The 140,992-nt window shown below is 55.5% G+C and overlaps 3 protein-coding genes and 1 pseudogene across 15 annotated transcripts in view; all 4 read right to left on the bottom strand.

The window, feature by feature from the left end:
* The window catches only part of ELFN2 (extracellular leucine rich repeat and fibronectin type III domain containing 2), a 59,774-nt gene extending 18,270 nt beyond the window's left edge, over positions 1–41,504 (bottom strand). The window contains exons 1-5 of one of the 12 annotated variants that reach the window (XM_039463239.2): positions 41,129–41,504; positions 33,872–34,001; positions 31,810–31,955; positions 24,094–24,140; positions 1–2,844 (exon numbers count right to left, since the gene is read on the bottom strand). The exon at positions 1–2,844 is cut by the window's left edge and continues 2,053 nt beyond it. The gene's annotated coding sequence lies outside the window, so the exon portion shown is untranslated. The other 11 variants (XM_039463240.2, XM_039463237.2, XM_074391296.1 and 8 more) reach the window with 11 other exon arrangements.
* A 37,414-nt stretch (positions 41,505–78,918) lies between these two features.
* Positions 78,919–104,973, bottom strand: MFNG (MFNG O-fucosylpeptide 3-beta-N-acetylglucosaminyltransferase). The gene is made up of 8 exons (XM_003932886.4): positions 104,475–104,973; positions 91,225–91,273; positions 90,683–90,785; positions 89,804–89,957; positions 87,094–87,179; positions 85,559–85,724; positions 83,411–83,496; positions 78,919–82,815 (listed from the first exon to the last, which is right to left on the bottom strand). Exons 1-8 carry the CDS (start codon positions 104,727–104,729, stop codon positions 82,749–82,751), a joined length of 966 nt encoding a protein of 321 aa, XP_003932935.1. The 5' UTR covers positions 104,730–104,973; the 3' UTR covers positions 78,919–82,748.
* Positions 97,835–102,619, bottom strand: LOC141582651 (NADH-ubiquinone oxidoreductase chain 1-like; annotated as a pseudogene).
* Positions 104,974–108,570: 3,597 nt separating the features above from the next.
* On the bottom strand, positions 108,571–139,165 carry CARD10 (caspase recruitment domain family member 10). 2 transcript variants are annotated; one of them, XM_039463083.2, is made up of 21 exons: positions 139,053–139,165; positions 137,873–138,124; positions 136,905–137,042; positions 134,716–135,041; positions 128,031–128,234; positions 126,915–127,070; positions 126,223–126,348; positions 124,598–124,789; positions 122,844–122,978; positions 122,396–122,511; positions 121,398–121,426; positions 120,812–120,935; positions 115,172–115,331; positions 114,618–114,729; positions 113,968–114,211; positions 113,766–113,835; positions 112,568–112,670; positions 111,217–111,375; positions 111,012–111,127; positions 110,350–110,462; positions 108,571–110,032 (listed from the first exon to the last, which is right to left on the bottom strand). In XM_039463083.2, the coding sequence occupies exons 1-21, from the start codon at positions 139,090–139,092 to the stop codon at positions 109,792–109,794; spliced, it is 3,156 nt and encodes a 1,051-aa protein (XP_039319017.2). In that variant the 5' UTR covers positions 139,093–139,165; the 3' UTR covers positions 108,571–109,791. The 2 variants fall into 2 exon arrangements, with proteins under 2 accessions (XP_039319017.2, XP_039319016.2); XM_039463082.2 differs by lacking the exon at positions 139,053–139,165 and adding an exon at positions 138,292–138,449.
* Between the last annotated feature and the right edge of the window lie 1,827 nt (positions 139,166–140,992).

Raw genomic sequence — 140,992 nt, 5'->3', positions numbered from 1 at the left:
TACACCGGGAAGCTGCCTCCTGCAGGTGTCGCTGTGGAGGGCTGGTGCAAGGCACGTGGCACAGGCCCGCACCGCAGCAATGACAGTGAGGAGGGACAGGGCCTGACCTGGCAGTGTCTTCCTTTCAGTCCCGAGGGTAACGCACCTCTCTTCACCTCTGTCCCTGTCCCCTCTCTGAAGTCCAGGCGCCCCAGCGGCCTGCTCCCACCCCCACCTCCAGCCTGTTCCCCGGCCTCGGTTTCCTCTCCCACTGCCAAAGCACAATGGCTGTTATAATTAACGAATTATCTCAGTGTGACAGCTGTGGTCCTTTGAAAATTAGCTTGAATAACAAGATCCTGGTGTATGGTGATTTCTCTTCCTCTCTTTCTCCCCCTTTTTTCTCCCTCTCACTTCAGCCTTGTCATGCATGCAAATGTTTTTCCCCTTGTCCTGCTTCCCCGAAACCTTCCCCCTCTGCAGCCTCCTCCTCCCTAGGAGGGTAAGGGGCAGAAACTCAGCTTCTGCCTTCGGGTGAAAAGATTCGGGAGCTGACCCTCCCGGGCACCTCCTCAGCCGGTGCAGGGCACAGCGTCCGACACGCCGCCTGCTGAAATCTCTCCGCAGACCTAAGCCCCGCCGCCTCCTTCCCGGGCTGGGGACGTGCAGCTCTGCTTTCCCAAGACCTCCCAGGCTGTGTCCCCTCAGGCTCCTCTGCTTGTACGCCAAGCAGTGGCCTCCCCTGATGTCCTGGTCCCTGCTCACTGCCCTTCTCAAACCTGCTTCCCCCTTCCCCCCCTCAAGAGCCCATGAGCGCCCCCCTCCCACCAAGGCTTCTAATGTCAGCTCCAGGCTGACCATACCCAAACCACCATACCCAGCAGCTTCCGGGGCGGGGGGGGGCCTTCCCTGGCACCTGAAACTCACTCATCCATGTCCACCTCCACGACTGGGCTAACCTCCCATGGCCCCTTCCCCCTCGTCCCCTGCTTCTCTTTCAGTTCCCAGACCTGGTGAGAGGCAGCCACACCTGCCCGGCTGCCCCCACTGCCACCTTGGTGCTGCCCCCACTGCCACCTTGGTGCTGCCCTCTGCCCCACTGCTCCTGCTGCCTCTCTACCTCCAACCCTACCTCCCCACTCCGAACCCAGCAGAGGATGAGCTTTCTAGAACGTCAACCTGAGCACAGCACTCCCCTGCCAGAAAGCCTTCGCTGGCTGCGGCTGATCTGGGAAAATTCCAACAGCATCCAGAGCGCGGCCCACGTGGTCCTGCGGGAGCTCTCCGACCCACCTGGCTGGGGCCTGTCCTATGGGTCCCCACAGCTCCCTGCACTTCCTCCATCACAACCGGAATCAAAACTGCTGCTGCTACCTCTGGACTCAGTTCCCGAGGAAGGGCCCTGCTTCTCCCAGTAGGTGCTCAATAAATATTTGCTCATGGCTGAGTGAAGGAGGCCAGCTCGCTGCCCTCTTATAGATAAGGAAATCGAGGCCCCAAGTAATCCATGACTTGCTCAGATCACACAGTTCATGCAAAGACAAAACCAGGATTTGAACCAGGTCTTCGACTCCAGGGCCAGGCTTCTCTGCTACCTGGGGAGGTCGGGGGTACGGGGAGCGGGGCTCAGCTTTTGTACAGATCTCAAGGGACCTGAGCCTCCCTCCAGCCTCAGTTGGGCACTGAAGAGACCAGCTTCTAGCCTAGGCTGTCACTCCCTTGAGTTTGACCTTGGACTAGCCACATGACTCTCAGGGCCTCAGTCTACTCATCTGTAAAGTGGGAAGGAGTCCCGCCTCACGCTATCCCAGAGGGTGGCTGCTGGGGCAGAAACTCGGGTCTGGGAGAAAGCCAGTCCTGCCAACATCTGGGATTTTCCTACCTTCGCCCTCCAAACCCAACTGCATTGTCCTTGGTGGGCACTCCCCAGGGCTTTGTTGGGGGGGGATCCCCAGGATGGGAGACGTCGCAGAGAACGGGAACCCTCTCAGTGGGAGGTAACAGGAGAAGCATGGGGGGCTTGGGAGTCAGATCGTGACCGTGGGCAAGAAGCTTCCTGTCAGAACTCCGTGTCCTCCTCTGTGAATTGGAGCCCAGTGAGGACTAATGTACACAGTGCCTGGCACAGTGCAGGTGCTACCGAGGCCACACGGCTGCAAGGTTCTACAGGAAGTGATCCTGAAGTGTGCCCTAGAGAGGGAGGGAGAAGGAGGTGGGACAGAGCAGGGCCAGCTGTTCCTGGCTGTCCCTCAACAGCCCGCAATGGCTCCCACCCCGACCTGTGGCCCTAGAACCCCTCTGTCCCTCTCTAAGCTCACTCCCACCCCGATGTGTCCCCTTGAAACCCTATGGAACTGGGGGAACCCACATGCACCAGGCCTTCACTCACGCTGGTCCTAACCCTGGGAGCCATGCCCACCTGTCCCCATCCCCTGGGTCCAGACCTTATACCACCTCCTCTGAGAAGCCTTTGGAGACCTCCCTTCTGCAGGGTGACCCCTCTGCTCTGCCCCCACAAGCCCGAGGTATCACTCTTGGAATACTGCATGGGTCCTAGAGGTCGTCTCCCCCATTTTGCACGTGGGGAGACTGAGGTGCGGACGAGGAACGGCAGCTCTCCATGATGCACTCGAACCCAGGGCTCTGCTGCATCCAGCCCACCAAGCGGCTTCTCTCCTGGTGCTGAGCTGTCCAGCCTTTGCCTGTCCTCTCCACGCCCCCCAGCCTGGAGCTATCTGAGGACAGGACCCCATCTTCCTCTCTGCGCCCCTCCCCCAGTGCCCAGCCTAAGGCCTGGCGCATAGTAGGCACTCAGTAAATGTCTGTTGAATTGAATTGCGCTCAGGGCAGCCAGTCGTCTCTGCTCTGTAAGAAAAGCATAGAGTTAGTGGAGCTCTCCCCATGGCGACCAGGGGGCGGGAACCAAGCTGGCGGGGTGAGGAGTCTGCCCTGCCCCAAGGAGCCCACGGGCCCTGGGGCGGGGCCTGGGAAGCTGGACCATTCAGACTTAGATGAGTCCGAATTCTGCCCCTACAGGCAGCACGGCTCTGGTACATTCCGCTGTGGCAGGGCCTCACCGGCCTCATCTGTCAAATGGAGATGACACTCCGGTCCCTCCAGGCTCTGAGGACTGCTTGTGATGAGGACCAGAGAGACGTGAGGAGTGTACACAGTGACCCCCAGCTCACAAGCATGGACTGCCCAGCGCCTGGCACAGGAGGGTCGCATGGGAATGATGCCCATTCTGCAGATGAGGAGACTGAGGCTTGAAGCGGGGCCTGGCTTGCCCAAGGCCACGCAGCCCATGCATTCATCTCATGCTGTACACACGGCCTCCCTGCCAAGCCAGAGGGAAGCAAGGCGAGATAACGAACCCCAGACGAAGAAGCTGAACCCACCAAAGGGTGGCCCCAGCCTCGCCCGGGCTGGCAAAGATCCTGCAGGCAAATGGCCCAGCGTGAGCCCCAGGGCTGTGAAGGGAAGGGTGAGAAGCCACATTTGCCCCTCCCCATGGGGGTGAGCTCTGATTCTACAGCCCCCCAGAGGGTTCAAAGGCACCCTCAGATCCGGAGGCTGCAAAGGGCTGGGCAGGCCTGGGTGTTAATATAGATCAGTAGGGACTATAAATACACAACCAGGCTATACACTGCAGGGCTGCCCACCTGGCACAGCCAAGACAGAGGCTCTAACCCCGGCCCTGCCCCCACTCACCACCCCTCTCCCTTCTGGGTCTCGGTTTCCTTGCTTGTCAACAGCAGGCTGCACCATGACCATGACTCCTAAGGCTCTTCACCCAGCAACACACAGTTCTCTGACCCCAGCCAGGTTGGCCCAGGGCGCAAGGGAGGAGAGAAGGTTGTTCAACAGGATCACCCCGGATCCCGGAGACAGTCGAGTGAGGGGCCTGCACATGCCCCTGCTCACTGGCCTGGAACTGAGAAGAGGCAGAGGAAGGTGCCTAGAAACCAGCCATTCGTTCGTTCACTCCCTCTGCATTCAAACAGCCATTCTGTGAGCATCACCTCCTGCGAGCGGGAAAGCCTGGGCTTCCAGCTGGGGATCTGGTGGGGAGACAGGGAGATGAACGGGCGTCTCTTTCCCTCTCCACCCAAGGCTGGGAAGGGGCTGCCCTCTGGCTCCCCATCCCCATCCCAGCTCGCATGACAGGGACACTGGTTTTACATCTACCTTCTCCCCGGACCACAGCCTCATAGAGGATAGGGACCAGGTAGTGGACAGTCTCACTCATCCTGTGAGCCCAGGCCCAGCACCATTCGAGGCAGGCTCTCTGTGTACGCCCACAGCTGAAAACCATCACCCTGGGAGCATAAGAGAGCCACCTTGCACAGAGCCATCACACGGGGCTGGGGACAGGAGCACACCCATCCAGCACCCGCTGTGTGCCAGGCCCTGCACACTTCACACATGGCAGCCACACTGTCATGCCTATGTGAAGGATGAGGAAACTGAGGCTGAGAGACAACAAGAGACGTGCCGAGAGCCCACAGCTAAAGTGGCCCAGCGCCCACGATTCCCCCAGATCTAAGTCCAGCTGATGCAGCAGGCTGACCATCAAAGAGACGGTGTCTGGGACTCCCCGAAGGCCAAGCATAGATGAGGGGCCCCTGTCCCACTTCCTCATCAGAGCCTCAAAACAACCCTGAGTGGCAGACACACCCTCACATGACAGGGAGAGAAACTGAGGCTCTGAGCGATGACCCTGTCCCCTAGCCCCAGGCCTGGCAAATACTGGAAAGGCCCTTCTCCAACAGTGTGGGCAGACCTGGGCCCAGGACCAACTCTGGCCCTCACTTGGCCCAGTGACACGGACAGGGACCAGCCCTCTCGGAGCCTCAGTTTCCCCAAGACCCATCTCCTCTGCCCCATGCAGCTGCTGCAAGAGAAAAAGGATACCCGCTGAGCAACTCCCCTTTATACACTGTAAAGTGCCGTTTATCTGTGCTCTTCCTGCCTGCCGTCAGTGCAACAGAAGCACCGCCCATCTGCAGGGAATTTAACTGCTCTTCGGCCAGGCTGGAGTGCAATGGCACGATCTCGACTCACTGCAACCTCTACCTCCCGGGTTCAAGCAATTCTCCTGCCTCAGCCTCCCGAGTAGAGATTACAGGCATCCGCCACCACGCCCGGCTAACTTTTGTATTTTTAGTAGAGATGGGGTTTCACCATGTTGGCCAGGATGGTCTGGAACTCCTGACCTCATGATCCGCCCACCCCAGCCTCCCAAAGTGCTAGGATTACAGGCGTGAGCCACCGTGCCCGGCCGTTAACTGCTAGTTACGCTTTCCTCGGCCCCCCTCAACCCCTTCGCCACCCTATTCTCTAAAGAGGCTGTACCAGTGTCTGTCAGAGGCTCCCAACGAGCCCGCCCTTGTTAAGAGATTCTCTCCCATTTCATCCTCGGGATCCTAGGAACCAGGTAGTATTTTTACACCCGTTCTGCAGGTGAGGGAAGTAAGGCTCACAGAGGTTAAGCGATGTCCCCACGATCACACTGCAAGCAGTGAACATGCTCCCCACGCCCGTACGCATGTGTCCCCACATGTATGTATATTCCAGTCTCGGCTGCTAGAGCCCTCTGGGTGGTTGATGCCCATCTGGCTCCCCGGTTTATCCGACTTCCCAGACGTATGTAATATTCATATTTCCATCAGCAGCAGCTCACTTACCCCCTTCCAAGGCCTTTAGGAGCCCCATTAATCATTCAGACACACCTGCATATTCATTAACTTCTGAATTAATACAGGGTCCCTTCTTACTTCAGGCCTGCTGCATGCATTAAAGACGCTTCAACTTCATTCATTATTAAACTCCCCTGATAAACGATCACCGCCCTCTTTCACAGTGGGGACAGCACCCAGGCCCCGGAGCTGGCAGGCCTGCTCCCAGCAACAGCTGCTGTGTGACCCTGAGCCAGGCCCTCAACCTCTCTGAACCTCCTGCATGTTTACCCGGTAAAATCAGGCAAAGGATGGCCTCCGACCACCACACGGTCTCATCAAGGTGGCCCGTCTCATCCTTTGTCCTTTCTCTGCATGTGCTGCTTGGACTCACATAATCCGCCCCCCCCAGAACGGAAGCTGATCCTCTCCGGAGTTGTCCTTATGCTTCCCCATCAGTAGCCTCCACCCACACCTGGGCCTGGGCCTGGACTTTGCAGTCAGCGGACCTCAGGTCCCAGGACTGACTCATCATCTTGAGGGCAGCATCTCTGGGCTAACTGGGCTCTGGCTTGGCAAACCATGACACATCCCAAAACAGAGAGGCCAACCGACACCCCCACCAGTTACTGGGTTCCAGCTGCTACACAGCAATATCCATGATGACAACAGTAATAATAATAGCACCCAGGCTAGGCGCGGTGGCTCACACCTGTAATCCCAGCACTTTGGGAAGCCAAAGTGTGCAGTCACAAGGTCAGGAGATCAAGACCATCCCGGTCAACATGGTGAAACCTCGTCTCTCCTTTAAAAAAAAAAAAAAAGACTACAAAAAATTAGCTGGGTGTGGTGGCATGCGCCTGTAGTCCCAGCTACTAGGGAGGCTGAGGCAGTAGAATCACTTGAACCCAGGAAGCGGAGGTTGCAGTGAACTGAGACCATGCCATTGTACTCCAGCCTGGCGACAGAGCAAGACTCTGTCTCAAAAACTAAAATGAAATAATTAAAAATAAAAATAATAGCACCCAGCACTTCCTGAGCCCAGATCATGCCCCAGGACTTTGCTAAGTTCTGTATTGTCCTTAGCTCAACCTCCATTTCAGACAGAAATCTGAGGCCGATGAGGTCAAGTCATCTCCCTAGGCAAGGCTGGCTGGCTCTGCACCCAGGCCTCTCTCACTCGGGGTCCTCAGGGCCTCCCATCACATGTGCCGCCAGAAGGCCCCGGCACTCAGCCACCCTCTGGCCCTATCTCCTTCCAGCACCTTCTTCCCAAGCTCTTCCGTTACAGGCCCGATCTCTGCCTGATGGAGCTTCAGGCAACACAGAATGGGTCCCCCATTCGCTGGCAGATGCCCCAATCAATCTCCATTATGCCTGGCGCTAAGGAGCGCCGCAAATGAAGCGTGATGATGCCACCGCCGGCGTCACTCCTGCTGGCTCTGACCCGCCTGCCATCTCCACGCAACATGCACGCCAGGCCGCAGGGTCACGACTGATGTCCACAGGCCCAGCTGCCACCTCCTACAGATGCTGGGATGGAGGCTTTGCTCCTGACCCCACTGGCTGTGTGACTGTGGGCCCCTCATCGAACCTCTCTGTGCTTCGGTCTCATCATCTGAATGATGCCTGACTCCACCCTCTCCCTCGTCTCTCATTTCCAACCCATCCCGACACCTCTCCAGGCCACACACCTGTGTGTCTACTGCCACCGCTCCGTCCAAGCTTGTCTGGATGGTAGCACCCGCCTCCCACGTTCTCCAGGTGCCCCAAAGTCCTCCCCTTCCTCTGCTCGGCTCGGGTGCTTTTGTGGACCCACCGAGGCCCCTTAATGCCCTTTCAGCAGCTCCCACAGTTCCCAGGCTAAAGCCAGACACTCTCCTGAAGGTCGAGGCCACTCAAGGACCTGGCCCGGCCCCCTGTTTCAGGCTCCCTCCTGCCCTCCTCCTGGGCAGTTCATCTCTCCCAAGGTGACTCCTTGGTGACTGTCCGGCCCCCCGGACCGTGGGGGGCTGCAGCGGCCAGCACAGCGCGTCTTCCCGTGCGGCTCCCTCCCCCGCACACAGTAGGCAGAGCAATACCGCAGCCTAAAGGAATCTCTCCGTCAAGCGCAGACAGCGGGCTGCATCCCACGGGCCGTGGTGACTGTCAACAGTGCCTCGTACGCTGTAAATGAAGAACTCTGTGCTCCTTGCCTGGGACTGAGCACTGGATTGGCTGCCGAAAACACAACACTCACCCCCCACCTCACAGGACATCAAGATAAAGATCATCAAGCTAGGCGTGGTGGCTCAAGCCTGTAATCCCAGCACTTTGGGAGGCTGAGGCGTGAGGATCACAAGGTCAGGAGTTCGAGAGCAGCCTGGCCAACATAGTGAAGCCCCGTCTCTACTAAAAACACAAAAAATAGCCAGGCATGGTGGCACATGCCTGTAATCCCAGCTACTTGGGAGGCTGAGGCAGGAGAATCGCTTGAACCCAGGAAGGAGGTGGAGGGTGCAGTGAGCAGAGATCACACCACTGCACTCCAGCCTGAGTGACAGAGCGAGACTCCGTCTCAAAAAAATTAAAATATTAAAATATTTTCAAAAAGATCATTGGATTCGTTTCTCAGATGAGAAAACTGAGGCTCAGAAAGACCAAGTGGCCTCAGCATGCCACAGGTGGTGCATGGCGAGGCTGGGACTCAGACCCGGCTCTGCCTGTGCCTGATTCTGGCAACCAGAAGAAACGTCCTAGAAGTAGTCGAGGAGTATCAGTTGAGTGCCACCCACATGCCAGACCCAAGCAGGCATCTCCATCAGCTACTTCACGAACGCCCTCCACAGCCCTGTGAGACAGGCGTGTTATTCCACCCATCTGAGGCATGAGGGGCCAGGCCCGGCGCAGTGAGGCCCCTTCGCCAAGGCACACGGCTAAGAAGCCGCAGAGCCTGAGACACCCCACAGCACGGCCCCCGCTGGCTCGGCCCAGGCCTCCTTCCCAGCCTCCTCTGCTGTCAGGGGCCCTCTGGGGAGACAGCCGCCCCTTGGCGGGCTCTGTGGCAGCCGGGACTTGAGCAAAGCCCTTCTCTAGCTGGGCCTTAGCTTCCTCACCCACTGGTGGATAGGGGGTGACAAGACAACCCGGGGGTCCTGTTATCACTCCCACAATATCCACCACACATCAGGCCCTGGGCTTGGCACCTCGGGCTGCAAAGACCTGCCAAACTTGTCTCTGTCTTGCAAGGTATTGCCAAAGGAGGCCCAGGGTGGGAGGGGCAGGGAGCCACCTGTTCAGGGCTCAGGGGACAGGCAGGGTGCAGGTTTTCCGCCTGCTCTCAGCACAAGCACTGTGAGCCAACAGGAAGCCAGCAGAAGGGCCATGGACATGGCTGAACCCCCAGACACCCAAAGCTGGTGAAGTGGGAGGCTCGGCACCTCCGAGGACCCGCTGCCACCCGAGAGGGCTGGAGACCCCCAGAAGGGGCTGCAACCAGCTAACCAGACATTCCACATCTGACCAGCACCTGGCCGAGGATTTCAGGCACACCGTGGGAAAGAGAAGGACAAGCCCCGAAGTCACAGACGGGCAAATGGGAGCCCACCACAAACGCGCCAGAGACGTCGCTATTTCAGGAAAGCTTCCTGTGAAGTATTTTATAAAATAAATATCAGCCTCCAATTCCTCATCGAAAGCCTGAATTTTCAGATTGGGTCTGCCTAAAGTGAGCTAACGCTCCCGGCTTTCTAGGTGTTTCAATATTGCACACCCCACAGGGGGACCAGGGCTGTGTCCCCACCACGTCCTCAGCCCCCAACACGAGGCCAGCGCGCAGCGGATGCTCAGCAAATGCTACAGAAGCCAACCCTGTTAGCACATGCATTTCCACGCCCCAGGAGCAGAGCTGCTTGGGGGCCAGAATCCCCTGGCTGGCACACCTTGCGCCATCCACTTTCAGACCCTCTGGGGCACTCTGAAGGAGGTCAGAGCTGGTAAATCCCTTAGCAGCACCCAGGGCCCTTGTCCTGCAGCAGGTGAGGAAACTGAAGCCAAAGAGGACAAGAATTGACCCCCACGGACTCCCAGCCCTACCCCTGCCCCTCCTGCCCTGACCCTCTAATCGCCACCGCTCCTCCAGGCTCTGGCCTTGGCCTGTGCCGCCTCGTCTGCCCTCTCCTCCAGGGTGGCTTCACACATGCCCCTGGCTGCTCAGACCACGCTCGGTCACGGTCACCCCCCACCTGCACGGTTGCTCAGGCCACAGACCCCAGCTTTCCCATCAACTCCTGCCTCTTCCATTAGAAGATGAGGATCAGACCAGCCTCCAAGTCCACGCCAGGACGGGCCCCCATCATCACTTGCCTGTCACTCACAGAGATCTGCTTTTTTCCCAGCCAGAATGACCCTACCAGAGGGTCATTCTGCTCAAAATCTTTCTGGGGCTCCCTGCAGCCCCAGGGCCAGAGGCTAAGCTCCTTCTTGGTAGGTGACCACCAACACTATGAACTTCTACCAGCTTCAGCTCAGGCATCACCTCCTCCAGGAAGCCTTCTTTGAATCGCTGGTCTGCCTTTACCACTCCACTCCACAGCACCTCCATGCTCACCAGCTCCAAGTGGCATCCCACGGAAGGGTCACTGTGTCCCCTCCAGAGGGCCAGGACAGCACGGTGTGCCCCCCTGTGCTCCCAGTGCCAAGGAGAAGCCTGGCACAGAGAAGGCACCCAGGGAATGGAAATTGAAAGAGCAAAAGAACCACACAGGGCCCCAGGCATGTCATTCACAGCGGGCCTCCGTCTCCACTGGCTCCCCCACTCCGCCGCCCATGCTGAGTGTGCCCGTTAGTATGACGGATGACAGCCAGGCCTCCCAGCGCCTTCTGGCTGCTGTGACCATCAGGGAGCCGTCCAGCACTGTGGCTCCCACGCTGGCCCTGCCCTCAGGACAGTCTGGTCAGGCGGGTGCAGAGGGGCAGGGAAAGAGAAGGAACGTGGACAGAGCCCCTGCCGGGAGCCTCGTCTAGACCAGGAACTGACATCGCTGACCTCGTGGGAGCTCTGTGCAGCCTTCTTCTCTGGGCACATGGGGCTCTCACTTCCAGAGGAGGAAACTGAGGCTCCACGAGCAAGCAGCTGACCTGAAGCCAGAGACCAGCACTGGCCTCCCACCCACTTCTTACGCTGGGTCCAGGAGCTTCCTAAGCGCAAGGAAGGGAACGAGCTTGCCGGGCTGGGCATTTTACAGGCATTCTGAGAGGCTGCGGGTACCCGAGAAAGAACACCAAGTCTGGGGTCCTCAGAACCCGGACTCAGACCCTTGCTTGGCTCCCCACACAGCCTCTCTGAGCCGATGTCTTCATTGGTCCCTGGGGACCCAAGGCTGCCCTGCAGGGTTGCTGTGGTAAATGAGATGGGAAGGACACAGCCGAAAACTCTTCCAGGCCACCCTGTGCCTGTCACCGAATCCTCACAGCCACTCTGTCATGCACGGTCTGACAGGGGGTCCCCATTTGACAGACAAAAAAATGAAGGTGCTAGGGTCAAACGCCTTGCCCGAGGCCATGCAGCTGTAGGGGCAGAGCTAGCACACAGTCCTGGGGCGACCGTGCCCGGCACTCGGAGAGAGAGCCTCTCTACACCACATTCGGTATGGACTCCAACCTGCCCTTCAGCCCTCCAAGGCCCCTGAATATGCTGGCCTCCAACCCGGCCTCTCCCTCCTGCGAGCCTTTGCAGACTGTTCCAGCCACCTGCTGTGCCTCTCCTTCCACTTCTAGAAGGCAAACCTCCCAGCCTTTACATTCTGACCCAATGCTACTCTCCCACTGAGCCGCCCTGGGCTCCAGCACCCCGCTCCACTCCTCTCGGGTCCCTTCCGCTACTCCAGTAAAGCTCCCCAGTGCAGCTTAGCTGTCCCCTGACCGACTGCCACCTCCCGCCTGCCAGGCCTCAGCTCGGGGAAGCTTCCTGCACAGTCACGTCGCCGCCCTGCTCCGAAGCCTCCGGTGCCTCCCCGGCTCCTGTGCTCCACAGTCTGGCTTGGCCCTGTCCCTGCAATCTGTCCCCAAACACCATCAGGACAAACCGCTCCCCGCTTCACATACGCAGGCATGCACACACACAAACAGCCACACATGTGCACACAGGTACACTTCCATGCCCGGCGTCCCAGGCTCCTCCCTCCACCCTGCCCTCCCCACCTCCCCACCTCCAGCCTGACCCAGAACAGCACTTCTAAGAAACCCCACCCCCAATTCCTCAGCTCCCCTCACCAGCTCCCTCCCGGAACACGGCATCCACAGGGCCTGTTCCCAAACGCACATGTGCTCCCTACTGCTGGAAGACACAGCGTCCAGCCTTCTCCTGGCCCAGAGAGCACTCGGGGGCCTCTGGCCTCCTCCCCAGACTCCTGGATCCTCCCTCCCCACTCCCAGGCATCAGCATGTGACCCCTCTCTAAACCTGGAAAGGCTTTCACACCCCTCGGCCTTTCCCCTAGAGATTCCCAGGCCTGGGGTACCCTCCTGTCCCATCCCCACCCAGTGAGTGCTGCTTCTTGGGCCAGGACTCAAAGCTGCCTCCTACAGAAAGCCCTCCAGGCTTCAGCCACCCTGTAAGGACTGGCTTGCAAGTCTGCCTTTGTGGTGGGCTTTCTGAGGGCAGGGACTCTTTTCATGCTCAGGCGAGACTGGCCCCGTGAGAACCGTCTGCTGAGGAAACACACTCCCTCCTGTGCCGCCCATGAGCGCCTGGAGTCAGAGCAAGCAAGTCCATCAGCCCACGGGGACCAACGATCCACCTCTCCCACCTCCACCGAGCCCCCAGTGTCGCACAACTGGACCACTGGCCTCTGCCCTCGCGGGCTGCCGACGCGCATGGGATTGGAATAGGATTCAGAACCCTCCCAGCCTTCACTTCCCCGCCCACCTCACTCGCTCGCTCCAGCCACCACCTGCCCCTCTCGGCTGCCTTGCTCCTCCTGGTGAACGAAAAGAAGGAAGGGCTTGCAGAGCTTGACCAAATGCTTCCTCGGCACTCACCGAACCCTCAAACCAGCATCATCCCCAAGGCACAGAGGAGGAAACTGAGGCACAGAGAGGGGAAACAACGGCCCAAAGCCAGGCTGTTGCAGGGTGAGGCCTGTAACTACCCCTCCCTGCCTCTAAAGGCCAAGCCCTCCATGTCCCAGGCCACGAAGCTGGTCCCTGGGAAAGGTGGGGTGTTGTAAGGGAGTGCAAGGGGAAGAATGCAAGCGAAGGTGGGATCATTATCCCCCCAGGTCAGGGGCCTCAGCCACCCTCCCCTCCACTCAGAGATGCTGACCCACCCCCTCGTGTTGACCCAACCCCACCCCACCCGGGTCCCGTCAGATGGCACCTTCAGTCCACAGGCAGACTCCCACTGTGGATGGAGAGCCGCCCCCACTGACACGGGCCTGGGGGTAACAGCAGGGGCAGCTGCCTCCCTCCCCTGCCCCCTGGAGGCACACACACCTGTGGCTGAGGGGCGCCTCAGCCACCTGGAGAGCCAGGGCTACTTGGCAGGGCTGGGGCAAAGGCATCCTGGCCTCTTAGGGCCTCCTAGCAGATGCCTGGTGACAAACCCTGACTCCCAAGAATCACAGCCCGTCAGAATTGAAAGAGGCTTAAACGTCTTCGCTGTCACCCATTAGACAGATGGGAGCCTGAGGCCCGCAGGGATGCCAGGACTCCCCAGGCCCCCCGCCTCCCCACCCACCCTGGGTGTGCACGCCTGCTGAGAGCAGCCCCTGAGCCCCTTGAGGGGAAGGACACGGCCTCACTCCTCCCCAGGGTCCCAGCACCGGACCCAGACCCGGAGTTGAAGAGTTAGCTTGAACAAGCAAAAGCATGAGAGTCCGTGCTGAACACAAGCCCTGCCTTGCCTTCTTGCAGGTGGATCTAAAGCTGGAGCTCAAATGAGGGCATTAGCCTCAAAGCACTTTTTTTTTTTTTCTGAGACGGAGTCTCACTCTGTCACCCAGGCTGGAGTACAGCGTTGCAATCTCCACTCACTGCCACCTCCGCCTCCCGGGTTCAAGCAATTCTCCTGCCTCAGCCTCCCAAGTAGCAGGGATTACAGGCAGGCGCCACCAGCCAGGCTAATTTTTCGTATTTTTAGTAGACACAGGAGCTCACCGTGTTGGCCAGGCTGGTCTCGAACTCCTGACCTCATGATCCGCCCTCCTTGGCCTCCCAAAGTGCTTAGGATTACAGGCGTGAGCCACTGCACCCGGCCCAAGTGCTTTTAGACCCATAAATCACCACACACCTGGAAGGAACTCGTAATTCCTAAGTAGCAAAAACCAACAGAGGTTAAGTATTTCATTCACTCATTCATTTCATGTCTGCTCTGTGCCAAGTCCTGGGGCAGGCGCGGGGGACTCGCAATGACCTCAGCAGACGTGGCACTGCCCAGAGGAAGCTCGAAGGAAGACAGTCGGGCAGGAGACCAGGAATTGCAAGCAGAACGTGCAGGGGGCCGTGAAGGCCTAGGCCGGGGGACGCTGTCTGGCCTTCCAGAGGATGAGTCACCCGGCGCTCAGGCCTATTGGAGACAAAGGGTCTCCAAAAAGCCAAGTCAACCGGCAAAGGGGGCATGGCTTCCCCAGGAGCCACTGTCATCTCAGGAGGGCGGTGTCTAAGAGGGGGACACAAAGCGAGACAGTGTACATAGTACTATCACTGTCCCCATTTTAAAGATGAGGAAACTGAGGCCCAGAGAGCCAAAACAACATGCCTCAGGTCTCCCAGCTCTTGGGCAGCAAAGCTGGTGGTCATGGGGCCTCCCACACATTCTCAGGTCCCAGGGGAGGCTTGGAGCAGTTTCCAGAACATTCAGCCGGTGAACTAAAGGCTAAGCCACTGTGATGAGATTCGGGCCAGCTGCTCCACTCCCAGCACGAGAGAGGAGGCCGCAGCCGGGGAAGGTTAGTGCCAAGCACGCAGTGGGCCCTCAGGAAACGGCCCCAGCTGGACCTGCAGAAATCACTAGGAACAGCCCAAACAAGCCCTCCTTGCACAGGAGCTGCCTAATGCCACCCAGGGGACCACCGCCCCGAGAGGCACCAGGCACGTGAGGTTTCCCCGTAACCAGGCTGGCCCCAGCAGTCCTCCCCCTTAATGCATGCAAACGCGGGGCATAAGCTCCTGCTTACTTAACTTCACAAATGTTAACAAGCCCATAAAAAATAAGTTATTCGTCCTCAGCTCCACAACACCCTTCGTTTGTTTAATTCTGTTTCTCCTCTCCCCGCCCCCCTGCCTCCTTGGCAACGAGGGAAAAGCTGTCTCAGTCTTTCCCTGCCTACGGGGTCTGCCCTTGCCTCACCTGCCCCTGGGAGGCTGAAGGAAGAAGCCCCAGATAAGGGATCAGGAGGCCCAGGAGTGAGCCCTGCTCCCTCCTCTGCAGCTGTGTGACCTTGGGCTCCTGACTTAACCTCTCTGTGGTTTAATTGCCTCACCTACAAAGTAGGAACAGTAATTGCACCCCGCCTGCTTTGGGGCTCCTGGGAGGATCAGAGGAGATAATCCGAGCGAAGTGCTTAGTTGTCTCTGGCACAGAGCAAACCCTCAATAAATGCTGGCCCTTGTTATTATGTAAAGAAGAGTTAAATACGCCTCCCCCCCACCCGGTTAATCCATTTGTAGAGTCTGCCTTCCGGGGCAAGCTGGCAGCTCCAAAGGCAGCCTGTGGTTCAGTTTTGTTGGCAGGCTCGGCGCTGACACACATTTGAGTTTTGATGCCATCCAAACCGACTGCTGGAGTTTGCCACAGACCCCACCACACCCTACTGCCCTACGTAGACCAGACGCGCACCTTGCAGTGATCTGGCCCCAGCTGAGTTTGCCATCCCTAGTTTTTGCCTCTCAAAAGCCTTTCCAACGAGTGATCTCATTAGAGGTATCATGAAGCCCAGGTGACAGATGAGGAAACTGAGGCTCGCAAGGGGGCAGCAACTTGCCCACGGTTCCCAAGGAAGGGGCTGTGCAGCCAAGGCGAGAGTGCAGCCACCAGTCCCAGGCCATCTTCTCTCCTGAGCCCCTGTGCCACCACGACAGTATAAGGGAAGCCTCCCTGGCAGCTGGAGGAGCAAATAAAAGGCAATTATGCAGGTGGCAGGAGAGGTGGTGTTCAGCCTCCAGGGCCTTGGTGGGTCCCAGGACCAGGCGGGAGGCTGAGCAGAAGCCAGAGCGTGCCCTGGGCCTCGTCCCAGCCAACCCAGGACATGCCAAGCCAGGGTGGCACTGCTGTGTGCCAAGCCCAGCATTGGGGACTCTGAAAGATAGTAGATGGGGGTTAGAGGTGGCCTGTCCCCTTCAGGTCCACTCCATGTCCTCCACTTGAGTCCCTCCAAGAATGGCCCGGGCCAGAGACCATGTCTCACTTGCCCACAACTGCCCCCTTGTGCTGGCACCAAACGGGAAAAGCCACAGCCCCAGCCCATCCCAGTCTGTACCTGGGGAGGTTGTACAGCTACATCCTCCCCAGAGTCTCCGGCTCACAGAGGAGGAAGCTGAGGGTAGGGCAGGAGGAGTGGTTCCCTGAGGTCACACAGAGGGAGACTCAAGCCCTGGCCTTTGAAGACCTAGTTCGTACAGCCCGGCACCATCCAGCAGAATCAACAAAACAGCATCCAAATCCACATTAGGGAGCTCAGCGCTGCCTCCCCAGCTTCCCCCTCCCTGCCTTGATTTCCCCATCTCAACAGGCTCAGCTCTGACACAGGGAGCTCTCTCTCTTTTTTTTTTTTTTTTTAAGAGCAAATCTCGCTCCGTTGCCAGACGAGCGCAGTGGCAGGATCTCGACTCACTGCAACCTCTGCCTCCCCAGTTCAAGCGATTCTCCTGCCTCAGCTTCCCAAGTGGCTGAGACTACAGGCATGCATCACCACGCCCAGCTAATTTTTGGTATTTTTAGTAGAGACGGGGTTTCACCATGTTGGCCAAGATGGTCTTGATCTCTTGACCCCGTGATCCTCCCACCTCGGCCTCCCAAAGTTCTGCAAATACAGGCGTGAGCCACTGCGCCCGGCCCAGTGAGCTCGTCTTAAAGCAGACATAATAGGCATGTCTGGTGATGTGGCCATTGGTGCACGTGCTTCCAATTCCCCGAAAAGAGGGTAGGGCTTCTGCCCCTTCGGCCTTCCCCAGAGCCCCTCTCACAGGGATTTCTGGCCTGCATCCAGCACCGGCTCGAACATGAAGCAACTCAGCAGTCACCACTGGCCAACACTGGGGACTTCTCACGGCCCGAAACGAAGCTGCAGGGGGGTGCGGACACGCCCACTGTTCAGACGAAGCCGAAGAAGCAGAGAGAAGCGAAGCGTTTGCCTGGGGCCACAGAGGAAGAAACAGAGCTAAGTGGAGACCTGCACAGGGCCATGAATGCGGATGGAGAACACAGCCCTGGGCACCGGGGTCCAGGGTCTGGGAGTCTGAGGAGGCGGCCCCATCACTGCTGCCAACTAGGGAGGCTGCACAGCCTCTAGCAGGAACACCACTGCACACGTGCCTCGGGGCGAGCGCGCACCCTAGCGTAGTCTCCACAGTATCCCAGGCTGAGGACCTTCATTCTTCCCTCTCTCACCGGTCTCAAGTGCCCCATGACGAGTCACTCCATGACGAGTCACTCCATGACGCTCCACCCCCACCCCCTGGCAGGTCCACCTGTCCATCCATTCATTCTGCAGAACAAGACTGGGCTCCCAGCACTGAAGGGACTTGCCCAAGATCCCACCAGGCCAAGAGTGAAACCCAGCTCCTAGACATCCCTACCACCCCCTTCCCGATTTAGGAGGAGTCCCAAGGCCGTCCCCTGTGGCGCCTGCAGGGCAGAGGGCGGGGCCGGGCTGCTAAGGGGCGGGGCCATGAGGCTGGAGGGTGGAGGTGGGCCCAGAGAAGACTGGATCCTGGTCTGGGTCCCGGTTGCCTTGGCAACAGGACTAATTAATTCCGACTCCATCTGTGCCTTGGTTGGATGGGCGGTTTGGGCTCACGGGTGTTTGTTTTGAAGCAAAGGGAGAGAAGCGAGAAGGCCTGGGAGGCTGCGGCCCCGGGGTCTAGTGAGGGGCTGACACTTGTCCCCAAGTTCACGAAGCATACCTGCACCCCCACCACGGGAAAAGGCAGAAAAGGCAGGTCAGGCACCCTGAGACCATCCAGGACCTCCTCTCCCCAACAAGGGTCATCATCCCAGCCCAAACGAGGCCAGCTGTCTGCAGTGCCCACCGTGTGTGCACACGTGTACACACACCTGCACATGCCAAGGAGACCACACGCCCCAGAATGAGAGAGCCTTGGGTTTGGCTGCCAGCTTTAGCCTTCTGAGTCTCAACTTCCCGGTCTGCAAAATGGGCAACAAAACTCCCCTCAAAGGGCTCTTGGGGGAAGAGAAGAACACCCCCAGTGCAGGGACACCTGAGGGACCTTCTGTCCTGGGGTCCAGGAGGCTTTGCTGAGGGTGATCCCGGCAAGGGAACCACGTACACAGTACCCAGAAGGTGGCACTTTCGGGGAACTGGAACAAGGTCAGGAGAATTGGCTCGTGGAATGTGAGAAGGAGAGGGAGCCCCGAGGCTGGGCCAACTCCTTACAGGTCCCAAAGTCCTGGATCTCGGCCCAAGGGCAATGGGGACCCAGTGACACGCTGGGGAGATGACAGCAATGGGAGGGTTCGGAATGCATCAGAGGGGACGCAATGGCGGCAGCAGCCTCTGGGGATGCTGCAATGATACGGGCCTGCAGAGTGACTTGATGCAAGCAAGGACAGCAGGGCGGGCACACGAGAGCAGATCTGAGTCGGGCAGGTGAAGAGAGAGACCAAGGCGGGAGGTGGTGCCCAGGGTCGGGGTAGGGGCTGAGTGAGGGCAGTGCCCGCCCTGGAACAGGAAGCCTCAGAGAACGGGCAGATGGGCAGTGCAAGAGGATAGAGATAGAGCCCGGGTGGGACCGGCTGAGTTTTAGGGATCAGAGGAATACCCTAAAGGAGGGTCCAGTCAGCAGGTGGCCACATGCCATGTCCTACAGCCAGGAGCAGGTAACAGCGGAGGATGGAGACTCAGGCATCCCCTGCATGCAGCTGTTAAGATGCTGGCCTGAGGACCGGGCGCGGTGGTCCACGCCTGTAATCCCAGCACTTTGGGAGGCCAAGGCGGGCAGATCTTGAGGTCAGAAGTTCAAGACCAGCCTGGCCAACATGATGAAACTCTGTCTCTACTAAAGATACAAAAAATTAGTAGGCCATGGTGGCAGATGCCTGTAATCTCAGCTACTCTCGAGGCTGAGGCAAGAGAATCGTTTGAGCGCAGGAGGTGGAGGTTGCACTGAGCTGAGTGAGATCGCACCATTGCACCCCAGTCTAGACAACAGGGTGAGACTTCGTCTTAAAAAAAAAAGATGCTGGTCTGAGAGCACAGCAGCCGATGCCGGGGCTGGGAGGGTCAGCGCTCAGGGACAGGTGGAGTGGGGAGTGGATGCCGGTGCTCAGGAGCCTGCCACACCCACCTGCAAAGTCCAAACCCAACACTTCACCAGCTATGGGATCCTTAGCAAGTCACTTCAGCCCTCTGAGCCTCAACTTCCCCATCTGTAAAATGAACATAAAAGCAATACCTACCACGTAGGTTTTGTTGTGCGGAGGGCCATCCCCCCAGATCCTTAGCTGAGCGCCGGAGACACAGGAGTTCCAGCTACCTGCTTTTTCAGGGAGGGAGTCAGGACGCTAACCTGTGTTGAGAACCTACTGTGTGCCAGGCACCTCGCATGTGTAATAGGCCACACGGAGTGGTGATCAAGAAGGAAGGGCTGGGCGTCAGGCCCTGGGCTGAATCCTGGGTCCCCTCCTTACCGACTGTGGAACCAGGACAACGCCCCTCGCCTCCCTGAACCTCAGCTTCCTTTTTCTTGTGATAGAGTCTCCCTCTTGGCCAGACTGGAGTGCAATGGCATGATCTCAGCTCCCTGCAACCTCCACCTCCCAGGTTCAAGCAATTCTTATGCCTCAGCCTCCTGAGTAGCTGGGATTATAAGTGCATGCCACCCCGCCCAGCTGATTTTTGTATTTTTAGTAAAGAGGGGTTTTGCCATATTGGCCAGGCTGGTTTTGAACTCCTGACCTCAGGTGATCCACTCCCCTCCCAAAGTGCTGGGATTCCAGGCGTGAGCCACTACACCCGGCCACCTCAGGTATCACCTTGTTCAGTCCTTGGGACTGCAGTGCAGTGGTGCCCTGTCTCAAAGAATACAATAATAAAACAACTGAACGGTACAGAACAAGGGTCCCCCATGTGCAGCATTGTCTCAAGGACGGAACGAGGTGATACCTGAAAGGTGTCCAGTCCAGTGACAGCGCAGAGCAGCTGCTCAGTAAGTGACAGCAGTTCCAACTGGTGACTGGATATGAAGACCTGGACGTGGGAATGAATGACTGCATACAGGCACTCGTGATGGACTGCCAGGGCGTGATACCTGTCAGCTCAATCACACGCCACAGGGCTGTGCATCTCGGGGCTCACCTCCCAGGTGGTCCTCCCTGGCGCTCCACCATCAGGGAAAAAGCAGAGAGCAAAGGGACCCCCCCAGACGGTGCCTCCCATCCATGCCGCCCCGCCCCCACCACCCCTACAGCAAGCACACAGCCACGCATGTCCCCCTCTGGCCCCGTGACCAACTGGCAGCCCCTCCCCTCCCTCCACTTTGCATCTGCTCAATTAGGGAAACTGGGGGCCGAGGAAAACAAAGACTGAATTTCTGAGCTAATCAGCCTGACTCACACTAATTACCGTCCTCCCGGGCATTAGGGCAGACTTTCTGGGGGAGGCTGAGGGGAAAGCTGGTCCCCAGGAATGATACCCGCTTCCCCTAAAGCCTGAGAGCCCAGCAATTGGGGGGGGGGCGGTGCAGGGTGACCGGGAAGCTCGAGCAGGTGACATTTCAGGGCGGGATGGAAGTGACGTGGTCAGAAGCAGGAGACAGAGTCCACTGGGCAAAGCAGGGAGGTGCCCATGGTCACACGGACGGCCCCACCTTCCCAGGGTTGCCGCCCCATCCTCCGGGCAGCCACGGGCTGGGGGGAGGCCCAGAACAGGTGCCCCAGTGGGCATGCAGCCCATGGCCGTGGCCAAGAGGACAGATGGACAATTTGAGGCTGGATAATTGAGCAATGATCGGAGGGAAGCTTCTGGATCATGGCCTACTGTGTGTGCATCTGTGTGTGTGTGTGTGTGTGTGTGTGTGTGTGTGTGTACATGAGCGCACAGAACAAGATGGCTTGGGACTGGGAGCCAGGAAGCCTGGGTTCAATTCCCTACTCAGGCTCTGGGAAAGTCCTTGCCCCTCTGAAATTCAGGCTTTACCGTAAGCGAGTTGGAGGGCATAATTTTTAGAAATCATTTCAGACGTGACCAAGGGGCCACCTCTTCTTCAACATAATGCTTATGGAGCCCCTACCATCACGCAGCCGGCTCCGTGCTGGCACCACAGGCACGTTCGTGAACAAGACAGGCCAGGTCCCCATCGTCACGGCGCTTTCTCTGTGGTGGGGGAGCCCGGGAGTAAACGCTGAAATCGGGAAACAAGAGCCTTAGCGTTGGCAGATAGAGGAAACTGCTCTGTAGAGACCTGGCCCATAGGATGTGGGCAAGCGAAGGGGCCACCGCAGGTAGCGTTTTCATGAAAAGCCATAAAAATGCTACCTGCGGTGCTCACGGCGGCATTTTTCCGAAAAGGCTTGGCCCAGAGCAGTGGCTCACGCCTGTAATCCCAGCACTTTGGGAGGCCGAGGCGGGCAGATCACGAGGTTGAGATAGAGACCGTCCTGGCCAAAAGGGTGAAACCCCATCTCCACTAAAAATACAAAACTTAGCTGGGCGTGGTGGTGAGTGCCTGTAGTCCCAGCTACTCAGGAGGCTGAGGCAGGAGAATCGCTTGAACCCAAGAGGCAGAGGTTGCAGTGAGCCTGGATCACGCCACTGCCCTCCAGCCTGGCGACCGAGCAAAACTCCGTCTGAAAAAAACCAAAAAACGAAAAAAGAAAAGGCCCTACCCAGCAATTAAACTGCAGATCATCCAAACTCACGGAGGGACTCAGAGCAACTCGCCTCCCTTCTCTGGACCTCTGTTTCACACACACAACAAGACAGAACTGGATAAGGCTGATTCTCACGAGTTTCTGCATGGCTGGTGCGTGAATGAGAATGTACGCGTGATCCCCAGGGGCTGCGGTATGGCCCGCACACTTATGCATACACACACAGGACCGCCGCAGCCCCAGTCCTGGGCCCAGCTGTATAGCAGGTAGACAGGTGTGTGCCTGATGATGAGAGGGGCGGAGCAGCACCTGCCCCGGGGCCCATCAGCTCCCAATCACAGGCTCTTCGGTCCGCACTCCATGGGACACACTCGGCTCCGCTGACACAGGTGTCCCTTGAACTGCCACCCTCACACCTGGTCATGGCGCCTTCACAGCTGCCCACCACATACTGAGCACCTGAGCCTCACTGCACGGAATTCTCACAACAGCCCTGCCAAGGAAGGGCTGTTACCCTGTTTTACAGATGGGGAAACTGAGGCTCAGCTAGGTCAAGTCACTTGCTCAGTAAATGATCAGCTAGGCACTCAAATCGGGCCTGATCCAAACTGCCACCCCTACCATGTGCCAGGACCTTTTCCGGGACCACTCTCAAGGCTCAAACCAGGGGACCAGGCTGGCCCAGCCCTGCCCAGTAACTGCCTTCCAGGGATTGCCAAGGGCACTCAACACAGCAAGGCAGTCAGGTTCAGATGGCCAGGTTCAAATCCTGATTTCATCACCGAGTCGCCGTGTGACTGTGGGTAGGACCCTTAACTTCTCTGTTCCTCGGTTTCCCCATATGTCAAGTAGGGATGGTGACAGTATCTATTTTGTTGGGTAGTTGTGAGAATTTTGCTAAGTTCTCTAAAGTTCTTCGAACAGAGCCTGGCACATGGTGTGATTTAGTGTTGTTGATAAAAGAAAGATATGACTCCCTTTGATTCTGTGAACGGCCTGACAATTGGGTCCCACAGAAGGTAAGAAGCAGAGCTGTAGGCCGGGCACGGTGGCTCAAGCCTGTAATCCCAGCACTTTGGGAGGCTGAGGCGGGTGGATCACGAGGTCAAGAGATCGACACCATCCTGGTCAACAAGGTGAAACCCCGTCTCTACTAAAAATACAAAAAATTAGCTGGGCATGGTGGCGCGTGCCTGTAATCCCAGCTACTCAGGAGGCTGAGGCAGGAGAATTGCCTGAACCCGGGAGGCGGAGGTTGCGGTGAGCCGAGATCGCGCCATTGCACTCCAGCCTGGGTAACAAGAGCGAAACTCCGTCTCAAAAAAAAAAAAAAAAAAAGAAAAAAAAAAGAAAGAAGCAGAGCTGCGATTCAAAGGCCGAACTCAGGACTCCCTGTCCAGTGCTCTCTCCCTACAGCATCGAGGTACCTTCAGTTTGTCCAAGGACTGGCCCAGGCTTAGGCTCAAGGAGGAAAGACAGTCAGTGAGGAAGTCTAAAGGGAGACAGGATGGGAGCCGCAGGCCAGGGCCGGATACTGCTCCAGTCGCCTCATCTCCCCACTCCGTGCCTGGCACTAGCCTACCGGCCCCACCCCCAGCTCCAGAAGGCCCCTCCTGTGGGCCCTCAAGGGCCCTGAAGCACCTCCCCGTAGCCCCGAGGAGCCCAAGCCCAGTGATCCTGGGACACAGCAGGTGGACAACAGCAGGGAACAGGGTGGCCTCCCAGCACCTGCTCCCGCCTTCCAAGTCCCGGAGTGCTCTGTCCCCAGAGACAGCCGGGTTCCCGGCCCTAGACCTTCACACCTACATTTCCCCAGGTCCCAGGGAGCCCACAGGCGGGAATCCCGGCCAGCTGCGGGCAAAGCCCAGACATCCACACTTAGCCTTGGAAGCAGACCCCCGAAAACCAGCCCACCCATGCCCCAGGGCAGCCTGCCGGGTCAGAGCGAGGGGCGAGGTTCTGAAGTCAGGCACTTCAGATCTGAAGTTGGTGAAAGTGGAAAAAGTGCAAACAGCCCAGGCACCCACCACAGGGAAATGTCCTTTCAAGGAAAGCCCATTCCAAGGCGGATTCGGACCCAGGTCCCGCTGCACCCCTGAGGAGGGTGCTCAGGGTGCAGTCAGGGGCCGCAGAGGGGTGCAGGACCAGCTATGAGGAGAATCCCTCCTGGGTAAGAACAGATGGTGTACATGTGTTTGTAGGTGCCAGGAAACACGGGCCAGCGCCAGCCTCTGGGGAAGAGGCCTTGGGAACAGGCAGTGGCCCGTTCCTTTCTGCCGTGCATGCTGAGAGCATGTGTCGGTTCCCCAAGCAGAAGGGGGTTTGTCTATTTGCACATCGTTCTACATGTACATGCTTCAAAAGCCAGCAAACGCACAAAGATCATCAGGGCGCACACGCACACACGCACCTGCCCATGCGTGCCCAGCTTCGGTCCAGCCGGCTCCCTCCTGCGGCCTGAGAGAGAGAGAGAGAGAGACAGGCGGCTGTCGCAAACAGATGGGGCAGGGCCAGAGAGACGGGTGAGCAGACAGAGACAGAGAGACAGGTAGAGAGACAGAAACAAAACACAGGAGCTCAGCCCCGGGGTGACCCTGCTCAGGGCAGCCGCTTCGGGCTGGTCCGGGGGCTGCGGGAAGTGGAAGTCCCCAAGAGGAAAGCCAGCAAACCCCGGCTCTGCCCTCAGCCTGGTCACTCGCTGTGGTGTGGCCCCGAGCCAGCGCCTCACCTCTCTGGGCTGCAGCCTGCCCACGAGTGCGGGCAGTGGCAGGGAGACCTGCTGGCTCCGACCCTCCAGCACTCCAGCGTCCTGGCTCCCCATCAAGCCCCCGCTTTCCGTCTCCCCAAATGGTCCTGAGGACAGCGTCCAGGTCAGCGGCCATCTCAGCCCAGCCAGGAACCCACTCTCAAAGCCCCTCCCGCTCCTGCCATCAGCCGCGGCACCAAATCGGAGAGGGGCAAGCTGGGCACTGACCGGAAACCGTGGGCATGGATACCCCTGTCTTCCCACCTCATCTCACCTAATCCCCATCACAGCCCACACCCCATTCTACCATACGGAGGAACCGAGGTTCGGAGGATGCTCAGGCCAGAGCCCCGAGGCCAGCAGGGGATGAATATGAATGAGCTGGGCTGGAACCCACGCATCTACTCCAAAGCCCATCGGCTCCTTCCTCGACATCCTGTTCCAGCAGGCAGGAGCAGGAGGGGCCACAGAGGCAGACACCCTCATATTTCCTGACCCAGCACCCAGGCCCGGGACTCCACAAGCCCCAGCCTGTCTCCAGCAGCCTCAAAGGTGACGATACAATGGCCCCTAAAGCCCTGCCTCCCTGCTCCGACCACCAGGAAAGCCAGCAGCAAGCCCAGGGCTGGCATTCCTGAACACTCCCTGCAGGCCAGGCGTGGCACCACGCGCCTCATAACGTCACCCTTGGGGGGTGGGTACTACTTTTATTCCCCAGGTGGGGACACAGAGGCACATATAGGTGGGGCAACTCGTCATGGGTAGAATCGGGAACCAACAGAGGGGCCCGAGGGCTTGATCACTGTGTCACCCTGTCCTGCAGCCAGGGAGCTTTCCTCCTCTGACCTGCCACCCCCAAGCCAAGGAGTGTCTCGTGGGACAGCAAAGGCCTCACCCCAGAAGCTCTGCTTAGGTCAACGGCCCTTGACCCACCACCAGTGGGCACCCTAGTGCCCACCCCTCTCTGTAGCCCGTCTCCTCCCAGGATGAGGCTTCGGGTCCTGGAAGGCCCCCACCTCCATCCTTGAGTCCCAGCCCAGGGTGAGGAGGGGAAGGGAAGAAGGTCTGTGTCTCCCCACAAACCTCCGGGACAGGGGCTGTCCTCTGCCTGAGCTCCAGAGAGAGAGTGGGGCAGGCGAGGCTCACACAGCAAGCGGGAGGCAGGAAGGGGCCCACAGCCCCTCATCTCTGCCGCCCAGAGGGCACCCTACCGCCTATGCTGGGTGGGTTGGGCTGTGACCCAGTGTGGAGACGAGGGTGGGGCTATGGGTTCTCAGTAGCTTCTAGAACTCCTCAGGCCCTACCATGCAGCCCCCGGCAACCCTGTGGGCCTACTATGTGCAGATAGTCCTATCTCCAACCCTATTTCCCTCCATCCCCTCCAGGAGCCTGGCAGTATCCCCATTTCACAGATAAGCAAACTGAGACCAGGGCATGTGACCACTCAGGCATGAGATCTAACTCACAATGCCTGCTTCCCACCACCAAACAGGGCTTCCTGCAGCCCCTGCCCCAGTCCAACCACTCCCAGTCCTCAGCGATCGCCTCTTCCAAAAAGAGTCTTCCCAGAGCTCTAGGAACCTCCACTCAGTGGACCATCTCTCCTCCGACATTTGGAAAGCAGACTGAGGCCGGGCACAGTGGCTCATGCCTGTCATCCCAGCACTTTGGGAGGCCAAAGTGAGCGGATCACCTAAGGTCAGGAGTTCAAGACCAGCCTGGCCAACATGGTGAAACCCCGTCTCTACTAAACATACAAAAGAGTTAGCTGTGCATGGTGACGCTTATCTGTGATCCCAGCTACTTGGGAGGCTGAGGCAGGAGAATCACTTGAACCCAGAAGGTGGAGGTTACAGTGAGCCAAAATTGTGCCACTACACTCCAGCCCGGGCAAGAGAGCAAAACTCCATCTCAAAAGGAAAAAAAAAAAAAACAAGCAGACTGAGCCCAGCACACCCACAGTGCCTCTACCCTCAGACTGGGAGTTGAGGCTCTATCTCCCTCAGACAGGGAATTCCCCTTCCCAAAGACTAGGAAGTCAGGAGGGTATGACCCCTCCTCCAGCACCCCCATCCATACAGCCCCCCCACCCGATGGCAGGACTCTGCCCCAAAGGGCTAAGCAGGATCCCAGGCCACACCTCAGCCCCTGCTCTCCCTTCTTCCTGGCGAGCTTCCAGGCCTGGCCAGTACCAGGCAGGCTACCCCCCCCCCACCACCGGGCCCTGTCCATGAATCCTACCTCTGTTGGGCACCACAGACCCCCCTTTCTCCTCCCCAAACAAATAGGGTGTTGAGCAAGGCATCAGGATGGCCTCACACAAGGCCAGATCTATTCTCTGGATTGGCGCGGCTGCCAGCAGGGTGGGCAGCCCCTCCAGGTCCAGCTTCTGCCACTGGGGGCCCAGCACTCTAAGCTCATCCTGGCAGGGCTGGGAGTAGCAGCCCCGCTCCCCAGGTGACCCAGGAGTGGGTCTGGGCCAGGAGCCCCTAACTGTGCTCCCCACTTCCTCCTCTCTCCCTTCCCGTGCCACAGCATGGGCAGGGGACCTCCGGGTGCAGGTCCAAATCCCTGCTCTGCACCCTGGATGAAAATCTCTCCAGGCCTCCGTCCGGTCATTTGTAACCGGTTGTGACAAACGTGCAGAGGTTACTGCGGCCGCAGAAGAGGCAGGGTCCAGGCAGAAGAGCCCAGCACGGGAGAGGTGCTCAATCCCAACCTGGTTTTCTCTCACCTTTATTCCCTCTTCTGGCCTAGAGAGATAAGGCGTGGGGCTGGCAGAAGTGGGGGTGAGAGGGCACAGGCTGGCAGGGCAGAAAACCACCTGTCCCAGGCACGTAAAATGTTGCCTATCCAGAAGCCAAAGTCTCAAACCCCTCTACAGCCGGCAGTGAGGCCTCCTCAGACTAGGTTGGTGAAGGCTCCCAAGACCCCACAGCCAGCCTGGGCAACACAATGAGACCCCATCTCTAAAAAAAAAACAAAAAAAAACAAAAAAAAACTATTAGCTGGGCGTGGTGGCATGCGCCTGTAGTCCCAGCTACTCAGGAGGCCGAGATGAGCGGATCACTTGACCCCAGGAGGTCAAGGAGTCAGTGAGCCATGACTGCGCCACTGCACTCCAGTCCAAGTGACTGAGCAAGAGCCTGTCTCAAAAAAAAAAAAAAAAAAAAAAAAAGATCCCACAGCCCATTAATGGCAACATTGGGGAGGAGGCCTCAGAGCCAAGCCACAAATCAAAGCTCAAAGCCCACGGCCTCCTAGAAGCCAGCCTAGATAGCATCCCAATTTTACAGACGGTGAACTGAAGTGCACAGTACTTAAGTAATTTGCCTGATGACACACAGCTAGTGAGCGTCTCCATTGATTTCTTCTGACGATTCAGGCTGCCACCAAAAGCTGTTCATTACGGCACGAGCATCCCCTAAGAACCTTCTGTGATGTTGACTCTGCATCCGGAGTCAGGTCCCAGTTCTTCAGCCAGAAACGCAAGGCCTCCCAACAAGTTGGTATACAGCAGCAGAAGACAGGACTGGACCTCAGGTCAAATGCCAAGCCTGCCACCCACATCCTGCTGTGTACCATGGCAACTTACCAGGCCCCCCAGGCCTCACCGTCCTCTGCTATAAAATGGGAATAACAAGACTGACCTCCCAGGGTGGCTGGTGGGGTTACCTATCCCACCAGCCATATGTGTGTGAGCATTCACACATATTTACTGAACATCTACTGTGTGCCAGGGCCCATTCAAGGCACTTGGGATAAAGCAGAGAACGAGACCAAAAAAGCTGCCTTCAGGAAGCTGATACTCTACAGGGGTGGGAGGGCAGAGAGTAAGCAAGCAAATAAAACAGCATCAAATTGTGTTCAGAGCTCTAAGAAAACAGAGGCAGGAGGCCAAGAGCAAAGGACCGGGTGGTCAGGGAGGACTTCCCTGAGGAGGTGACAATTAACCAGAACAGGAGACAGCCATGCACTGAGCCAGGGCAGCAGCAGTGAGCATAGAAGGAACAGCAAGGTCAAAAGCCAGTGAATCCAACGAGATCTGGAACCTGTGGGGAAACGCCTGGCACATAGCAGATGCTCAATAAACCGCAGCTGTCGGCATTATGGCCGTACACCTCTCAAACCCCTTGCTCCTTGGGTTCCTCTTCTGGAAACCAGGTTGCTACACAGCTTGAAGTTCATCCTAGGTATCTTCCACATCCCTTCATTCACTTAGAGAAACGCTGCTTCCACTGGTAGTCCTCCCATTTTGCAGGTGAGAAAACTGAGGTTCCCAAGATCCCACAGCACATAAATGACAGCATCGGGACATGAACCTAAGTCTAGTGCTCTCAAACCCCATGTTCCTGGCAGCCTTGGGCAGTCTCACTTACAAAGTGCGCTCGCTACATTCTCCCTTCCCATCCCAAGACAGCTCAGGCTGTCAGAAAGTCTCCAGCATGAGCCGAGGTCTCAGCCTGCCCTTTGAGGCCACCCAGGACAGCCCTCTCTCCTCCTTCCCAGGCCACCTGACGTGTTAGCAGCTGCCACCCGGAGCACCTCCCAGTGCCAAGCTCTGCGCCTTACTTTGTCCCCTGGCCTTGCACCAGCAAGGTGAAGTAGGGATTCTTATCATCCCCATTGTACAGATAAAGAAATTGAGGCCTGGAAAGGTGGAGAAACATGCCCAGGGACACCTGCCAGGAAAGCGGCAGTGTTGGGATTTGAACTCAGGCCCTCATCACTTAAAAGACAGTCATCCATCACTTCCCAGGCCTCTCAAATGGTCCTCTTTGGGCATCCCCCTCAGTCCCCTGCCTGGCTGTCCCCCTGGTGATGCCAAAATGGTAGACAGGGCAGGCTTCCTTCCTCTGACTCGGTTATTCTCAGGGCACCACCAGCCACGTGCCTGGAACACCGCACCCTAGGCCAGGGCTGGCTGAGCAGCTTAGGGCACCCGAGTCCCACAAAAGAGACCCGTGGGCAGGGACTCAGGCAACAGCTGTGGGGACAGGGCTCGCCTGATTAAAGTGCACACACAGGCCCTGGGGCAGGCGGGACAGGAGCACCAGAGAGGAAGCCTCCCACACCCGGCTCCATCCTGGCTCAGCCACCGGGGCACTGCGTGCCCATCAGGAGGTATTCTGCCTTTCTGGCCCCATGCCTGTTACCATGAACTCAGGACCATACTCCCACCGCTCAGGGTCACGGGGAAGGGTACGATGTCACATCTCTAGTGAGATCTGGCTGCCCCACACGTGTCAGAAAATCATTTGGAAACGATTTTTTTTTTTTTTTTTTGAGACGAAGTCTCAGTCTGTCACCAGGCTGGAGGGTAGTGGTGCAGTCTTGGCTCACTGCAACCTCCACCTCCCGGGTTCAAGTGATTCTTCTACCTCCACCTTCCGAGTAGCTGGAACTACAGGCGCACACCACCATGCCTGGCTAATTTTTGTATTTTTAGTAGAGATGGGGTTCGACCATGTTGGCCAGGATGGTCTCGATCTCCTGACTTCGTGATCCACCCGCCTCGGCCTCCTAAAGTGCTGGGATTACAGGCGTGAGCCACCACGCCCAGCCTTTAAAATGATCTGTAAAGGTAATGATGATGGTGGTGGTGGTGGTTCCCAGTTACTGACAGTCTATGACCTACCAGGAGCCACACGAGGGACATCACATCCATGAGCCCAAATAACAGCCACCCTGGGAGGCGTGTGCCTCATCTCCATTTTGCAGAGGGGGAAACTGAGGCAAGAGGTTTTTTTTCCACTGTAAAACCCAGAGCCAGGTTGCAAACCAAGAACTTGGTGCTCTCCTACGCGGCTTCCTGTTGTTAGAATCGGAATGAAATGCTACTTCAGGAGAACCCCCGGGGACTGTGAGGAGAGAAGGGACTGACCGGTGTCAGAGAGACAGGCTCCCCCAGGGAAGGAGTTAGGCCTGCTGAGTCAGGCACTTGTGGAGGGAGATGCCTCCGGAGCATGCCTGCTGTGTGACCTTGGGCAAGTCACTCCTCCCGTCTGATACTTCAAAGGCAGGTACCAATGCTGGGCTCCCCAGGGAACGGCACTGGGTCAGGAGGTCCTCGGCGAACATGAAGGATGGGGACAGAGTCACTATGGGGACAGTCACTTGGGGGCAAGAAAGGAGCATGTGCCCAGACGAGAGACTCATGTGATCACAAGGCCCTGGGGAGTGGGAGGGCTCGAGGAGGCAGACGTGGGAAGATCGCGGCCATAGAAGTGGGAGGGGGGACTGGGTGGAGATGCCGGGAGGGTGCAGGCGCTGGTGCAGCAGGGTCTCCAGTCTGTCCACAGGGACAGGCAGGATAAGCACAGGCCTGCCCTCTGGGCCTCACTGCCCACCCCTCCACCACCAAGAAGCCCCACTTCAGCCCCGTGACAGCAACAGCAAGCCCCTGCAGCAGCCCTTCCCCCACCACACCTCCTCGTCCTCCAGGGAGCGCCCGCCACCCTGCATAAGCCCTTCCAGGGCGCCCATCACTATCCCTTTCCTGGGGACTTCCAACACCTCAACAGCCACAGCCCTTCCACGTGGGGACCACCGCATCTTGGAGACAGCATCTTCCTATCCTTAGCAACCACCAACACCGTGCGCAGCCAGCCAGCCTCCTTCCTCTGTCTCCTCCTCTCTCCACGGAGACCACGATGCCACAGCAACCACCGTCACTCAGCGCCGCCTGGACAACAGCTCCCTCCACGTGGCCGCCACCAACACAGCCTCGGTGACAGCCCCAGCCTCTCCTTTCCCCTCCAGGGCAGCCACCAGCCCAGCCAGGATGGAGCTGCTCCTTCTGCCTGCCTGTCTGCCTGCTTGCGGCCTCCCAGTGCCAGACGGCTCTCCCGGTGCCTCCAAAATTCAATGCACAGGATCAGGCCCCACTTCAATTCCACTGGTGTTTTCCTCTCCTCCCGGCTCACTCCCAGCCCCTCTCTCTGCAATGGGAAGACCCCCACCTGAGACCCCCACCACGCTCTCCCAGGCCTTCCCCTGGAAGCTGGCTCCCCACCCCCGGCAGGTGCACAGATGCCCCCTGCCCTGCTGGGGTGCAGACTAGGCCTGGCTCAGCCTGTCCGCCGGGTGATGGGCAGGAGCTGGGGTCCCTGAGCCAGCAGGGGCTTCCAGCCCACCCTCCCCAGTGAACCTGACTTAGCCCCCAGCAGGCCTGCCACTCTGCAGGCTGCCTCACAGGCCCCGTGGAAGGACAGCTAGGTGGGAGGGGTGCCCACGGCTGGGGGCGGGGGCTGGGCCCGCAGGAAGGAACACACAGGCTGGGACACATCACAGGTTTGCAAGGCCGGGTCATGTGAGCTGCGCCCACAGACAGCCACACACACACACACACACACGCAGGCCAAAGGACCCTGTCCTTACCAGATGTCTGCAGCAGAGGAGGCCCCTCCGGCACTGTCCCCAACCTGGGTCTCAGAAAGGTCCCCAGGCAGCAGCGGCAGCGGTAGCAATGAGATCTCAGGTCCTGGCCCAGCTCGGGTGGCAGCAGCTCCGCACCAAGTCCTCTCCTGCACGGAGGCGAGGGGGAGAGAGGGGAGGGAGGGAGAGAAGTGGAGGAGAGGGAGGGGGGACAGCAGGAGGGAGGGAGGAGGGAAAATGCTGAAGTCTTGAAGGGTACACTCACTTCTTTCTTGGGTTTCCCATGGCAACCGAATATACCACAAACGAGTATCAGGGTGAGACAGAGGGAGGAGGCAAAGGGAGAGGAGGAATGGAGGGAGATGGAGGAGAGATGGAAAGAGAAAGAGACAGAGAGATGGGGGAGACGATCGGGAAGAGATGGAGAGATGCAGAGGGAGATGGAGGCAGAGACGTGAAGGCACAGAGAGGGAGGGGTGGGGCAGGGGAGGAGGAGAGACGGAGGGGGAGGCAGGAGGATGATGAGGCAGGAGAGGGAGGCTGCGGCTTCCCATCGTAACCCATGGGCTCAGGGGCCAGGGGAGAGGCCAGGGTTCACAGGCCTTCTTTCAAGCCCTTGGCAGGAGGAGCAGGCACAGATGGGTGAGTTTTCTGGGAACAAAGGGGCCCCCACTCCCACCCCTCCACCTTGTCCCACATGCCCCACTGGGCTCCACAGCCTGGAGGTGCCTCCGGAGTCACATCCCAGCCTCATACCCCACTCACAGCCACGGTCACACATGTCACACCCACGTGTGTGTGCGCACACACCCCACACTCCTGTGACACCCAGTCCCCACACAGCCCTCGTCTCCTCCATGCCCAACCACCCCCTCTCCTGTCGGTCACTCGGATCACCAATGCCACCCACTGCCCTCATCGGCCGGGCCCAGGGAACAAAGACACCCTGGCCCTCGGCATATCCTCTCCTCTTCAGAACTCTGCCAGGACTGGCACACGCCTTCCCCTATGTGCCTAGCCTGAGCCCGGCCAGGTGCGATGCCTCTCCATCTTCCCGCCATATGGGCTCACACACAGCCTGAGAGCACAGTACCTGGCTGACCTCCACCTGCTCAGACTGGCGCTGCCAGACAGACGGGCCTCGGCGGAACCTCGCCTCCATCTGCGCGCACACATGCACACACACACACTCAGCCCTTCCCAAAGAGGCCCCTCTCCCTGTCCGGCCCGGCACTCCACCAGCCCAGATGGTACTCTTGGCCCTCCTCCGCAGGCAGGGGCTCACACCTCAGCCCCCTCGGCATTGCCATTCACAAACATATGTAGACCCACCAAGCGCTGGCAGCCAGCGGCGCCCTACAGAAAACAAACACACACTTGGGCCTCCCCTCCCCCACCTCCCTCGCTGCCTCAACTCCCTCACCCCCACCCAAAGGCAGAGAACTAGAAGGGCAGACTGCCTCCAGGAAGGGTTCCCAGGCCTAGCTGGGGGCACACAATTGACCCTGCACCCCTCGGCCAGCAGGGATGGGAAAGCATCCCAGAGGCGCACACTACACCCAAACACACACAGCCCAGTCGTCCCAGAGCACACCCAGACAGAAGCCACACAGGACATCCCACTGCTGCAGAGAAACGCGCATCACAGACCCAAAGACCTCCTGCGCCCAGAGACCAAGGTGCACTGCACACAGCTGAACCAGCACACAGGGGCGCCCCACACAGACACATTCCGCAACACTCAGGCCCACGCTGGTGCCAAAATGCACGGAGCCACTGCACAGACGCACGAACCAGGGGCACCCTGGACTGCCCCTCCCCAGGCTCCCAAACACCCCCAGAAAAACGTGCCCGGGGTACGGGGCCCCCAACATAGACACACGCCAAAACATACATGCTCCAAGCATGCCCACACGCAGGGAACCACTCCCGGACACACGTGCCAATGCACATGTCCCCACACCCCCCCAGCACAGCCACACCTGCACGCCACAGCGCTCCTGGGACAGTTCACGCGGCGCATCCCCATGCCGTCCACACCCACCTGGCACACACATCCCCTCACCAGCAACTCGCCAGGTCCGGGCTCCGGTCGCCCCCTATGCCCCTGCCGGCAGCTTTCGGATCCCTCGCACCGCGCAGAGCCCAGAGGCTGCGAAACTGGCTGCAGGCGTCAGCGGCTGCGGCTGCAAATTCTAAACACAGGCAAGTAAGGCGGAGAGCTGGGCCAGCCGGGCGCAAGTTCTGGAGGCTGGCGGGGCAGGCCACCGTGCAGGGGTGGAGAGCGCGGCGGGGTCGGCACGGGGAGGGGGGGGGCGGTGCGGCCCCGGCGGAGCTCTGAGCGCGCGCTCTTGCCCCCACCGCTCCCGGTCCGCGCCAGTCCCCGCCCGCCCCTTCCTCTGGCCCCGCCGCCACCGCGCACCCACCCGGTGCGCCCCCGGAACGGACACGCCCGCCGCCCGCCAGACCCAGGTCTGCCTCCACCAAGTGGATGCACTGTATCGAGCCACCGCTACGCGGCTCTGCGTCGCCTCCTCCAGGACGCCTCCTCTGCTCTTCGCCCTCCTCGCCGCTTCTCTGCCCTCACCTCCACCTCGGCCTCTGGCCTCTGCTCACAGGCACAGCCGCAAGCTCGGCTCCACCCGCGCCCTCGCTCCATACGAAGGGAGAGGGAGGGCGTTGAACCTGCGCGAGGTGCTCGAGCAGGCCCCCTCCAGCCCCACTTCATCCCAACCACACTCTAGGCTGCAAATGTGCCTAGCGTTAGCAGCTGTGCGGCCTCGAACCCGTGGCCGCACACTCTGCCTCCGATTCCACCTCTGTGCAACAGGAATGATGTAGAGGGGCGTTATAAGGATTTCATGATGGACTCCTTACACAGGCTTGGAGCAGCAGGCAACGAACACGGAAGATGATTAGTCAGTATTATTAGTATCGGCCCCTCTTGCTGCTGTGGCACCGAAGCTTAGGCACTTCTCCGAGCCCAAGCTTCTCCTCTGGAAAATGAGGATGGCTTTGCTGGCTCGGGAGGATTCTGGGAGGAGTCTCAGAGACCCCGGGGAACATGCAGCTGCCATCCAACCAGCAAATGTGGGTGAATTAATCTTCAAGAAAGCATTAAAATTGCAAGTTCCTGGGCCCCTCGTCGACTCTCCCAATCAAAATCTCAGTGGACTGGGCCCAAGCATCTGCATTTTAACCAACGCCCAGAGATTCTAATGGCCCCTGACAAAAAGGATATTGCTCAATTTCTTGGCACAGCATGGATAGTCTGGTGTGGTTGATCCTCAAACTACATGTCCAGACTCCTCAAAATCCACTCTGGGCTTCCCCACCTCCGGGCCCCTGCTCACACGGACACCCCATCTGGCACGCCCCCACCCAGGAGCAGCCAGGACCTCTTTCACAATCCTCCGGCCAAAATCAAACAAGATCAGAGAGAGTGCCTTGCCCAGTATCTGGCAGGTAGCAGGTGCACAATCAAGGGAGTTCTGCAGAGCCCAGAGCAGAATCGGGCGCAGCCTCTCCAGCCCTTCCCGGGAGGCTCGCTCCACACCTGGCTTCCAGCCTGCAGCAGCAACCCCTTGTCGGTCAGGACACAGAGGAACAAGAATCACCTGTCAGGCAAGCCCCACTGTGTGCAGACCCCATGCTGGCCACTTGCCAGAGATGCCTGTGCCCAACCTCTTCTCCAGGGCCCTGAGCTCCGCCAGGCAGGAGCTCCTCTCTGGGGGTTCCTGCCTGAGCTCCAGGACACGGCATTTCTCCCTGGGTGAAACATGCTAATAAGAGTGTGTGTGCCCCTGCCATCTGAAAGCAAAATGCAGTGATCTGTCCTCGGTAGCATGTAGACGAAAGGAATTTGTTTTAATAAGTATTTTTTGAGGGCCTACCAGTCTCTGCCTGCACAGAGCTGACACGCAGTGGGAAGTAGGCAGGAAGTAGGCAGATGCAGGAAATCCCCTGGGGAACAAGAAGGGCCAAGAAGGGAGGGAGGCAGGTAGGCTGACCCCACAGCCTGTCTCTCCAAGATTCAGGAATAATTGCAGGGGGAGAGGGATGACAGACAGGTCAACGGAGGAAACTGAGTCAGGCCCGGGTCTTGGGACTAGGCCCACAGCAGGCTGGTCAGGCAGCCCTTGGGATTCATTCCCTACTTCCTCCTGAGAGAGGTGGTGACCCGTATATACACACAGTTACACATATACAGACAAGCAAAGACACAGCCTACCCCCTCCTGGCCCCACTGCACGTTACAGCAGCCAGCGGAGGGTGCAGGCTGGCAGCTCCCAGGCCCTTCTCAGGCTTCCTTAGCCCCCCCCCCCCCGCAGTTCCCATGCACTTTAGGGGGTGACAAGGGTAGGAAGGGAACAGACACATTCGTGCACAGTGCAGACCCCCTCCAGGAGGCCAGGAATGAATGGCGGGGGCAGATGGGAAGGGGCAGGAAAAGAGTGGCATCCCGTGTGCCAGACAGGATGTCACAGAGGCGGCCGTCTCTTATCTAACCTTTAGTATGACCTTTGGGACAACCCAGAAGGGTTAGGAATTCGTTTTTTGTTTGGGGGTTTCTGTTTTGTGTTTTGGTTTGGTTTGGTTTGCTTTTTTGGCCGGGCTTGGTGGCTCACGCCTGTAATCCCAGCACTTTGGGAGGCTGAGGCAGGTGGATCACAAGGTCAGAAGTTCAAGACCAGCCTGGCCAATATGGTGAAACCCTATCTCTACTGAAGATACAAAAATTAGCTGGGCATGGTGGTGCCTGCCTGTAATCCCAGCTACTGGGGTGGATTTTTTTTTTTTTTTTTTTTTTTTTTTTGAGATGGAGTCTCGCTCTGTCACCCAGTGGCACAATCCTGGCTCACTGCAACCTTGGCCTCCTGGGTTCATGTGATTCTCCTGCCTCAACCTCCCAAGCTCTCCTGACCTCAGGTGATCCACCTGCCTCGGCCTCCCAAAGTGCTGGCATTACAGGCATGAGCCACCGTGCCTGGCCAAGAATTCAGCACTTTTGTCTCCACTTTGCACTGAGGACACAGGGCCTGGGGAGGGGAAGTGACTTGCCCAGGACACATACCCAAGAGGAAAAGAGGCAGGGTTTGGAGCCCTGGAGAGAAGCTGGACCCCTGCCCTTTCCACAAGCAAGATGGCTAGGAAGCGGGGAGTCCAGGGGACCACAGCTGAGGCCACGACAGACTCGGGACCTGAGGAAAATACTGCTCCCGGGGCAGCCTCCCGACTGTCACCGGGTGGGGGAGGGGGGCAGAGTCTCCAAGCGCTGCTGTGTGAGGCACTGTGGAGGGCCAGGGAGCAAGGGGCTGCCTTTGGGGACATCCCATCCCTGTTGGGAAGGGGCGCAGGAGGAACGGGATGAGGGGATTGGGACGCAGTACCGCTTTGAGGCCCCCCCTTTCCTGTCTGTCCTTGCAGCCACAGCAAAGGGCTTCCCCGGCCCCCAGCTTCTCTAGGGCAGGGTCACTGCACCCATTTACAGATGAGCAAAGCAAGGCCCAGAGCCGTCCTTCAGTGAGAGGGGTACGCCAAGAGGTCCCTACCTCCAGGCTCACCTAGCAGTAGAGTATAGCAGCCAGTGGTGCTGATGCAAGAGTCTCCCTTGGGGGGTTCCAGTCCTGGTTCCATTGCTGTGTGGCCCTGGACTGGTCTGTAACCTCTCTGTTTGTCTTCAGAATGAGAAATAATTATAGCTCCTACTGCAGCTGGCTTTTATAAACGAACGCCGCTTATAAAGAGCTTCAAACTGGGCCTGGCTCTCCGTAGGGGCTCAATAATATTAGCTGATATCATTATTATCACTATAATTATTACTATTTCCATCATCCGCATCCTGCAGCCAGCACCCGTCCTCTGACACTGCAGGCATAAGCTCGCCTGTCCAGGTGACTCTTCAGTCCTCAGGGCTTCTCTGGGGCTTTTCTGGGGACTGTCTGCAGAGCCAGGGGAAGGAGAGAGGGCTCGATTATTCCAGCCCCCAGACACTATGTCCGGTAATCATGTCAATGCCTCTGCCCCAGGTGGTAATTGAGCCAGGAGAAGGTTAATTTAATTGGAGACTGGGCTGGGACGCCAGGAGGCAGAGGCTTGGGTTAACATTAACTGGGCTCCTGAAAAGGTCTGATCGCTAAGAAGGTCAGGCTTTGAAGCAATCCTGCTTCTCGGCCATCCACTCCAAGCAGCACAAACGTCACAGCACCGGGGCGGGGGCGGGCAGGGGCACCAAGAGAGAGGAGCTGGGCCCCCAGGCACTATGGCAGGAGCAGATGAGGGGAGCGGCGATGCGTGCCTCCCAGCCCTGCACGCAGCTGTCACACTTTCACACCGCAAGGCAAGCTGCCACCGCCCTCTTACAGAGACGGGAGAGCTGACCCCTGTCACACACAGCCAGGATGCAGATGCGGCAGGGGTGTCACTGGAACCCGGTTCTGCTGCCCAAAACAGGCATCCTACAAGACCTCAGGGGCCACTGGGGAACTGGCGTGGAGCCCCCAGTGACCGCCCTGGACGTGCCCACTGGGGAAGGCTTGCAGCTGCTGTGCCCGTTTCTGTCACCCTGACTCTGTGGAGCTTGTGGGTGGAAGAGCAAGAGAGTACTGACCTGGGAGTCCAGAGCAGCCTCTCCTGGAGCCAGAGACCCCTTGGCCTGGGGTTCATCTCATCACCTGGCACCCCGCACCCAATTCCTCATGGCACCATATATTTTCATGAAATGACAGTGCCCTCGAGAAGGGACTGGGTCGTCAAACGTGCCTCCCTGCAGCCCCCAAGGGCAGACGGGGAAGTCCCATTAAATCAACAGACAGCTTATTCCACACCTCAGTGTCAAACCTCCACGTAACAGCTGCCAGCCCACCCGCCTCCAAAGACTGCCATGGAAATCCAAGGGAAGAAAAGGAAGTTCCTTACAAAGTTAGACTCAAACCACCACAGGAACGCAGCTACTCTGGGCTGGGGGGACAGGAAGTGAGGGGACAGAGCTCACATGGCCTGAGCCCCCATCATGTGCCAGGCACCGGCACCCCCGCAACTGACAAGGCCCACGGTCTCCTTAACCCCTGCACCTCTCTAACCCCCACCCCGTGTTACAGCGGAGAGACTGAGGCTCAGAGAGGCTACGGGAATGCTTAAATCACGAAACGCAGAAAGTAGCAAAATGGGATTCGAACCAATGGTCTTAGGCTCCTTGCCTGTGGCCATTTTCTATTGTCACATGCACTGACACACTCACATACACACTCATGAATGCACATGCACCCAGGGGTGGTGGACCTGGCCGGGCTGTGGAGGAAAACAGGGACTGGGGAGGTCAGATGGGGGGCTGCAGCGTGTCAGGGCAGGGGAGGTGCACTATTCAGGGGGCAGGACTTAAGGAAAGGGGTCCCACGCCCACTCAGGACGCTGGGAAATGGGGCCTCTTGGGAGGGCCCATCCACCCTAAGGCTTCCTCCCTTTCCCCTTCCCACCCCTCATACACAGGGGACATAACCACACCTGGCCACACACACACCCCTGACATCACACTCACAATCTCCGGCGGGGGGAAGCGACTCCCAGCAATACTGTCCCACTGACGTCACCTGCAGCCTGCAGCTTATGTCACACCTGAGGTTCTCACTGACGTCACATACATACTTTTTCCTGATGTCCCCACGATTACTCCTCTTTCCTTCTGCCTAGGGGTTGATGGCCCAGAGGTGCCCACCTCCCCACACACACAGCTGCAGGGCCCCAGGCTCACCAGGACAGCACCGGCATCTGCGCCCCTCTCACGGGACACACATTTGCACACATGTGAACAACCACATGCTTTCCTGGTGGCCCAGATGTGACACGTCCCACAGGTGGCCATGGGCCACGGGAACAGGGGTGTCAGCCAGGCACATACACACCCACACACGCACACACTCCAGTCCCGGCTCATGATGCAGCTCGCATATTAAAACACCCCTCAGTACCGCCGCCGCCGGCAGTCTGCGCCCCACAGCTTCCACCACATTCCTCCAGGTGCTGCCAGAACCCTCCTCCCCCCAGCTTCTCGCCTCCAACAGCCTGGCCTGCTGACAGCGACAGCCGCAGCCCAGACACACACACACACTCTCTAGCCCAACACCTGTGTCTCAGCAAGGGACCAAGGCAGTGGCCTCCAGCCGCAGCTGCTGGGTGGGAGGAGTCCATGGGGAAGGGCCAGTGCAGAGCCCTGAGCTGCAGAAAGCGCCGAGTACCACGTCCCTCCCCAGCTGAGTGCACGGCCAGCACCACTGTCCCCTTCTCATCTCCCTCCTTGGGCACGCCTGACACATCACGGCTTGGTGGCCTCTGTCTTGAACACAAGCTGCCCGAGTGTGTGGGTGCGTGAACACACACACACACACACACACACACACACCCCTCAGCTCTCTTCCCTCCAAACATTCGGAAAAAACCCTGCAGGGTCACTGACAGTGTGTGTGTGTGTGTGTGTGTGTGTGCGCGTTTGCGCACTTGTGTGTATACAGAGAGCAGGGTCCACACACACACACACGCACACACACACAGTGTGCACAATTCTCCCCGCATGCACACAGCACCCCACCGGCCAACACACCCACCCCTTCCCCCTCCCCTGACAGCTGCTGGAGCCCACACAGGCACACACACACACTGGCACGCAGGCACGCGCACGCGCGTGCACACACACACACACACACACACACACACAGAGCAGTGGCCCTGGCCCTGCCAGCTGCAGTCTCTGAGATTTATGCTGCCTCCCCGGGCTGCCTCCCTCCCTGTCCCTGCCAGCACCTCTACAAGGTTCCCACCCCCCAATTCTGGTCCTACCAACCCCACCGCCGACAAGCCCCACCCTGGTCCCCCTCTCCTGAGCAGACATCCACCCCGTCAACCCCTCTTACCAGCTGGAGGATGAATGGCTTGACCCAGCAGCACCCCACGAAAGAGGGGGGTCAGGGACCCCGACTCGAAAAGACGGGGGCAGAGAGGTGCAGTGTGGCACTGGCTGGCACAGCGTCCACCATCGAGCCTCTGCACCACCCCCAGAAATGCTCACCTCACCGACCGTCCTCCGTGTCCTCCCACCGCCTCCGCCCACCGCCGCCACCACCACCCTCGCGCAGGGTGGTCCCCTGGGGGTCTCACGGGAATCCCCAGACCCAGGAGACACTGGGGGTGGCTCTCCCCGTCTCATGCCCCCCTTCCGTGTCCCCCTCCAAGCCCCACCCCCACTGGCGGAGGGGGTGCCCTCCGGCTCCAGCCCCGACTCCCACCGTCTCGCCGGCCGCGGCGCCCGGATCCGGAGGAATTCACTTACCCCAACCCCAGCCCCAGCCGGGATCCGGGCCAAGCGCCGCCTCCGGGCAGCGGCGGCCGCGGGGCCTGCGCGTGAGTGTGAGTGTGTGTGAGCGCGGGTGTGGGTGCGGGGTGCGCGGCGCCCGGCCGTGGCCCCGTGCGTGGCGCGTGGCCGTGGGGTGGCCCGCGTGTGTCTGTGTGTGTGTCTGGGAGCGCGCGTTTGCGCGCAGACGCCGCCGCCCCCTCCTCCCCGCCGCCGCGCCTCTGCCTCGGCTGGGAGGGCGCCCGGGAGGGGCCAAGCGGCGCGCGTCCGGGCCGCGGCGCGTCGTGTCCCTCGGTCCGTCCGCCCGCCCGCCGGCCCGCGCCCGGCGCCCTCCGCAGGGCTTTCCGCAGCGAGCCCGCTCCCGCCCCCGAGCCGGCCGCACGCTCCACGGACACACGCGCGCTCGCAGACACACGCCCGCAGGGCGGGGGCCGCGCCTGGCGCCGCCGCTGCGGCTGCAGAGCCCGGGGAGGCAGCGGCGGCCCCGCGGAGCCCAGAACCCCGGCCGGGGGCGCCCCCGCTCCCCCGCTCCCCGCCCCCCTGCGCGGCTCACCGTGCGGGATCCGGGTCCGGGTCCGGGTCCGGCCCCCGACAGCGCATTCAACAGCTAGGGGCAAACTTGCGGCGGGGCCGCCGGAGGGGCGCCTGGACTCGCCCTCCCCCTGGACTCCGCCTCCGCGGATGGGCCCCCTCGCCACCTGGTACCTCCGTGCCCCGCCGCCTGCGCCCTGCTGGTTGGTACCGCGCTCAACCGCTGGCGGCTGGGGAAGTGCGGCTGCTGTGTTCCCATTTTACAGGCCAGACGACTGAGGCTTGGAAGGAGGGGTGACTCCCCCAAGGTTACACAGCGAGCCTGCAGACAGGATTAGACTTTACGTTCCCCTAGCTGGTGCCAGGGCGCTCACTGCCTTTCCCCACCCCTCCAGAAGTAGGTCCAGGGGATACTGGGCTCATCTGCAGCCTAGAGAAGCTTCATTAGCCTTTCCAAAGGCCCAGTTCCCTGCCCCTTACACCAAAGCCCCCTGGCCACCTGCTGTCACCTGCAAAGGGATAGAATCTGGGAGGAAGAGGAGGAGGAGGAGGAGGTGGGAAATGCAAGAAGCAGTCGGCATCCGGGGCCTATACCTTGGTTCTTGGGCACGCGAGTACCTCCTTCCGGGGCCCCGTGAGTGGCATGCCCGAAGCCTGCCGCCAGCAGGCCCTGTACTTCTCCAGCGCGTTTATAGGACCGGCGCCTGCGCTCAGGTGCTGCACCGCAGACGTGAAGTCCAGGCTGCAGGAACGCCTTGTGGAGCACACGCCTGTCTGGGATGAGGAGACTCCCCAGAAGAAGCCGCTGCCTGAGCTGAATCTTGATGGATGAGTAGGAGTTGGCCAGCTAAAGAAGGAGGAGGTGTCCCAGACTGCGGGAATAGCATGTGCAAAGGCACAGAGGCATGAAACAGCTCTATGTGTGTGCACAGGGCACTCCGTGGAGTTGGGTGTTACTGGAGCAGAAAGACCGTCTGTCCCGAAAGTCCTCCCTCCTGTCAACTGAGAACAGGGGAGCGGCCCAGGATGGGGCTGGGAGGGCAGACGAGCACTGGGACACAGGCCACTGGTTGTCCCGGGGTATGGAGAAGGACTATTGGGCGTTCCCCACCTCTGCTCTCCACACCTGCACCCCCCAGGCTGCCTGGCACACTCCTACCCATCCTTCAAGGTCCCTCGCTGCAAACCCAAACAAGCCATATGCTGTCTCTGCCATTTAAGCTGAGCCCTCCTGAAGGGCAGCGGTGGCATCCAACACATGGTGTGTGCCCCCCACAAACCTGGGCAAGAAGCAAGGTCCCAGCCCCAAGACCCTGCGGGAAGAGCCCCTCAGGCGGAACACAACGGCTTGTGCGCCCTCTGGCGGTTCCCTCGGGAAACTATAGCGTGCTCCCCAGTCCCACAGCCCAGCTGCGGCTCTCAGGCCCAGACGCTCTGAGACGGGCACTGGCAGATGCCCTCTGATCCGCTCCTGCCCAAGGAACTGAGCAGTGGTGACCCCAAGGAATACCAGGCAGCAAGTGGCAAAACAGCCTCTGGCGGCTCCGTTTGCAAGACGTTCCCAGTCATCTACCAGAATGCAAGTCACAACCCTCTCTGAGCCTATTAGCAAAAGCAGCCCCTCAGCACAATGCCGGACGCTCCCTTCTCCCTGGGGGACCCCCGGGTCTGGCTGGCTTCGCTGGAGGTGGTTTGAAGCTCTAAAACGTTCTGAGAGTCTCCCTTTGGAGACTTGCCCCTTACTGGACAGATGTAAAATGACAAGAGTTTCAGCTCTTAGCTCACTTTCTGCCACCAAAGATGGAGTTGACCTGGCCTGAGGGTCATAGTGGACCACACCATCTAGACAGTCGATTGGGCTTTCTCCAGACCATAGCGGAAATGATCCACGTCTGCACTGTGGAAGGCAGTAGCCGCTAACTGCATGTGGCCATTGAGTGATTGGAGTTGTGGCCAGTGTGGCTGAGGAACTCAATTTCTAATTTTTATTTGTATTACTTTAAATTTAAATAGCCATAATGTGGCTTGTGGCTGCCATGTGAGATAGTGCAGCTCCAGATATATAGCAAGCTCCTTGTTAAAATCAATCCCAGACAGACACACATACACACACACACACACACACACACACACACACACGGACACACACACACATACACACAGGGAACGCTGAGGACCTGGGGATGCGGGGAGCAGGGAGCTCAGGGGAATGCCTGGAGTCTCTAGCTGGATAGGTACAACCGAGACAAACGTGAGAGTCCATTCCCAGCGTCACTGTCCCAGGCCAGCCTTGCTGTCACCTGGGTACCTGCAACAAACTCCCTCATCACCCATCTGTTTAAACCCTCCAGTAGCACCCCGGAGCCCATGCAGGGAGGCAAATAGGTTCTCTTTCTCATGACAAGTGATTGGCAGCAGCTGCCCAGAGCTTCTCACCCTTTGCAGAAAATGGCATGATCGATTGGTGATGTCTGGCTCAGGTATAAATACAGCGATGAAGGGAAGCCCTCTCTGCTACAGGATAAAATCCTAAGTCGTTTATTTATTTACTAACTTTTAGACAGTGCCTCTCTCTGTCCCCCTGGAGTGCAGTGGCGCAATCTCCACTCACTGCAACCTCGTCCTCCTGGGTTCAAGCGATTCTCCTGCCTCAGCCTCCCAAGTAGCTGGGATTACAGGTGCACCACCAAGCCTGGCTAATTTTGGCATTTTTAGTAGAGATGGGGTTTCACCATGTTGGCCAGGCTGGGCTCAAACTCCTGAGCTCAGGTGATCCTCCCGCCTCGGCCTCCTAAGGTGCTGGGATTATAGACACGAGCCACTGCGCCCAGCCAAAAATCCAAACTCTTTAAAGTGCCCGAATAAGGCCCTTTGCAGTTGGTCCTTATTTACCCCACGTATGCTCTGGGTCCTAGGAATACCAGTGTCTGCCCTTTCCAGACCGTGCCCTGAACCACACCCATCGTCTTCACACCTTTATGCTTTTGATCCTGTCTCTTGACCTGGGAAGCCTTTCCTCCCCTCAGATCCCTTCCCTACCCGTCCACTTTCTGCCTATCCTCAGGTACTGCTTACAGGCCACCTCCTCAGTGAAGCCTCCCCTGACCGCTCCTAAACCAGGCTGGCTGAGCTACTTCTTCCTCCGCTGGCTCCCAGAACACCCTGTGGAGGCCTCCGTGACAGCACACATCACATCATGTCATTATTCATTCTCTGTGTGTCCACCTCCCCCCGCTTATTCTTTGCTTGGTCACCCCTATCAAGTAGCTACCCGGTGTCAGGGGCTCACTCAGGAACAGGCGCTGTGCAGGGCCATTTACACACACTATTATTAATAAGCCACAGATGTGGATATTAGGAGGTTCTCTTCCGGGCACACAGCATCCACCCCGCTTCCTGCCAGCACCCCAAATTCTCCTCTCCTCGCCGCCATGTATAGTCTGGGAGGATGTGAATCCAGGTACCTCTTCCTGCTGTCAGCTGGGCTAATTGCACCGTGGGTAGAGTGATCGTGGGCAGGAAGGATCGCCGGAGCACAGCCAGCCCAGAAACGTCAGTGCCAGATGACATGGGTGGGCTGGGCCCCTGCCCTGCCTACCAGAACCCCGTCTCCTCAGGCATCCCTCAGTGGTACACAGGAGCTGCCGTGACTGACAGCTCACCAGAAATTGCCCTTTATTTTCAAGGTGAGGGACCCCCTCCCCCCCCGGCCCTGGCCACATCACCGGGAGGACATTTTTTCCGGAAAGTCTCTCTTTTAGGGCTTAGAGAACAGAGAAGCAAGAGTGAGAGGAACACAGAAATACTAAAAGCCTCATGCATTGTTTAAGGTGAATAACAAGATTTACCCTTTGTACTTAGGTGAAATCTTTTTCACTTGGTCTCCGTGGCATTTTGAGTTGATGCTAAGAAAATTAGGTTAAGTGATTCTTTCAGAGACACACACACACACACACACACCCCAGAGCTTGTTCGGGGTGTCACATTCCTGCTTTGGATCCAGACCGAAAATCTCGTTTCTGCTGTGCCTCCAGTGCTGGAGCTGAGGACACCAGCTCGCTGAGGACAGGAGCCAGTGGTGGGACAGAGCCCGGAAGGAAGAGAGGGGCCTGGAAGGAAAAGCGTGCTCCCAGAACCATCCTAAGTGGAGTAGGAAGGCGTGGGGCTGAGACACCTTCTCGGGAAGGTGGGTCCTCTTCTCTAGGGGCGTTTTGTTTTTCTGGTCACTGTGACAGGTCAGGACATGCAAGGATGAAGGTAGTTGTCAGATGCTGGGGCGTGGGGGAGAATGAGTAGGAGAGAGAAGAGACTCACAGGTCAGGAAGAAACTGAGGGGAGGGAAGGCCCCCCCGCCCCCGCCCCCAGGAGGCCTGATTGCAAAGGGATTGTGAAGAACACATTCATTTCTTTTTTCTTTTCTTTATTTATTTATTTATTTTTGAAACGGAGTCTCTCTCTCTCTCATCCAGGCTGGAGTGCAGGGGCACAATCTCAGCTCACTGCAACCTCTTCCTCCCAGGTTCAAGTGATTCCTCTGCCTCAGCCTCCCGAGTAGCTGGGATTACAGGTGCCTGCCACCACACGTGGCTAATTTTTGGCATTTAGTAGAGATGGGGTTTCACCACGTTGGCCAGGATGCTCTCCATCTCCTGACCTCGTGATCCAGCCACCTCGGCCTCCCAAAGTGCTGGGATTACAGGCGTGAGCCGCCGCCACATGCATTCCTGGAAAGGATTTTGACATTCGTTTGCTGTGGTGTGTACAGTACAAGCCCCTCTCACACCTCAGTCTCCCTACCCCCTCCTTCCTTCCACCCCCTTCGGACAAATCTGTGTTTCTCATATGAGCCATTTATTGCTTTGTAATGAATTACCTCAACACTCAGTGGCTTAAATCTGCAAAAAGCCATGCTTCTTAGTTCACAGTTTCTGTAGTCAGGCATTTGGGGAGAGGGCGATTCAGTCTTGGAATGTCTCATAAGCTTGCAGTCAAGATATCTGGCTGGGGCTCCACCCATCTGAAGGCTGGACCGGGGCTGGCGGATCTGCTTCTGAAATGTTTCGCTCACGTGGCTGGCAGGTTGGTGCTGGCTGTTGGTGGGGTGCCTCTGTTTCCTGTCACATGGACCTCTCCAGAGGACTGGTTGAGCATCCTCACAACATGGCAGCTGCTTTCTCCAGAGTGAGAACAAGTAGGAAGCCTGTGTCTCTTATGACCTGTCCTCAGAAGTAACACATTCATTTTTGCTTTCTTGTTTGATCTGGCCCGTTTATTGTAGTGAGGGGACCACACAGGGGGTGGAGCGCAGGAGGGAGGGGCCATCAGGAGCCCTCTTGGGGGCCAGTGGGTTTGAGATCAATCAATTAGATTTGGGGAAGTTGAGGAAGTTCTGTGTTCTGCAACCAGACTAGCAAAGATGAAAACAGAACTAGAGGCATGGCTGCCAACACAGGATGGCCTGATTCCTTTGGAGATTCAGAGAGCCTGTGGTCATCATTGTTGATGGGCAAAGGGCAGTTCAAGGCTGTGGTGCATAAAGAATGTGCATAAAGACCCTAACGCTGGACAAGAATCAAGGGTGGCTGAGGATGTGGCCCCAATGAGGGGGTACCTATGAGGGCCAGAGGACAGGGCCACACTCTGGGGGATATTTTGAAGTGTCCAGGTAGATGCCCATTGGTCCAGAGGCCCAGCTATGGGAGGAACCCCGGCTAACCCCATTAGAGGGCTGATGGTACCCTGCTTGCCTGGCTTGAGGCTGACATGACTGGATGGGAGGGTTTGTGTGGCTGCGTCCAAGTGACTCAGGCCCAAATCCCAGATGCTGCCTGGATGCCACCTGGGGTCCTGTCTGCTCTGCCTGCTAAACTGAGCCCCTCCTCTCTCCCTCACTGCCACCAACGCAAGGGCAGGTGGGTCCCGTTCACCTCAGTGTGCTCAGGGTCTGCCAGTGAGTCGGCACTCCAAAGATATTTGCTAAAGGAAATGTTCAAGTCTATGCCTGCGTCTTGATAGAACAGCCCAGGAGTGTGTGTCAGACAGGGAGGGGACGGGAGGACACAGGGACACCCCTTTCGACACACCTGCTGGCTGAGCCATTCTCAGCCAGCTCACCCATCTGATCCAGCCCCTCGCCAGTCACAAGCAGATGCTGGGGGAGGGTCCCGGGGAGCTGCCCCACCCAACGGTGCAAGGGCCGGACTGAGAGTGTCCATCCCCCCACCTCCAAGGCCTGCTCTGACAGAAGTGGGGTCTGTGGGGTGTCTACCGCCCCATGGCAGAGCACCTCCCCCCAGCTCTCTGAATCAGGGGACTCCTCTGAGACACCCCCAGAAAGAGCTGGAGGAGGAGGGAGGAAGGCTCAAGTCTCTGCATCTTCCTTACTTACACAGTCCCCTAGCCGGAGGCCACTGCACCCCGCACTGTGAAGCGGCTGCCGTTGGATCTGAGCACCCTTGCGTGGAACTCTGGAATTCTGCCGTGGTAGGATTCTGCAGGAGCCACAGCAGGGGCGGGGCGGAGTGAGACTCAGCTGGCTCAGCTGCCAGGAGGTCAACCCGGGGCCTGCGTTATTAAACCATCTATCTGGCTCCACCCAGGGAGATGCTGGGGGTGGGAGCAGGCTGCTGCCTGGGTCCGGAACTGGGGCAGCCGGCAGCTCCTGGGAGCTGGAGGTCACCGGCCTCGTGGCTGGGCTTGTCACCGCTGACCTGCTGCTGGCTCTGAGGTTCCAGATGCTGCAGGGGCTAGAAAGGCGCTGACTGGCTGGTTTCTTCATGTTCTTTTTTCTGCTCAAAAACTTCTAGGCTCTGACTCCACAGGGTACAGCGCCAGGTCCTCACACCAGCATCTGGAGTTTTCTGCATCCTGGCCACACCCTACCTAAAATTGTAACAATAGCTCAAAAAAGAGGTGTTTACTCTCCTTCAGGCTCAGTGCCGTGTGCGCTATGTGAATTCAAGTCTCTGTGAATAATGACAACCATCTACGGGGCACTTCTGTTACTCTCATTTGACCGCGGAGGCTCAGAGATGCTAAGCAATTTGACCAGGATCACACAGCGAAGAAGAGGCGATGATCCCCCCCGCCCCCCCAGGCTTTCCTGCAGATGCAGCCAGGCTGTGGCCATGAGACGCTGGGGATATTTTAGGCTCAAAGCCCCATTCTTAGCCCCACGATTGCTTGTCACTTCCTAGCATCGTGCCTTTCCTGAGGTTCTCTCAGTGTGCAATCTAGGGGACTGACGGTCTCGGGCAGGGGTGGAGGTGTGTAGCATGTATTTGCAAGACTCCTTGGGGACGGGACGGTTTGTATGGCTGGGACCAAGTGACTCAGGCCCAAATCCCAGATGCTACCTGGATGCCACCTGGGGTCCTGTCCGCTCTACCTGCTAAACTGAGCCCCTCCTCTCTCCCTCGCTGCCACCAACGCAAGGGCAGGTGGGTCCCGTTTGACTCTGTGTGCCCAGGGTCTGCCAGTGAGTCGGCACTCCAAAAATACTTGCTAAGGAAAATGATCAAGTGTATGCCCGAGTGAACAAATGAAGGAAGAAAGGAAGAGGGAGTGGCCAGCATGAGCAGAGGAAATGGATGGGCGGGCGGGAAGGCAGGTGAATTCGCCTCTGCTCCGGGGGCCGGGGGAGGGCACTGGGCAAAGGAAATTGGCACACAAGAAGAGGTGCTCCAGCTGCCTGCCTGACAGGTGGGAGGGGCAAGCAGGCAGGACGCCTGGAAGGGGCAAGGCGTGGGGACAGCACCAGGAGGGGCAGTGAGAGCCGTCCAGAGAAGAGCCCTCGGTCTCACTAAGATGCTTCTGGGAATGCTGACTGGTTTCTCTGAATCTCCCCATTTTCCCTCATCTCCTGCTTTCCGTCCTTCCTCATGCTTGGAGGCCATGGAACTCCAGCTCACAGGGCCCATCACAACCCATTCTCAGAACAAGCCCTGGCACAGCCTTGGCATCTGACACCCAGCTGTGCCTAGGTTCTGCCGGGTCTGGCCGGGGCAGTCGTAGGGACTTCCCCTCTCTTCCACCATAGAGTCTGCTCTGGTCACAGCCAACACCCCAGCTCCCCACACGCAGAGGAGGAGGCTGGAGCAGGGCCTGGAGATGGGAAGGGATTTGTGGGCCAGGTGGGCTCCTTAGAAGCAGAACCTCTCCTTCCTACCAGGGCTGAGTGGGGCCAGGAGGGGAGCCCGTGTCAGGGCCACAGACATACGGGCTGGAGTTCGGGGCTGACCCCAGACTCCTTGGAGAGGATAGCAAGACCCCTCACCACGTAGGGGTGGCTCCCCTGTGCCAGGTTGTAGATATGCCACGTGTCCTCAGGACAACCGGAGGGGATGTCATCAGCTCCCAGGACTCATTGGTTGTAAGTGACAGAAATCCAACTTGAACCAGTTTGAACTGGATTACACCCAAGGTGGTATATTGACTCCCACAACAGGGCAGGGTGCCTTGAGGAAGACTGGGAAGGACGAGGAGGCCATCTTGAATGCCCTCAGCCTCCTCTCTTTGTGCTTTAGTTCTCTCCGGCCCACTGTCCCTGCCGCAGGGGAACCAGGAGCCTCCACAGACAGGGCCACGCTTACGGCTTGACAGATTCATGGCCAGCGTGGGAAGAGCTTTCCTTCCCATTCCAAGCCGAACAATTCTAGAGAAGGACTCTGATTGGCCCCAGCATGGGTCACATGCTTACCCCGTGGACCAATCACTGTGGCCAGGGTGACCCAGCCCGGGTCAGGTACGCCCACCCTTGTAACCAGGGAGAGGACCTGTCAGCCGAGGAACTGGGAGGGACCCTGGCGGCAGCAGCAGCAGCAGCAGCGCAGGGGCTTTTTAAAAACCCATGTTTTATTTTGGAATAATTCTGGATCTATAGAAACAACACAAAGATAGCACAGAGAGTTCCCAGATACCCTTCACCCAGCTTCCCCTGGTGCCAGCACCTTATATAACCACCGTACATTTGTCAAAATTAAGAAATTAGTGTTGGTGCGTTACCGTTAACTAAACGCCAGCCTTCATCCAGATTTACCTGTTTTTCCACGGATGTCCTTTTTCCGTTCCGAGATCCCATCTGGGACACGACATTGTGTGTAGTCATCCTGTCTCCTTAGTCCCCTAGCCTGGGACAGTTTACTGTTCTATCCTTGCTTTGCTTGACCTTGACAATCTTGAAGGGTACTAGTCAGATATGTTGTAGACTTTTCTCAGTTTGGGTTTGTCTGATGCTTGCTTGCTTTCTTTTTCTTGAGATGGAGTTTTGCTCTTGTCGCCCAGGCTGGCGTGCAATGACAAGATCTCAGCTCACTACAGCCTCAGCCTCCTGGGTTCAAACGATTCTCCTGCCTCAGCCTCCCGAGTAGCTGGGATTACAAGCGCCCACCACCATGCCGGCTAATTTTTATATTTTTAATAGAGGCAGGGTTTCACTAAGTTGGCCAGGCTGGTCTTGACCACCTGATTTCAGATGATCCACCTGCCTCGATCTCCCAAAGTGCTGTGATTACAGGCGTGAGCCACCGTGCCTGGCCTGTCTGATGCTTTCTTATTAACCTGGGTCACCGGTAGGGGAGAACAGACCAGAGGTAGAGTACATTGTCATTGCTGCATATCGGAGGTACAGGACACATCACTGGCGACACTAACCCTGGTCACTTGGTTAGGGTGGGACCTTCACTTAACAGATAGGAAAACTGAGGCCTGGAGAGGTGAAGCTGCTCGCACTGGAGCGGTGGTAGGGCAGGAGGTGAACCAGGCCCATCTGACTCCCATTATCCCACAATTCATTGGAGTTTTAGGCAGGGAAACTGAGGCAGAAGCCCAGCTCTAAGAGTGGGAAGGCGAGAAGGCTGTACCGTGGAGTCTGTGTTCCGTATGCAGCAAGAAAAGTGAGCCCAGGACTTCTTTTCTGGGGGGTGAGACCCCATCAGAATGGGCTTGGGGGCCTGGAAGCCATGGTAGATGCCAGCCAAGAGGAGTGGGGAAGGGAAACAGGGGTGGACATCAGGACCATGGGAAGGAAGAATGAAGGAAGGAGGGAGGGGTGAGCACGACTGAGCTGGAGCAATCCAGGAAGGCTCCTTGGAAGAGAAAGTCACAATTTTAAGAATAATCAGGAGAACAGCTCTGATGTAAGGTCTGTCCCAGGAGACAGGAGAGTCAGATGTTTAAGATCACAGGCCAGGCCAGGCACGCTGGCTCACACCTGTAATCCCAGCACTTTGGGAGGCTGAGGCAGGTGGATCACTTGAGGTCAGGAGTTCAAGACCAGCCTGGCCAACATGGTGAAACCCCATTTCTACTAAAAATACAAAAAAAAATAGCCTGGCATGGTGGTGGGAGCCTGTAATTCCAGCTACTTGGGAGGCTGAGGCTGGAAAATCGTTTGAACCCAGAAGGCAGAGGTTGCAGTAAGCAGAGATTGCACCACTGCACTCCAGCCTGGGTGACAAGAGCAAAACTCCGTCTCAAAAAACAAGACTATGGGCCCCGGAGTCCGAGAGGCCTGGGTTTAAATCCTTGCACTAACGTTTCCTGGCTGGTGATCTTGGCCAAGTCACTGCTTCCCAAACTGATGGGGTTTTCTAGCCCCCAGGTCTTGCCTGTCCTGCTCACCTGCCTGAAATGCTCATTCCTGAACCAACCCCCGACCTCCCCAGCCTGAACCAGCTTTTTGTGAAGCTCTGGGAAAAACAAAAATGCTGGACTCTGGACTCCTTGTTCAAAAATTATTATGAATTTCAAGACAGCAATAGCAGAGCATTCAACCAAGCATGGGATCCTTCCAGGTGGGGAGCCCTGGGCGACCGCACAGGTTACATACCCTTGAGGCTGACCCCGTTCCCGGCCACAGTGACCACCTGAGCCCTGTGATCCGATGTGCATATTTTCTCTGCAGTTCCTTGACTGTTAATGACAAGCTGTCTGCCGCAGCTGCTCAGGACATTCTATCGAATGGCCGCTTCCCTCACACGTGTTTTTCTCTCGTCTTGCCCTGGGTGGAAGGTTAGATGTGATGGACTCCGAGGTGCATCCAACAGTTAAATTTGATATCCTTTAATTTTATGGCTTTAATATTTTTCACCAGGAAGCTTCTGAGCTTCCGTGATCTGAAATGCTAAGAATCAAGGGGTCAGAGCTTCCCCTGTGCATCAAAACCCTGATGATCCCCAAGCAGTTTGGAGGTTTCAGATGAAAGAAGAAAAGTTGTTAGAAGTTCATTTACTGACACTTTGCAAATTTGAAATGTGAAATTAATTGTGATTTTTGCAGGAATTGCTCAGCTCTTAAAGGTGCTGTGTGTACTATACATCCATCCATCCAAAATGGGTCCAGAGGAAACTGGAGGCCATGCTTCATGCTTGTAATCCCAGCACTTTGGGAGGCCAAGATGGGAGGATCATCCAGCTCAGGAATTGAGACCAGCCTGGGCAACACAGTAAAAACCCATCTCTACCAAAAAGATAAAATTAGTCGGGCACACGGCGGTATGCATCTGTAGTACCAGCTACTCGGGAGGCTGAGCTGGGTAGATCACTATGGCCCAGGAGGTCGAGGCTACAGTGAGCTCTGATTGCACCACTGCACTCCAGCCTGGGGAACGCAGCAAGAACCTGCCTCCAGAAACAGAAACAATGGGTTCCTCCACAGCCCAGAGCCTGGCTGGCACATTTTTACATGTTGTGCATAACTACTTGTTAACTTTGCATTTTTCCCCCTTATTATTGTCAAGAGGCAGAATATTAGAATCAACTGTACTGATCTCTTATCTCTGCATAAGTACATGTACAACTTGCGTAATCTCTCTGGGTCTCAATTTCGTTATCTGAGAAATGGAGATTAAATGAGTTCTATGTCTTCTGGTGATCATTGCTAATTAGAAATTCTAGTGGTGCGCAAAAAAAAAAAAAAAAAAAAACACACACACACACAGTTGTTTTATTTTGCTCCAAATTTGGGGGCCCAAGAACTCTGAAAGGGCTTAGCCAGGTTGTTTTTGCTTAGGGTTTCCATGCGGTTGCCCTCAGATGTCTGCTCAGCTGCCATCCTCTGATGGCTCAGCTGGGCTGGGCGTAATCAAGACGATTCACCCACGCAGCTGGCACCTGATGCCGGCCAGCGGTTGGCAGTTCTGCTGGAGCTGCGGGCTGGAGTGGCTATCTGCAGCCTAGCAGAACCAGAGAAGCCGGGCTTTTTACATGGCAGCCAGCCTCCCCCAGAACAAGCATCACAGGAGAACCGAGAGGAAACCGCTCGGCCTTGGAAATCACAAAACTTCACTTCTGCTGTTTCCTATTGATTATAATCGAGTCACTAAGTCTAGCCCAGATTTGAGAGGAAGGGACATAGGCCCCACCCCTCAACAGGAAGAGCGTCCAAAATTGGGGGCATGTTTTCAAACCACTACAGTATTTACCAAAAGCACTTCGAGCCGGGTGCGGCGGCTCATGCCTGTAATTCCAACACTTTGGGTGGCTGAAGTGGGCAGGTCACCTGAAGTCGGGAGTTCAGGACCAGCCTGACCAACATGGTGAAACCCTATCTCCACTAAAAATATGAAAAAATTAGCTGTACCTGTAATCTTAGCTACTTGGGAGGCTGAGGCAGGAGAATTGCTTGAACCCGGGAGGCAGAGGTTGCAGTGAGCTGAGATCTCGCCACTGCACTACAGCCTGGGCAGCAAGAGCAAAACTTCATCCCAAAAAGCTAAAAATAAAAAGGACTTAGAACGGTGCCCAGCACATAGTTGGCCCTATGTATTTCCTGTCGTGTTAAGCCCCAAATGACAGCAATGAATGGATAATACAAAATAGTTGCTGAAACATCAAAGTGCTGATGAAAATATTAACAAAAGGTATATAGTTCAGAATACAACACAATCATAGGTGGTAAGTAGGATTTTTATATGCCTGTGGAATGTGCTGGTTCAGAAATGTATGATTTTGCACAAACAAAGAAGAAAAGTAAAAATAGAAAGCACAACCCTAAATACCCGAAAGAGGAGACGCATTATACCTCTGAGCAGTGTGGGCTCTCTTAGCTCAGGTGGCTGGAAGCCTTTGAAATGTTTTCATCTTTCCCCTACAAAACAAGGTATCACTCCAGGGAATCGTTGGAATTTTTTTAGAACAAGCACAAAATAAAACTTTCCAGTACAAAATAGATGACTTCCATCACTAAAGGCGGAGGAGCGGCCAAAAGCACAGAGATATTATTCAAAGTGGCGTGCCGTGTAGAAAAGCCAGGTACAAGCCATTCTATTGCCAAGACATTTAGCGAGCTCGTCACACAGTGAGTGACAAGTCAGAGAGAACAGGTTAGGCTATTGGCAAGTAACACTACCGGTGGAGAGGGGCTTGAAATTCCTGGCAAACAATATGGAAGGTCTGTCATTGTCACATGTGCATTCCAGTAGATATTTCACTAACAGATGAACAAAGCCGCTGGTGAGCAGGATGTATCAGACTTGGGTGGCAGACATGTCCCCCATCTTTCTCTTAACGGAGCCGTCCAGGAGGCAGTGCACCCTGTTCTAAGCTAGTCTTGAGATCCTGTTTCCTGAATTCCCAGCTTCCCTTGCAGCTATGCGTACCCATGTGACCCAGTCTGACCAATGAGATCTAAGCAGAAAGCAGCTGGTGTGTTTCTAGACATTTTCTCCTTTCCTTTGAAAAGACATGAGACACAACCAGTGGGGCCCCACCTTTCTTCCACCTTCTTCCTGCCTGGAATGCTGGTGGTGAGGCCGGAGGCCACTGTGGAAGCCATCTTGTCCCACCTTGAGGCTTCTTGTCATGTGAGGAAGCCCCAACCCCTCCAGCAGACACACACCTCCTCTGCCCCCACATTTCCTACCACTCTTCCCCATCGTCACTCAAGCCATCCATGACCTTGCTTCCCATCTCACTGAGGGAGCAGAAATTATCCAAAGAGGCTCCGCTAACACCTGCATTCCTCTTTCTGAGGATGATCCGTCAATGCTGGCCCTCCCCACGGCCCACCTCCACTGTGCCCTACACCCAGCTCTCCTACTTTCCTAAGGAGGGCACTCCTGCAGTGTGTACCCCTCTTTCTCCTGCATTTTTATCTTTCCTGTTTTTGAGACAGGGTCTCTGATGCCCAGGCTGGAGTGCAGTGGTGCCATCATGGTTCATTGCAGCCTCGAACTCCTGGTCCTGGGCTCAAGTGATCCTCCCACCTCGACCTCCTAGGTAGCTGGGACTACAGTTGCAAACCACCACACCTGGCTAATTTTGTGTGTGTGTATTTTTTGTAGAGATAGGGTTTTGCCATGTTGCCCAGGCTGGTCTCGAACTCCTGAGTTTAAGTGATCCGTCTCAGCCTCCCAGGTAGCTGGGACTACATGCATGAGCCCCATGCCCAGCCCTCCTGCATTTTCATTTTTCCCTCTACAGGATCTTTCCCATCATAATCACAGGCATGTACTGCTATTTCTCCATCTTAAAAAAAAAAAAAAAAAAAAAAAAACCTGTCTCTCATGCGCCTGTAGTCCCAGCTACTTGAGAGGCTGAGGCAGCAGAATCACTTGAACCCGGGAAGCAGAGGTTGCAGTGAGCCGAGATCACGCCTAAAAAATAAAAAAAAAAAAAAGCCGGGCGCGGTGGCTCAAGCCTGTAATCCCAGCACTTTGGGAGGCCGAGGCGGGTGGATCACGAGGTCAAGAGATCGAGACCATCCTGGTCAACATGATGAAACCCCGTCTCTACTAAAAATACAAAAAAAAAAAATTAGCTGGGCATGGTGGCGCGTGCCTGTCATCCCAGCTACTCAGGAGGCTGTGGCAGGAGAATTGCCTGAACCCAGGAGGCGGAGGTTGCGGGGAGCCGAGATCGCGCCATGGCACTCCAGCCTGGGTCACAAGAGCGAAACTCCGTCTCAAAAAAAAAAAAAAAAAAAAAAAAAAAAAAACCTGTCTCAACAGCACATTCCCAGTTCTCTCCTTTCCTTAATAGAAAGAAGCTATATCCAAAGAGCTGTCCCTTTTTTCACCCCAACTCCTATGCATTAGGAACTAGACTCTCCAGTCTTTGCCCTTCCATGTCACTGATAGGACTTTGTCCAGGTCTCCGGGGACTCCAGCAGCCAGGCGTTCACCCTGCGTCTGTCAGCTACAACAGACTCAGCTGATCACGCCCTCCTCCTTGAAATGCTCTCCTCCTGGCTTCCAGGACACCAGGCTCTCCTCTCACTTGAATGTAAGCTCTGGAAGAAACGGGATTATCTGTCATCCTGCCCACTGCTGTATCCTCACCACCTGAAACCGTGTTTAGCAACCGTGGAGACTCAACTCTCTTCATTGAATTCGTGAAAAGACTGCTGGTTGTCCCTCCATATCCACTCTCCCTTCTTCTACAGTAATACTAATCGTTTTAGCTGAGTCTATGGCTGCCTAGATAAAGACTACATTTTCCAGCATACCATGCACCTGGGCATGGCCACATGACTGGATTCCAGCCAATGAAATGAGGGCAGATATGAGTTGTGCAATTTCCTGTTCATGCCTTTCAAAGAAAAGGTGCATTCCTCCCTTTGTTTTTCTGCTCCTTCCATGGACTGGAATGCAGATGTGATGGCAGGAGCTGCAGCAGCCATCATAAACCAGATGGTGAAGCCACCCGTAGGTTGAGGAAGACAGGTAACAAAATAAAAGGGGCATCCTCTCACAATTGATCACATTATGTTCGGATTGTCGCTGACAGAGAAGTAAATGTCTATCTTATTTAGCTCATGGTCATTTTGGCCCTTGTTATAGGAGACAGACCTGTACTCTGAGGAATGCACTGTTACTTTTTAAAGCAATTGTAGTTTGGGTTTCCATAATTTGCAATCTGATCCATCCATCCAGGAGGGAAATGCACACCACTATTAATTCGGGTCTTCTTCATCACGTAACAGTGATGTTGGAAGGCAGGACGTTTCTGGGGTAAGTTAATGAATACTTTGTGAGCTGGAAAGGGATGCTGGGAACCGGACCGGCAGAGTGCCCACCATGTGGGCTGCCAGGAAGGGCACCGCTATGTGGATGGAGGCACCTGCTCCAGAATCCCAGCACTCGGCACTTATTCACAGCGAGCAGCTGGTGGGCAACAATGTACCTCCCAATCTTCATGCAGCACAGAGAGAAACTGAGAACATTACAATTAATCCCAGGCCACTGAGCGGACATCATTTTAGCCAGCTGTCAGAAGAGACGGGCAGAACAAAACTGCTTTTCCAACCTGACAACTCTCACTGTGGGATGAATGTGCCCGTCAAGTGTTTTTTAAATCAGGGATGAGATGTTTTCAATCTTTTTAATCTTGCTTTTTAAAATTTCGTTTAATTTTATTTTGTTTTTTGAGACTGAGTCTTGCTCTGTTGCCCAGGCTGGAGTGCAGTGGTTCAATCTCAGCTCACTGCAACTTCCGCCTCCTAGGTTCAAGCAATTCTCCTGCCTCAGCCTCCTGAGTAACTGGGATTATAGGCACAAGCCACCACGCCCAGCTAATTTGTTGTTGTTGGTGGTGGTGGTGGTGGTGGTGATGGTGGTGGTTGTTTGTTTGTTTAGCAGAGATGGGATTTCGCCATGTGGGTCAGGCTGGTTTTGAACTCCTGACCTCAAGTGATCTGCCCACCTTGTCCTCCCAAAGTGCTGGGGGTACAGGTGTGAGCCACCGCACCTGACCTAAATTTTTTTTTAATTTTTTAAATCTTGCTCTGCTAGGAACCATGACTCACGCCTGTATTCCTAGCACTTTTGGAGGCCAAGGCAGGAGGATCTCTTGATCCCAGAGATCTCTTGAACTCCTTGATCCCAGGAGTTCAAGACTTCAGTGAGCTATTACCACATCACTACACTCCACTCTGGGCAATGAAATGACACCTGTCTCCAAAAAAAAAAAAAAAAAAAGTCTCTGTATGACACAATAATGCCATTGAAAATCACTCCTTTGATTTTAAGAAACACGACTCAGTGACACGGTAAGCACCTTGAATGATCTGACTCTGTCTCATCTTGGAGCTAAAATACAATTTTCACATTTGAGAAACGGTGGCGCAAACTTCTTGATCCCCAACAGCCTGACTCAGTCCCGGTCCTGGATGTTTTTGTCCACTGCTCGGGGGAAGAAATCAATGACACAGCAATGAGCACATTAAAAACACAACCAAGCGCTGCTGTCACACAAGAAGACATCCTCTCGAGTGTGAAGTATTAAATACAACCAAAGCAGGGTCCAGGACATTTGTCTGGACACCTTGTCAGCTCTTGAGTGTGCTGTGTGGGGCGTCTCCTCTTCTGACGGGTACTAGAAGGAGGCTTCCGTGAGAAATCACCTTTTTGTCACTTCTGAGGCTGTGTCCAATCCCCAAAGCCCAGAAAAGGCACTTGCAGGCACCATCTCTGGCTCAAAATCTCAGGACTTTGGGAGGTGGAGGTGGGGGGATCTGCTGAGGTCAGGAGTTCCAGACCCACCTGGCCAATATGGTGAAACCCTGTCTCTACTAAAAATTAGCTGGGTGTGATGGCAGGGGCCTATAGTCCCAGCTACTCGAGAGGCTGAGGCAGGAGAATTGCTTGAACCTGAGAGGCAGAGGTTGCAGTGAGCTGAGATTGTGCCATTGCACTCCAGCCTGGGAATCAGAGGGAGACTCTATCTCAAAAAATAATAATAATAAGTAAAAATAAAGGAGCACGGTGGCACGTGCCTGTAGTCCCAGCTACTCGGGAGGCTGAGGCAGGAGAATCGCTTGAAGCCAGGAGGTGGAGGTTGCGGTGAGCCAGGATGTGCACCACTCCACTCCAGCCTCATGGAGAACAGAGCGAGACTCTGTCTCAAAAAGAAAAAAAAAGAAAAGGGATAGACACACAGTCCACAAGATCAGACATTTCCAAGTCGTCCTGGAGGTGGCACCGCCATCAGTATCCCCCTGGCCAGCCCCCCACGAGCTGTCTCCGGGTCTCTCTTCCTTCTGCCCAGATCTCTGCAGCACCCACCCCACCCTCTGCAGCAACAAATTTCTCTGCCTTCTGTAAAGCGGTGGCTGACAAGCCCAACCCACCATGGGGCCTCCACGGAAAGCCGGGCCCTCTCCCGCCTCACAAGCAGTAAGGGCTGCTAACAACCAACATTTCTCCCCTTTGTCACATAGAGTAATAGACTCCTCAAAAATCACATTCTGGGAGGCTCAGGGCTGGATCTTACAATCTGAGACTCTCCCTCAAAGAACCTCAGAGCCACCGACTAATGGAATCTTGAAGTCAGTGACTGGAGAGTCCCACGACGCTGCTCTCTCTCCATCACCGACTGCACACCAGCTGATGTCACCAAGCAAGGCAGGCAGGGAAGCTGAGGGGTCCAGGAGGCAAGAAAGCCCTGGGGTACGGAGGATGGGGTGTGGTGCTGGAGGGAACCCCAGCCTGTTGTCATGCTGGAGGAAGCAGTTGGTGGGTGAGGCCTGGCTCTGTTACTCCATTACTGATGGTTTTCAATTATGTAAATCAGCCCAGGGCCTGCGCCTGGCACAGGCTTGGCATTCATCTGCTAGCAGCAGAATTAATCAATAAATAACCAGCTGGATAGGCCTGGGCATGAACACCCAGCCACACCCCCACCAGCTCTCCAGAGGGGTCCTTCCAGGTGGGCAGGGGAGGAGGAGTTTCACGGAAGCTGCAGCTCTCGGCTGTCAGTGCAGTTACACACATGTACACACATGCACGCACGCACACACACGCGCACACACACATGCGCGTGCATCGGCAGCTTGGACTCATGTGCATACGCCCAGGTGGACACACCCGCACATCCAGAGAGACGTGGCATACAAAGCTGGCGCTCCACCCTCCTCCCCCACAGCCCAGCACACATTAGGGAATACAGCCGTAAGAGGTGAGGGCCTCGCTGCATTTCACAGCTAAGAAACCCTCGCGTTTCACAGCTCACGGCCATGCCATTCCCCTCCACAACCCGCCCTGGGAGGCTGGCTGGGCTGGGCTGGGCTGAAGCCCTTGTTTTACAGATGAGGAAACTGAGACCCAGAGAAGGGACTTGTCCAGCGGTCCTTCCTCCCCACCCACCTCCACTCCAGGGTACAAAGGGGCTGTAGATCCAAGAGAATCAAGGAAGGAGAGTTGGGGGCATGGGTGCTCGGGGCCCTAGAGCTTCTGAGGCAAGGTCCCCTCCCTGAGAGCAAGGGCCCTTGGTGACCTGGCAGAGAACAGGGCAGGGCAGGTGACCCAGTGGGGGCACAGGCCAGGGCCAGGCAGGAGCAGGCAGTGGCGCTGGGTGCCAAAGCCTTCTCTGCTCTCCAGGGAACCGTGATGGATGGCCCCTCCCGGCCGGCGTGCTCACCCCCACTCCCGGGGCTGCCCCATAAATCAGCTCCCTCATCTCGGCCATGACTGTTCCTTGATCACTTTTCAGCATCCAGGGAACAGGGGGAAGTTCACCATCCCTAGCAGCAGGAGGGGCTAGCAGAGAGGATCATAAAATGAATAGATTTTCTCTTCCCCTTTTTGCCTTCTCTCCGCCTCCAGCTTTCTGCCAAGCCCTCTCTGGCTGGGGCTCACTAAATACTGACTAAGGAAATAGGACCTGGACGTGGATGACTCTCTGAGACATCTGTCGCAACTTCAGCCATGGGGTTTCCTAGCAGCCCCCAAAGGCCGGGAGAGGAAGCAGGAAGGCGCCCTGCCTGGTCCAAGCAGATCTCAAGTGGCCCTGGAGGGATGCCAGGAGAGGGCCTGGAGCACCACCAGGGACCCCTTTTGGAGCCCCCCGCCCCTTGGAGCAGCTGATGAAGGGTGTGGGTGTCTGTGAGGGCCCTGGGAACTCCACGCCATACAGTGCAGCAGTCAGCAGCTCGGCCTCTAGGACCAGCCTCCCCAGTCCAAGTTCAGGCTCTGCCCGTTAGTACCAGCTTGACCATGGGCCGCTGCTCCCCTCTCTGTGCCTTCATCCTCATCAATAGATACATATTCTTTAGAAGAGTCACTGGGGACTATAGACTCAAATGCTCTAAATATTATCAAGTGTCACCTTTCTTTCTTTCTTTCTTTTTTTTTTTTTTTTGAGATGGCGTTTCGCTCATTACCCAGGCTGGAGTGCAATGGCACGATCTTGGCTCACCGCAACCTCCGCCTCCTGGGTTCAAGCAATTCTCCTGCCTCAGCCTCCCGAGTAGCTGGGACCACAGACACGTGCCACCATGCCCAGCTAATTTTGTTTTTGTATTTTTAGTAGAGACGGGGTTTCACCATGTTGACCAGGATGGTCTCGATCTCCTGACCTCGTGATCCACCCGCCTCGACCTCCCAAAGTGCTGGGATTACAGGCTTGAGCCACCGCGCCCAGCAAGTGTCACCTTTCTTAAAGACAATGGTTCTCAGACCCATGTGCTTTCACAGAGGCTTTTCAAACCCTGATTGCTGCTCCCTGAGTTCCTGTCTCAGCAGACCTGGGGAGGGCCCGAGGTTGCATTTCTAACAGGTTACCAGCTCATGCTCAGACACCGGTCCTGGGGCCACACTCTGAGAACCCACTAGAGCTCATGTTGGTGTCACTGATCCAGCTCAGCCCCCTCACCACTCTATATCTTAAGAACTGAGGCCAAGCAAGGTGGCTTATGCCTGTAGTCCCAGCACTTTGGGAGGTAAGCAGATCACCTGAGGTTGGGAGTTCAAGAGCAGCCTGACCAACATGGAGAACCCCATCTGTACTAAACATACAGAAATAGCCGGGCATGGTGGTGCACACCTGTAATTCCAGCTACTCGGGAGGCTGAGGCAGGAGAATCGCATGAACCCAGGAGGCGGAGGTTGCGGTGAGCCAAGATGGCGCCATTGCACTCCAGCCTGGGCAACAAGAGCAAAACTCTGTCTCAAAAAAAAAAAAAAAAAAAGAAGAACTGAGGCCCAGAAAGGTGAGCTTGTGCCCAGACCCACACGAAATGAGGGTGGCCCAGGCCTCAGTCTACCAGTGGGAGGGGTTCTCAGCAGGAAGTCAGAGGAGGGGACCTGGAGGTGGAGGCGCCTCCATCACGACCACCACCTGCCCTCCTTTCCTACTCCCCCTGCCAGCTCCAAGAGCAAAGAGGCAGAATTTGCCTTCCTGGCCAGAGGTAATCTTTTAATCTCTTTGGCTTTAATCTTGCAGCCCAACATAAACCCAAATCCGTACAGGGGAAGGAAGGAGGGTGGGAGACACGGATCTCCTGTCCTGGGGAGGGAGAATCTAGGCTTTGCCTTTCACTTTGCCACAGATCTCCCATACCATCTCTGCCTTCCCCGCTCCTGCTTCTGGGAGCACTGGGCTGGGAGGCAGATCAAATAGGGCATGAGGAGGCAGACAGAGCCGCCAGACTGGGGGAGGCAAGGGAGATTCACTTGTTAAAAGGACCCCACTTCGATAGGCAAAGCTTTCTTAAACAAGACATAAAAAGAAAGCATTAGACATAAAAGGAAAAAAAAATTGCAAACTGGACTTCCTTACAATTAAAAACTTATGTTCAGCAAAACACACCAACAAGAGAAAGAAAAATCAATCCACACATGCAGAAAATAAATTTCAGTACATATAGCTGACAAAAGACTAGTAGCCAGCATATGTAAAGAACTCCTACAAATCATCAAGAAAAAAATGTTTAAGTGGGCAAAAGCTATGATGAGCAGGCACTTCACAAAAGTTAATATCACAATACCCAGTTTACACTAGAAAACGACCATGAGCAAGCAGCAGAGATACGCAGCTTGAAATTACCTCAAGCTGTCATTCACACTCGCCAGACTGGCAACATTTAAAAGAATGAAAACATCAAATGTTGGAAGGATGAGGATCGACTCTGTTACGCAGCAACTGGGAGTGTAAATGGTTCAATCGCTTTGAAAAACTGGCAGTTTCTTCCTGCCATGGTTTGAAGATTTGCGTTCCCTCCAAAATTCATGTTGAAACTTAGTTGCCAATGGGGTAGGACTGAGAGCTGAGACCTTTAGGAGGTGATGAAGGCATGAGGGTGGGAATCAAGGTTTTATAGAGGAGGTTCAAGGGAGCCATTCATCCCAGTTTGTCCCTTCCACCATGTGAGGATGTAGAAAGCAAGCCTAGGCCCTCACCAGACACTGAACTTGCAGGCATCTTGATCTTGGACTTCCCAGCCCCCGGAACTACGGGAAATACATTTCTCTTCTATGAATTACCCAGTCTCAGGTATTTTGCTGAAGAAGAAGGGACTAAGATACTTAAAAAGCTAAATCAACACCTGTTCTATAACCTAACCATTTCACTCCTAGGTATTTACACAAGATAAATGAAAGCAGGCCAGACACTGTGGCTCACGCCTGTAATCCCAGCACTTTGGGAGGCCAAGGAAGGAGGATCACTTGAGGCAAGGGGTTTGAAACCAGCCTAGTCACATAGTAAGACCCCATCTCCACAAAAGAAACACAAAGAAAATTAGCTGGGCGTGGTGGCATGCATCTGTGGTTCCAGCTACTCAGGAGGCAAATCGTTTGGGCCCAGGAGGTTGAGGTTGCAATGAGCCAAGATTGTGCCACTGCACTCCAGCCTAGGTGACAGATTGAGACCCTGCCTCAAAAAAAAAAAAAAAGAAAGAAAGAAAGAAATGAAAGCATATGTTTATACAATGAACACAAATGCTCACTAAGTTTAGTTCAAAACGGAAAACAACTCAAATGTCCATCAACAGGTGAATAAATAAACAAATTCTGGTCTAACCCCACAGTGGAGTTCCACTCAGCCATAAAAAAAGCATCAATTCCTGACATACAAATCACAACCCGGAAGAATCGCACAGGTTTATGTTAGGTCCAAGAAGCAAGAGAACACACTTTACGAATCTATTTGAGGCGTAAGAACAGGAAAAACCAATTTCTAGTGATAGGGGTTAGAAAAGTGGTTACCTTTGTGGGATGAGGTCAGTGACTAGGAAGGGACACAAAAGGGACATTTGGGGGGTTTTGTTTTTGTTTTCGTTTTTTTGAGACGGAGTATCCCTCTTGTCACCCAGGCTGGAGCGCAACCTCCACCTCCTGGGTTCAGGCGATTCTCCTGCCTCAGGCTCCTGAGGAGCTGGGATTACAGGTGCCCAACTAATTTTTTGTATTGTTAGTAGAGACAGAGTTTCACCATGTTGGCCAGACTGGTCTTGAACTCCTGACCTCAGATGATCCGCCTGCCTCAGCCTCCTAATGTGCTGGGATTACAGGTGTGAGCCACCGTGCCCGGCCAAAGGGAACCTCTGGAATGCTGGAAATGTTTGGTAAATGTATGTATATCACCGAACTAAACACTTAAAACCCATGCACTTTCTTTTCTTTTCTGTGTGTAAACTACACCTCCATCTTTTTAAGTTAAAGTAAAAAAGAAAAGGCACCACATTTGGAGATGCACTCAGGCCATCTCCCACGCCCCTGGGAATCAAGGACGCAGGGACCCAGCCCAGCTCTGCCACCACGTGACTTCCACCTCATTCTTTAGCCTCCCTCGACCTCTGCACCTGTACACCCTCCTCATCTGTAAAACGGGGATGAACATCTCTGCCCACACTATCCAATGTGGACAGGACCAATGGAGACATGGAGGCGAATGTCCCTTCCTGATTCAATGTTCCCTCTCATTGTCACAACCCTCGTGATGCTCTCCCAGGGCCCAGCAGAAAGACTGATGAGCCAGGAGCGTGGGCTTGGTCACTGGCCTTGCCACAGAATCCACAGAATCTCAGGAGGCCCTTCGTTCCAGGCAGCCTGTCATCTGTGAGCCACCATAGCCACAAGACGCCAGGGTGCCTCTCTCCTGCCCTCCCAGGTGGACCACCAAGACCCCCCAACTCAGAGCGATGCCTGCGGTGCCAGACCACTGTACTGGCACTGCCATGGCCACAGTTCCTCTCAGAACATACCTGCAAGGCACAGAGCCCCTCGCCTGGCAGCCTTCTTCTCTCCCCAGACCCCCCGACACCCGCTGTCCAGCAGCATCTCTCTCCCCAGGGCTGTAACTGCCACAGCATACTAAGGGAGAAATAAAACCCGGAACTCAGGCCGGGCACGGTGGCTCACGCCTGTAATCCCAGCATTTTGGGAGGCCAAGGCAGGTGGACCACGAGGTCAGGAGTTCAAGACCAGCCTGGCCAGCATGGTGAAACTACTTCTCTACTAAAAACACCAAAAATTAGCCAGGCATGGTGGCGCGCACCTGTAATCCCAGCTAGTGGAGAGGCTGAGGCAGGAGAATTGCTTGAAACCAGGAGGCAGAGGTTGCAGTGAGCTGAGATCGTGCCACTGCACTCCAGCCTGGGCAACAGAGCAAGACTCCATCTCAAAAAAAGAAAAAAAAAAACAAACTAAGCTAAAGGCGCGGGTTTCCAGCGCCCGCCTATGGGACTGCTTCCCCCTCACCTATCTGGCTGTCTGAGCTGAAACAGTTACAAAACTTGGACAAATGGACAGGTCGCACCTCGGGGTGCACAGGAGTCTGCTGCACACTGCGGGCGCCCTTACCAAATCCTGTGTCCCGCGTGCCTCAGCAACCAACAGACCCTTGGTGACAACGTGCCTGGCCAAAAGGCTCCCTTTCTCAGCCTCCCTGGCAGCTAGGAGTGGCCGATGAGGCCCAAGTGTAAGTTGTCAGGTGGGACAGAAGGGAACGTGGGGCCAGTGTGTGCTCACTTCCCGCTGGAAGTTAGACGTGATGATGGAGGCCCAGCAGCCGTCTTGGATCATGAGGTGGGGACCTTGAGGATAGGAACTGGATGCTAAGGTTGCTGGGGCTGAAAGAGGGAAGGAGCCTGGGTCCCTGAAAACACCACTGGGGCCCCCACCAACCCAGGATGCCTACCCCCTGACATGTTTTAGGTGAGAGAGAGAGAAGTCTGGATATGGTTTCAACCACTATTATTAATATTTCCAGCCACTGTTCTCAGCAATGGGAAATAAGCCCTGACTGACACACAAACCCTTTGAGGTCGATACCACTATGCGATCCCTGCCTCTTGCACGCTGCTTTATAGATGCACCCCCAGCCTCCCTGCCTCCCTCTGTGACGTCCACCACGCCCAAGAGACCAGCGTTCCATTCTCAGCCCCGCGACACAGTAAGTCAACCTCTGCAGGACCTGGAGCGGGCCCCACGGCTGCAATGTCAACGGTGCTCCACGCAGACAGCTGCGGCTGGAGCTGGCGACACCGGCGCTGTTGAGAAAGCGAAGTGTCGTCGTGGACACCGTGCCCTGCTGTAGAGATCAAGGGGAAGCCGGAGAATATTTACAAACCCGAGAACACACACACGAAACGAATACTAGTCAGGTATAGCAAAAAGCCTCTTTGAAACCTGTCCTCATTCTTTGCCATGTGAAATTAACTGGTTGGCAAGATGCTCTCCGGTGACACTAAGGTTTTCGGTTCTGCCACAGGAAACACTGTGCATTCCACGCCGTGGCCACCTGCGGAGCTGCCCTGCAATGCCAGGCACAGAGGCTGGGGACTTGGCAAGAACGCTAGACAGCCTGGGCTCTCATCCCTGCTCCGTGAACTGGTTAATCTTGGGACAAATTACTTCACTTCTTTGTGGCTTAGTTTCTGCCTCTGTGAAATGGGCAAGAGAGGGCAGCTGTTCTGGGAAGAGCTTAGACCGGAGGGACTATCAAGAAGAGCTATAGAGGAGGGACTATCAAGGATCAGCACCACTCTCGGATTCACGGTGGGAACTTAATTTCCTACTAAGGAAATTGTCTGTTTGTTACAGGAAACTGAATTTACTCACCAGCATGGGAACGTTCCATCCGCTGAGTCATACTCGCTTCTCTTATCATCGTTAACCCTGTGTAGGAGCTCGTGGCGCCTAGAGGAGCAACCCTTTCTCTTGGTGAGGTTGGTGTGAGTCAAAATAAGTAGTTATCATAAGTGATTCATTTGTCAAACGCAAGGCCAAGGGTCCCAATTTGTACATGTCACTAAGGCAGCATCAAGAAGCTCCCCACATCCCAAACCGTCTCCCCTCTGACAAGATGGAAATTTCACCATCAGAGCCAGGAAACTCTGAGGAGGAGAAGCGATTTCGGAGCATGGTATCTTAGCCTAAATGCACGTATCAAGGTCAGCTGGGGGGGTGGGGTGTGGGGGAATCACGGCAAGGAAAGGGAGGGAAGGTCACGGGCAAGTGTCTGGACCCTCTCAGGGTGGCTCAGGATTCTGCAGCCACTAAAGGCGCATGCACACACATGCATACAACGCACACACACGCACACACACACACACGGGCACACACGCACACAAGCATGCTGGTAATCGCTTTACCCCAGTAGTAGGGGCTTAAGCCTCTATCTAGGCTAGCCTCACCCCCGCCCGCAGCTGCACCAGCCACCTCTGTCCCAAGGCAGGATCCCCAGGGGTTCAGCAAGGAAACCCTGCAGGGCTGGAAGCTGAATGCAACAGAATTAGCAGCTGCCAATGGTCACAGACAACACACACACACACACTCACTCATGCACTCATACACACGGACAACACGCTAGACTCAGGCACCCACCCAGCTGTCCTCTCAAAGTCATGACAAATGTAAAGAGATGTCCACAAAATTGTCCTGTCCCAGAGAAGCCACAGAAACACAGGGAGATGTGCACTGAGATGGTCACACTGCCTCCGGATCTCTCTGCCCAGGTGCCCCGTTCCTGCCCCTGGATAGACATTCTGTCCCCAGGGAGACAACCCCAGCCAGGGTTTCCTCTCCCCGCCTCTCCTTTCCCAGGTACGCAGGCCCCCAGGACGTTTTCACCTCCCGTACTTCCTCCACGTCTGCCCCTTGTCCCCTGGGGCCAGTGAGGACCCAAGAACAAGGACAGCCTGTCATTTTCCTGCAGCCTCCCCAAGCCCCGTGGCAGGAGCCACAAACCTCCTCCTACCCTTCGCCTAGGGTTCACGCCTCATCCCAGTTCCTCGGAGAAGCTGGCGGCTCTCCTCATTTTCCAGCGAGTGCGTGGAAATACAGATAAGTCCGATTAAGGAAAAGTCATCAGAGGGCAAGGCGGGAGCCCCACCGCACCTGATCGTCAGCTCCAGCAACGCACAATGAGGCAGACTCACAGATAACAAACCCACAGATTCCGACGCAGGAAGTGGGTGGCGGGACGGGGGTGGGCGGGCTGCATTTTAGATCCCCTTGTTTTTGTTTAGACGGCTCTCCCCTGGTGGCAACCCACTTCCACATCCATGCTCCCAGGAGAAGCAGGGAGGGTGGGAGCGACTTCGGTCCCATCTTACAGAACGGGAAAATGAGACCCAAGGGACTAGTAAAGGACAGTTGCAGAAGGCCCGGGCCACCCGGACGGGGCTTCCTGACAGGGCTGGAGGTGAGGATGGCGGGGCCAGTCCCCAGGAGAGCCCCCATTGGCCGGAAGTCCTGCTCTCCATTCGTGCCCCTCCTCGCCCGGGGACTGTGTCCCACTCCTCTCTTCAAAGACCCAGCAGCGTTGAGTGGAGGGCGGGCTCAGGGGCAGACCACGAGTGCACTGTTTATCCAGTGAGCTTGGCATGTGCTCCAGGGGCAACCTTGCCCTTCACCAAATGCCGGGATTATTTAACTGATGGCTGCTGTTCTCCAGATGGTCATGTTGGTTAAATCTAGTAAGGAGACGTGCGGCGTGCTATCTTCCCCCAGCTGGGGATGATTTTCTCTGAATCTGAGTGCAAGAGGCCCACTTTCAAGCCTTGTGATCCCATAAGGCCCCTCCCAAGCCTGGCGTGGTCCCCCCAGCGGCGCCCCAGTCATCTTAACCTTCCAGCCAGGGCTGCCTTGCCCTCGACCAGATGGGAAGCCAGTGGTGAGGCATGAGTGGCCCCTGCTGGTGATACTATGCACTGTCCACTGGGACTCCAACCCCGGGTCCAGCCAGGTCGCAGCATCCCCCCACACAACTTCAGGACTGCCTGGCTGGGTGAAGGAAGGGGTGAGCATCTGTGGGAGGAGCACAGAGCCCTAAGAATGTGCAATTCTTAAAGGCCTGAAGAAGCTGGGGACAGCCCCATTCCTGTTCCTGCAGCAGGGGGTGTGACTGTGGGTAACAGGTACACAGTGAGCATTTTCCAGCAGGGGGGCAGGCTAGGGTGCCTGTCATTGAGTATGGACTGTCAGAGAGGCTCGAAATATACAGGATGGATGAAGAAAGGAATGAGTGAATGAAAGAATGAATGAACTCATTTCCTAAAAGGTCATGTGAATAACACTAGTAAGCTATCAGGGTCATTTTTAGATAATAGTGATGAACTTCTTTAAGAGTTATGTATCTATTTTTATTGTATCCAACCCGTCACATTCATTAATATTTAAAACAAATGTCTTTAGGTACAAAAGGATCCATGTAAAGGAACACATTAGGTAAATAACGTGTATGTACTCTCAGCTGCTGGCATAGGTATTCAATAAATGCTAGGAATGAATGAATGAGTGAGTGAGTGAATGAATGAATGAGTGAATGAATGAATGAACAGGTGCATGTCTTGCTTATGAGGCGGATCATGGAAGCTCATTATAGGGCAGTATGTTCCACACTTAGCTGTACCTTGACATCACATGGGAGCTTTACAAATTATCTCTGGGCATCTCTGTGTCTCTGAATCTCAGTGGGCTCGGGAGCTGGGGCACCCCGGACAAACCCTCAGAAGAGGAGAAAATCAGAGCCACCCACTTTGAGCAGCAAATCAGAAGCAGCATGCATTCACTGCCTTTTGAAATAGTGAAACTGCTGTCATTGAACAAAGGCAAGCCGTGCTTAGGCAACCTGAGATGCCTCTGCTGGGAGAGAGGCTGAACTCGGTGAACTTGAAGGTTTCATGCAAGGAAAGAGAAGTGAGCTGATATCTATGTAACCCAGCTTCTAGATTGACACTGAGTATAAAGCTAGTGTATTTACTATAGCTTTCATCTTTATTGATTAAGAATGTCAGCCGGGCACGGTGGCTCATGCCTATAATCCCAGCACTTTGGGAGGCCGAGACAGGTGGATCACCTGAGGTCAGGAGTTTGAGACCAGCCTGACCAACATGTAGAAACCCTGTGTCTACTAAAAATACAAAAATTAGCCAGGCGTGTTGGTACACACCTGTAATCCCAGCTACTCAGGAGGCTGAGGCAGGAGAATCGCTTGAACCCGGGAGGTGGAGCTTGTGGTGAGCCAAGATCGCACCATTGCACTCCAGCCTGGGCAGCAAGAGCAAAACTCCATCTCAAAAAAAAAAAAAAAATTAAAAAGAATGTCTCATTTATTCACCTGCACGTCATGTTTTACTTGGCATAAGTCTAAATATTACATTAGTTGCTTACAGAGCATGTGGAACTTGCGATCCTGAGTTTATTTACAAGTTAGTGCTTCATTTATGAGACTTTTGGCCCCTTAAGAACCTCTCCCCCCTTGAAAACTGTGACTGGTTCATTATGAGCATATATTCATATAATGGTGTTAATGTGGTCATCATCTGTTTATCTCTTTTAATTAGGTCCTGATGCGCCCATAACAATTTCATTCACTTTCTTGATTACAGTTGGAGGAATGTGTGGTTTGGTGTGGGCTTGGTAAAGTGCTGCTGTCTGCTTCTCCAAATCCACATATAGTATAATCTGTGCAGGTTGAGTTAACATTTGATATGTCCGTTGTTCCCTTATCTTGTTAGATACTCTTGATAAAAGAATTCCCAGTCATGAATTTTCATGGGAAAGAATTGAGAAACAAACAATGTTGTACTGTTTGGGAAGATTGACAGACACTTTGCAACTGAGTCTGAGTGTTGATATCAGCTTAATGGTATTCAAACAGCAGCTCTTTATTTTTTTTTTTTTTTTTTTTTTTAGCTTTGAGCGGATTTTTAAAACATAAAGCATAAATAGATTTGTCATAGTGCAGGGTCAAAATTAGTTCTGTTGATGGCAAGTTATGCAATATTAATTCTGTTTCATGAACAAATGCAATTAAGTTGCAAATCCCTTGACAGAGTGCAACGTTAGGCCAATGTTGACATCAGTGTAAGGAAATGTAAGATTAGCTTCCCCAAGGAAGACAAAAATCTTGGCACAATGCCGAAAACATACATGTTTGTTTTATAGCTGTGCCTTGCTCTCTTACATGACCAATGGGAATAAAAGCGGACACACTCACTCTCAAGGACAATTGGACAGCATCTACCTAAATGATAAATACACCTTCTCTTTAATCCACCAATCCTCCAATATACGTACACCTGCGCATAATAGCACATGGATGAGAAAATTCACTGTAGTACGGTTTGAACAGCGCGTGATTGGAAAAACCATCCAGATGCCCATCCGTAGAGGACTGGTCAATAGAATACTGTACAACTATTATTTGGCATATTATATGGCTGCCAAAAAAAAAGAATGAGGACTCAACAACAACAAAACCACCTGAATCAAAACTGGGCAAAAGAGTTGAATAGACATTGTTCCAAAGACGCTATACAATGGGTGGCCTGTAACAGCTGGAAAAACATCCAACATCCCTAATCATTAGGGGAATGCCAATCAAAATCACAATGAGAGGCCGGGCGCGGTGGCTCACACTTGTAATTCCAGTACTTTAGGAGGCTGAGGCGGGCAGATCAAGAGGTCAGTAGTTCCAGACCAGCCTGGCCAACGTGGAGAAACACTGTCCCTACTACAAATACAAAAAGCAGCTGGGCATGTTGGCAGGCGCCTGTAACACCAACTACTCTTGGAGGCTGGGGCAGGAGAACTGTTTGAACCCGGGAGGTGGAGGTTGCAGTGAGCCGAGATTATGCCACTGCACTCCAGCCTGGGTGACAGGGTGAGACTCCGTCTCAAAAAAAAAAATTGTTTTTAAACAGAAAATAAATGTTGGCAAGGATGTGAAGAAATTACAATCCTTGTGCATTGCTGGTAAGAATATAAAATGATGCGGCTGGGTGCAGTGGCTCATGCCTGTAATCCTAGCACTTTGGGAGGCTGAGGCTAGCAGATCATGAGGTCAGGAGATTGAGACCACCCTGGCCAACATGGTGAAACTCTGTCTCTACCAAAAATACAAAAATTAGCTGGGAGTGGTGGTGCATGCCTGTAATCCCAGCTACTCGGGAGGCTGAGGCAGGAGAATAGCTTGAACCAGGGAATTGGAGGTTGCAGTGAGGCGAGATTGCACCACTGCACTCCAGCCTGGTGACAGAGCAAGACTCCATCTCAAAAAAAAAAAAAAAAAAAAAAGTTCTACTATGGAAAACAGTATACCAGTTCCACAAAAAAATTAAACATAGAATTCTCATATGATCTAGCAATTCTGGATATATGCCCTGAAAAACTTGAAAGTGGGGACTTACACAGATATCTGTACATCCACATTCATACCAGCATTTTTCCCAATAGTCAAAGACAGAAGTAAGCCAAGTGTCCATTGACAGATGAATGGATAAGCAAACTGAAGCCTATTCATTCAGTGGAATAGTATGCTTCCATAAAAAGGAATGAGATTCTGATATATGCCACAACACAGAGGACCCTTGAAAACATTATGCTTAAACATGACAAAAAAGTTGTGATGATGGTCACACAACCTTGTGAACAAAATCAGTCCCACTGTATCATATACTTAAAAGTGGTGAAAGACCAAGAACAAGAGGATTGCTTTGGGAGAGGCAGGAGGATCGTTTGCCCAGCCTGCACAAAACGGCAAGATCCTATCTCTACCAAAAAAAAAAAAAAAAAAAAAAAAAAAAAAAAAAAGATTTAAATTAGCGGGGGTGTGGTGGCATGTGCCTACAGTCCCAGCTACTCAGGAGGCTGAGGTGGGAGGATGGATTGAACCCAGGAATTCAAGGCTGCAGTGAGCTATGATTGTGCCAGCACTCCAGCCTGGGCAACAGAGTGAGACCTTGTCTCAAACAAACAAACAAACAAAAAACCAATGGTTAAAATGGCAAATTTTGTTATGATCTTTTAATGCAATTCTTAAAAATTAATAATGTCATTCTTAAAAGCGTGGCAGTCTAGGGCGGGGCACAGTGGCTCACACCTGTAATCCCAGTACTTTCAGAGGCCGAGGCGAGTGGATCACTTGAGATCAGGAGTTCAAGACCAGCCTGGCCAACATGGTGAAACCCCGTCTCTACTAAAAATACAAAAATTAGCTGGCATGGTGGCGTGTGCCTGTTATTTCAGCTACTCAGGAGGCCGAGGCATGAGAATCGCTTGAACCTGGTTGTGGGGGTAGGGGTGGAGGTTACAGTGAGCCAAGATACTGCCACTGCACTCCAACCTTGGTGACAGAGTGAGACGCTGTCTCAAAAATAAATAAATAAATAAATAAAATAGTGGAAGTCTAAAACCCCTCCCTTCTAATATGGGCTGACCGTGGTTACTGGATTCTATTGCCATGGTGCTGTCTGCCTTCCTAGGCCAAGTAATAAGAGGTCCTTTGATTTCTACCTGGCTGTCTTAGCTGAGAGTCCTGAGCCAACACGTAGGATGCCAGGTACCCTGCAACAAGGTACTGGAGAGTCCTCACAGCCTTAGTGAATGAAGCCCGCCTGATGCCAGCTATCAGGGTCTGCCCCACCTGGGCCTCAGACAGGTGACAAAGCCTCCAGATTATCCCAGCCCCCATGTGGGGCCACCTCAGCCAACACAGTACAGAGGTGGATGGAGCAGAGACGAACTCTCCCATGGAGCCTGCCAAATTGCAGATTCATCAACAAAGGTGAGTGTTGGTGCTGTTTTATGCCATGAAGTTTTGGGGTGGTTTGTAAAACAGCTGTAGATAAATGGAACAGTAAACACATTACTTATGTAGTCGAATTTATTTCAATTTAATTTAAAATCATCCGACTTAAATAAAACGGATTTAAACTGCATAAAGATGTCTCTTGCAAACCAGTTGGTAAGTTGGATGGTTTTCATTCTTATGGTCTGCATCTTGCCTCTATAAAGGTATTAAAGGTACAGAAACGCTTTCACCTGAATACTGAACGAAGCTTAGAGTTTTGGGGTGATCAGTGAAGTGAAGCGATGGGGAATATAGTTCCGTGGGAAAGCTCTGCCTTCAGAAGGCAAGGGCGGGGAGGAGAAAGGTGGCTGGGGCTAGGTACCATGAAGGGGCAGGTTTCCAACCCAGAAATTAAAGACAAACCTCGACAGTGGATCCTTGGAATAAAACCCAGAATGTGGAAGAGTTAAGCGAGTGACTGGTACCCATGAGATGGGATTTCAGGAGGCTTGAAAAGGGAAGGACGTTATATGGCCTAAGAACAGGACCACTGAGGAGCTAAAGGTTTATTCATTAAGTTTGGAAGAACTAAAAGAACCCAGTGCAGTGGCTCACGTCTGTAATCCCAGAACTTTGGGAGGCTGAAGCGGGCAGATCATGAGGTCAGGTGTTCGAGACTAGCCTGACCAACATGATGAAACCCTGTGTCTACTAAAAATACAAAAATTAGGTGGGTGTGGTGGTGAGCACCTGTAATCCCAGTTCCTCAGGAGGTTGAGGCAGAAGAATCACTTGAACTTAGGAGGTGGAGGCTGCAGTGAGCCAAGATCATGCCACTGCACTCCAGCCTGGTGACAGAGCAAGAGACTCAGTCTAAAAAAAAAAAAAAAGAACTTAAAAGAAATCCATAACGTATCCCCCCCAGGGATTCTCCACCATCCCTTCCTGTTTATTTGTTTCATCTCTCCATCATCTCTGACACTCCTGATCGTTTGTACCTGCTTGACGTCTGTCTCTCTGTATTAGTCAGGACAGGCTAACTGCTGCAAAAAACACCCCAAAATGTAGGGCCTCAACTCAGCACTGGTGTGTTTCTGTTGCCCGTAACAGTTCAGTGCCACTCTTTGGTGAACAGACTTCCCCCTGCTGTATCTGGGACCTGAGCCCCTCCTGTCTCCAGGCTCTGTCCTTTTCTCACCCAGAGGCTTCTCTAACCAGCCCGGGATGAAGACGAAAAGAGATCATCTCGTGGGGGAGGGCTTTATGGGCCAGGCCTGCAAGTGGGGCACATCCATCAGGCAGAACTCAGTCACATGGCCACCCTCACTGCAAGCGAAGCTGGAAATGTCGCCCAGCTGGGGGCCCAGGAGCAAGAGAGGAGGAGCCGTGGCTGCCTTGCTCTGCCCGTAACAGACCCCAGCGTATCAGCTCTCGTCCACCCTATTGTCTGTGTCTGGCACTGCACCTGGTGTGTAATGGGTCACCAGCAAATGTGGAGTCTGTGAATAAATGCATGGTGCTCAGGCTGGGTCCTGGGAGCCAGGCCAGGCGGGCACTTTCCCAGTACATGCTGCGGGGGAGGGGAGGGGATAGAGGGAGGGATGCAGCCACTCCCATTTTTCAGATCAGGAAACTAAGGCTCTGAGAGCAACGCCACATGCACAAGGCCACACAGTGTCTCAGTGCCAGTTCTCCAATTCAGCCTCTGCCACCAAATGTCTGTTCTCTCCACTTCCCTGGCTGCCTCTCTAACACGCACACTGACCGACTCAGAGTCTGGTTATCTTCAAGGCTGCTCTGCTTTCTAACAACCAATGAACCATGTTTGACAAGCTGCAGGTTGCTTGAGGCGGCGGCTGTATCTCTCTCATCCCTACATGCCCTGTGGCTACTGGCACGGCCCTTGAACACAGTAGGTGCTCAAACCATGTTTAGGGGATTAATTTGTTCACACGGACTCAGGCTTCATGCTTTGCTGCTTGCACAGTATGGGGGTCACTTACAACTTATAAAAGAAATCGAGGGGACATTTATTATACGGCCCCTCCCTGGGCAGAGTCAGAGCTGTCTCTGAAAAAAGACCATTGTCCTCCTTGAAACTTGCTCCCGAAGCAGGGACTGGGGCTGCGTCATGTGGGGGTCAAGACCACAGATGTCACCTGGCCCCCATCAGGGTTGGACTATGGATCCCTGCCACACATACAGAGACTGACCTTCCTTGCCCCCAGCTAGTCAGTCCCAGGAAAGAGAGTTGATGGAGGCAGCTGTGTGTCTCTGTCCGCGGTGCTGAACTCCCCTCTAACTCCCTCACCTCCTTCTCTAACCCAGCAGCGACTTGTGACCTCCTGAAGGGCCAGGTAAAAGTACAGATTCCCTGGCCTTTTCTTTAAAGGCTTGGGTTCTGAGGGTCTCATATGGAGCCCTGGGATCTGTTTAAACCAAACATCATAAGCATCTGTGATTCTACGCAGCCATTTTGAGACTGGCCTGAGTTTGAACACTGACCTCAATAATCAGTTGGTCTTCAGGGAGTGCCTACCATGTACCCAGCACCTGTGCAAGATACTGTGAGGCACAGAGCTGAATCAGGCAGGGTAATGTGGGGAGGGAAGGAGAGAGGAGACCCCTTCTGATTTGTGGGGACACAGCACCAGGCACATACCTGGCCTTTATCCTGAAAGAGGAGATAATTAGCATGTGAGAACAGTAGTTATCATAACCATAACTAGCACCTGTATCTCTCCTTGGGGTCTCCATGGCCCTCTCTGCAAGGCAGAGTATGACACACTCTGCTCCTTCAGACCTCCTTGTGGCCTAGGACCCAGACAAAACACCACTCCACACATCAACGTGACTGATTCCTGCTGCTGCCCTGAACTCCCCCAGAACGAAGTCTTCCCTCTCCGCACCCCATGGTTGCATTTTATCACTGTTTACATGACGTGCTATGTTTTCAGTCATGTCCCAACTGGGATTTGGACTCCCTATTGAGAGCTAGGGCTTGCACCTGATTGTCCCATGTGGCATCTGACACAGGGACCCATCCCATCCCCACTTCCGCCTCCCCCACTCCTGCCAGAGGAGGTGAGAAATTACTGGAAGATGACTGGTGAGAGACATGTGCCCAGGGGAAGGGTTCCTGGTTGCAAAGCAGCTGAGACAAAGGCTCAGAACCCAGAGAAATCAGGGTGAGCCTCTGAGAAACCAGGCAGCAGGCCAAATACAAATCAGGCAGGGGCCGGTTGAGTCAAGGCCTGCCTTTCCTTCTCTGGGTGTTTGGAGCTAACGGGAAGTGGGGCCAGGACAGCTGTGCCTGGTGAAACAGATGTTCTCTGGGCCTGAATGTGGGGCATGGAGGAGGGGGGAACTAGAAGGGGAGGGTCACAGCCAGAGAAATGAAATATCCACAGACCCACTTCTGTTTATTCCATTTTACTTATAGCATGGAAAGTCCCAGAACCCCTACAGAAGTAGAGGGACTGGTTTGAGGAACTCCCACGCAGCCATCACCCAGCTCGAAGTGCCATCCCCACCTTGCAGTTCTCATCCCATTTCTCCCTCAAGCCCCTTGTTCACAGAAATGTCAGACGCCAGATCATTTCACCCATGAATATTTCAGAATGTATTTCTCACACATTAGCACATTTCTAAAATCAAGCACATCATCACCACACCTAATTCAACGAACCATTCCTTAAGATCCTCTAATAAGCAATTCATCTTCACATGTTCTCATTCTCCTGAAAAAATGTCCTTTTCTGGTTCATCTGTTTGAATAAAAATCTAAACAAGCTCCATACATTCCCAGGCTGGAGTGCGGTAGCATGATCTTGATCTCAGCTCACGGCAACCTCCACCTCCCGGGTTCAAGCAATTCTCCTGCCTCAGCCTCCCGAGTAGCTGGGACTACAGGCACAGCACCACCACGCCCAGCTAATTTTTGTATTTTTAATAGAGATGGGGTTTCACCATGTTGGTCAGGATGCTCTCAAACTCCTGACGTCAAGTGATCCTCTTGTCTCGGTCTCCCAAAGTGCTGGGGTTACAGACATGAGCCACAGCGCCTGGCCTATACATTGCATTTTGGTGCTTTATCTCTTAAATCTCTTTTCATCTCTAACAGTCCTTTCTCCCTTCCTTTTTATGCCCTTTTACTTGTTGAGGAAACTCGGCCCTTCGTCATGTGAGACTGTCCTCCTTGCTGATGTGGTGGACGAACCCTCATGGTGTCATTTAACATGGGGCACTGTCCTGCTCCCTGAAGACAGGCATCCAGAGGGTTGATGTGGTGTAGGGTCAATTATTCTGGCAAGCAGACTTCCTGGGAAGCGCTTCGTCCTATGGGATCACACCTGGAGCATACTGGGTGATGCTAAGAATGCTTGGTGCCAGCCTGATCCCTCCATTAGAAAGCCCCTGTCATCTTGCCTTGGTCATTTCAGTACCTTTCATAGAATTTTAAAGCTCTGACAGAGCTGGAAGAAATCTGAGAAGCCCATTCACTTATGTTTCTATTCATTCCTCAAATATTTGTTGAGCATCTACTATGCCAGGTCATGAGCTGCAGGGAACAGAACCAAAGGGATCCCTGATCATGGAGCTAACAGTCAGGTGGCAGTAGATACCTGGAAAACAGGTCTGCAGGGGCGATGGGTTATAAATGACTGTAGGGGTAGGTGACTTACCGCTGCCAGGTGGCTGCTGTGTGATGGGGGTAGGGAGCCTCTCTAAGAGGCGGGACATGGGAGCTTGACCAGAGCAAGCCAACTGTGCAGGGATGGGGGCTGCAATACAAGGAGAGGCAAGAACTGGTGCTGGCAGAGAACCGGGCACCCGCCAGGGCAAGCAAGAAGCCAGTGAGCAATGGAGAGGGGACTATGGGAGCAGCAAGGTGGCTGCTGTGATAACAACCCGCGGAGGCAGTGGAGGTGATGGCCACTACCCCCACCTCTTACTGCAGAGAACATGAGCTCAGAGAGGATGGAGAGGTGCTACTTACTGAGCAACCACCCCGCATCCGGAGCTGTCTACACCGCATCTCAAAGCCTCACAGCCTGCTGTGTAGGAGTCATTGCCCATTTTACAGATGAGGCCAGTGAACAGTGAGGCCGCCTGCCTAAGGGCATAGAGCCACAGGTGGGCAGCAGGGTGGAGCCCAGAGTGATGAGGTTCCCCAACACTTCAAAGTCGCCCCATAGCGAGATAACCACTGCAGAGCCAGGCTGCCTCCAACCTTGGCTCTGACACCGAGAAGACCTGTGACCGGCCCAAGGACCTTCTCCCCTTCGGTGCCTCAGCTTCCCAATCTGTAAAATGGGAATAATGATTGTACCTCTTTCAAATAGGTGGGAATGAAATGAACTAATTTATGTTAAGTACTTAGAACGGGGCCTGACCCCCAACAAGCACTTGATGGTAGGTATCTATGTTTATAGTTCCACTGGCATCGATACTTACACAAAGGCAAAGCTGAGACAGCAGGTCGCCAGCCTCCCGGGCTGGAGTCCACCTCACTCACAGCAGGTTCGGGTGCATCCACTGAAAGGTTACCAGGGCCAGGCGCAGCGGCTCACACCTATAATCTCAGCACTTTGGGAGGCCAAGGCGGACAGATCACTTAAGGTCAGGAGTTTGAGACCAGCCTGACCAACTTGGCAAAACCCCACCTCTACCAAAAATACAAAAATTAGCAGGGTGAGGGGGTGCACGCCTGTGATCCCAACTACTCAGGAGGCTGAGGCAGGAGAATCACCGGAACCCGGGAGGCGGAGGTTGCATTGAGCCAAGGTCACGCCACTGCACTCCAGCCTGGGTGGCAGAGTGAGACTCTGTCTCAAGAAAAAGGTTGCTGGGAGGAGAGGAGGCTTACCTTGGGGCCCTGCACACTCCTTGCTGGAGATGGGGCTGGCTGGGGGAGCTACAGACCCCTTTAGGAGATCTCCAGGTTCCTTCTAACACCTGCCCCAGGACAGGCTCCCGTTCTGGAGTCACTCTCTGTCCCCGTTATCACGGCCCACCCTCAGCTACCCAACCCGAGGAAAGGACCAGTGACCACCCATGGCCCCCAAACATCCCATCCACCTGCACCCTGATATGGGCAGACAGCTTCAGGCTGAACGTGAGGAGGCTGAGCAGCAGCTACGTGCCCAAGGGGCATGGCAGGGCCAAGACTAGGTGATCTAACCTTGCCACCCCACCCTATACTTAGTCCCTGCCTCTGGGGCCCCGATGGATCACTTCAGCACAGGGCAAAGGGAGTTTCCGAACTTCCCAGGCAGATACCCAAAGGGTTAAACTCAGGCTCCCTCCTTCCTCCAACTCAATTCGATCCTTGCTGACTCTGCTCCCCCTCCCTAGCCCCAGCTATTCTGGGACAATGGAGGCAGCAGATGGCCCGAGTCCTGTTCCCTCCGCCCGACCCTCAGGATCTTGGAACAACCCGAAAATCTGCTGCCGCGTCTAAATGCAGGCCGACCAGCAGCCTTCCCTGGGTGGGTGGGGAGGACAGCGGCTGTGGATGGCACCATTCCAGCCCCACCAGGCTGCAGGGCCGGGGCTGCCCTCACTCAAGGCATCCCATAAACCCAGCCCTGGGCCAGCCTAGAAAGAAACGAGGCTTTGGAGAACCACAAGCAGCCGGCTACACCCAACTCGCTGTGTAACCACAGCACGTGGCAGTCCCTCTCTGGACCTCTCCTCCCTGGAAAACAAGGCGCTAGCTTCAGGTGCTCAGTGGTTCCAGACGTCCGCAACACAGATGTGGCCAGAACAAGGTTTCTGATTCTTCAAGGGTGGAGCCCCTGGCCCTGGATGCCTGGGTCAGGACCCTCTGGCCCTTGGGATCTCTCCTCCTCCTTCCCCATCCCGGAGCCCCACTGTGACCCCAACTCTCAGCATCACTGGGCATATGACCTTCCCTCCATGACCCTTCCCTCCCCACCTACGTGCCACCATGCCTGAAATTTCAATATGATCACTTTCATTCATCCATCCCCTCCTTGGGATCCGAAATTCCAAGGGCACTTGCATTTACTCAGTGCCTGCCCCTGGCTGTCAAACAGCCCTTTGGCGCCATTATCTGATACCTGAGGCTAAGTCCCTCTGCCCTGAGCCTCCATTCCAGCTTCCCTGATTCTCTGACCTCCCCCAACCCAGGGCCTGGGGACAGAGGAAAAGAGGAACCACTCCACACCTCACAGCGCACACGCTCACATTTATACATCATGCACACCTGTGCCACACAGCCACAAAAACACACACACACCACACACACGCCTTCATGCAGCATCCACTGAGCCCTTCCTTTCTCTGTGCCAGGCTCTGTAAAACGGTCTTGGCATACATCCTATCATGCCACCAAAAATGACCGCCATCTCCACTGTAATAGACGGAAAAAGACCCTACCCCTGTCAGGAACACTGTGGCTGCTTGTAACAGAAAACTGAACCAAGAGAGACTTAAACAAATAAGCAATTTAATTGTCGTACAGAACCAGATGCAGGAGGGAACGGCTGTGGGTGACTGTCTGGGCCTTTCCTTCATGGTAGCAAGGTGGCTACCCCAGGTCCAGCCATCACACCCACGTTCACAGCGGGAAGATGGGGAGTGGGCTGCAAAACCTTCCCCGGAAATGTCTCCACTGGCTCTGCTTAGTTCCCTCTGGCCAGAGCTAGTCCCACAGTGGCCCCTAACAGCAAGGGAGGCTGGGAAATGAGCAAAAGGGTCATCACGATTGGCTGGGACCTGTCATGCCGCTTCATCTGGGCCCGGGTATGCCGAGGCTCCAAACAAAATCTGAACAGGGGGTGGAGAGCAAGGAGCTTAGTGAGACTGGTCGGCAACAATGGCAGCCACTGAGGACTCTGGATTCTGCCATCCTTCCACCCGCGTCCCTTCAGTGACTTGGGACCCAGTCGAGGGAGGCGGGAGTAGGCAGCTCAGTGCTGGACCGGAAGAATGCCTGAGAGACGGGAGCCAGAGGCAAGAGCCAGGCCCCACCCAGATGCCATGTCACTGCCTAAGGGGCTAGGACCCCTGAGCCCCAGCCCGGTTCTAGTGCCCCCTGCCTTTTTTGCAATTTGGCCTCCTGAAAGAGTCTACCCCCTGGAGCCTCTCTGGCCATCACCTGGTCTACCTGGTCCCTTAACTCCCCTCCCAGGGGCCTGGGATGCCTTCAGTGCCCAATACCACCCAGATCCTGAGCTTGCCAACCACCGGAAGGCCCTGCCAGGAACTGCCTATCACAAGACACTTGCCAGGGGCCCTCAGTGCCACCCTGGGAGCCAAGGAACAGCCAGAAGCCTCTGCCCCAACTTTGCCCAGCAGTTCAGGATTCATCGGGCAACCAGCTGTGGACACCAGGGTGTATCTGGGTAGAGGAGACAATGGAGGGAGCGGAACCTGCAGAGATACCAGAAAAAGACAGGACAGTCACCCCCACTTCTGCTTTCAGCCCGCTCTCCTGGGGGGACGCATGCCACAGACGGTTTGCAGCAGGGTTTCTCCACCAACGCTCAGGGCTCCAGAATTCTTTGTTGTGGCGCTGTCTGTGCCTTACAAAATATTTAACGGCATTCCTGGGCTCTACCCGCAAGATTCCAGTAGCATCTCCCCGAATCATAATAATCAACAATGTCTCCAGACCTTGCCAGATGTCCCCCAGAAGACAATTCGCCCCCACTCGAGAACCGCTAGTTTGGAGAAACTTCAAAGGCCGGAGAAGCCATCAAGAGACCTCAGCTGAGGCCAAGCATCTGACCACATGCCTCTGAATCTCTCTCTCCAGATCCATTTGGCAGTAATCTATGGCTTCTAGAACCTTCAGGCTTACAGGAAATTTAACATTAATTCCTTTTTTTTTTTTTTTTTTTTTTTTTTGAGACGGAGTCTTGCTCTGTCACCCGGGTTGGAGTGCAGTGGCGCAATCTTGACTATGTTTGGATGCCTAGAGTTGGCCCTCGTTCCTCCCATCCCAGGTTCCAGCCCCCAGACCCACCTGGAAGGGTCCTCCTCTGGGGAGAAGGGGCCCTGTAGCTTAATGACGTTGAGTTTCCCCTCAAAGACACCGTAGCTGAGGGTGACCTGGGCAGGGAGATAAAGGAGTTAGTATTGGGGCGTCAGGCTGGGGATCCCCACAAGGGGGCAGCATCCTGGCACAAGCGTTTTAAGCTGCAGGGAACGCGGTGGGGGGGCACGTGAAATTAATTCCCCACTGGCGGTGGGAGCTCCTTACCCCAAGGCACTTTGCAGCCGGACGAGCACTACCACGCCCTTAATCCCATTTGCTCCCTTGACAGCTGGGCTCCCTGAGAGGCTGGAACAATTCCCCCATCTACAGATTTGGAAACTGAGGTTCAACAGGAAAAGGCACCTTTCCAGTCAGCTGCATGCCTGGACTAGAACGGAAGTTTTCTGAGACTCACTGGAGGGTCTCAGCACATCCCTCTTCACCCGGAGCCTCTACTCCACAAGGCAGTGAGGACGTGGATCACGATTTCAACTCACAGGCTGTAGAAGTTTAAGACTGTGGGCTTAGGGACCACCCAGCTAGGGTTCCAGGGCCCCTCTGCCCCATACTAGCTGTGTGCCACGGTCAGTTTAGCTCACCGGGCCTCACTTTCCCCATCTGCAGAATGGGGATAATGTGAGTACTCACCTCATGTGAATATTGTTAGCAACCAGCGAGTTAAAGAAGGGTGGCCTGGCGCAATGGCTCACACCTGTCATCCCAGCACGTTGGGAGGCTGAAGCGGGCAGATTGCATAGGTCAGGAGTTTGGGACCAACCTGGCCAACATGGTGAAACCTTGTCTCTACTAAAAATACAAAAATTTGCCGGGCATGGTGGTGTTGTGCCTGTAATCCCAGCTACTGGGGAGGCTGAGGCAGGAGAATCACTTGAACCCGGGGGGTAGAGGTTGCAGTGAGCCAAGATCACGCCACTACACTCCAGCCTGAGCAACAAGAGTAAGATTCCGTCTCAAAAAGAAAAGAAGAAGGGAAGGCCCCCAGTGCGGTGCTTGGCATTGTGGGTGCTCAGGATACCCTAACTATTAGGATGCCCTGGTTTGGGCTGCCCCAAATCTGCCTCCCGTTCCTGGCTTCAGGCCCTGCCATCCTAACGAGACCAACCTCACGCCCCAGTTCCAGGTCTGGCCAATCAACGCTAACTCCACGCGCGGGTAGGAGACGGGTCAAGTGACCCAAGCCCACTCAGTCAGACCAATGAACACCAGCCCTGGGATCTGAAGGGGGGAGGAGCTCTCCTCCCTCCGACCGCAGGGAAAGCTGGGCTGCCATCTTGCCTGCATGAAGCCTGAGCCTGCCTGAGGACGGGGCCAACTTGGGGGACAGTGGATGAGACAGGAGAGAGTCTGGGAGGCCGTCTGCCCGCCTAGACCCCGCCAGCCCTCAGCTTCTCAGGTATGTGAGCCAAGCATCTCTTCGGGTTAACCAGCCCATGTTGAGTTCGGTCGGACTGTTGGGCAGGAGATCTCAGGGACACTCTCAGCCAGGACCGTCTGCAGAGTCAGAGGCCAACCTCTGCCAGGCAGAGCCAGTTGGACCTGTGTTACCTGCCAGGTGGCGGGATAAGGGTCCCACTCCTCCCCCAGCCTAACATCCGTTCCCCCTGAAGCCACTTCCATCCCAGTAACCTCCGGGTGGGAAGGAACAGCGCTGCGCCATGGCTAGGGACGTTTTGATGAAGGAGGGGCTCCCAACGAATAAAAGCAGAAAGGGCCCCCTGGCTCCCCGGGAGGCATGTGGGGAGGCTGGAAGAGTGAGGAGTAGAGCCGGGGGTGGGGGCAGCGTGCTGGAAACCCGAAGACAACCTCGTCTCACGTGTGCAGGTCTCTCTGGCCGGCATTCGAGGACCAGATCAAAGAATGTCAGTTTCACAGATGCTAACCCTCGAGGGTTAGAGGTGACGGGGTTGAGTCACTGTGTGCCCTTAGGGGGTCCTTTGCCGCCCTAGACCTCAGTTTCCCCGTCAATAGGGAACAGTCAAGCCCCATAATCTAGAGTTCCAGGTTTCTTTCAAACACCGGAAGGGAGGGTTGCGGAGACTTCGTGCCTCACGTCCCTTTGGGGGAACCCCTCCTCTCTCCTGCTTTCCATTGCTACCTGCCCCAAGGCCAGCCCACCTGTTCAGGGAGCTCCGCAGTCCTCAGCAGCTGCAGGGTCTCCAGGTGGGAGTGGAAGCGGGGGCTGGGCTGCAGGCGGCCGCCCAGCTTGCACTCGATGATGTAACCCACGGTGCAGTCATCAGGCAGCCGGATGAGAGCGGATGTGTCCATGAAACGGGAGCCGCTGAGGGACAGAGCCAGACTGTAGACACTGGCCCGGGTCCTCCACATCCAGAACCCCCACCCTGAGAAGGCCCTCCTCCGCTGGCACAAGCTGGCAGAGCAGACCACCTGCCTCCCGGACACTGCATGACCTTGAGCAAGTCAGGAACCTCGGGGAGCCTCAGCCTCAGTCTCCTCTTCTGTGAAATGGGGACGCTAACGGCCCTGTCTTCACAGGGCTGTCGTGAGGATTAAATGGAGGAATAGGAAGGTGAGGCCCTTTATAAATGTAGCTTTCCTTCTCTCCCTGTCTGGTCATTCATTCACTCATTTATTCATTGTTGGGCTTGAGGATCTACCTGGTACCAGAGACCATGCTAGGGCTGAAGATACAGAGATGAGAAACGCTTCCTGCCCTTAACAGCAGCCCCCATTCTGGAGGGAGACAGAGCAGGGAGGAAGTCTTTCAGAATAAGAAAGTGGTGCTCAGTCCACGCTGCCTGGGGGTATAGGGAGAATCAGGCAGGCTTTCTGGAGGAGGTGGCAGCTTTTTTTAGTTTTGTTTGTTTGTTTTGGTTTGGTTTTTTCGAGACAGATTCTCCCTCTGTCGCCCAGGCTGGAGTGCAGTGGTGCAATCTCAGCTCACTGCAACCTCTGCCTCCCAGGTTCAAGTGATTCTCCCGCCTTAGCCTCCCCAGTAGCTGGGACTACAGGCATACGCCACCATGGCCAGATAATTTTTGTATTTTTAGTAGAGGCGGGGTTTCACCATGTTGACCAGGCTGGTCTTGAACTCCTGACCTCAAGTGATTCACCCGCCTTGGCCTCCCAAAGTGCTGGGATTACAGACATGAGCCACTGCACCTGGCCTTCCCCTCCCACCCGAGACAGTCTTGCTCTACCGCCCAGGCTGCAGTGCAAGCGATGCTGACGCACCACCTCTTCCTGGAAGCCTTCCCTTCTGCCCTCAACCAGATGGCCCTTCCCCCTCCTCTGAAGGCCCTTACATTTGGCCTTCACCTCCCGTGTGGCACTGACCAGTCAGAAGAGGGCCGCAAATAGCAACTACCAGAGCCAGTCTGGACATTTTCTCATTGACCCGTTACCACGCCATTGGCCATCGTATGATCAGGTCCACATGCAGATGCGGGGGACGGAGGCACTTGGAGATGACATGACTTGCCTGTGTGTGGCAGCGTGCACTCAGCCGTGCAGCCCCTGAGGGCAGGTGGCAGGTGGCTTGCTCACCACTAACTGCCGCTCTGACACACGTGGATGAGGAGCAGTTTCTCCTGAGCTCACTCAAAGCCCTTCCTGCTGCAAAGGCCCCTCCTGTACCCCAGCGGCTAGCCCCTCCCTGCCTTCCTGCCCACACCTGGGTCTCTGCTTACCTGGCCCACGGAGCCATCTTCAAAGCCAGTTTGCGATTGATGCAGAAGCCAGCGCCCCCGGTGGCGAACCAGAACTGTACCAGCCTCTGAGGGGGAGGAGGGCAAAGGGGCAGGGTGAGCCTGGCGGGAGTTGGCGGGGAAGGGACACCCCCAACCAGCATGGCTCAAAACCTCTATTTTGACTCTCACTAGAGTCTTGCTACATCGTGGCATTATCGTGCCATTTTATAGATAAGAAAACAGAGGCCCGAAGTCACACAGCTAATTATGAGTGGTGAGGTCGCTGATCAGACCCAGGTCTAGCTGGATTCCGGTTAAAGGGCACATGTGCTGTACTCACCCGGCCGCTGTACCCTTTCCTCTGAGAAAGGTCTCTACCTCACTCCATGTGGCTTCGGACGGGCTGCCAAACACAGCACCAACCCTCCTGGGCCACCGTAGCGGGCCTAGGTTGAAGGGGCCTGGGTGCGCACAGAAGAGCCGAGGCGGGGAAAGGCAGGCTGGGCCGTGCCAATACCGATCACTGGCACTTTCCTTTTTCTTTTTTTTTTTTTTTTTTTTTTTTGAGAGGCAGAGTCTCACTCTGTCACCCAGGCTGGAGTACAGTGGCACCATCTCAGCTCACTGCAGCAACCTCCACCTCCTGGGTTCAAGCGATTCTCCTGCCTCAGCTTCCCAAGTAGCTTCAGGCGTGTACCACCACATCCAGCTAATTTTTTGTATTTTTAGTAGAGATGGGGTTTTTCTATATGTTGGCCAGGCTGGTCTCGAAATCCTGACCTCAGGTGATCCACCTGCCTTGGCCTCCCAGAGTGCTGGGATTACAGGCCTGAGCCACCGCGCCTGGCCTCGGATCACTAACACTTTCTAGGGTTGACTTCATGCCAGGTCCCATTCCAAGGACTTGGATAGATGACCTCATTGAATTCTTTCTTCTATATTCACAACCACTCTGAGTAGGGGCTGTTATTACCCATTTCACAGATTAGGAAACTGAGGCACAGAGAGGTGAGGTGACCTCAAGCAAGGTCACACAGCCAGGAGGTGGCAGGGCTGCCAGGTACAGCCAGAGAGTCAGAGGCAAACTCCTTAGGCAGAAGTGAGTGACCAGCGATGCGGTGCTCTGGGAGCCTGAGGGACTCCCTGGCTCCCCTGGAATCGCTCACACACAGAGCCCCGAGGCCCAGAAGGATTTAATTAAGGCTCAGAGGCTGATTAGCTACTGATAATTAAGGCTTTGTATTTTCTGCTCTTGGTTTTCCTAATGAAGCAGATGGTGACCTGGGGAGGGAGGGTGAGCCCCGCTGTGTGCCCAGCTCCTGCACCAGGCACGGTCTCTAGAGAGGGACCTCCCAACCGTTTCCTGAGGCCAAGGGAGGCCTAGGGCCTGAACCGCTCTAACACCTGATACCCAGTGGGCCCTGGGGACAGGGAGAGAACCATGCAACATTTGGGACAGACTTATACTAAAAAATTCCTCATTATTTATCTGAAAGTCAAGTTTCACTGGATGTAGTGGTTTTTCTTTTTCTTTTTTTTTTTTTTTTTTTTTTTGAGATGGAGTCTCACTCTGTCCCCAGGCTGGAATGCAGTGGGGCAATCTCAGCTCACTGCAACCTCTGCCTCCTGGGTTCAAGGGATTCTCCTGCCTCAGCCCCCTGAGTAACTGGGACTACAGGTGCATGCCACCATGCCCAGCTAATTTTTGTATTTTTAGTAGAGACGGGGTTTCACCATGTTGGCCAGAATGGTCTCGGTCTCTTGAACTTGTGATCTGCCCGCCTCAGCCTCCCAAAGTGCTGGGATTACAGGCGTGAGCCACCGCGCCCGGCCCTATTTATTTGTTTTCTAAATCTCGCAACCCGAATCAGTGTCCATCCAGATCTGGAACTAAGGCTGGTGTGGGGTCCCCTGTTGTGCCAGGTGTCAACCCTTCAGTCACAGGCTAGTGGAGGTGTCTGGAAAAGAGGGTGCCCAAGGCGGGGAAGGGTTCTGGGGCCCAGGCAGCAGCATCCATCACCCAGCCCACAGTATTCCAGCAATTTTTTTTTTTTTTTTTTTTGAGATGCAGTCTCACTCTGCTGCCCAGGTTAGAGTGCAGTGGTGTGATCTCGGCTCACTGCAACCTCCACCTCCCGGGCTCAAGCGATTCTCCTGCCTCAGCCTCCCGAGTTGCTGGGATTACAGGCGCACACCACCACGCCTGGCTAATTTTTGTATTTTTAGTAGAGACAGGTTTCACCATATTGGTCAGACTGGTCTCAGACTCCTGACCTCAGAGGATCCACCCACCTCGGCCTCCCAGAGTGCTCGGATTACAGGCTTGAGCCACTGCACTCGGCCATTCCAGGATTTTAACAGTCTGCACACCTACATGGTGACGCCAGGTGGCTGGAAGCCCTGCTGCAGGGTCACGCAGCCTCAGCTCACCTGGGTGCTCCCTGAGTGACCAAGACAAGCCGTGGCTCCTGGGGGACGGAGGCCTCACTATGTGCCGTCTCTGTACCACAGCTGCATGAGCTCAGTCTCATTTCACAGAGGAAGAGACTGAGGGTCAAAGAGAGGAAGCCACCAGCCCAAACCCACAGACATGGAGCCAAACCTGAAACTCAGAACCCCTCTTACCATCTCGAGCACATCCTCACCTCTGGGACCGGCCCCACCCTGGGACCAGCGGGCCAAGGGGCAAAGGAGGAAGAGAGGGACCCACCGTGCGGTTGTGGGGCTGCGGCTCCGAGGCGTGGATGGGCCGGTTCAGGCTGGGCCTTCCCACGTAGACATCTCGGGCCAGCGGGAAAGCCCTCAGCAGCTGCAGCAGCGCCCGTGCGTTCACATAGTTATCATCATCCACGTGGCAGAACCACCTGTAGGGATGAAACGGGGACAGTGAACTTGTTGGTTGCGGGGGTTCCAAGCCAGGGTCCCCAAGCACCCCTACAGTCGGCCAACAGTGACAGAGTTCAGGGTAGGGGTGGGGGAGGCTGGCATTTAAGGCATCTGTTTGGCGCCAAGTTGCATATTGTTTAAGATTTTGAGGATGGTGTCCATTCCACAGATGAGGGCCAACACCGAGAGGCTAAGACACTCGCCCTGGCCAGGCACAGTGGCTCACACCTGTAATCCCAGCACCTTGGGCGGCCAAAGCCGCTGAATCACCTGAGGTCAGGAGTTCAAGACCAGCCTGGCCAACATGGTGAATCTTCATCTCTCCCAAAATTGCAAAACTTAGCCAGGCATGGTGGAGTACCCTGTAATCCCAGCTACTCGGAAGGCTGAGGCAGGAGAATCACTTGAATTCAGGAGGCAGAGGTTGCAGTGAGCCGAGATCCTGCCATTGCACTCCAGCAGCCTGGGTGAAGAGCAAAACTCTGTCTCCAAAAAAAAAAAAAAAGGACAGTTGCCCAGGGTCACATAGCCAATCCTGAATGGCAGGACTGGAACCCAGCTGGACTTCCCAGCCATCTGCCCACTGCCTGCTAGGGGAGTGGGGGCTGAAGTCAGACCCCAGGAGGTCTCTGGGGATAGGTGTCGTCTGGGCCCAGTGAAAATCACCCCTGGGACCTATCCCCAGAGACCCAGGAACACTCACCTATGCCCACTGGCCAAGAAGGTGTCGAACTCAGCAGCCATCTTGCAGGACAGAGCTGGGTGACTGTGTTCTGCAGAGCAGTTGGTGACCACAAGGTGGGACCCTGGAGAAGTGAGGAGGAGTCAGGGGACCCTGCGCAGCTCCCACCTCACAGCCCGGAACACAAAATACAGAGCAAGGCTGGGCTGCAGGGAGTCTGGATCGGCCCACCCACTCCCATTTTACACATGGTAACACTGAGGCCGGGGAGGGCAGACCTGCCCGGGACCACAGAGCTACTGGACAGCAGGTTGGGCTGGGACTCAGGTGTCCAGGGCCTTGTCCAGCACAGCACCTCCCCACACCTCCCCACACCCACACCCGCACCCACACCGGTTTCCAGGGAAGACGCCCACTGCCCTCCTGGGCAAAGGGGAATCCCCACGTGCCAAGGGTGGGCAGCCCACTTCCTGGGAACCCTCAGGCCAGGACACAGCCCCCTCCCCCAGCTGTCCTGGGCACCAGCTGAAGTCCCCCACCCCACCCAGGCCAGGCAGAGTTACCCAGTCTCTCCCGGAGGCTTTTGTCTGGGCTGTCGGTGAAGATGAACGTCTAGGAAGGAGGAGAAGGGGTCAGGATTCCCATCAGCCAAGGGAAGCGCCAAACCCACCCACAGCCCACCACCACCGGGCCCCAGATGGACTGTACTCCCTCAGTGACAGACACACCCCTCTCCTGGTCGCATGCTCCTTTAGGACAACATATAACACACACAATCCAGCTTTTGTAGACACACAACTTCAGGGTGCACACAGGCCACCATATACACATACACACTCGCCTCCTTTCCAGAGCGGCACCACAGGGACCTAACCGTAGCCACACACCTGGGCAGCACCTCACGTTCTCCTATCATGCACACGGGCGCATACATGCACACACACACACACACGCATATATACACACGTACACACGCTTACACACATTTACACACACACTTACACATATACATACATACACACACATATACACACAGTCACAGCCACACTTAGCCCCTCCACAATTATATAACACAACCCTAAACTCATTATCAGGACACAAACTCTATGTGAACAGACCCACACCCAGGGACACTGTGCCACTAGGGAGACATCACACTTTCACAGCCATGCAAGCCTCCTGTGCCAGCCGCCTCAGAGGCTCCCACAGCCCAGTCCAGCTCCCCCAGATTGGACAGCGCCCCACCAAGATCTTCCAAATGCTCTGTCTTTAGCGACCCTCAAACCTCACAAGGCAGGTGTCACCTGTTCCCTTCCCAGACGACAAAAAGGAGGCTGAGTGACAGACCAGGGTTGGCAAGTGCCGGCTGAGATTCAAACCCACAGGCTTCGGACCTCTCCCTGCCGCCTCCCAGGCAGCTAAAGCTGCTCAGCGCCCTACATAAACCAAAGCCAGACTCTGAGTGAGAGGCAGAGGCAGCACCAGGACACCGCAAGACCAGCCAGGCTGGGGACTGCTGTCCTTCCCGTTCCAGGCCCGGCCCAGCATGGGGAGAGCTGCTCGGCTGCCCAAGTGGGTCCTCTCACACCCAGTGAGCACCCAAGGGTTTTTGAGAGTGGCCCTGGCCCTGGGACTGCCCTGGCCAGGACCCCGTCCAAGTGCCCCACCTAATGTTTAAAGCCTCCAGACTCTCTCAGCCCCCACTGGGGCCACACGTGTGGCCTAGCCCTGACCTCCCTCCAAGCTGTCTATCCACCTCCAAGAGGTAGGTAGTTACAGAGTGAATGTGGCCCCTCCGCGCAGGGGCATTGGGAGGTGACCTGCTGTGATGTTAGCTGTTGGTCGTAAGGCTAGTGCTACTGGTTGAATAAAAAGGCAGATTGTTTCGACGATGATTAGCATAGGAATAAGTGGGGTAGGTGTTCCTTGGGGTAAGAAATGGGCTAGAGAGGCTTTTGTTTTAAATCGAAATCCTGTGAGTACAGTGGCTGCTCATAGGGGAATTGCTATGCCTAAATTTCTTGATAGTTGAGTACTTGGTGTAAGTCCAAGGAGGTTATTTAAGGCGATAAGGGTAATTAGTGCTAAGAGCATCAGGAATCGAGTTCTTCCTTTAATATTATGAACTAGGCCGGGCGCAGTGGCTCACACCTGTAATCCCAGCACTTTGGGAGGCCGAGGCGGGTGGATCACAAGGTCAGGAGATCGAGACCATCCTGGTCAACATGGTGAAACCCTGTCTCTGCTAAAAATGCAAAACATTAGCTGGGCATGGTGGCACGTGCCTGTAATCCCAGCTACCTGGGAGGCTGAGGCAGGAGAATTGCCTGAACCCAGGAGGCGGGAGTTGCAGTGAGCCGAGATCGCGCCATTGCACTCTAGCCTGGGTAACAAGAGCGAAACTCCGTCTCAAAAAAAAAAAAAAAATTATTATGAACTGTTGTTACTTGCTTTAGTGGAAATTGAATTAATCATTGTTGGAGCGAGGAAAGTCATTTGTTGATTAGGTTATTAGAAGGCATAATCAATGTAGTAGGAAATAAAATAATATTGCTAGGGGGATTCCTAAGATTGTATTTTGAAAGAGGTGGATAGATTTTCGTTCATTTTAGTTCTCAAGTTGTTTTGTTTTTGTGTTTTAATTTGATGATGGGGTGGTGTGGAAAGTAAAATTCAGCATTTTTAATTGAATAATATAGAATAAGGATACAGCTATTGATAAGATCACCACTGGTCATGTTGAAATATCTAGTTGGGGCATTCACTGTAGAAAAGTTCTCTCAATCTTTAACTTAAAAGGTTAATGCTAAGTAGCTTTACAGTGATACAATGTATAGATATGAGGCTCAGACTTCAAAGTCTTTGAAATACAGGAATTCTAGAACGATGGGTATAAAGCTATGATTTGATCCGCGCATTTCTGAGCATTGCCCATAAAATAGGCCTGGTCGTATAGAGGCTAGTATAGCTTGATTTAAACGTCCGGAGATTGCACCTGTTTTAACGCCTAGTGATGGGACAGCTCATGAGTGTAAGACGTCTTCTGATGAAATTAGCACACGGATATCTGCTTCTATTGATTGGCAAGGTTGTTCGGTTATCTACTTCAAGAGGTCAAAATTCGCCGGGTTCAAGAAAATATGTTGGTATAATATAAGAATCAAAAGCCAAGTCTTCATAGTCTGAGTATTCGTAGCTTCAGTATCATTGGTGACCAGTTGTTTTAAAGGTTAAGTAGGGTTTATTAATCTCGCCTGTTACGTACAGGATACGTAGGGATGGGAGGGCAATTATAGTAAGAATAACGGCAAGTAGGCTAGTTCAGATTATTTCCATTTCTTGAGCGTTTATGGTGCTGGTATGGGTTAGCTTTGTAGTAAGCATTAGGGAAATAATGGCACCATAGGCAACATATGGGACTAGAGAGCTAATTAGGAAAATAATTATGAGGGTCTGATCATGAAAAGCAATTAGTTCTATAATGGGGGATGTAGCGTTTTGTACACATAGTGGGGCTGGGTGAGCCATTAAGATGTATAGAGTTTGGTCTATAATTTAACTTTGACAAAGTTATGTAATTATTTTACTAATATCTTATTGATAAAGTCATAGGGTCTATGGGATAGGCTTGAAACCAGTTTTAGGGGGTTCAGATCTTTCCTTTTTCACTTAAAGATTTTTACGTAGGTAGACTCTTCAAATGTGTGATGAGGAGGCGGGCAGGCATAGAGTCATTCTAGACGGGGAGATAGCTGCCCTATAGTTGAAACTTTTCGTTTTGAGAAGCCTTCTCAAATTATGAAAATTATTAGAATAACTGCTGTTAATGAAATGAATGAGCCTACAGATGAGATGATATTTCATGTAGTTTATGCATCAGGGTAATCAGAGTATCATTGGGGTATTCCAGATAAGCCAAGAAAATATTGTGGAAAGAAAGTTAAATTTACGCCTACAAATATAGTAGTAAAGTGAATTTTAGCATAGGTCTGGTCAAGTGTATAACCCGAGAATAAGGAGAAGCAGTGAATAAAGCCCCCTATGATAGCAAATACTGTTCCTATGGATAGGACGTAACGGAAATGAGCTACTACATAGTATGTGTCGTGTAAGACAATGTCTGATGATGAGTTGGCTAGTACGATTCCTGTTACCCCACCTACGGTGAAAAGGAAAATAAGCCCAGGGCTCAGAATATTTCAGGAGATCATTTAATATTACCACCATGCAGCGTAGCTAATCAGCTAAAGACTTTTACTCCGGTGGGGATAGCAATAATTATAGTAGCTGATGTAAAATATGCACGTGTATCTACCTCTATCCCTACTGTGAATATGTGATGGGCCCATACGATAAATCCTGGGAAGCCAATAGATATTATAGCTCATACTATTCCCATGTATCCGAATGGTTCTTTTTTGTTGGAGTAATGTGTGACAATATGTGAAATTATTCCGAAGCCTGGTAGGATGAGGAGATATAATTGAAGGTGCCCAAAAAATCAAAATAAGTGTTGATACAGAATGGGATTGCCATCACCAGCAGGGTCAAAGAAAGTGGTATTAAGGTTGTGATCAGTTATAATACAGTGATTCCGGCCGCTAGAACTGGGAGGGAGAGCAGAAGAACTGCCGTAATATCAAATGGAAACGGGTGTTTGATACTGAGGTATGGCTGGAGTTTATGTTGATAATTATTGTGATAAAATTAATGGCTCCTAAGATAGAGGAAATGCCTGCTAAGTGAAGGGAAAAAATAGTTAGGTCCACAGAGGCTCCTGGATGCCACGTATTTCCTGCTAGGGGCAGAGAAGCTGTTCAGCCAGTTCCAGCGCCGGCTTCCAGTGTTGCAGATGCAAGTGGAGAAGAAGTGATGGGGAAGAAGTCAGAAGCTTATATTATTTGTTCGGGGAAATGCTGTATCGGGAGCACCAATTATTCGAGGAATAAGTCAGTTTCCAAAGCCCCCGATGATGATTGGTACAACTATAAAGATTATAATGAATGCGTGGGAGGTAACAATAACATTAGAAACATGATCATTGTCTATTAGACTTTCTGGTTGACCCAGTTCTGCTCGAATTAGGAGGCTTAGGGCTGTTCCTACCGCTCCTGCTCATGCAGCGAATAATAGGTATAAGTGTTCCGATTATCTTTACGGTTAGTCGAAAGTAGCGATTTGTGAACATAGGTAGAGAAGGGTCAAATGGCTGAGTAAGCATTAGACTGTAAATCTAAAGACAGGGGAATATCCTCTTTTTACCAGTTCCGAGGTGATATATCATATTGAATTGCAAATTCAAAGCAGCAGCTTCAACCCTGCCGGGGCTTCTCCTGCCTTTTTTCCCTTATGGCGGGAGAAGTAGATTGAAGCCAGCTGATTAGGTTGTTTAGCTGTTAACTAAATTTTTGTGGGTTAAAGCCCCATCAAACTAGAAAGGGCTTGGCTTAATTAAAGTAACTGATTTGCGTTCAGTCGATGCAAAATAAAGTTTTGCAGTCCTTACAGTAGCACAGAAATGAAGTACAATTTACTTACTAAGGGCTTTGAAGGCTCTTGGTCTTGTTAACCTAAATTTCTAGTTTATTAATATTAATGGGGTTGTGGGCAGGAAAAAGGCGGAAGAAATGATAAGGGGGGGAGAAATGGTATTGGCTTTATGTATTCGAGTTGTCAATTAATTTTTGTATTACATGTGGGAAATATTGTTATTGAAATGGAGCATGTTAGGTGCATATAAAAATAAAAGTTTATTGTTAGTATGGCCATAGAAAGGGGGATAATAAGATTATTATTTTTTGTAAGTTCTTGTATGATAGCTCATTGGGGGAAAGCCTCCTAAAGATAGTATTATTAGTGGAATAATGGGTATTATTCATGTAAGTTTGTTTTAGGTATGTGGTAGTGATAGGCTTGTTACATTTGAGTTTAAGTAAAATATTATGAATACAGAGATGAAGAAGAGATAAATGAGTAGGCTTAGAATGGTAACACCTGGGTGGTCATATAGTACTGCTATTATTCATCCTGTAAGTGAGGAGTGAGCTAAGATTTTGCATAGTTGGGTTTGGTTAAGTCCTCCTCAACTGCCTACTATAATTGATAAAATTGAGACTGGTAAGAGGGTGTTTATATTGATCGATGGGAAGATTTGGAATATAAATGATACAGGGGCTAGTTTTTGTCATGTGAGGATGAGTATGGCGGGCATTAGGAGAATGCCTTGGGTTACTTCTGGGAGTCAGAAGTGAAGGGGTCTACTCCTAGTTTTATTGCTAGGGCTACTAGTATTGTTGTAGATAAAATTTGGTTTAGAGATGGGTTAACGGTTCATTGTCCCGAGAATAGATTGTTGAGGAGGATCGTTATGAGGATTATGGATACGGTTGCCTGTATTAAAAAGTATTTAGCGGCTGCTTCCGTGGAGCGGGGGCTTGTGTTTTTGACTAGTATTAGTACAATAGCTAGTATATTTCGTTCTAAGCCCATTCAGATGAGGAATCAGTGTGAGCTTAGTATTGTGATTACAGTTCCGGTTAAAACTCTAAGGGAAATAATGCTGTAGGCTAAAGGATTAATTAGTACAGGAGGGATTGAACAACATTTTCGGGGTATGGGCCCAATAGCTTATTTAGCTGACCTTACTTAGAACACGGTGTAATAGGTAGCATGGAGAGTTTTGAGTTCTCAGGTACGGGTTCAATTCCTGTAGTTCTAGAAATAAGAGGATTTAAGCCTCTATGATTTACCCTATCAAAGGAATTCTTTTGTCAGACGTATTTCTTATGTTTGGGGTGGGATGCCGGATGTTAGGATGGGTATTGAAATGTATCATATACATAGTGCTAGTGTAAGTGGTAAAAAATTTTTCACAGGAGGTGTATTGGTCATAGCAGAATCGAGGGTATGCTGTTCGAATTCATAAAAATGGGGTGGTTAAAAGGAGGGTTTTAGCGATAAAATTTATTGTATAGAGTTCTGGTATAGCTGCAGTATAAGGTGTTGCTAGAAAGATTGTAATAGTTAGGGCATTTATGATGATGATATTTATATATTCTGCTATAAAGAACAGAGCGAATGAGCCCGCAGCATATTCAATGTTAAACCCTGAAACTAGTTCTGATTTGCCTTCCGTTAGATCAAAGGGAGCTCGGTTGGTTTCTGCTAACGTGGACATAAATCGTATTATGGCTAGGAGTCATGATGGCAGTAGAAGTCAGGAGTGCTGTTGTGTTGTAAGAAGTGAATGTAGGGCTGGGTGCGGTGGCTCAAGCCTGTAATCCCAGCACTTTGGGAGGCCGAGGTGGGTGGATCACGAGGTCAAGAGATCGAGACCATCCTGGTCAACATGGTGAAACCCCGTCTCTACTAAAAATACAAAAAATTAGCTGGGCATGGTGGCGCGTGCCTGTAATCCCAGCTACTCAGGAGGCTGAGGCAGGAGAATTGCCTGAACCCAGGAGGCGGAGGTTGCAGTGAGCCGAGATTGCGCCATTGCACTCCAGCCTGGGTAACAAGAGCAAAACTCTGTCTCAAAAAAAAAAAAGTGAATGTAAATTAAATGAGCCACTTAGCAGTAGGGATGATAGTAGAATAATAGCTAGGGTGACTTCACATGAGACTGAGCTACAGCTCGAAATGCGCCGATTCGTGGGTAGTTTGAGTTGGATGCTCATCCGGATCATAAGATTGCGTAAACAGCTAGACTTGATGTGGCTAGTATAAATCAAGGGCCTAGGTTAAAGTTAGAGGATAAGGTAAGGGGAGGGGCGTTCACGGGAGAAGAAGGATGGAGAGGGCTAAGGTCGGGGCGGTTACGTACAGGATTGTAGTGGATGTGGTGGGCAGTAGGGGTTCTTTTGTGAAAAGTTTTATTGCACTGGCAATTGGTTGAAGTGTTCTGTAGGGGCCTACAGTGTTAGGGCCTTTACGAAATTGTGTATAGCCTAAGATTTTTCGTTCTATGAGTGTCAAGAATGCTATAGCAACTAAGGCAGGAATAACAGGTAGGAGTAAATTAATTATAAACACGTTGTTAAGTGGAACTGAAGCTCTGGTTGTAAAGTTGTATGTAATTGCTGGGCTCTGCCATCTTAATGAGCCCTGTTCTTGGGGGGAAAAGTAATAATTTAAAAGATTAAGATAATAATCATCTGATTTGTGAGGGCGCTTTGTGAAGTAGGCTCTATTTCTCTTGTCATTTCGTACTGAAACATTTAATGGATAGAAACCGACCTGGATTTCTCCGGTCTGAACTCAGATCACGTAAGACTTTAATCGTTGGACAAATGAACCTTTAAAAGCGGCTGCACCATTAGGATGTCCCGATTCAACAGGGAGGTCGTAAACCCTATTGTCGATATGGACTCTAGAATAGGATTGCGCTGTTAACGCTAGCGTAACTTAGTCCGTTGATCAAGTTATTGGGTCAATAAATGTAGATTTACTTAGACTAGCAAGTTCTTGGTATATGTTTTTCGGGGGCTGCGTTATACTCCGAGGTCATCTCAACCGAAATTTATAATACATAGACGGTGGGTTAGTGCCTGTGGGTTTTTTGTTTTGTTGTTTTTTTTTTTGTTTTTGTTTTTGTTTTTGAGACGGAGTTTCGCTCTTGTTACCCAGGCTGGAGTGCAATGGCGCGATCTTGGCTCACCGCAATCTCCGCCTCCTGGGTTCAGACAATTCTCCTGTCTCAGCCTCCTGAGTAGCTGGGATTACAGGCACGCACCACCATGCCCAGCTAATTTTTTGTATTTTTAGTAGAGACGGGGTTTCACCATGTTGACCAGGATGGTCTCGATCTCTTGACCTCGTGATCCACCCGCCTCAGCCTCCCAAAGTGCTGGGATTACAGGCTTGAGCCACGGCGCCCGGCGCCTGTGGGTTTTTAAGATACTAGTTTGTATTATTAAATTGAAGCTCCATAGGGTCTTCTCGTCTTATTTAGGTATATCCGCCTCTTCACGGATAGGTCAATTTCACTGATTAAGAGACAGTTAAACCCTCGTGTGGCCATTCCTACATGTCCCTATTTGGAGAATAGGTGATCATACTATCTTTGCACGGTCAGAGTACCGCAGCCGTTAAACGTGTCACTGTGCAGGCAGTGCCTCTGATACTGGGGATGCTAGAGGTGATGTGTTTGGCAAACAGGCGGGGGTAAAGTTTGCGGAATTCCTTCCACTTTTTTTAATCTTTCCTGGAGGCATGCCTGTGTTGGGTTAACAGTTTGGGTAATAGATTCGTTGAACTGCAGGGTATAACGATTGGGCTGTTGACTAACAGTACTCGTTTCGGTCTGACATAAGCTTACGCTGGGAGAATAATTTCATATTACTTATATTAACATTGTTGCTTCTATAAAGTAACAGATTCGTCCAGTGTGCTTTAGGAGTTCAGTAGAATGAATAGGATGAAGGGTAATGGAGTATTGAGCTTAAACGCTTTCTTAATTGGTGGCTGCTTTTAGGTCAACTATGGTAGTGAAATGTTTTACTCTTTATAAAAGGTGATTTCCTAGGGTCGAAAGAGCTGTCCCTCTTTAGACTAACGATTAGAGTCACGGGAGGATTAAGTAGTTCTGTAAGTAAATTTAAGGTTGAACTAAGATTCTGTCTTGGACAACCAGCTGTCACCAGGCTCGGTAGTTTGTCGCCACTATCCGTAGATTTTCCCGCTATTTTGCCACATAGACGGGTGCGCTCTTAGCTGTCCTTGTGTAGCTCGCTTGCTTTCGGGGGGCGTTGCTGAAGGTCTCTACACAAAGCTATTTCTAGTTAATTCATTATGCAGAAGGTAGAAGGGTTTGTCTTTGCTTCTCTATGCTTTATTGGGTTTTTGTCTTTCCCTTGCGGTACTATATCTATTGGGCCTAAATATAATTTCCATCGCCTATACTTTCTTAACAGGTAAATGATTTACTTATTGTAGTTAAATAATATATTTATATGAGGTTGGGGCTGGAGTTAGCTCCAAGTGATCAGTTATTGGTGAGATCTTCTGGGTGTGGGCCGGATGCTTTAGTTTAAGCTACACGTATAGTGCGTCCAAGCGCACTTTCCAGTACACTTACCATGTTACCACTTGTCCCCTCTATATCAATGGGTAGTGGCTTATTGGCAACATACTTTTATGTGATGTTTGAGGAGGGTGACGGGCGGTGTGTGCCTGCTTCATGGCCTTTATTCAGGCAAGCTCTCTATTCTTGATTTCCTGCTAAATCCACCTTAGGTCTTTAGATTTCATAAAGGCGCCCATCTGTCTCCTAGTCCCAGCACCTGGTTCTCCTCAGGGAGGTCCAGGCAGCATCCACCTTCTGAGCCTCTCCCTGGGGTCTGTCTCACTGTCAGATTTAGCTAATGCTGGAGGTCTCTGGATGTCCTCGGGGGGAAATGTCGCTGGTCTGAGCCTAGGCCCTGGTCCGCTTCTCCACGAAGCCCACTCCCTTGACGCCATGCGGCCTCTCGGCTTTAACCATCGTCAGGGAGCTGGAGACTCGTGTACGCCACCAGCCCTAGCCTCTCCCTGAGCTCCAAACCGTCCGATCCCCCCAGCCACCACATCTCCACGATGTCTTAATGCATCAAGAATGAGCCCCAGGCTCTCCAAGATCCTCCTCCCTCTCACTGGTTGGGACCCAAAACCTCAGAGTCCCCGCCCCTCCTCTCTTCCTCTCACACCTCCCCCAAGCCTGTCAGCAACTCTGCTCACCAGCCTCCAAACCACCTTGGATGCTGCTCTCCCTCCAGCCCACCCGGCCACCCGGAGCCCCACCGCTCTCGTCACCTGCTGCCTGCCTTGCTGCAGGCCCTCCTCCCTGGCATCCCTGCTCTGTTCTGCCACCACCCCCAAGTCTGTTTTCGACACAGCCCCAAGGGATCCCATAAACGGAGCCAGGCCTTTCCTCCCCTGCCCCCAGCAAACTTTTGCCACCAAACAGGTACCAGGCAGTGGAGCGCGCTCTAGTTTGGAGCATGGGCCAAATGGGCTGAGGAACGTTTCCTGGTGAAGACCTAATAAGCCCAAATAAAGCAGAAGAATAGGCACTTTGGGAGGCTGAGGCAGGCGGATCACTTGAGGCCAGGAGTTCAAGACCACCCTGGCCAACATGATGAAACCCCATCTCTACTAACAATAGAAAAATTAGTCGGGTTGGTGGTGCCTGCCTGTAATCCCAGCTACTCGGGAAGCTGAGGATCGCTTGAAACCAGGAGGCGGAGATTGCAGTGAGCTAGGATCGTGCCACTGCACTCCAGCCTGGGCAACAGAGCCAGACTCTGTCTCAAAAAAAAAGCAGGAGAATGCAGCAGCCATGAGCAGAGGGAGGGAGGGAGACCAGAAGGGGAGTCCAGGTCCAGAGCGGGCGGGGGCATGGGAGAGGGTGAAGCTGGTGCTTTCAGTCCCCGGGAATCCCGAGGTTGGCCCAGAGCACTGGGCAGAGTTTCCTCAGAGCTGAGGGCTGCATTTGATTTGTTTAAGGAGAGGGCCTGCCAACAGTGGAAACTTCACAGGCGGCCGCAGGAAACAAAGGGACACCAGCCTGCTGGGGTAGGGGAGGGGTGGCTGGGGACCATCTGCTGTGGAGGAGGGGAGCTGTGGGGCCGCTGCTACCTCACTGTCCCCCCGCCCCCGCCCCCTGCCCACAAAGGGAGGAGAAAGGCTCCCCTTGAGTGCAAAACCCGCCTCCCCCAGCCCACCCCCTCAGCCCAGGACAAAGGCCGGCACACGAGTCCCCGGCCCCTGCCACAAGGCCCACCTGCTACCCGGCCGCCCTTAACCAGCCGGAGGGGCGCCCAGTGCCACAGTTAACCAGCTCATCCCGCCCCGTGGAGACGGGAAACTGCAAGCTGAAAGGGGAGGGCCTTGGCCACAGTCACAGAGAGAAGTGAGCCAAAGGGCGAGAGAGCCGTGGGGTGGCGAGCGAGGACCTCCCTGTCCTCCCACCTCCTCCTCCATCTCGGCATCCTTCCGTCTTTCAACTTTAAAGACAAGACTTCTGGAGTCTGCCCCTCGCCCCTTGGGTCTCACGGAGTGGCTTCATCTCCCACCTCGGCTGAACCTGCTCGGTGTTTGCACTGGGAGGTGGGAACCTCACGGGCACACAGTCGACCTCTGCAGCTTGCCGTGAGGGTGACACGAGCAACCCGCCTGATCTGCAGCCCACAGCTGCCAGCACCCCAGTCCCACCCCACCGCCTGCTCACAGCTGGGACTGAGCTTGGGACACGGAGGGGTTGTGCTTGCCTGCCTCTGCTGCCCGGGTTCTGTCAGGCACAGCCGCCCAGGCTGAAGGCCACGGACCCTCTCCTGTAGCCCAGTGGCCCAGGCCTCATGGGGTTCCCAAGTCTCAGCAGGGAAGAAAGGCGCCCAGACAGGAGCAAGGCTCTAGGTCCCGCTGGGCTCTGACCCCTCAGGCCTTCTGCGTGACGCTGCGCCAGCCAGCCCTTCCTCCTCTCTGGCCTCAGTTTCCCCATCCAGGGCAAGGGCATCACCGTGGTGATGGAGACAGGACAGGAAAAGGCCATGGGCCATGTGAGGCCACGCTCCCGGGTACACAGCCGCATAAACAGGAAGGCCTGCGGGAGGGCCCGCCTCGGTGGCTTCCGCAGGAAGAACCAAGATCTCCCCAGGAGGAGAAGCTGTGTGGGGTCCAGAGAAGAGCTGGGGTGCTCGAGGCCAGCTGGGGAAGCATTAATCCTGGGTGCAAGAGCCAAAATCAGGGCAGGGTGCCCTCCCCAGGACCGCCTGGCCTCCCGGGAGCCCTCTCTCTGTCTTGGTCTTTTAGGAGGCCTAACTGCCTCCGAAGACTCAGTCACTTCCTCCTATTGAGCCAGCCGCCAAAGAGGGGCGGGTGTGTGTGTGCGCGCACGCACGCCCGCCCATTCTCCACCTCCCCAGCAATGGTCCCTAACACGCGGCATCACTGACTTAGCTTGAGGAAGATACTGGATGCGAGGAGGGCAAGGGCTGGAAGGGACTTGGCTTGCCGGAGCCACGCACCCTTGTGACATCCACGCCTCTTGTCATGGCATATCTAGCACGCTCCAGCTCCGTGCGTGTGAGCACGCACGCACACGCAATCCCGCACGCCAGGCAGGCCTCCCGACCTCCCGCCACCACTCCTCACCCTCCACCCTGGCAGCACCTGCTCTCCTTCCCTCCCTCTGAAGCAGCCCCGAAGAAAGCCAGCGCAGGAGGCCAGACGTGGCACCCTTGGCACGCCCGGGCAGCAGAGGCACAGCGGCAGGGGCCGTCGGGAAGCCTAAAAGGATGCCTCCCTCAGAACAGACCCCACCTAGACAGTCTCGCCACGTCTGCCGCCCTCAGAGCCTGGGCCAAGGACCCAGTGCCCCAGGCCCGACGGGGACAGCACCTAGGGCCTGGGTGGGGCAGCCTGGCCTGGGCGTGGGTCACGGTCAGGACCTCTTGGAGGCCTCCATGCCAGCCGCCCAACACTCCCCATTGCCCCCAGTGCCAGGCTGGGCCTGTGAAGTCCCCACAGGAGAAGCTAGGAATCAAAGAACCCCCGGGAGAGACCCAGGAGCCTGGGGCAGGGGCCCAGCCTGGCCCCCAAAAGTGGTGGAGCAGTGGGCCCTGGGTGCACCTGGAGTCAGGACGAGCGCAGGGCACAGGCAGGGCCGCAGGCAGCCCTTAAGACCCGGAAGACGGAGAGGGGAAGAGGATCGCAGATTGGGCAGGTATCGGGCAGCTTCTCCCACGAGGCCATCAGGGACCCCAGCCCAGGAGAAAGGCCTCCGAGAACCCTTTAGGCCAGGGCCCACTCCCAGGGCCCAATGTCACCCACTTGTCACCTGTTCTCTGGTCCTGGAGACCCACGTGTCAAGCAGCAGCTCCAGGCGCAAGCGGTGGAAGGCCCGGGTCGTCTTCACCGCGATGAAGACATCGCGCAGCTGGAGCTCAGGGGGCCCCGGGCTCGGCTGGCTCAGCTCGGGGGTCTCCTGCACCCGCTGCGGGGACAGGTTCAAGTGGTACGGCAGACACAGGAGCCCCATGCACAGGAGGGTGAGGAGGGCTCCAGCCAGGCCCCGCAGGAGCCGGCACTGCATTGGTCGGCCCTGGGACCCCAGGCAGCTCGGCCCCCAAATCCCAGCCAGACGGGGAGGGAGGCTGGTCAGGCCGGGGCTCCGGCAGAGGCAAAAATCTGGCAAGCATCAGGGGCTGGCAGGGAGGGAAGAGGTAGGAGCCGAGACCCTGGACCCGGAGGCTGAGCCATGGCAGCACGATCTGGACCGCGCCAGCCCTCCACCTGCTCCCGGCCGGCCGCAGCCTCCAGGACTGCCGGGCCCCGCCCCGCTCAGCACGAGGGGCGGGGCCAGACGCAGGGAACCCCAGACGGGCGGCGGAGAGGACGCACCAGCCGAGGGGGCAGCCCTGGCTCTGCCAGCTGCTGCGGTGAGAGGAAGTCACCGATCCTCGGGGCGCGGTGGAAGGGAGGGTCCTCCAGGACCATGCACGCCCCCGGAGACCTGTCAGCGTGGCCCATTCAACACCCATTACTCTGGTGTCCTGCTTCGTCCGCCGCCCAGCTTTTGCTCAGTTTCCCTCCGGGATGCTGTCCCCTCCCACCAGCCTCACCCACATTCCCTCCGCTAGGTTGAATTCTATCTGAACTTTAAAGCTCAAGGGTTCCCTTCTCCGGGAAGCCTGCCGTGATGCCCCCTCTTACCATCTGGGGCTCCCGCGGTAGTTCGCTCAGAACCTGTGGTCTTCACAACAGCACTGGGACTGTCACTCCCAGTTAATGGCTGGGGATGTAAGGCACAAAGGCACAGAATGAGCAGAGATGATCCAGCAACTCGGCTGCAGAGCTGACGGAACACAGGTCTCTGGTCCTCATCTGGTTCTCAGGAGGCCCTGTCCCTATACCCAGCCTCACTCCGAAGTCTCTGGAGCTGCTGCTCTCCCAGCACCCGGCCAGTGGACAGACCCGGCCTTCTCCAGCCGCCACCGCCGTCTTGTTCCGGACAAGCTCGCTCACACCTCCTCCCTCCGCCGCTCAAAGCCTACGCCGGCTCCCATTTTCTTCAGAACAAAAACCAGGAAAGCACCCAGCAGCCCACAAGACCCTGCGTGAGCTCGCCTCAAGTTCCTCCCACCCCGTCCTGCTACTCTGCTCCACTGCAGACCCCTGGGATCCCGGCTGCCCCAGGACCTTGTCACTTGCTGTCCCTACCCACAACCCTCCCTAGAGACCCGCTCATCTCACTCTCCCACTCCCTCTGGGCTTTACACAAAGGTCACCATCTCTGTGAGGCCTTCCCTGGCCACTTTATTAACATTGCAACCCCTTGCCCCTCCTTCCCAGCCCCCCAGGCCTGTCCTTCCCAAGCCTCTTTTTTTTTTTTTTTTTTTTTTTTTTTTTTTTTTTTTTTGAGATGGAGTCTCTGTTGGCCAGCCTGGAGTGCAATGGCGCCATCTCCACTCACCGCAACCTCTGCCTTCGGGGTTCAAGCAATTCTCCTGCCTCAGCCTCCCGAGTAGCCGGGATTACAGACACCCACTACCACGCCCAGCTAATTTTTTTTGTATTTTTACTAGAGACGGGGTTTCACCATCTTGGCCAGGCTGGTCTTGAACTCCAGACCTAGGGATCCACCCGCCTCAGCCTCCCAAAGTGCTGGTTACAGGCATGAGCCACCGCACCCGGCCCAGCCCCCTTCACTATTTTCTCCATCACGCTTTTCATCTTCAACATCCTGTATGTCTTATTTACTGTCTGTCCGCCTCATGAGACTATCGGGGCAGGATTTCTTTTTTCATCACTGAGTCCCTAATCCCTAGTGCCTAGGACAGTTCCTTGCCGACAAGAACTCGATCAATATTCATTCAACACAACAAAGTTACCAGGTGGCTGGTGAAGTGAACTGGCCCTGCCGGGCTCAACCCTGCATGAGGACAGCTAGGGGAGAGGAAGGGAGACCAACCCTTTGAATCACCTCCTCCTGGGCCAGCCCCCAGCCAGGCCCTTCACAGCCCATATTCTCAGAATAGTGACAGTGCCAGCCTTGGTGGTGATCACAGGCTCTGTGCCTCACAGACCATGTTCAAATCCCGACTGGGGGCCAGGCGCCGTGGCTCACGTCTGTAATCCCAGCATTTTGGGAGGCCGAGGCAGGCAGATCACTTGAGGTCAGGAGTTCCAGACCAGCCTGGCCAACATGGTGAAACCCCATCTCTACTAAAAATACAAAAATTAGCCGGGCATTATGGTGGGCACCTGTAATCCCAGCTACTCGGGAGGATGAGGCAGGAGAATCACTTGAACCCAGGAGGCGGGAAGTTGCAGTGAGCCGAGATGGCAGCCCTGTGCTCCAGCCTGGGTGACAAGAGTGAGACTCCATCTCAAAAAAAAAAAAAAAAAAAAAAAAAAATCCCTACTGGGCCACTCACTGTCTGTGTGACCCCAGGCAAACTACCTTTATCATTTGTAAAATGGGGACAAAAATGTAACTTGGTGACGATTATGGGATGAGTAGGCTTCACCACACAGAACACTTGACACAGGGAGCAGACAGAGGCAGCCGAGCCACAGGGCCCAGCCTGTCCCCGGTCATGGGGAGGTTCATTTACCCCAATGCCCAGGGAGCCACAGACATCGAGAGACAGCCACATGGACTCCCTCGTCCTTCCATAAGGCAGAACATGGCACGACCCAGAGAAGTCCCAAGGGCTGGGAGGCTCCGGTGGGCTTTGTGGAGGTGACATCTCAGCCAGGCTTCAAAAGTCAGGAAGATTCACGCAGGGAGAGCAGCCCAGGCAGCAGGCCACACGAGCACAGGGCACAGCTGAGGGCGGATTCGGAGCCCACCGCGTGAGTTAGGGGAGATGTGGCTGGAGGAAGCCCTGGAGTCGAAAGGGACATTGCAGCTGACTCCCCTGCAGGGGGCAGCCCTTCCCCCATGGCAGCGCCTTTGTCACTCAGAGTCCCGGAGTCCCACTCTCCAGCCCCTACCCCAGTGGTGACAGACTGGCGGGCCTCAACGTCCAATCTGCACCTTGTTAAAGACGCCCTGCCGTGGAGAGAGTGGGAAGAGCTGTTGCCCGGGCAATGGCTCTGCGCCAGCCACGCGTGCTCAGCCAGCCGCGGCCAGTCAGTACCCCCATGCTCATTCCAGCATCCTGGCCTCCACAGGGGAGGACCCTGGGTCCAGAGAGGTCATCTGAGTTGCCAGGGGTCACCTGGCTGGCCAGAGCTTTGGCTTTCAACCAAACCACGGTGCCCAGTGCACTCTGCACTCCGTCGCGGGAAAGCCTCTGTGGCCTCCCAGGGCAGCCTGAGCCCGTCATCCTGCGTGGTCCAGCCTCTGAGACCCTCGCCACCTCTCCCCTCTACCCAGTCCTTGTCTCTTCCCACTAAAGATGGACGCCCCCATCCTCACCCCAAACCCCTCTCTGCTTCCCCATTCCGTTCTCCACCCACCACCCCAAATCCCCAGGCCTTAGCCCTTCTTAAGAATTTTTCTTGTCAAACATGGAGATCCCGACCCACCCCTGGGGGCCACAGAGCCCCTCCTTCCTGTCTGCTCCTCTCTTTCACTCCGTCTCCCCCTCCCCGCATCCCCTACTCCAGTCGGCCTCAGTCCTGAGCCAACCCCAAACCAGAGTTCCCACAGCCCTGCCCCCCAATCCTTGGAGGCACCCACAGCCTCCAGGGCACAGCCCAAGCTCCTCTGCACCCCCAGCCCCACCCCAGGACTGCCCTTCCTGACCTCATTTCCAACCCCTCCCCAGGTAGCCAGATCCAACCCATGCGCTGCCCCTGAGCTTTTGCCCTGGAAGCTACACTATCTAGTTAGTACATCCAGACCCCAAGCCCCAGGCTCATCACTGTGGCTGAGGACAGTCACCTGCACTTGGACACATAGGTCCAGTAAGTGGTTCTTGAAGAAAGGAATCCCAATTCCCAAGCTCAGTGGCACCTCCTCCAGGAAGGCTGCCTGGATTGCTCCCAGTGGGAGCAACCATCCTCTCTTTTGAGTGGAGCCATCTCAGGAACCTTCAACCCTTGCTCTTGAGCTCCTGGGCTCAGCAGTCAGGTCCCTTCGGTCTGAGACCACACCCTGACAGTTTTGGTGCCCCGCTCCGGGAGGGAGGGCACTCCTCTGATGATCAGCCATGGGCTGGGCTGAGCGCTGGGGTGGCCCATCCATGCAGCCCTTCTCTGGTCATTCCGGGGCGGGTAAGGTGATGCCAGCACAGATGGCGAGCGGCTCTGGGACGAGGTAGGCAGGAAATCTGACCCTCCCGACAGGCAATCAGGGACCTGAAAGGTATCTGCCTGAGCTGGGGGTGGGGACAAATGAGAATAGTGGGGGCCCAGGCCAGGGATACAAGCAAGCAGAAGGCCACCAGTGTCTACGACGAAAGTGTTTAATGTTCCATAGTGTGCAGCTTCTGAGTGGGAAAGGCCCATTAATCCCCCACGGGCTGCACATTCTCATGACGGAGCCCTCCCTGGCCCCCTAAGAGGGAGGTAGAGGCAGGGGTCGGGTCCTGTGAGGCACGGTTCTGCGTGTGCCCACGAGGAACGGGTGGGGCATGACATTTACACAGGAGAGCCCCACAGACCCCCATGTGAAGAGAGACGAGGGGCACAGGTGACCGAGGGCCCAGGAAGCGCCCGCCGCCCCCCACACCCGCCCGCGGTCCATGCATGGCTGAATCCACGAGGAACGTGAGCGGGACGGCGGAAGTCACACAATAATGGGCTCGGGGCTCCTGGGAGCAGAACAGGTCGTTGGGAGGCCTGGTGCCCAGGGCAGAGGGGCAGACCTGAGCCTACCCGTGAGAACTTGAGTGTGCAAATCTGCGCACAGGTGTGAGAACAGGCTCCAGGGTGAGTGTTTAAGGCAAAGACACAGACACACTAGTGAGACCCACTAGTGGGAACGTGGAGACCCCAGGACCGGTGGGGAGGCCCAGAGCAGCAAGTACAGGGGGGCGGGTGCTCTGTCCCGGGGCTCCCGCAGGCTGGGCAGGGCCAGAGCCAAGGGCCCTGCGACTGCGAGTCCAAGGTTCGAGGAAGGCTCTGGGCGGGCGGCCCCAGCCTCGCCGCACACACGGGGATCCGCGCTCGCCTGGGACGAAGCCGCAGGTATCGGATGAGCCTCAGGCCTCGCTGCTGCTGCTGCCGCCGCCCCTGCCACCGCGGCCGCGCTCCACCCACACGAGGCGGGCCTGCTCCTGCAGGATGCGGCCGCGCACCACCTTGGCCAGCTCCTCTGCGTGGCCCCACTCATGGGCGGGCACCTGCACCCAGGAGCAGGGCAGCCCTCCGAGCACCTGGTCCGAGCCACGGCACTGCCGCAGCAGCTCCGAGTCCCGCCAGCCCGGCCGGCCCAGCAGACCCCTGCCAAGAGAGGGGCGGGCACTGGTCAAAGTGGGGGGGGAGGGGGACGAGGCAGGCGGGGACCCGAAAGGCGGTATCTGCCTGTGCTGGGGGTGGGAACAAATGCGAGTGGCCGGGGCCCAGGCCAGGGATACAAGCAAGCAGGCCCCCAGCGTCTACTACCAAAGCGTTTCATGTTCCATACTGTGCGCCTTTTAGGGGAAGGAGAGAAAACGGATAACCCGGATGCGGAGGGAGGCAGGGAGGCATCCACCAGGAGGACGCGCTCTGGCCCGAGTGCCCTACCCGCTGCCCGCTGCGCCACCCACGCATCTCACCTGACTTCCCGGACGTTCTTCTCAGTCACCTCCACGTGGATGACGATGGGGTAGATCTCATTCTGCACCAGCTCCCGCACACCCTGAGCGCCCAGCTCCAGCAGGCAATGCTTCTGCTCGGAGGAGGGAGGCTACGCTGTACTCCCGGCCTGGAGACATCAGCCTCCCAGGCTCTGCTCCCGGATGGGTCCCCCATCGCCCCCTCCCAGGTGCAAGGCCCGCTTCCCCACCCAGAGGGACCCTGGCAGCAGAGGAGGAGCCCAAAAGGAGAGACGGGGGACCTGGGCTCAGGGGACGGCCAGGAGCACTGACCTCCCCCTCGGGATCTAGGCCTCGCCACCTGGAAGATGGAGCTGGCCCAAACCCACCCACCACCCTACAGCTGCCCACCAGCTCCCAGACAGTGGCAAGTTCAAGGACAAGAATGTGTAGATGAGCTGCATCAGTAGCACACCTCGAACGGGACCACAGGCGGTCAGCTGTGCCCTGCCACCCAGGTGAGGAAACTGAGGACCACAGGAGGGAAAGAATTTTCCCAGGGTTGCCCTGGCAGTGAGCGGCAGAGCCTGGCCGGCACTCAGATGCTGGCGCTCAAGCCCAGAACAGCAGCGCCCACTCTGGGGCACCCCTGTGAGCACCCCAGGCCAGCCCCCAGCACCTACCTTCCCAACAGACTCCTGGATGGCCCGGATTCTGCTGCCCAACCCAGGGATGGCAGGCTGGGCCTTGGGGGCTCCGGGCGCTGAGGATGGGCACAGTTCCTCCCCAGAGAGGCTTTCTGAGCAGGGGAACAGAGAGGGAGAGATGAAGAGTCCGTGGGTCTGGCTGCCCGAACCCCCCCCAGCCCTACCGGGCACACGGTCTCACCCGCGGGGCACACTTGGAAGTCCAGCCGGGAGCTGGGCAGATCTAGCAGGTTGCGGATGAGCCGGGGCGCCAGGCACTCGGGCAACAGCACCACAGGCCGCAGGGCAGACACCAGCAGTGGCCGCACCAAACTGTAGGGTCTGAGGCTGCGCTCTGGCTCTGTGGCAGGGGAGGGGCACAGAAGAGATAAGGGCACAGGCAGGCAGGGTAGCGACTCCTCGATACCCCAAAGCCCCCACCACGGGTCCTGCTCCTCCTCCACGAGTGCACGCGCACGCAGTAGGACGGTGGCAGGAGGCTCCTGCCTGCTCCTCTGTCTCATCCCTGCCCCCTACAGGACATTCTCCACCCAGCGGCCGGAGGAGGTTTAAAAAAGCAAATCCCATCCTGTTAACCCCCCTGCTTTTGACACACCAGGGACCTCTCCGATTCTCAGGACTAAAAGCCACCTGATCCGCGCGGGTGACGCAGCCCTGCCTGAGCACCTGGGGAGGCTGCCAGCCACCGACCCCCACACCACCAGCCTCCTCTCTCCCTTCAGCTGCCTCCAACCACAGGGCCTTTGCATGCCCTGGGGCCACCGGAAGCCCCACCCCTGCACTCCTCAGCCCAGGTAACCCTTGCCCTGGTCCCCAGTCAGCAGGGCCCTGGCATATGCTCCACGGCCTCCAGTTCTCCACTATACACCTCACCCCCTCTAATTGTGTTCACAGGTGGGATTATCTGATCCCCTACCCACTCATTAATGACAGCTGAATGAGGGCAGGGAGTCACATCCCAATGCCTGACAGAGCTGGTACTCAGTACTCTCCTGCTGTACCCAACACCCTGCAAGCACACCACACACAGCCATGCCTCTGTGCCTTCTGCCTGGACCGAACTCCTCTTCATCCTTGAAGGCCCCAGCAGAAACTCCCTCTCTTCCAGGAAGTCCTCCCTAACTACCTGCTCCTCTTGCCCTGGATTTGCTACTCCCTCATTTGAGCTCCCTCAGCCCCTTCTCCCTGTCTGGCCTAAGGCCTCACCCTACTGCCTCCGGGAACGCCCCCCCCCACCCGGGTCCTCATGGCACCTGCCACCACACGTGTGTCAGGAGCGCTGCCACACACACACTGCCAGACAAAAACAGGCCCGTGTTTGTGCAGACGCACAATCACAGCCACGGGCACCTCCCGGCAGGGTCTCCCTCAACCTTGGCAATCGCCATGGCCGGGGGTGGGGCTTGTCTCTCAGGCCCGCAGCATGACCCCCCACTGAACCCTCACAACCGGCCCTTCTAGGCCAAAGGGGCCACCCAGACTACGGGACACCCAGCGCAACGCGGGATCCAGCTTTGCGCCCGCACACTCGCCTCCACAGGGCTCCAGCAGCGGCTGCTCTGGGGAGTCCGCCGCGGCCGCTCCCACCGGCTTGGGCCTCACCAGTCGCAGCTGGTCCAGGGCTCTCTTCTTCAGCTGGGGGGGTGCGGGGAGAGAAGAGCGTCTGAGAGCTCAGCCTCGCCCCGTCAGGGAGAGGAAACGGGACCCCGGGCTGAGTGGGCCCCACTGCCACCGTGGTCCAGGCTTGCCGCAAGAGCCCGGGTCAGCAAAGGTGCCCTCCTCCACCAGGCCCCTCCTGTTCTCCCCAGCCCAGCACAGTGCCCCAGGCAGGGGAACTACACCTGCTGTACCCAACACCCTCCAAGGACACCCCCCGACAGCCATGCCTCTGTGCCTTCTGCCCGGGCTGAACTCTTCATCCTCACAGGTGACCAGCCCTGAGGCCCCAGGGAAGCCAGCCCATCCTAGCCTGGTGGAGAAGCCTTAGGTCTACCCCCCAAGTTACAGACGGGGAGACTGAGGCCCAGAGATCAAGAGGAACCAAATATCACAGAGGCGGCCAACTTTAGGGTCTCTGCCAGTGAATTAGCAATGTGGCCTTGGTAGGAAAACTGATGAAACCAGTAACAGCACTGATGATACCAATACCGGGCCGGTCTCAAAAGCCTGCGACATGACGGACACTTGCTAAGCCCGAGGGGCCCTAACTCGCGGGAAGCCATCTCTCGCCATGGACAGCCTGAGAGGCGGCGCAGCCCCCGCATTTTACAGATGAGGAAACGGCCCCAAAGAAGGTTCAGGAGACCGTCTAAAGTCACACAGCCGATAACGGGCAGAGCTGGGGCTCCAGTGCGGGCTGCCCGGCTGGGACCCTCACTCTTCCTTTATCTGATGTCTCAGCCTCATTCACCCGTGTGCACAACAGGACATGCAGCCCGGCCGCCATCCAGGCGTGGGAAGACGGGATGTGACTGCTGTTTTGTCAAATGCTTACTATATGCCAAGGTACTCCTGAATACTAGGCATGCTTTTTCTCATTTCATCTCTAAACTGCCCTGCACGGTGAGCTCTGCTGTTCTGTTTTCTGGGCACATAGTAGATGACCAATTAAATCCCCAGGAAAGGAGGGAGGGAGGATCTTCCTAGGTTGCCAGGGAACAGGGCTTGCTCGCTCCCTTTTGGACCCCAGCCTTGCCCCCCACCCACCGCTGCCCACCCAGCCATGCTCACATTACTACGGGGGCCTCGGTGCCGGCTGGAGGGCAGGCATTTCTCCTGATCTTCTAGGAGCTGCTGGGCTCTGTGGGAGAAAGTGGGATCATGTGTGTAGGAAGGAGGGTCCCTCATCTCTTCTCCTCAAATGGTGAGAGACAGAGGAGAGAAAGCACCCCTATCAGGGAGACCCCATCCCTGGCTCCTGGCTCTGCATCACCTCTGATAATTGGGCACAGTGCCCCGGTCCAGGTCCCGCAGAGTGAGGGGGTCAACCCGGGTGCAGAACCATTCCTGCCTCCGCTTGTACGCCGGGTCCACCAGCCGAAGAATCTCTTGGGCTTTCACACAAAGGGCATGGGGGTCTGCCCTCTCAGGCAGGGTGAGGTTGGCACGGATGTAGAAGGGCTCGGCCCCTGGCCCCTTCGCCCAGGCTTCTAGGGCCTCGTGGAAGGACTGGCAGGCTGGGCATGGATAGAGCAGGGAGGACGAAAGGATTGTGAAGTCCAGGAGTGCCCTTGGTGGGGCCACAAACATGGCCCTCTCGAGGCCTGAGCTTCCAGGACCCCACCTTCCCCTTCTTAGAATGAGAGACTTAGGTTCAGCGGGGGGCAGGCACTTGCCCAAGCCCAGTACCCTCTAGGAACAGAGCCAGGACTCAAGCCCAGGACTCTGGACTCCTAATGCCATGCCCCTTTCACTGTAAGCTGCTTACGGAGGAAGGGATAGGAGGCGGCGGCAGCAGCAGGGAGCCAGAAGGGCAAGTCGGGCAAGGCCAGTCCCTTCTCAGGCCCTTGGTCCCCAACATGCACCACGGACTAGAGAACCCCTCTCTCGGGCCATCAGCTCCAACTCCCAAGCCAGACTTACCCTTCGAGTCCATCAGGGAGGGGAGTGAGGACCCCTGGTTCCAGAGCAAGGTTTTCTGCTGGACCTCGGCTTCCAGGCACGCCCCCTCCAGACCAGCAGCTTCCACTCTTTGCTGGGAGAAAACCCAAGCAGGGAGGGAAAGAAGTGAGCCTCTAAGCGTAGGGCAGCCCAGGGGCTGGAGGAACACCAGGTGTAGGGGTGATCATGCCTCACAGTTCAGAGAGTGCCCCCTCGGGAGCCGCCATGTCCAGCCCAGTCAGACCCACTCCCATCCACAGGACCCCCCACCAACCGGCCCAGCCCATCCGGGTCTTTCCCCAGCTGAAGCACAGGGATGTCATGTGCTGTCAGTTGGCGCCACCTCCCAGCCCACACCCAATCAGACTTCAATTGACCCTGGCTGAGCTGGGCAACTGCACCTAATCAGTGAGCCCACTTCTGCTCTGGCCAATCCCCAGAAGCTCCGCCCAGTGATCTTGATCCACCAACCAGGGGGTGTCCAGCTGGGGCCAAAGCACTGACTCCACCCCCCAGCTCCTGAGGCGGGACCTCACCTCTCTTGGTTCCATCCTGGCTGACCCAGGCCCAGAGATCACCCTCCGCACCACAGCCCCAGACCATCTGTCCCCATAAAATGACAGTCCATCTGGGCCCTTGTCCTGTGGCTCTGGGCCCCCTGGGGGGCTCCGGCCAGATACTCGGATAGCCAGAGACCTGAGAAGGGAGAAAGGAGATGGGAATTAAGAGTCCAACCAGTGCTTGGATTTAGTTCAGCATTCTTGGAAAACCACAATGATTCCATTCCCCAAGTAAGCCATGACTCCAATCCCCAGGCCTCTCTGCATCTTCTGTGCCCTCTGCCTGGAATGCCCTTCCTCACCTTCTCCACCTGGGAAATGCTGCTCATCCTTCAAAGCTCAAGTCACAAGCAGCCTCTCCCCTGGACCCCTGGGCACACGGCGCTGTGGAGTCTGCCACAGGGGCACTCCAGCTTTGCCTTGCCACGGCCCTTACATTTCCTCTGTCGGAACAAACACCTTCAGGACCAAACCTGTATACTGTTCAGCTCTGAATCCCTGGCACCAAACCCAGTCTCGGGTACACAGCAGATGACTAATAAAAGCTTGCTATGCGGCCAGGCACGGTGGCTCATGCCTGTAATCCCAGCACTTTGGGAGGCCAAAATGGGCAGATCACAAGATCAGGAGTTCCAGACCAGCCTGGCCAACATAATGAAACCCTGTCTCTACTAGAAATACCAAAAAAAAAAAAAAAATTAGCCAGGCATGGTGGCGGGCACCTGTAATTCCAGCTACTCGGGTGGCTGAGGCAGGAGAATTGCTTAAACCCAGGAGGCGGGGGTTGCAGGGAGCCAAGATCACACCACTGCACTCCAGCCTGAGTGACAGAGTGAAACTCCATCTCAAAAAAGAAAAAAAAAGCTGGTTATGCTCGCAGTCTGGGATGGGAGGTCACCATTAGCAGGTGGCACAGATCTGAAGGTGGTTGCAGCCAGCAGTGGAAGCAGAGAGGAGAGCCTTCCCACGGAAGAAGTACCTGGGCTCTGCCCTGGTGAAGAACAGGGGCGCTCTGGTGACAGATCGAGGGAATGGAGTTCCAGGCCGAAGGAATAAAGTACGACAAAGGGGTGGAGGGCAGAATACAGGATGTGCGGAAGAACTGAGTAACAGTAGGAGCAGCGAGCACTTCCTGGGTGCTTTCCATGCACCCGACGCCACGCTGAGCTGCTTGCCCTAATTCTCGTTTCACATCCAGGGAAGCAGCTGCTCAGAAAGGCGAACTGGAGCCAGCCTTTCAAGGGCATGGAGCAGAGGCGTCTGGTTTTCCTCCCACGGACAGTGGGACCAGACGGTTAAGACATCACCAAAATCCGCATCATGGTAGGGTTCTGTCTCTGGATGAGAAGAGGTGAGGCCTTGGGGCCAGGGTCAGAGAGAAGTGAACCCCAAGTCCCCTGCCAGACCCCCCGGCCTGGAGGAGGTGGGGAGACCAAGGTTGGCAGGTGTGCCGGCTGGAGAGGCAGCGGGGCAAAGCGTCTCCGGCCCCAGCAGCTGCAGCCCAGACACAGCTGCACTGCCCCCTGCTGCCAGCCTGGGGAGGGCGAGGCTGCAGGGAGCTTCGCCCAATTGGCACGGCTGTAGGGAGCAGCCCCGCCCCCTCAGGGAAGACACAGAGCCAGGCGTGGGAAGCAACGTTCAGCACACCTTGCCCTGGCTGCACGGAGGTGACCTGGAAAGGGGGCGGGCTGAGACCCAGCCTGGCTATGCTGGCCGTGGCTCTATGGTCCGCTCCAAACCCCAGCACAAACTGCACCCTAACCTGGGCAAATGAGCCAGCTGCTGAGCGTCAAGTTACCGCACGCATAACACAGGCTGACAATGGCACCCGGGACCTCTGTGGGTGTGGGGGGCACATGACACAAATAAAGAGAGAATGCAGGGAGAGATGGAAACCAGAGGGCTCTGGGGCCTCCGAACTGCAGGCCGGGCCCTTAGTGGGTGCTGACATCTACTGGGTTGTGGCAGCGCAGCTGGATAATGTGATGCAAGAGAAAGCAGAAGGCTGCCCCCACCCCACTGCCGCCCCGGTGCATCCCATTGTTATCTCATGACCCTTTTGTTCCAGGCGTGTGCACCGGGTTTCCCTCACTGTGGATTGTGGTCAGACGGTCTGAGAAGAGCAGCACGCAGTGCGCCAGCAGGAACGCTGGGGTCGGACGCCCGGCTGCTCAGCTGCTGAGCCTCGGCTCCACCTAATTCTCTCGCCACCCGCTGAGTTCAGACATGGGCAGCTCTCAGAACAGGGCCCAGCAGACGCAGTACTCGGTCAAAACTAGACATTTACTGGCATCAGGTGTGATTCATAACAAATCACCTCTCTCTCTCTCTCTCTCTCTCTCGCTTTCTCTCTCTGTGCACGCGTGCACACGTGCTCGCGCGCCTCAGTTTCCACACCTGTTTTTAACCCAGACAATTGACCATCATGGCCTCCCCAGACCAGAGCCCAGTAAGCAAAGGCACCCAGGCTCTGCCGCCAACCCCACCCACCCCCTACTCGCTCCCTCTTCCACCCACCTCTCCTCTGCAATGGAAGCATCAAGGCTGACTTCAGGCCTTCAGGTTCTTCTTGACAACTCGTGCAACTCCCTGAAGACCCAGCTCAGGCGTCCCTCCTCCAGGACGCCCCTACCAACCTCCCCAAAGGACCAGTGACTCCTCTGAGCCTCCACAGACAGCGATACCCGCTCTGAGCACTCCTCGGAGTCTGCAGAGCCCACCTGGGGTTTGCCAGGAGCAGGGTCCAGAGAGGGTCCCTCCCACCCCAGCCTCAGCAGACAAGCAGGAGGGGTAGAGGAAGGGCACAGCAGGGAGAGGGGCTGCCTGCTCCCCACTCCCAGGACTGGCTGACCAGCTGGCTGCCTCCACGCCTGCCTGTGGGTGCTGAGAAGCACGGCACCCCTAGCCAGCAGGTGATGGCTCCCAGCCCCTCCCCAGCCAGGTCAGGTCACAGGCACACAGGAACAGGCAAGTCTGCCAGCTCGGCCAGCTCTGAGCAGTGATGGGCCACATGGCCTCAGTGAGTGTCGCCCAGGGCCCCGTGGGAAGACCTCTGAGTGGTCTGCGTGCCTGCTTGGGACCAGGTGAGGGACCTCGTGCTGAGACTGACGCATGCCTCACAGATCACATCCGTCAATCCTCCCGAAAACCCAAGGGTTGAGGTAAGGGAAAGTGAAACACAGGAAAGTTAATGGCGCAGCTAGGGGGCCGTGGAGCCAAGCAATGACTTAGAGTAACACTCTCTTTGCAAGAAAGGTGCCAGAGATCCCCTGGGGCCACGTGAGCGAGCAGGGGCAGTGGCAGGGCTCTGCTGGGGAGACGGCATCCCGAAACCCCCCAGCGCTCTCCATGCCCTGCCCCTCTCACCCAGCACCTCACTTGGCTCCTATGCTCTCCCTTGCTGTCCCTCACGCAGCTATCTGCCAGCCTGACCCCGGCCTGCCCCAGTCCCTGACTATCCATTCTCCCCTCCCAGGCTCCAAGAGCTGGAAAGGGCAGGGCAGAGAGGCTGAGGGCAAGAGATGGGCAGAAAATGGGAAAGAGGAGAGAAAATCTCCAGCATGGTGCCCAGCACACAGTGGGCACACAACACAGGCACGAGAGCTCCAGCAGCCCGGCACACAGTGGGCACACGACACAGGCGCGAGAGCTCCAGCAGCCCGGCGCACAGTGGGCACACGACACAGGCGCGAGAGCTCCAGCAGCCCGGCGCACAGTGGGTGCACAACACAGGCGCGAGAGCTGCAGCAGCGAAGACGGGAAGCCATGTCGGAATCCCCAATCAGCTCCGAGGGGCCTGTAACTTGGGAGCAATGTCTAACTGTTGGAACTTTAGTGTCCTGGCCTGTGTAACCAGGTTAAAATTCCAGCCTTGCAAAGTTGCTCTGGGGGCTAAACCGCAACGGCAGCGGTCATCACAGCAAAGAGCCAGCGTGTGCTGACGTCCACTGTGCGTGTTCTGAGCGTTCTAGAGGGGATACTGGGACCCCTCCAGTGACCCAGGGGACAGGCACTACTGGAGCCCATTTTATAGAGCAGGAAACTGAGGCACTGGGAAATTCAGAGACTTGCCCATAGTCCCACGGTAGCAAGTGCCGGCACCAAAGCCCGCTCTTCCCACCTCACCGGAAGACACCCCCGGGAGACATGCAAGCTGCCCCAACCAGGGCCCTGTCCACGCCCTCGTCTCCCCTCTGCCTGTCCGCCTCCCTCCCTCTCTCTCTCCCTCTGTCCACCACCTCCGCGCCCTCCCCAGCCTGTGTTCTTCCCCAGAAACCCCTCTCCTCCCCAGAAACAGCACGGGCAGCAGAAGTGGCCCCATGTGATCGCAGGGCCTGGGCGGGGCAGGGACAGAGGCTCCTGCTCCCTGGCTGCATCCTGGTGCCCCCGGGACAGCAGCCAGGACCCCTGCTGCAGCCCAAACTGGAGGAAGGGAGGAAGGGCTGAGGCGGGCAGGAAGGGAGACGCCTCCACCCCTTTCCCGAGAAGCACGTCCTGCTCAGACAGAAACAATGTCTCGCTAGGCCCACTGCCGGGGGTCAGGTGGGGGCAGGGCCTGGGTGGACACTGGGCTGACCAAGCTGCTTCGGAGGCCCTGGTCCTACGCTGCACTGATCTGCTGTGTGACCTGTCCCTCTGCACCCAACACCGCCACATTCCAGCGCTGACAGTCTGTGCTTTTGACGCCCTTTGCAAAACCCAAGTCCAATCAGGTCACTGTGAACCCAGACCTGGTGCTTCCCAACTGTGTGACCCAGGGTAAGTTGCTTAACCTCTCTGAGCCTCTATAAAACAGAGATCATCATAAGTATGCCTCCTCCCAGGACAAAGGGCATGCTGTAAAAGAGCCAGCAGCTGGCCTTACGGTTAATAACTAAACCCTCCCAGGGTTCCCAGAGTCTGCAAGCCAAAGTCTGCACTCTCCCAGCCTGACTCAGGACGCCCTGACTTCCGCCCTCCCCCTCGCTCCCCCTCCAGTCACCAGATGCTCTCCCTACCTGCCCCCTCCTCCCAGCTGAGTCCCAAGACCACAGAGGCAGTGCGGCCTCCGCTGTGCCCCAGCCCTCCCGAGATCCACTGGCAAGTCTCAACAGTGGCCACGGTGCATGGCCACCAACAGCACGTGGCCTGCAGTGCACACTCTGCACTAATGGGCTCTGTGACTCCTGTTACCGGCTTGTGGCTGGCCCAGTTACAGGGAGTCCCAGCCCACCCACAGCATGAAGCTTTGCTGGGTGGCTCAGTCCCAGGGACTCAGGATAGGCAGGCCATTGGGACAAGGACAGCTTGTCAGTAACAACTTTTACTGAGCACTGCTGCAGGTCTGGCAGAGCTGGGGGCTTTGCTTATGTGAGCAGAGCCCTCAAGAGACCCACATGCAAAAAGGGTCATCTCCCTTTAGCTACTGAGGAAACAGGCCCAGAGAGGTGAAGGGACCAGCCCAGGTCACAGGGACAATCAACAGTGGTGGCAGGGTTTGAATCCAAGGGCTGCCCTTGTCTGCGGACCTTCACCTTCCAGCATTTGGGTAAAACCGGTGAGGCAGCTTCTCCTCCCGCCTCTCCCCTGTTCCCTCTCCGTCTCCCTGGCTCCGCCCACCACTGGCAGCGGCGGTACCTGTTAAGGAAGTCCAGGCCACAGCCCCGTGCCACGAGGCCTTCCGGCTTTCCCAAAGGCCACACGCTGTCGGAGGAGGACGACGAAGAGAGGCCAGGGGACCAGGGCTTAAGTGTCACACTCCCTGGGAAAGAAGAATGAGGTTCAGGGCTCTAGGACCGGGAAACGGGCAGCCAGGGTCCATGACTGGGACAGACACCCGTCCAGCCCAGGACCCGAGGGCCTTGGCAGGTTTGCCCCCGGAGCACATCGGACCCACGTGGGCTCAGAGATAGGTCAGGGCCCACCAGGCTGACCCCGCAGTTTCCCGGAAGAGGGTGAAAGGTGGCCCAGAACTGAAGAGCCTCATACATCACAGCCAGGAAGAGGAGTGAGGGCCAGGATTTGGCTCAGGGTGAGAGGCCGGAACCAAAGGCCCCAGGGGCCCCCCCACGCGCAGCCTTCCTGCCTGGCAGGGGCCACGGTGGGGCTTCAGGGAAGGGGATGCAAGCCAAGGGTAGGGCAGGTGGCACAGACTCCAGGTGGGCTGCAAAGCCATTCCCCCACCCCCGGGTGAGCCCTCCCCATGGAGCTCAAGGGCTGTTACCTGTGATGTCTGACATGCTGCTGAAGGATCTGGGCAGAGAGAGGGCAGGGAGGGGGCAGGAGGTGAGGCACGGTGGGCACTCTGCCTTGCTCCCTCGTCCTGCCCCCACGCCAGAAAAAGGTCTCACAGCCACCAAGCAAATGCAGGCTAGACTCAAGGCGGGGTCCCAGGCACAGGGCACCCATGCCACCTGGCTCTCCTAAACTCACAGGACAAGAAGTTAATGTCCTGGTCTCTGTCCATTGTGTTCAACCCAGAATGCCCTGGCATGCCTTGCAAAGCCAGCTCTTTCAATGCCACCTCCTCCTAGAAGCCTCCCCTGATCTCTCACCCCCTCATCTCACCCTCCTTTGCCACCTTTGTGGTTTGTGGTTTGTGGCTCCCAGGTATGCCTCCTAAATTAAACCATGACCTCCTCATCAGACACCCCCTTGGGACAGACCCATGCAGACCAAGACCATGCTGATCACAGCTTCCCAGAGCCCAGCCCCTCACCGGCAAAGGAATAAATCAAGGGCTACTTAAGAGGCGGAAACGGTGACAGGGAACGTGCCCAGGAGGCGGGTATCTCCCACCCTTGGTCTTGCCATCAGAGGGTGTCCCTTGGTTTTTCTGGTCCCTATTTGCTGCTGATGCCCAAACCTGGGGCCTGGCTTTCTTGCCCAAGGTCCCTGACACCTTGAACCATTCTCCACGTCCCCTAGTCCTGAAGCATCAAGCTTCTCCTTGGGTACAGGATCTTCAACGCTTGACCTCCGGTGACTCTCCTACCAGGCTAGGGCCGAGTTCACTCTGCCTGTTGGCCTTGTCTTAACCCTGACCTCGGTCACCCCCGTGACTCACAGGGCCTGGGTTTCCAGAGCTCCAGCCACCCGAGGGCAATAAAGGGAGGTGACTGCCTGGACCTGACTCTGGCCTTGCAGACTCTGAGAGCTGGCTGTTCGGGAAACAGCAGCCCCACCCCCCTGGGCATCTGCTGCTATCCCCAGCCATGTCACCTCTTAGGGGGTTCGGGGTCCTCCTCGCGCTGCCGGCGGAGGATGGAGCCGGCACTGGGCGGGAAGGGCAGGATGGAGAGCCGGTTGATCTCCTTCTCACTGTCTGTGGCCTCCTCCTGCAACGCCATGACAGGACCCAGGTCACCCCTGCTGCCCGGCACCTTCCCAGTCCTCAGCACCCCTGGTCTGTGCCCATTCCACAGATGAGGAGTAGGGCCCAGGGCACAGGAGGGGGCTCTGCAAGGTTACAGTGTACGGTGGCTCCCCAGCTCTGCCGGCACCCAGCCCCGGCAAGGAACTGGTTCCGGGTGAGCTTTAATAAAGTCCTTGGCCTCCCTGCGCCTCGGTGACCTCACCTGTGAAATGGATCCTTCAGAAAGCACTCTCTGCCTTAGTAATAATGCCATAGCAGCGTACCCCTTTATTTGGGATGGGGCAGGTGTCTTACCGAGGGGTGAGGCTCAGATCCCCCCGTGACAGCGGCCTCCCCCGTTGCCTCTGGGCCTCCCAGAGGGGAGGGGAACTCGCTCAGACTCCAAGTGCTGCTGAGGTTGGAGCACAGGGAATGGGAGGAGGCACAGGCCTGGAAGAGAGAGAGAGAAGGTGAGCAGTGCCAGGCCCAAGCCAGCCACAGCCTTTCCTGATGGCCTGCCATGTGCCAGCCGGGACAGATCCCTGTCCTCAGGGAGCTCACAGCCTAGGAGAGACAAACTGTCAATCAGCAGACACTGGAACAAAATAATGCCAGGCTGAGACGACAGCAGAAGGAAAACACAGAGACCCCACCCAGCCTGGGGCCCAAGTACTTTCCAAAGAAAGTCTGGTTTGAACTGAGAGCCCGAGGGCATGCAGGTGCTAAGCAGGTCCAGCTGGGATGGGCCAGGCAGAGGAACAGCGTGTGCAAAAGCCCTGAGGCAGGACGGTGATGCATTCCAGTTAAAAGGCTAAAACCCAAAGAACCCGGCTAGAAGACAAGACGACCCTCATCTGCAGGGCCTCTTGGGCATGAAAAGGGACTGTCTCTACCTAACCGCAAAAAAAGCCAACTGGAGGTTTAAAAAGTCATCAGGCTGGGCGCAGTGGCTCACGCCTGTAATCCCAGCACTTTGGGAGGCTGAGGTGGGCGGATCACCTGACGTCAGGAGTTCGAGGCCAGCCTGACACCATGGACAAACCCTGTCTCTACTAAAAATACAAAATTAGCTGGGCGTGGTGGCACAGGCCTGTAATCCCAGCAACTCGGGAGGCAGGAGAATCTCTTGAAACCGCGAGAGGGAGGTTGCAGTAAGCCAAGATCGTGGCATCGCACGCCAGCCTGAGCAGCAAGAGTGAAACTCTGTCTCAAAAAAAAAAGTCAGGGATTCATGCTTACCTCCATTCCTCCAGACCCCAGTGCTTCAAAACCAGGCCTACAGAGTTCATTGCCAGGCAACTCAAAATAAGAAAAAGCAGGCTAGGCGTCACGCTTCTAATCCCAGCACTTTGGGAGGCTGAAGCGGAAGAATCGCTTGAAGTCAGGAGTGTGGCACCAGCTGAAACCCCGTCTCTACTAAAAATACAAAAAACTTGACTGGGCCTGGTGGCAGGTGTCTGTAATCCCAGCTACTAGGGAGGCTGAGAATAGCTTGAACCTGGGGTCCAGCCTGGGCAACACACCGAGACTCTATCTCAAAAAAAGGAAAAAAAAAGGAAAAATCAGAGCTCCCGACAGCAGCCTGAGGACCACAGTCCAATGTACAAAGGGTCTGTACAGTGCCAGCTGGCTGTGTGGCCTTGGGCAAGCCCCCGACCCTCTCTGGGCCCTGTCCGATGAGAGGATTAGACCAGCTGGTCTGAGGGATGCTTACGCCCGTGTTAGTCCTAACCAGCTGGTCTCTGACGCTCAGGTTTGGAATTCTAACATGCACGCAGGACCCGGGGCAGCCAGGCTTCCCCAGCTGAATGCAAAGACCAGCTCCAAACTATCCTTCGTGTCCCAGTAGCAACTCCAGAAACTCAGAGACCAACATGTACCTTTCCCCGTCAACCCCCCGGCTCACCAGCCCAAACCCAGCCCACCCTGGGTCCCAGTTCCCACCCCTGAGGGCTCTTCCCACCTCCCCCAAGCTTCCTCCCCTGGCTGAGGTCTCCCACCAGGGCTGGCACGTTCCCAGCGGTGGCCAAGAGCTCCTGCCAGGACCCCCACAATCCTGACCCGCTCACCTTGAGGCAGGTGCCACCCTGGGCCCGCTGCAGCTGCACCTCCAGCAGAGCCTTGGCGCCCTCCAGGCTGGTGAGCGCCGTCAGCAGCCCGTCCCGCTCTGCCTCCAGGCCCCGCACCTGCTTGCGGTACTGGTCCTTCTCAATGAGGCTCTGTGAGTACTGCAGCTGGATCCGGTCACGGCTCTGGATGGCCTGGGGGAGGAGGAGGGAGGAGCAGCTGAAGGAGCCACCCTGGCCCAGCTGTCCCGGCCTATGACTTGGAGAATGGGGACAGTAACCAGAACGGCAGCCATCACTTACTGAGCACTGTGTGCCGCACCCTGAGCTCACTATCAGCTTATTTAAATATCTTCACACTAACTGGCTATGTTAGATACCATTAATACCATTATTTTCATTCTGCAGATCGGGGAAACTAAGCCTGGAGGGACAGAGCTGGGATTCAAATCAGGAAGTCCATCTGCACGATCCCGGCTCTCACCATTTCACCAAGAACCGAAAACCTTTCCCTGAGACCTGCTGTGTGCCAGGGGCTTTATTCGCGGCATCCCAGTCGGTGGAGAAGCCGAGTCAAACCCAGCCTATTGCATCCACAGTGAAGACCAGGGGCTCTGCAGCTGAGGCCATGGCCCAGACCTGTCACCCGCGGCCTTAGAGCTGGGGGGAGCCCCATAAAATGCAGATTCCTGAGGCCCACCCCGACACCTGAATCAGAATAGCTAGAGAATGAAACCCCACATTTGCATTTTGAAGCCTACCAGGGGATCCTGAAGCCATTTCTAATATATCGACTTCGGCTGGGCAAGGTGGTTCACAACTGTAATCCCGGCACTTTGGGAGGCTGAGGGGGATGGATCAGTTGGGCCCAGCCTGGTCAATATGATGAAACCCTCCCTCTACTAAAGATACCAAAACTAGCCAGGCATGGTGGTGCATGCCTATAACGCCAGCTACTTGGGAGGCTGAGGCAGGAGAGTCATTTGAACCCGGGAGGCAGAGGCCACAGCGAGTTGAGGTCACACCACTGCACTCTCCAGCCTGGGCGACAAAGCTAGACCCAGTCTCAAAAGTAATCCTAATAGTAATATGTAGACTTCGGCTCTTCCAGTGGAATTCACACTTGGTCAAGGACAAAAACCCCCTGCCTGCCACTACTGCACATGGAGCCTCACACCAGAAGGCTTGGGGGCCTGGTGGCACTGGCCGGAGGTCCTCAGCCCACCCCACAACCTTGGCAGGAGACAAGGGTCATAGTGCCCAGGGACTGAGACCAAAGCTTTGGGGAATTTCTTCATCAGCAGCTACTTCTAAGCACCTCCCCTGTGCTGAGCTTGTCTCTGAGATGGAGAGAACAAGGGATTCAGAAACGAAGACACCAGGGTCAACTTCTGCAGCTGTCACAGAAGCTGAGATGAGGCCGGTGGCTCCAGGGTGTCAGGTAGGTATCAAGGGCTCCAGGCCCCCGTCCGCCTCCCCGCCCCCCGCCTCCGTGCCCCATCCTAACCCACCAGGGAGCTGCTCACATCTCTTTCTACCATTCTAGTCCCCTCCATTCCTCCTCGTCTCCCCCCACCATGAGAACTAGCAACTGGCTGAGGGCCCGGCACCCAGCAGGCCGGGCTCACCTGGTCCCGCTCCTTCTCAATCTCCTCCAGCTGAGCCAGGACAGTGGCCATGCGGTGCTTGTACAGGTCACAGTCCTTCTGCAGCGTGCGGTGCTTCAGCTGCAGGTCTTCCATCCCCTGCAGGTACTGAGGGCGGCACGGGCGGGGTCAGACCACAAGGCTGGGGACCATGAGAAATCTCACCAGCAGGTGCCCGGGAGGGCCAGCGAGAGACGCTCTCTCAGAGCCTGAGACCCGAAACAAGTCCCCTCCTGCCCAGTGGAGTGGTCTGAGCCACTGACTTTACCTCCCAGGCCCTCAACTGCCTAATCTGTAAAATGAGAAGAACGATCATCATTTCACCCAGCCGGCCACCCTTGGCCTCCCCACGGAAGCCGACACCGGCCCCTTCCCCAGCTCTGCGTCTCCCACGGTGCTCAACGCCTTCAGCTACAGGAAGTAGCTGACGTGGGACTGTGTGTCTCACATTCTGCCAGCCTCCCCTGCTGGAGTTCCCCCTAAGGGAGCAGGCGCCTTTGTTTTGCTCACTGCGGCGTCTCAAGCACCTGGAAGGGTGCCTCCATCAATATCCGAGAATGAATGAACACAGTTCTCAGCACAGCGCCCGCGTGAAGTGGATGCTCAAGGCGTGAGCACGCTGGCCCTGCCTGACACCCTCCCCCACCAGGGGCAGAGCACGGGCAGGGCCCCACCTGGTCTCGCAGCTCCTCCGCCCACTGCAGCTCCCCCTGCACGGCGTGCAGCTTCTGGCACAGCTCCTGCCTGCTGTCCTGCGCCTCCCTCCAGTCATGCTCTAGGATGTCCAGCAGGATTCGCTCAGAGCCCGGGGCCCCCGGCCGGCTCGCCTCCTGGGGATCGCAGGGCAGGACCACCTCAGGGTCTGGCTCAGGGCCCACCCTAGGCATGGGGAGGAAGGGGACATGCAGCTCTCCAAACCCACCTGACCAGCTCTGCCATGCTGGCCTGGGGCCTTGACCTCTCTGGATCTCCAACTCCCGCTCTGCAGAGTGGGCGTGGCCCCGCCAGCCCTACCCACCCTCCAGAGAGCATCTGTGCAAATCCGCTAAATGGATGAGGGTGTGGCTGGACAAGTTCAGCCAGGATCTGATTCCCAAGCAAGTACCAGGCGTGCACTCATGCTCTGGCCCTCACCCAGCATCCGGGCCAGCAGACAACGGCCACTTCCAAGGCCTACCCGCCCCCCATGACGGGGGGTCTTCAAGGGGCTGAGCCTGGCCCAAACAGGTAGACCCTGGGCCTAAGATCCTGCCCCCAGCACCACGCCAAGCCAAGTGCCCCAACCCCAGGAAAGGCGCTAGCTCCCATCCCCCACTTCCTGCATGGAACAATGGCCGGGAGCAGGCCCATGCAGCCGCTGACCTGCCGCCGACCTGCCACAGGACACTAAGCAAGCCTGGACCACCAGACCACACCCTCTACAAACCAGATCAAAGCTGGGCCCCTTTCCCCAGAAAAATGCTCACACTCAAAATCAAGTGGCCAGTTTTAGGGAGTTCAGGGCCTTCCGAAGGCTGCTCCCACACCCCAGACCGGGCATCCAGAGACAGCCACATGCTAAGGGCCCTCTCAGCTCAGAGCTTCAGGCAAGAGGCTGCTGGGACTCCATCCAGAACTCAGATTCCTCATTCTGAAATCCTCAGCTTCCCAGGCCTTGGGAGGATGAGTGAGCAGCAAGAGGGCCTGTTTTCCAGATCTGGCCCCACCCACCTCTGTGCCCACAAGCCCCAGGCCTGGTACCAGCTGCAGGCCCTCCTAATCCCCATGCCCATGAGCCCCGGCCCTGGTACCTGGTGGAGGCCCTCCTGCAGCTCCCGCAGTGACGCCGTCAGCCGCTGGTTCTCAGCACGCAGCTCACAGACAAGGTCCACACTGTCCGGCTCCTTCTCCTTCTCCTTCTCCTTCTCCTCTGCCCCAGGAGGCGGCCCCCTGGCCCTTCGCAGCAGTGCACACTCTTCCTCCAGCCGACTCACCTTGAGCTTGAGCTGATCCACCTGGAGCCCAAGACATGGGTCAGCCCAGAGGGGGACACACTGGGAGCCACAGGTCACAGGGGCAGGAAGGCCTGCTCCCTCACTGGGTGCCTCCCAGATTCCCAGAGAGGCCTGAGCAGAAGCCCTCCCCAGGCTTGTCTGTGAAGACGGGACAGGCCACGCAGATATAAAACGAACGGCTGAGGAAGGAGCATGGGGCAGCCAGGTCAAGGACAGCTCCCAGGGGAATCCACTCTACGAACTTGTAACCGGATGTGCCGCATCACCACGTGCTGTCTGACCTGCATTCCGACAGAGTGCCATCGATTGTATTCTCATGGCAGAAAAGGAGGAGGGGCCCCATCAAGAATGAGAAGAGCCGGGCGCAGTGGCTCACGCCTGTAATCCCAACACTTTGGGAGGCCGAGACAGGCGGATCATCTGAGGTCAGGAGTTTGAGACCAGCCTGACCAACATGGTGAAACCCCGCCTCTATTAAAAATACAAAAATTAGGGCCGGGCGCGGTGGCTCAAGCCTGTAATCCCAGCACTTTGGGAGGCCGAGGCGGGTGGATCACGAGGTCGAGAGATCGAGACCATCCTGGTCAACGTGGTGAAACCCCGTCTCTACTAAAAATACAAAAAACTAGCTGGGCATGGTGGCACGTGCCTGTAATCCCAGCTACTCAGGAGGCTGAGGCAGGAGAATTGCCTGAACCCAGGAGGCGGAGGTTGCGGTGAGCCGAGATCGCGCCATTGCACTCCAGCCTGGGTAACAAGAGCGAAACTCCGTCTCAAAAAAAAAAAAAAAAAACAAAAATTAGCCAGGCACGGTGGCGCATGCCTGTAGTACCAGCTACTCGGGAGGCTGAGGCAGGAGAATGGTTTGAACCCAGGAGGCGGAGGTTGCAGTGAGCTGGGATTCCATCACTACATTCCAGCCTGGGCGACACAGCGAGACAATGTCTCAAAAAAGAAAAAAAAAAAAAAAAGCAGGGCACGGTGGCTCAAGCCTGTAATCCCAGCACTTTGGGAGGCCGAGGCGGGTGGATCACGAGGTCGAGAGATCGAGACTATCCCGGTCAACATGGTGAAACCCCGTCTCTACTAAAGATACAAAAAAATTAGCTGGGCGTGGTGGCACATGCCTGTAATCCCAGCTACTCAGGAGGCTGAGGCAGGAGAATTGCCTGAGCCCAGGAGGCGGAGGTTGCGGTGAGCCGAGATCGCGCCATTGCACTCCAGCCTGGGTAACAAGAGCGAAACTCCGTCTCAAAAAAAAAAAAAGAAAAAAAGAAAAAAAAGTGGGGGGACCAGGCTAGGTGTGGTGCTCACACCTGTAATCCTTACACTTTATGAGGCCGAGGCGGGCGGATCGAGACCAGCCTCAGTAACTCAGTGAGACCTCATCTCCACAAAACATTCAAAACATTAGTTGGTGTAGTGGTGAGCGCCTACTATCCCAGCTACTCAAGAGGCTGAAGTGGGAGAATCACTTGAACTTTGGGAGGCTGAGGCTGCAGAGAAGCATGTTCACACCACTGCACTCCAGCCTGGGCAACAGAGAGAAACCCAGTCTCAAAAGAAAAAAAAAAAAATGGGAAACAGGGTCTGTTTCTAGCTCTGTGTGACCCTGGGCAAGTCATGGCCCCTCTCCGTGCCTCAGTCTCCTCATCTGCACCTGGGGTACAGGAGAGGAGAGGGTGATGGTTTTGAAAGTTGAGGGTCTCAGTCGGCACGGGAACTAGAGGCCCCCCCGACAAGCCAACATCTTACCTCAATACTCTCAGGAAACAGACCTGCATCTGTCCACCCTGAAGGGAACTCCTAACACAGCCTCTGCTCTCTAAGATCTGGCTGTTGGCTCATCTCCCTCAAAAACTCCACATCCAGGGTTTGGGTTTCAACTTTGCTACTTCTAGGCTCTGTCATCCTTAGCAAGTCACTTACCTCCTCTGGGCCTCAGTTTCTTCATCAGTAAAATGGGCCCAACATCCTGGCCTCATCATTTGCCTCCCAAAAGTGTTGCAAGAATCAAACAAGACAGCGAGCAGGCAGAGACCTCTAAAGGGTACAGGGCAGGCTACAGAGCTGCCACGGTATGACCACAGCTTTAAATCAGATCCCAGGCCCCTAACTGATCACCAGTTTGGAGTGTGCAGCCAGAATCGGGCCCAGTGCGACGGGTGGGCAGCTGTGGGGTGACCGCCTGGCTCGGGGAGCAGACGTGCATGGCCAGTTTGCTGGACTACGAGTGCACTTGGCCGGGGTGACGCACGTGGGGTCTGAGGTGGCCAGACAGTGACAAGAGTGGCAGCAGGTGGCAGGCCATAAAATGAAGTCATTGTTGGGAAAAGGTCACAATGACTTTTGGTGCTATAGTCAGGCATGCAACATCTGGTGCCCTAGGACTGCCCTGGCCTCTCGTGGAAAATGACTTGCTAGTCCCCCAGCCTTCAGAGGCTAGAATGGCACACCACACACACGCACACATATACACTCATACACATACATACACATACACACACACACATATACATACGTACACATGCACACACGTACACGCACACATATACACTCATATACATACACATATAAACACACATACATATACGTACACATACACACACACACATACACTCATACACATACATGCACACATACACCTACGTACACACATATACACGCACACACACACGCACACAACACAAACACAAACACATGCACACACATGCACACATACACATACGTACACACATATACATGCACACACACACAACACAAACACAAACACATGCACACATACATACGCACACACACACACACATGCACACACACAGGGTTCTGGAGGCTGAGTCGGGCAATTCTACAAATGAACAGTCCACTCCTCCTCCTCCGCAAGAGACTCAGAAAGAAATTCATGACTCCTGCATTCCTTTCCACTCACAAAACATGCTTTGTGAGCAGCCAGAGAAAGACAGCTCGTTACAAGGACAACTGGGGTCACACCCGCTCAGCAAACCGCAGCCACACACCAGGGCCTCCTCCCTGACCCTGGGCCAGCCAGCTTCCCTGATTCAGCTCAGAGGACAGAACACCTGGTGTCTCGGACCAGCACCAGGAAATATGGATGCATTTAATCCCGGCGTACAAACCCACTGGGCACAAAATTATAGTGTTCGTGCCTTCCGTTTATGTTGCTTAGAAATAACAGCTCATTAAATTCGCACCTTATAAAACACGGTATTAAATCTCAGCCACCACACACCTGTCCATGGGAGGTGGGGACACAGCTGCCAGGCACAATCAGCTGCTCTGTTCAGATCCATCTGCAACACCTTTGTTAATTTTGATGCAGAAAGCTCCAAACAGTTAAGGTAAATTTATAGCAGTTAAGTTAAATTTCTTTTTTTTTTTTTTTTGAGACGTAGTCTTGCTCTGTCACCCAGGCTGGAGTGCAGTGGCACAATCTCGGCTCACTGCAACCTCCGCCTCCCAGGTTCAAGCAATTCTCCTGCCTCCGCCTCCGGAGTAGCTGGGACTACAGGCACCCACCACCATGCCTGGCTAATATTTTTGTATTTTTAGTAGAGAGGGGTTTCAACGTGTTAACCAGGATGGTCTCAATCTCCTGACCTGGTGATCCACCTGCCTCCAGAAGTGCTGGGATTACAGGTGTGAGCCCCCGTGTCCAGCCAGTTTCACGTCTCAGGCCCCTAAAATAGGAAAAAGCCACCATCCTGCTTCAAGGCAGCTAACCTAACTCCTAGAAGGTCACCCTATGCAGACTCGCAGCTGACCTGCAAAGGCATCTCCAACCATCTCTTGTCCATTCCCCTTCCCTGTCCCAGCAGCCCCAGATGGTCACACACTCAGGACATTCCCCCATCCCAGTCACACCCAACCCAACCATGAGGCAAGCCGTGCGGGCTGCAGCCTCTCCCAGTGACCCTCCCCTCGGCCCCCACACCGCCCTCTCTTACAGCGAGCCCCACGTCTGTTTCAGAAAACGGGGGAAGCCCTGTTGATAAAGAGAGGAGAGCACCCCCACCTGCCACCCACCACCCCTCAGCAGTGCCGACAGCCAACTCAGAAATCCTTCAATCCAACCAGGCACAGTGGCTCACACCTGTAATCCCAGCATTTTGGGAGGCCGAGGCGGGCAGATCATCTGAGGTCAGGAATTCAAGACCATCCTGGCCAACCTGGTGAAACCCCATCTCCACTAAAAATACAAAAAAAAATTAGCCAGGCATGGTGGCACGCCCCTGTAATCCCAGCTACTCGGGAGGCTGAGGCAGGAGAATCACTTGAACCTGGGAAGCGGAGGTTGCAGTGAGCCGGCATCGAGCCATTGCACTCCAGCCTGGGTGACAGAGCAAAACTCCATCTCCAAAAAAAAAAAAAAAAAAAAAAAAATCCTTCACTCCTGGGACATTGGAAAAGTGCTCAAACCAACTGCTCTATGCCTCAGTTTCCTCCTCTAGAAACGGGAAAGGTACTGTTATCCACCCCAGCATAGGGTGGCTGGAAAATTAAAGCGGTCTGTGCACGGTAAGCACTTAGGACAGTACCTGGTGCACAGGAGTCTTTCATAATTGTTACATCATCCGTATCTGTAATGAGGATGAGGAAACTGAGGCACAGAAAGGCAAACCCTGCCCATGCCTCATGGTTTTTCACAAGAGAGCTGGCCTGAGATCTGTGTTCCTGTCCCTGCCCAGCACCCTTCAGAAAGCAGGGCCAGGCACAGTGGCTCATGCCTGTAATCCCGTAGCTTTGGGAAGCTGACCGAGGCAGGCAGATCACAAGGTCAAGAGTTTGAGACCAGCTCGGCCAACATGGTGAAACCTCATCTCTACTAAAAATATAAAAAATTAGCCGTGTGTGATGGCAAGTGCCTGTAATCCCAGCTACTTGGAGGCTGAGGCAGAAGAACTGCTTGAACCCCAGAAGCAGAGGTTGCAGTGAAATGAGACTGCACCACTGCACTCCAGCTTGTGTGACAGAGTGAGACTCTGTCTCAAAAAAAAAAAAGAAAGAAAGAAAGAAAGCCTCCGCCTCATGCCACACACCAAGCGGGACCTGGAACGATGGCCTCCCGGTCACCTCACAACCTCAAACCAGCCACCCACATCTTCAAGCTGGACCCTTCAACTGCTGGCCTCAACACCCTGATCAGGGCTCACCTCCCCAAGATATGGACCCACCTGGCATGCACAAACTCAGGGACTGGCACACAGGTGCACCCGCGCCCACAGCCTCACAGCCACAGCCTCAGGCTCCTGGGGTAGGGAGGCTTCAAACTGCACAGTCACAACCCACCTTGGAGCCTCCGGCAACATGGCTGGCACTTCTAAGCCCTTTACGTGGATCAGCTCATTAAATCCTTGCAATGACGCCCTGTGGCAGTCAAATACCGGTATGATCCCCCTGCTAAGTCCCATTTGGAAACCAAGAAAGTAGATGCAGTAGGAGGCGCGGCCTCACCTGCCCACTGGTGGGAGTCAGGTGAGACCTCCCCACACAGGGAGCAGATGGAACAGCAGCGTGGAAGGGAGCTGGCACTGGGGCCAGCCGGGCCCGGTTCAAATCCAGGCTGTGCCGCTTCCTGGCTCTGTGACCTTGAGCAAGTCCTTCCCCTAATCTGAGTCTCAGGGTCTGTATTTGGAAATGGGGATTTGGCACACGGTGCTTTGGGGAGAATTAGAAGATGCGATGCTTGTAATCCGTGTGCCTTTTGATAATATCAACAATGGCGACTGTCGACACAAGCTGCGAGCAGTGTGCTGGGCACTGCGCATGTCTGAAACTCTGTGTCTTACACTCACTGGGCCACGTGCGGTAACTCACGCCTGTAATCTCAGCACTTTGGGAGGCTGAGGCAGACGGATCACCTGAGGTCGGGAGTTCGAGACCAGCCTGGCCAACGTGGAGAAACCCCATCTCTACTAAAAATAGAAAAATTAGCTGGGCGTGGTGGCAGCCACCTATAATCCCAGCTACCCAGGAGGCTGAGGCAGGAGAATCACTGGAACCCCGGAGGCAGAGGCTGCAGTGAGCTGAGATTGCGCCACTGTACTCCAGCCTGGGTGACAGGGGTGAGACTCTAAACTCACTGAATCCTCATAACCCAAGGTATCTCAGCCCCGGGCCTACCAACATTTTAGGCTGGGTAATTCTTTGTTGGGGAAGGCCCTGGGCCCTGCAGGGTGTTTGGCAGCATCCTTGGCCTCTACACAGCAGATGCCAGTAAAACCCCACTAGTTGTGACAACCAGAAATGCTTTGCGACATGGCCAAATGTTTCTAGGGAGTCAACATCGCCCCCCATTGAGAACCACAGTCATAACCCAATGAAGTAGGCACACCAAGCAGGAAAAGGACTTTCCGTGTCAAAGAGCCAGCGATGGTGGCTCTGGGACACAGGCTGGCTGGCTGGCTACCGTACTGCGAAGGCCGCCCCTTCCCTTGCCTCCCCGACCCGTCTCCCCAGGGCCTACCGCCAGCTGCAGGTCACGGCTGCGAAGCACAGCAGAGTTCTTCTCCTCACTGAGCTGGGCCAGGCGCATGGCGATCATGTAGTTCTCATCCTTGAGTCGCAGGAGCTCCAGGCTGCTCGCCTCCCAGTCCTCCCGCAGCCGCTGACAGCGCTCCTGAGCCTGCTGCTGGTCCCGCAGCCGCTGCTCCAGCCCTGCCCGCTCCTCCTCCAGCACCCGGCCCCGGGCCTGCAGTTGCTGCTCCCGCTGCAGCTGGCTCTTGCGAGCTTCCCGCAGCCGTCGAACCTCTGTCATCAAGAATTGGGTCAGGCCCTCAGGCCCCTCCTCATCTGCCAGGACAGAACAGGGGACAGAATAGGCAGGTCAGGTAAGTAAAATCCGGGAGACGACAGACTATGTCAAAAAACCTCAAACCGTAAAAACACCAGAGGGCAATTCTGGAATACATTTTTAGAATTTGGGAGCAGGGGAGATCTTCCTAAACAACACACAAAATCCAGGAGTTATAAGAAAAACATGGACAAATCCATATAAATACGTTTAAACCTTTAGAAAATGAAAGATGTAACAAAGTTAAACAATAAGCAACAGAGTGGGAGAAACTATAACAAACATAACAAGAACTCAGAGCCATAATATATAAAGAGCTCCTACAAATCAATAAGAAAAGAACCACCACCAAGTAAAAATATAGATAAAAACTATCAATAGGCAAGTGCCAAAATAAAAATGGCTAATAAATACAGGGAAATATGCACAAACCTACCAACAACAATTACAGTGGTTACTAATATTTGCTAACTTCATTCTTTGTTCTAGACATAGATATATATATAGATATGTAAATCAACTTAATCTTTATGATAATACCATAAGGTAGGTACTATTATTGTACTCCTTTTAAAGAAAGAAAAACTGAAGCACAGAGCAGTTATTTACCCAAGATTTACTAACAAGTAACCAATGAACTGTTTCACTCAATGAATATTAACTTAAAACAATAACATTATTTTTTACATATCAGAATGGCAAAAATGTTTCAATACGATCCCCAGGATTCAAATGGGCACTTACACACTCCTGGTAGGAAGTATGTTGATTTGACAGTTAAAACAGGCACACTCTGAGAAATTCTTCTCAGAACCTCTTCTCCTGAAACACGTCTGCACAAAGACGCATATGCAAGGATGCTCCCCACATTGTAGTAATGACACAAAACTGGAAACCAGGTATCCATCAACTAGAAATGGGTTAAATGAATTATGTCCTAACTTCGCTAATGAACAGGACGCAGTCACTTAAAACAAGTGTATGTAACAGAGGTGAAGGAATCACTAAAATCAGTTGTTCTAAGAAAAAGCAAAATACCTATGTGTGTATGTGTGTGTGTGTATTTTTTTTTCTTTTTCTTTTTTTTTTTTTTGAGACGGAGTTTCACTCTTGTTACCCAGGCTGGAGTGCAATGGCACGATCTAGGCTCACCGCAACCTCCGCCTCGTGGGTTCAGGCAATTCTCCTGCCTCAGCCTCCTGAGAAGCTGGTGTGTGTATTTTTTTAATATAAAAAAATTCAGGCCAGGTGCAGTGGCTCACACTTGCAATCCCAGCACTTTGGGAGGCCAAGGTAGACAGACCACAAGGTCAGGAGTTCAAGACAACCCTAACCAACATGGTGAAACCCTGTCTCTACTAAAAATACAAAAATTAGTTGGGCATGGTGGCGCAGGCCTGTAATCCCAGCTACTCGGGAAGCTGAGGCAGGAGAATCACTTGAACCTGAGAGGCAGAGGTTGCAGTGAGCCAAGATCGCACCACTGCACTCCAGCCTGGGCGACAGAGCAAGACTTTATCTCGAAACAAAAAAAAAAAAAAAAATTCAAAGTCACCTGGAGCCTTTGGATTTTTATAGGCAAAACCTGGACATCTATCTGTGTACGTCAGACATATGCCTGAAAACAGTATCAAGAAAAAGAGCCATCTTAAGCATGTAGCTCTGAACTTGGAGGAACAAGACTAGCATCCAGCCCCACCCTCAGGCCACCCTGGGGTCCTAAGCGAGCCCCTTCAGTTTCTCCATGCCTCCGTTTCCCTTACTGTTCAACAAGGATAGTGAGAGCGCCTCCCTAACAGGGATGGGATCAGGAGCCTGCGCAGCGGAGGCCTAGGCCCAGCATCCACTGCAGATCCACTCACCGAGGATCATGGAGCAGCGCTGGGCGGGTTCCTGGCCGGTGAGCAGCGTGAAGTGTTCGGGGTAGTAGAACTCCAGGGCTTCCAGGAAGGCCTCATAGCCCCTCTTGCCACGGCAGCGCAAGATATCCATCAGGCGCCCTGGAGAGCAGTGGGGGGAATGCACCCAGGGTCCAGGGGAGGGCTTCCCCGGTGCCTGGATGCTTCTGCCCCCACCATGCTCCAGGCCCACGTTCCCCAGATTTTTGAGCCAGTGACACACACAGGGGCCTGTCCCAACACATCAGGGAAGAGAAGAGAGCCCGTCTGCCACAACCAGGGGAGCCAAACTCCCTGATGGCTCCTGGGCTCCCTAACACCCCCCCCAGACACAGATGCGGGCTGGAAATGCACCCCGCCTTTTGAATGGCACAGAGAAACCCCGTCCATCTCCAAGAGCAAAGTAAATACTTCTCCCACTGGCCATGCCTGAAATTCTACCATTAAAGACCATTCCATCATGCCTTCGTCAGCTCTGGTTCAAAGGCACACTCTGTGGGAGAAGGGACCCTCATAAAGCTGAGATGGGTCTTGACTCTGGAAAAATAACTCTCCTGGGAGTGTGTGGCGCACAGCGGAGGGGGCAGACAGAACCCGGAGATCAAAGCGCGCAGGAAAGGTGCCAAGTCCGCCGGCTGTGACCGGGAGGTCCCAGGCCCAGCTGGCCCTGGCAGCCACATCAACCCTCTGCTTTCATGTGGGCCCAGGAAGTGGGAGGGAACCCCGAGACAAAACCCTGACGCCGGTGTGGGCAACGCCGACCGCCTGGGCGCGGCGGTGGTCGGGGAGGACGCAGGCTGGTGGGCACCCCCAGCCGGGCCCCTCCACCGCTGCGAGCAGCAGAGCCCTAGCTTCTCGCTCCACGGCTCCTGGCGCTGCGCCCAAGGGCACGGGCGGCCCGGGACGTGACCCCCGCGGGCCCCGCGGCTCACCGGTGCGGTTGACGCGGCACGGGAAGCGGTAGGTGCTCAGCACCTCCTCCTCGTCCTGCTCGTCGATGACCCGGCACTGGCGAAGATACGGCGTGAGCTTGGCCGGGTTCAGGGCGCGCGCCAGCCGGTGCCGGACGCCCTCGATCCGCTCCCACAGCGCGTCCTCCTCCGCCTCGGACCCCGAGCCGGCCCCGGCCTCCTCCTCGGCCTCCCCCGCCTCCGCCCGGCCCGGCATGGCCGCGTCCTCGGGGTCTGCGGGCGACAGGCACACCGGGGTCGACCGGGGCGCCCTGGGGCTGGGTGTGCCGCCGAGCCCACCCCGGGGCGTTGCCCACAGGACTCGCCGTCGGGGTCCCCCGCGTCCCCCGCCCCGCGCCCGGCGGCCGTCGGGGGCGCGCCCTGAGCCCCCCGGGACTCACCCCGCACGCCGCAGCCGCCTCGGGCTCCCGGGTCCGCGCTCGGGCGGCGGCTCCGCCGGCGCAGGGGGGCGGTGCCCGCGGCGCCCCCGGCTCCACCCCCGTCCCCGCCGCCCCCGGGGCTGCCCGGGCCTCCCCACATCGCCGCCCGCCGCCCCGCAAGTCCGCCCGCACGCCCTCCCTCCCTCCCGGCCGTCCGGCCGCGCCTCCCCCCCGCTTCCTGTTTCCCGCCGGCTCTCCCGGCCCGACTCGGCGGGGTCCCGGCCGCCTGCCCACACCTGCCCGGCCTCGGGGCGGGGCGAGGGCGGGCACGCGCGCTCACACCCCCCGCGCGCCGCTCACACCTTCCCCGGGCCACGCGCATCGCCTCCCCGTGCCCACAGCGCGTCCGTCCGCGCGGGGATAGCCGCTCACGCCTGGCGCAGCCCGCGGGCACACAACCTGGGGTTGCCCTTCCCCGGTCCCCACAAGAGACTGAAGGCTCCGGAGCTTCCCTGGAGCACAGGACAGCCCCGCCGGGGGTGGGAGGGGGGCAGCAAAGGGCAGAGGTCATGGGCGCCTTCTGCAAGACAGGGGGTTCTGAACCTGCAAGGCGGCACTGCCAACTCCCCTCCTACACAAAGTCCCGTGGCACATGGGGACCATGGACCCCGCAACTCTCAAAGGGCGTGTGCCTCCAGGTGCTGGTCCCAGAGATGCTGCGGGCGGGTTGTGACTAGTCATCCATACTCCCGCTGCCGCCTGGGAGGCCGATGGTCACTTACCGTGATACTGGCTGAGTCTACACGGTATGTGCAGGTGCATGAGACACCATCTTGCTATGCATTAGAAGCTGCCAGGTACCTGCTGCCAGGGAGAAACGGAGGAGGCACAGCTGGTACAGGAAAGAGGTGTGAGCTTCCCAAACCCCTTCCACAACTTCTCAGTTAGATGCCATGGACATATGTATTACTTATCCAAATAAATGAGGTTTCAATCAGTCAAGGCTCTGAAAAGCCTTGCATTAAGGCCAGGTGTGGTGGGTCACGCCTGTAATCCTAGCACTTTGGGAGACTGAGGCAGGCGGATCACTTGAGGTCAGGAGTTTGAGATCAGCCTGATTAACAAAGCGAAACCCCATCTCTACTAAAAATACAAAAATTAGCCAGGCATGGTGGTGCGCACCTGTAATCCCAGCTACTCGGGAGGCTGAGGCAGGAGGCTCGCTTGAACCCGGGAGGCAGAGGTTGCAGTGATGTGCCGCTGCACTCCAGCAGCAGCCTGGGCAACAGTGAGACGCCGTCTCAAAAAAAAGAAGGCAGCCCTGCATAAAGAGATAGATTTAACTTTATATATCATGGTGTCCTTTTCCAAACTTAACCACAGCCTTTTTTTGGTTTGGATTTATTGTTTACTTGTTTTTGCTTTGGATGTCACCCATTTACATGCAGAAGAAATGCTTTGGGAGAACTGAATTCTGATTGAAATTCCTCCATTCACAGAGTGGGAAGCAGAGCTCAGAGAGGGCTAGGAACTTGCCCAAATTCACACAGCAAGGCCGAGGCCGTAGTGAGAATAGGCCGGAGCCCAGCCTCTGGCCTCCTCCTCAAGCCCTGAGTCCAGCCACACACGGGGCCTCCCTTTCAACACGACCTTTCCCTCTCCGCGGCCTTGGTTGCCCTCCCACACAAAACAGCAGCTCCTCCCACCAACAGCCCTACTCCTTGTGAATATTTCTAACGTGGCCAGCAAGGCGGGATGGACGCCTTGGAAAATGAGGCTATAGTTAATTATTTTTTCACGAAGAAGCCTAAGCAGGGCCCAGGGATAAAGCACAGAAGCCAAGAGGTCCCTGCAAATAAGTGGACAGAGAAGTGAGGGCACACTGGGTCTGAACAGGCAGGGAGCTGGGTGCCCTGGGCGCCCCGGGGGCCTGGCATTCCAGGGGAAACGACAGGGTTCCTGTGGGCACCACACTCACACATTCACACGTACAATTACACAGGCACGCAGACTCACACACATATGCACACGTACACACTCGCCCACCTCGGGCATCCGGCCAGGCAGGAGGCAGGCAGGGGCGTACCCACTTCCCCACAAACATCTGAGCCTCTTCATCCTTCCCCTCCCTTGGCGTCCACAGCACCGAGTGTGGAAGCGTGTGATTAGGCACCAGGTCCATTATTGTCCTCTCGTGGGTTCCGCTACATTCATCCTCTCTCTAGAGCTATGCCGGGAAGATGGGTAGGGACTGCAGCAGGGACACAGAGAATCTAGACTTTGTACCAGGGGCCCCGGGTCCCATGGCGACCTCACCGCTCTGAGTATTGTTCTTCTTTGAGTCTCCATTTCCCTGTCTGCAAAAGGCAGGCGATGAGTAGTCCCAGCCACACCTACAAAGGCAAACAGTCCAGGAGCAGAGTCCTCTGGAGACCAACATTCAGCCTTAGCTGCCTCTGCTCAGACAAATGCCTCCCCCTCTCAATTCCTACATCTGAAAAATGGCACAATGGTCCCCATGTGCAGAGACTGCCTCTGAGTTGCAGTTCCTCCGTCTGTGAAATGGGTACAGAAATGTCAGTCCTCTTCACAATTCATCGAAAGACATGCCCCTGGTCTCAAATTGGTCCGCGTCCTAGCACCTGTAGCCCCGCTGGTCAAGCCCCACACGCCCCTCTACACTCCCACCCACAGCGCTCTGGGCTATGCTTTGTTCTGAGCT

Source organism: Saimiri boliviensis, chromosome 21, assembly GCF_048565385.1.
Source record: "Saimiri boliviensis isolate mSaiBol1 chromosome 21, mSaiBol1.pri, whole genome shotgun sequence".
In the NCBI taxonomy this organism is placed as follows: domain Eukaryota; kingdom Metazoa; phylum Chordata; class Mammalia; order Primates; family Cebidae; genus Saimiri; species Saimiri boliviensis.
This window is presented reverse-complemented; position numbering and strand designations above follow the sequence as displayed.

Coding starts and splice junctions, on each gene's coding strand:
- MFNG (XM_003932886.4), bottom strand. CDS start 104,729: ATGCAGTGCCGGCTCCTGCGGGGCCTGGCTGGAGCCCTCCTCACCCTC. Junction 85,725..87,093: donor AAGATGGCTCCGTGGGCCAG/GTAAGCAGAGAC, acceptor TCTGTCCCTCAG/CGGCTCCCGTTTCATGGACA. Junction 82,816..83,410: donor CCAGAGGAGGACCCTTCCAG/GTGGGTCTGGGG, acceptor GTATCTCTGCAG/GTTCCGCTCCCTCCATTGTC.
- CARD10 (XM_039463082.2), bottom strand. CDS start 138,430: ATGTGGGGAGGCCCGGGCAGCCCCGGGGGCGGCGGGGACGGGGGTGGA. Junction 135,042..136,904: donor GCGCTGCTCCATGATCCTCG/GTGAGTGGATCT, acceptor CTGTCCTGGCAG/ATGAGGAGGGGCCTGAGGGC. Junction 111,376..112,567: donor GCTGCTGGAGCCCTGTGGAG/GCGAGTGTGCGG, acceptor CCCCTGCCACAG/AGCCAGAGCGCAGCCTCAGA.